Source organism: Wyeomyia smithii, chromosome 3, assembly GCF_029784165.1.
Source record: "Wyeomyia smithii strain HCP4-BCI-WySm-NY-G18 chromosome 3, ASM2978416v1, whole genome shotgun sequence".
NCBI lineage: Eukaryota > Metazoa > Arthropoda > Insecta > Diptera > Culicidae > Wyeomyia > Wyeomyia smithii.
Genome location: NC_073696.1, coordinates 85,014,810 through 85,139,195, shown reverse-complemented (window position 1 = coordinate 85,139,195; position 124,386 = coordinate 85,014,810). Strand labels below are relative to the sequence as shown.

Below are 124,386 nucleotides of genomic sequence, written 5' to 3'. Positions count from 1 at the left end.
AACTTCGAAAATTTTATTTTTAAATTTAACATACCTCTAAAAATAATTTCTACGACGAAAGGTGTTGACCTTGTTTTCGTTCGAACTACAATCGTACGAAAGCATGGAAAATTCGCCTGCTTATTTTTATTGGAATCATTTTCTTTTATTAGTACTGGTAAATTATCGTCTATGGTGAATATTCAGCTTGTTCATTTAATTAGTGCAAAGTCAAAAAAGTTCCAAAACGCGCCATACCCAAGCAAAATGAGTAAAAGACTCAGTGCGATATTTATTGCACTAGAACTTACGAAATGATGACGGCTTGTCATAGGCCTGATGGAACCAGAGATGCCAGATGTTTTTGAAAAATGTCTGCGACTGCTCGAAAAACCGGAAAAATCTGCTTGAAATCTGAAAAAAATCTATTCGTGATTCGAAAATATTTCGCTCGCGCTGGTAAAAGTCTGTAAAAATCTGCACGCATTTTGAGAAAAACTGCGCAAATATACGGAGACTCTGACAAAAATCTGCAGAAACTATGGAAAGTCTGTGAATATCTGCAAATCAATAAAAATCTGCACACGAACTCTAAACATCTGCATTTTGCAGACAAATCTGCACATCTGGTATCCCTAGGGATGGAACTGGATGGAACCTTAAGAAACTATCGCAACCTTGTTTATCAGGACGCAGCCAAGTGTCAAGATAATTTCTTGCTTTGGCTTCTTTGCGCATTCGGGTTATTCGCGTCGAAAGAGATTTCGAAGGCTGTTCGCACCTACGTGAACTCTCATATGCAATTGTCAAAATGTGCGTGATGACAAAAGCAAAAATATTTCCTTCCTTCTTTTTCGACTTGTGGGAATTCACCTACCCGATTCCTAGCGACCAAAAATGAAATATTTCGATCAACTGAAATGTTTCGCGAAATAATTCAGCTCTGTGCAGCGCATCGAAACCCAGTGGCCGGAATAAGAAACACATGAATGTTCTGAGGTTTATCCCATTTTTCGTAGATCGCAAAATTTTCCCAACGCAGAAATCAATGAAACTTTCTTCAAACTTAACAAAGATCCTAAGCTACTCAAAAAACATTATCTCATTGACGCAGGATGATATTTGTGGTCATGAGAGCATATGCGAGAATACATAGGTTTTCCCACATTTTCAATACATGGCCCACCCCATCGTAAACTACAAAACTCTCCCAACGCAGAAATCAATGAAACTTTTTTTGAACTTAACTAAGATCCTAAGCTACTTAAAAAACATTATCTCATTGAAGCAGGATGATATTTGTGGTCATGAGAGCATATTCGAGAATACATAGGTTTTCCCACATTTTCAATACATGGCCCACCCCATCGTAAATTACAAAACTCTCCCAACGCAGACATCAATGAAACTTTTTTAAAACTTAACTAAGATCCTTAGCTACTCAAAAAACATTACCTCATTGAAGCAGGATGATATTTGTGGTCATGAGAGCATATGCGAGAATACATAGGTTTTCCCACATTTTCAATACATGGCCCACCCCATCGTAAACTACAAAACTCTCCCAACGCAGAAATCAATGAAACTTTTTTAAAACTTAACTAAGATCCTAAGCTACTCAAAAAACATTATCTCATTGAAGCAGGATGAGATTTGTGGTCATGAGAGCATATGCGAGAATACATAGGTTTTCCCACATTTTCAATACATGGCCCACCCCATCGTAAATTACAAAACTCTCCCAACGCAGAAATCAATGAAACTTTTTTTAAACTTAACTAAGATCCTAAGCTACTCAAAAAACATTACCTCATTGAAGCAGGGTGATATTTGTGGTCATGAGAGCATATGCGAGAATACATAGGTTTTCCCACATTTTCAATACATGGCCCACCCCATCGTAAACTACAAAACTCTCCCAACGCAGAAATCAATGAAACTTTTTTTGAACTTAACTGAGATCCTAAGCTACTCAAAAAACATTACCTCATTGAAGCAGGATGATATTTGTGGTCATGAGAGCATATATGCGGATATATAGGTTTTTCCACATTTTTCATACATGGCCCACCCCACCGTAAATTACAAAACTCTCCCAACGCAGAAATCAATGAAACTTTTTTAAAACTTAACTAAGATCCTAAGCTACTCAAAAAACATTACCTCATTGAAGCAGGATGATATTTGTGGTCATGAGAGCATATATGCGGATATATAGGTTTTTCCACATTTTTCATACATGGCCCACCCCATCGTAAATTACAAAACTCTCCCAACGCAGAAATCAATGAAACTTTTTTTAAACTTAACTAAGATCCTAAGCTACTCAAAAAACATTACCTCATTGAAGCAGGATGATATTTGTGGTCATGAGAGCATATATGCGGATATATAGGTTTTTCCCACATTTTTCATACATGGCCCACCCCATCGTAAATTACAAAACTCTCCCAACGCAGAAATCTATGAAACTTTTTTTGAACTTAACTAAGATCCTAAGCTACTCAAAAAACATTATCTCATTGAAGCAGGATGAGATTTGTGGTCATGAGAGCATATATGCGGATATATAGGTTTTTCCACATTTTTCATACATGGCCCACCCCATCGTAAATTACAAAACTCTCCCAACGCAGAAATCAATGAAACTTTTTTTGAACTTAACTAAGATCCTAAGCTACTCAAAAAACATTATCTCATTGAAGCAGGATGAGATTTGTGGTCATGAGAGCATATGCGAGAATACATAGGTTTTCCCACATTTTCAATACATGGCCCACCCCATCGTAAATTACAAAACTCTCCCAACGCAGAAATCAATGAAACTTTTTTTAAACTTAACTAAGATCCTAAGCTACTCAAAAAACATTACCTCATTGAAGCAGGATGATATTTGTGGTCATGAGAGCATATATGCGGATATAAGGGTTTTCCACATTTTTCATACATGGCCCACCCCTTCGTAAATTACAAAACTCTCCCAACGCAGAAATCAATGAAACTTTTTTAAACTTAACTAAGATCCTAAGCTACTTAAAAAACATTATCTCATTGAAGCAGGATGATATTTGTGGTCATGAGAGCATATGCGAGAAAGCATAGGTTTTCCCACATTTTTCATACATGGCCCACTCCATCGTAAATTACAAAACTCTCCCAACGCAGAAATCAATGAAACTTTTTTAAAACTTAACTAAGATCCTAAGCTACTTAAAAAACATTACCTCATTGAAGCAGGATGATGTTTGTGGTCATGAGAGCATATGCGAGAAAGCATAGGTTTTCCCACATTTTCAATACATGGCCCACCCCATCGTAAACTACAAAACTCTCCCAACGCAGAAATCAATGAAACTTTTTTTAAACTTAACTAAGATCCTAAGCTACTCAAAAAACATTATCTCATTGAAGCAGGATGAGATTTGTGGTCATGAGAGCATATGCGAGAATACATAGGTTTTCCCACATTTTCAATACATGGCCCACCCCATCGTAAATTACAAAACTCTCCCAACGCAGAAATCAATGAAACTTTTTTTAAACTTAACTAAGATCCTAAGCTACTCAAAAAACATTATCTCATTGAAGCAGGATGAGATTTGTGGTCATGAGAGCATATGCGAGAATACATAGGTTTTCCCACATTTTCAATACATGGCCCACCCCATCGTAAATTACAAAACTCTCCCAACGCAGAAATCAATGAAACTTCTTTTAAACTTAACTAAGATCCTAAGCTACTCAAAAAACATTACCTCATTGAAGCAGGATGATATTTGTGGTCATGAGAGCATATATGCGGATATATAGGTTTTTCCACATTTTCAATACATGGCCCACCCCATCGTAAATTACAAAACTCTCCCAACGCAGAAATCAATGAAACTTTTTTTAAACTTAACTAAGATCCTAAGCTACTCAAAAAACATTACCTCATTGAAGCAGGATGATATTTGTGGTCATGAGAGCATATATGCGGATATAAGGGTTTTCCACATTTTTCATACATGGCCCACCCCATCGTAAATTACAAAACTCTCCCAACGCAGAAATCAATGAAACTTTTTTAAACTTAACTAAGATCCTAAGCTACTTAAAAAACATTATCTCATTGAAGCAGGATGATATTTGTGGTCATGAGAGCATATGCGAGAAAGCATAGGTTTTCCCACATTTTCAATACATGGCCCACCCCATCGTAAACTACAAAACTCTCCCAACGCAGAAATCAATGAAACTTTTTTTAAACTTAACTAAGATCCTAAGCTACTCAAAAAACATTATCTCATTGAAGCAGGATGAGATTTGTGGTCATGAGAGCATATGCGAGAATACATAGGTTTTCCCACATTTTCAATACATGGCCCACCCCATCGTAAACTACAAAACTCTCCCAACGCAGAAATCAATGAAACTTTTTTTAAACTTAACTAAGATCCTAAGCTACTCAAAAAACATTATCTCATTGAAGCAGGATGAGATTTGTGGTCATGAGAGCATATAAGCGGATATATAGGTTTTTCCCACATTTTTCATACATGGCCCACCCCATCGTAAATTACGAAACTCTCCCAACGCAGAAATCTATGAAACTTTTTTTGAGCTTAACTAAGATCCTAAGCTACTTAAAAAACATTATCTCATTGAAGCAGGATGATATTTGTGGTCATGAGAGCATATTCGAGAATACATAGGTTTTCCCACATTTTCAATACATGGCCCACCCCATCGTAAATTACAAAACTCTCCCAACGCAGAAATCAATGAAACTTTTTTAAAACTTAACTAAGATCCTAAGCTACTCAAAAAACATTACCTCATTGAAGCAGGATGATATTTGTGGTCATGAGAGCATATGTGAGAATACATAGGTTTTCCCACATTTTCAATACATGGCCCACCCCATCGTAAACTACAAAACTCTCCCAACGCAGAAATCAATGAAACTTTTTTTAAACTTAACTAAGATCCTAAGCTACTCAAAAAACATTACCTCATTGAAGCAGGATGATATTTGTGGTCATGAGAGCATATATGCGGATATATAGGTTTTTCCACATTTTTCATACATGGCCCACCCCATCGTAAATTACAAAACTCTCCCAACGCAGAAATCAATGAAACTTCTTTTAAACTTAACTAAGATCCTAAGCTACTCAAAAACCATTACCTCATTGAAGCAGGATGATATTTGTGGTCATGAGAGCATATATGCGGATATATAGGTTTTTCCACATTTTTCATACATGGCCCACCCCATCGTAAATTACAAAACTCTCCCAACGCAGAAATCAATGAAACTTTTTTTAAACTTAACTAAGATCCTAAGCTACTCAAAAAACATTACCTCATTGAAGCAGGATGATATTTGTGGTCATGAATGCATATATGCGGATATATAGGTTTTTCCACATTTTTCATACATGGCCCACCCCATCGTAAATTACAAAACTCTCCCAACGCAGAAATCAATGAAACTTTTTTTAAACTTAACTAAGATCCTAAGCTACTCAAAAAACATTACCTCATTGAAGCAGGATGATATTTGTGGTCATGAGAGCATATAAGCGGATATATAGGTTTTTCCCACATTTTTCATACATGGCCCACCCCATCGTAAATTACAAAACTCTCCCAACGCAGAAATCTATGAAACTTTTTTTGAACTTAACTAAGATCCTAAGCTACTCAAAAAATCACAGGAAGGTTGTGTGCAAAGCCACGACCGCAAGGTTGAAGTAGAATACTTTTACAAGAAAGATAACCCGGCTGCTTGCGTGCTAGTAAATAAATGTTGACCGCTCATTGGCAGTATTGAAAATTCTGTGCAAACGAAGTTGAAGTACTACTCAATTTCAGTTTGCACATATAAATACGACCCCACTGAATAGGAAAAGTACAAAGTCTTTGCGGCGCAAACAAGTTTCAACAGTCAGTGTATATGTACATGTGAATTCAAATTAAGATAATTAACTTTTGGTTAAAGCTCAGAACAAGAAAATATTAAATCTTCAATTCATTTGTTTGGTTGTCCTAAAAAGGACAGTTTGTTGTTGAATTTAAAATCGGATATGACGCTGATTGCATCTCTGTGTTACGCCGATAGCGGGAGTTATGGTAAACTCGCGTATGACGAAGGCATCGTATTACCTGTTTTATTGAATGGGAAAAAGAGAAATATTGTAAAACTTTGTAAACATTTAACTCAAACAATATTACCAAATCGTAGTCAGGCACTCTGATAACAAAGTTGAAGGCTGTTTTCATTCTGAAAATCAGACAGCCAGCAGAAGTTTTGATTGCCAAAATCCAAAATGCTTGTGTAGTTGCCAAAACAAGGCAGAGCTTCACCGGAGGAAGGCCGAAACCCTCAACCGGCAAAGATGCTCCGATAGCAGGTAAATAGTGGTTTCATATTCAGGAACGGCGTCGAGGTTAAGGATTCATGAGTAGGCAGATGTCCGTGGAGAACTGTTTCCAACTTTAATGTCAGAACAAAGCAGAGCTTCACTGGAGGAAGGCCGAGACCCCCAACCGGCAAAGATACTTCGACAGCGGTAATTGTGGTGAGTTTTCGTATGACGAAGGCATCGTATTATGTATCTGTTTCATTGGATGGGAGAAAGCGGAAAATTATAAAATTTTGTAAACATTTAACTCAAACAATATTACCAAATCGTAGTCAGGCACTCTGATAACAAAGTTGAAGGCTGTTTTCATACTGAAAATCAGACAGCCAGCAGAAGTTTTGATTGCCAAAATCCAGAATGCTTGTGTAGTTGCCAAAACAAGCAGAGCTTTACCGGAGGAAGGCCGAAACCCTCAACCGGCGAAGATGCTCCGATAGCAGGTAAATAGTGGTTTCACATTCAGGAACGGCGTCGAGGTTAAGGATTCATGAGTAGGCAGATGTCCGTGGAGAACTGTTTCCAACTTTAATGCCAGAACAAAGCAGAGCTTCACTGGAGGAAGGCCGAGACCCTCAACCGGCAAAGAAACTTCGACAGCGGTAATTGTGGTGAGTTTTCGTATGACGAAGGCATCGTATTATGTATCTGTTTCATTGGATGGGAGAAAGCGGAAAATTATAAAATTTTGTAAACATTTAACTCAAACAATATTACCAAATCGTAGTCAGGCACTCTGATAACAAAGTTGAAGGCTGTTTTCATACTGAAAATCAGACAGCCAGCAGAAGTTTTGATTGCCAAAATCCAGAATGCTTGTGTAGTTGCCAAAACAAGGCAGAGCTTCACCGGAGGAAGGCCGAAACCCTCAACCGGCGAAGATGCTCCGATAGCAGGTAAATAGTGGTTTCACATTCAGGAACGGCGTCGAGGTTAAGGATTCATGAGTAGGCAGATGTCCGTGGAGAACTGTTTCCAACTTTAATGCCAGAACAAAGCAGAGCTTCACTGGAGGAAGGCCGAAACCCGCAACCGGCAAAGATGCCCTGACAGCGAAAATATGTGCTTTTTGATGTATACTTCACACGGGCTGCGGTGTCTGTTTCGGCCACTTTATAGGTGGAACAAATCTATTTGGCAGGATGGCGACCTCACTTGGGTATCGGTTCTGGAATAAGAAAATAAAATTCAAAATCGTTAACTATTAATTTGCTTCATGTTATGAATAAACTTACCAGGTGCTGTGAGTATGGACAATGTCGGTCGGTGGTACGAAAAGTACGAACAGTATCTTCTACACTCAGCACGGATATTCCGGCTGAACGTTAGATCGAGGCATGATCCTCCGAGTGTGGTCGCTTGAGTTCGGTCTGAGACTAAGTCCAGTTAGAGAAACTTCTTCATGAAGTCGATGATTTCCATATTCTCTGGCTTTGCAACATCGATGTTGAAGTCATCGGTGACGATGATCGGCATTGTGCATCGTGTATACACCATTAAATTCCGCACCAAGAAGTATTTCTTCTGTGCGGTGGTTGTGCTTGGTGATAGGTACATGGAAATCAAGAGCGTGCGGGTACTCATCACATTAACTTCAGCAGCACAAACGTCACCGTACTCATCCGCCGGCGATCCAAACTGCGGATCCCGACTATCACTAAACTTTTGGATCATATGGGGAGCCGCTACTGTACTTGCTTCATTCTTCTGGTAAATGGCCACACCCGCAGCTCTGTAATTAGGCCGTTTCGATTGAGAGATGCAGGTATATCCTTCTATTTCAGCTGTATTTTCGTCATCCTGCCACGTTTCACTGAGCGCTAAGAGATCTCCGGTCATCAGCACATGATCGGTAGCGATATCTAGTGCATGGGCAGCTAAGCTTTGAACGTTTGCTGACATCAGTACAACGCCTGCGGTTTTATTGGCAACAAACTCCACCAATTCATCCGCAATTGTGCGCAGGCGATGATTGGACAACCGCTGCAACTCGGTTCGAAGCGACAACATCTTTTCCGTATTGCATCCCCTGGCATGGTAAAATTTGGAATCGTCCTTGGCACTTGTCAAGAATAACCCATCGATGGACGATACTCGCGAGAGGGCAACATAGACCAATTGTTGTTCCTGCCTTTTATCGTAGTGAAATACGATTTGAGGATAGGTTCCTCCCTGGGACTTATGCACCGTAAGAGCGCATCCACTAACAACTGGGAATTGAGCCCTTTTACATTTTACACCAACGACATCGACTTTCAGGTTTATGTTGGCGGATCTTTTCTTGATTGGTGTCCAGTTTGGCTGCAAGATACCTGGCTTAGATTGAAGTAGAGGCCTGGATTTCACTCTTAGCATCGCGCCAATCGCATCGCTCTCGAACTGGAACCACAATCGGAAAATCTGCTGTTCCGGGTCGTCCTCGTTCCGTTCCACGTACATCAGTACACTTATCGCTCCATTGACGATGCCATCCTCGACATCGATGTTCGTAGTGACAATGTATGGCATTCCGATGATGAGACGCAACAGATACGGAAAACCACCGGCAGCAACAACGCTCATTTTATGCAGCTGGTTTCTAGCACTTGCAAGCTGTTCGTCTCTCCGATACCCGCTTAATACATCTTCTGCGACACAGTCTTCGCCTTCTCTATCCTGTAGGACTGCCTTATTGTACCGGTCCACATCGATGTTTTGGTGAAAGATCCTCACGGCGTTGGGCACATTCTCCTTACACCATTGAGCTGAGCGGAAGCGGCCTTCGATGAGCTTCTTCTCGTCATCTGACAATCGTTCGCCATTCCCGATCTTCGTCAGAGCAGAAGAGAATTGTTCGTCACTTTGCCGCATTACTCGAACGAGGGAATAAAACTGCAGCGATTGCCAGAGCACAGCTCCGTGCATTGAATTTGCGGGACGACGGAAAATATTTGTGGCGTTCACTGGTGGAAGCTGGCGAAGGTCACCAACCAATATGATGTCTATTCCACCGAAGGCATCGTCGTATCCACCGGTAATGTCTTGTAGTCGGGAATGCATCGAGTTCAACACATGTGCACCAATCATGCTGACCTCGTCGACAATGATGGCCCGAACGTTCGCAAAAGCATTCCTGTACAACTGCAACTTCTGGAAGCTAAGCTTTTCGTTGTGCCTGCGTGACATGGTTAAGCTGAATGTAGAATGGACTGTTGTTCCACCAATCGCAACGGCAGCTTTTCCAGTCGAAGCACACGCAACGTACGCGTTGTTTTGCGTATTATGTGCTTGACTGAACCGATTGTACGTTTCCATCATGAGACGCAGTGTAAATGTTTTGCCGCTTCCAGCTGGACCAGTGAGGAAAAATTTGTAGCGGTTTCCGGGAGTCATCGAAGCAGTGCAAACTCTGAATTACATGCAAAATCAGAGCTCGCTGCTCGGGATTCGTAGCTCGCACCATTTCGCAGTAAGCTTGTTTGCTCATCACATTGTCTCGCTGCTTGACAACTGCAGTTAACGCATGGATCGGCAAGCTTTGGATGTCATCATCATTCGGCTGCATAACGTTCGCACGAACACGTTCGTCATTCATCTCAGTTGCGGCATCCTGCTCCTGATCTGCGCTTGAAATACACGTACGCAGATACTCTTCAACCGTATGCTCAAGGTTTAACTCACAGTCGTATTCCTTTCGCTTCCTCATCAACGCTGGTTCGTGCTGATTAAACAACTCCAGAAATTTGTTGCAATCAAGTACATCACACACCTCGTTGCGAAACGGAAGAAACAAAAGAACCATCTCTCGCTTGTAGTCGACCAGTTCCGTCATGGAATACGCGCGCCAGCGCAGTACGCGGGCAGTGGCTCGGCGGCTATACGTATTTGCTGTTTTCTGCACTTTCGAGTAGCACGATGCAAAATCAGCAAGACAGACATCATCCAATCCCACGCGTGCCTCATACTTCTGAATGATGTTCGTTGTCCAGATGTCGACGGAATCATCGGCAATGCCTTCTTCGTCCATCCGCTTAGTGCGTTTCCTGACTTTAGTTCTCTCTTGAGGCCACATAGTCGGAATGAACTCCACATACCTGCTAGCTTCGGACATTGGCTGGCGAAGAAGATACCAGGCAGCTTCCTGAGCAGACATCTCAACGGAATTTAGCATTTTGATACTGACCTTCTTGAGCAGTGACTGATAGTCCAAATCAGGGAATTCTTCCTGCAGTTTTACAAGATCACGGTGTAGACTACTTATACCACGATTGGTCTTGTTCACATACTCGACGACGTAGGCAGCACAAGAGTACTCGTCAAGGATGAACTGGAGATCCATGTTCGACTGGAGGACGCTGGCGATCCACAGGTTGAACGTGTTTGTCCACAACTCCGTCATTGATCGTTTGACCAGAACGGTGGGCCGACTTATCGATGAGCGGATGACATCGAGGTAGCAATCATACGAACATTTGCAGTCGTCCAGAAATTGGTGGAACGTATCAAAACTTTTGGTCTCCAGAACACCGTGAATCTCGCTGGCTCGTTTCCTTAGCTGGTTACGGCATCTATCGTCAGAAAGTGGCAACAGAACTCTTGTAACATCCATGGGCCAGTAAGGGATGTTGAAACGGCAACTTTTCTCGCCCCGTTTGAAGCAGGTGAAAGTGTGCTTATGCACCTGGTTCGCATATTGAACAGGCAAATCAACTGCTTCAACCGAACATAGACTATCTATGAGTTGAACAGTAGCGGGCATGTTCTCCGATACCGCCTCCTTTGGATCCATGTCCAACCACAGAAGAATATGTGCGTGGGGGCTGCCGCGGTGTTGAAACTCTATTCTTTTGAAATATTCCACAACGCGAAACTGTCCGAACGGGCTATATCTTGACGACTGCAGTAGCTGCATGATGACATCAACCAGCTTTTTGAAGTAAACGCAGCAAGTCACCGGATCCTGGTTTACAAGAGTCGCTCATTGTAGTGCCGTTAGATGCTGCATGATATCAGTTAAATCGACTCTGTTGTCTCCACCTGACGATAACTTCTGCAACGTTCGCAACAAATGGGGCCACTTTGTTTCGCTTGCACTCAAGGTGAGGGACATCGTCGGCTTGCCCAGCTGCCGGATCAAAGCGAACAAATCGTGCTTGCGTTGCTGCCAGTACTGCACCGAATTCGGGATCGACTTCAAAAATGACAAGTTCCGGTCGATGCACTGCTCCAGGAACTGCCTATCATTCAACATGGCGCGCGTAATGTTTGCTGTTGCCATACACCGAAAGGTGCATTGAAGACCGTCACTAACTCGCATACGTAGTATCTTCATGGCAACATACAGTACATGTTTCGGCGCCGCTGCTCGTCGATCACGGCGGCGCAGTTCGCTGGTGGCTACCATAAACGGTGTCACTCGCACTTCTGGGTTGAAGGTTCTCGGGTGCCCCAGGTAAATGTCTGGAAATGACAGCTCCTCAGCGTGCTCATCAAAAATAATTGACAATGGCACTCTGTTTTGGCCCGGAGCTATCTCTAGACATTTATCCTCGTTCCAGAGAAGAGTTTGCTGCTGCCCTATCAGCAACTCGACGTCATTGTCACCTCCAACCGTCTCGATAGCGTCAGCAGCGCCAGGTGCTGGAAGATCAGAATCAACGGCACGCAAATTATCCTCGTTGTACGTGATTCCGTACCGACGATACAGGGGAGTATCCTGCAAGTACTGCAACCAGACCTTGACAGTCTGCTTTTTCACAAATCCAGACAAGTAACTGGACTTATGAATTATGTTCTTCTTTATGGAAACATTGATTGCCCTGTCGTCGTCCAGATGGCGCGGGAGATCCTTGACCATCTGATCAACATCCACGGGTACATTAATAACTTGACCGATGATTCCGTAACTACCTGTGATATACATTCAATGTTAGAAACGACGCAAACCAAGATAATATGAATAATGCAGTTTACCTGCGGCAAAACGCAGACGCCGAATTTGCATGAACGGCAATCGAGGCGAAATCAAGCGTTCCGTGATCGGATCCAAAGCTGGAAGAGGTGGGTTTGATGGGTATTCCGGAAAGCGGAAACCGTTGATGATAGCCAGCGAAGGGACCTTGCCACTTCTCAGGCTTGTGCGGCATGTAGTGCATGCCAACAATTCACCAATGTTGGTATTGGTGCTGGCCAACACCTCGCCTTCACCGGTGCTGATCGGTTTAAGGTCGTTCATGAACCACAACCTGTCACAGACGCTACAAGGGAAACCAAACGGATTGTTCAAGAATCGCTTGGTAAACTTCTTGTAGCTCCATCCAAGTTGGGTTCAAATGTCTCTGGAAAGTAAGACATTGATTAAAAAATTTATTTTGAGATTCACATGTTTCATTTACCCTGGCTTGAATGCTCAGGAGGCGGAGTATCCACTATCATTTCATCATCGGTGTTTGCTTTATAAGGGACGACATCATCGCCGATAGGATGATACTCCGTCAGATCAGCCTCCGCTGCCACGGCATGATCCGTACTAGTTCGGAAAGCACCCTCAATCAAAGCTGCACCGCCATTACCCTCGGTCGCGGATGGATACATGTTACGGGAACCACTGAAGCTATCTCCAGAAACCACACGTACCGGAGGAAATACTATAACACGCAATATTATCGACAGGGATGTTATTTTGACAGATTTCCAAATTTGCTAATCATTCAGTGGTAGGACTTAAGACCTCACCTTTAGAATGAGAACTTTGTGACATTGTTAAAACTTCAGAAAAGATATAAGCATAAATGTTTCTCTATTTTGAAAATGCTTATGCATATGCAAAAATGTGCATATATTTCGGAACAATTGGAATCGCGTTAGAAACTAAAATTTTTAAAACTTTAAACTTTAACTTTGGAGTTTAAAAATTTTATACTACAAACAAAAACAAAAATAATAACACCCTTTCCCCTTTCCTAGGAAAATACAACAAACCCAATCAACAATATCTCTGTCATCATATATATTATTTCGTAATGTCGCTAACGGTCGGTATTATACTGCATCTGGGCCTTTTTTCCCCAAGAGATTAAAAAGCCTATGAATAAGAAAACTTGTAGAAATATGTAGCGTTCTTGTGTAACAGTCATTACAAATCAAACAATTTTATTGTTATATCCTATCGCCATAGTAAGAGCGTTATGGTGCGGAACGCGGTTTTTCTAATGTGAGGAATAATGTCACAAATGGGAAAATATATGAAAACGCAACGCTTCTCCCTTGCTATGTCATCGACCTTAGTAGGGTAAACACTCCTATAATAGAGATAATATCAATAGTGGTTGCACTGTAATGAAATTAACGATATTAAGGCAAATTAACCGATTACAGTATGTTCATTTGGTGTTTACTATGAATATGAGCTCAAAATGACGTCTTTATTTGGTAAATCACTCAGCAAAATACTTTTAAACCAATTGATTCGTTGTGGCTAACCACTTTCAACATATATATTTTGAAAGTTCTCATCATCATGGAATATTCTCATCATCATGAAGTGTTTTCATCATGATCATCATAATCACGCACACGCACACCATGCGTACATAGGGCTTGCACGCATGCATCATACATACATACATCATGCACATATACGCCTTGCACACACACACGTCAGGCACACATACACCATGGACAACTCGAAATTTTGCATTTTGGAAGGCAAACGATGCCGAATATTGTAAATTTTCCTCCCACGACACCCCGTTTTTTAGGGGTTTCAAACGATCCAGAGTTATAAGTAGTAGTGCTACAACACAAATTGAAATTTCTCAAACAGTTCGTAGATAATGAAAATTACGTTTTAACTTGTATACCGTGCTCATAATATTCGCATAATATACCCAAACATGTTAAATGATGATTGGGAAATCTTAGTTTAGTTTTCTTGAAAATTAAATTCTCGACGCTAATTTTCAAACGCATTTTTCTCGAAACTATGCGTTTCTAGTTGTGCCACGAAACGATAATATATTTGATACAATATAACAGACCTAAATTCAACACATCGACTAAGAAAAAATGCAATCAGAACTTTTCGTGCTCTTTTATGCAGATATGACATTTAGATGAGGACTTATGGTATATCATGTGCGGAACCTTTTAGGCACAGTTCAGACCTTTTGATTCAGTAAACTGTTGTACCTTTTATAAATCTTTGTTTATGCAACGAAAATGATGAGAATTAAAAGTTAGAATTATTTTGCCTTTTATTACATCTCTTAGGAGAGTTCAAAAGTTATGCTTATATTGCATGCACGACAATATATAAATTTCATCATTTCCGCAGTATTATATCCAAGGTAAATTAGACATGAGAGCATACGGAATAAATAAATGGTTCGATTTCTCCTACCTCTAGTAGAAGGCCCTTCTCAAGCGTCCCAACCAGAGGTTGGACACGTGTTACCTCTGGCTGCTTTTACATTGACCTCCGTACTGGTACTTGGTTTCTTCGATGCACTTCCCCCATGCTGGTCCTTCGCGCGTTTCCGAGTATCACGCTTGTATTTGGCGTTCATATATTTAGACATAGCACTGAATACACTTCCGATGGATTTCTCAATAAATGCAAAAAATGCACTCGTAGTCTCTTACCCGAGAATAATAAAACACTTCCAAGAAATGTTGCACTAGTAAAAAGACAATTTCCACGTGTTGTAATGTGCTGGAGCACGAAATCTATGTCTGTGATAGGGAACCTTCACGTTCACGAGGCATGACTGGAGAAACGCGTCTAATAATGCGGTAAAATTTTTAATGTCTTTTTGTGCAAATTATTGTACTCAGACAAAAACCTGTTTTGAATTGGATGAATTTTTAGTGAATAAAAGTTAACCGTTTGTTATTCAAAGTTGGTCATGCTGATCGCAGCCTTTGCGCTGCCCCTACAGTGGGGGGATTACTAAATAAAGTAAAAATTGGACAACTACAACAGAATTTGATTGCATCCCGCACAGAATGTCTGCTTGTGTTGATGCCAGAAAATTATTAACCTTCAATTATTTTTTATTTGCCTTGAAAAAAGCATTTTGCGGTTCAAAATCGGTTGCTAATTACAACCTTTGAGCTGCCCTAACATTGGGGGAATTAAGATACACGGACAACATGCACTGTGGAAGCTATTTCACATTCAGTAAATTGGACGGGTGCGACAGATTTAAGTTGCTAGCATCCAACACAGAATGCTTGCTTGCGTTGACAAAAATTATTAACTTTCAATGACTTGTTTATTTGCCTTCAAAAAGGCATTTTGATTTCCAAAATTGGATTTCCTGATGACAATCTTCATGCTGCCCCAACACGGGGGGAATAATGGCTGTCTGGCGACACACGCTGAGAAAAACCGCGCTGCTCCTGAGACGTGGTGACCAACCACAGGGCTAGTGCTACTGCTAAGGAAGGACGACTGCTGTTGTCGCTGTCTGATGCTACGCTATGCATAGCCATGCCACAGTTGTGGCCGCTATACGCTGGCCTAACTGCTGAGCAACTGCAACACTATCCGTAGCCATGCCACAGTTGTGGCCGCCATTGGTATCCACTGTAACTGCATCTGCTGGCCCTGCTGCTATCGATGGTGAGATCCGCTGGAACTGCTACGCCTATCCACAGCCACGCCACAGTTGTGGCCGCTTTCCGCTATCGATGGTACCCACTGCTCGCTCCCGCTGCTGCTAAGGGAGGACTGCTGTCGTCGCTGTTCAGAACTGTTATGAGCGGCTCCGGCTGAAACAGGCTCTTATATAGGGATGAAAATAGGAATGAATTATTTTTTGTACGTGGTGGATCGACATAACTTGAAAAATATGTGTGACTTCATTCCGGCTCAGAGCGATCATTTGATAAGCTCCACCTCTTTTTTCAGTTTCTAAAGTTTTTCCTCTGTTTCGTAGCACGGATGCACAAAAATGATTTCTTGTCGAGCCGGACCGATAGCACTCTCATTGAAGCAACAAAATAACATGTTTTGTGTCGTGTTGTGCAGCTTGGTTGAAGAAAATGTTCCCGTCCCCATGTCGCATGTAAGCAGATTATTGCGTTCAGTAGACAGTAGATAGTGTATCCAGCGAATAAACACCGATGGTGCTCTCACACACGCAACGGTTATAACCCGTATCTTATTGCGGTTTGTAACATCAAGCGATTTCGTTTGCTCGCTGTTGCGTGTTGCATCATGTTGCAACTTGGCAGCTGGGAGACGACGAAATTCTGCTTACGCTGATTGATTGAATCGACTTCATATTAGTTCTGCATAGTCGAACTAACTGCTTTTGTAAATGCGTACTAACAGGGCAGTTTATTATTCAATGTCGGTTAAGCTGATCGCAGCCTTTACGCTGCCCCTACAGTGGGGGGTTTACTAAATAAAGTGAAAATTAGACAACTACAACAGAATTTGATTGCATCCCGCACAGAATGTCTGCTTGTGTTGATGCCAGAAAATTATTAACCTTCAATTATTTTTTTATTTGCCTTCAAAAAAGCATTTTGCTGTTCAAAATCGGTTGCTAATTACAACCTTTGAGCTGCCATAACATTGGGGGAATTAAGATACACGGACAACATGCACTGTGGAAGCTATTTCACACTCAGTAAATTAGACGGGTGCGACAAATTTAAATTGCTAGGATGCAACACAGAATGCTTGCTTGCGTTGATAAAAATTATTAACTTTCAATGACTTGTTTATTTGCCTCCAAAAAGGCATTTTGATTTCCGAAACTAGATTTCCTGATGACAATCATCATGCTGCCCCAACACGGGGGGAATAATGGCTGTCTGGCGACACACGCTGAGAAAAACCGCGCTGCTCCTGAGACGTGGTGACCAACCACAGGGCTAGTGCTGCTGCTGAGGAAGGACGACTGCCGTTGTCGCTGTCTGATGCTACGCTATGCATAGCCATGCCACAGTTGTGGCCGCTATACGCTGGCCTAACTACTGAGCAACTGCAACACTATCCGTAGCCATGCCACAGTTGTGGCCGCCATTGGTATCCACTGTAACTGCATCTGCTGGCTCTGCTGCTATCGATGGTGAGATCCGCTGGAACTGCTACGCCTATCCACAGCCATGCCACAGTTGTGGCCGCTTTCCGCTATCGATGGTACCCACTGCTCGCTCCCGCTGCTGCTAAGGGAGGACTGCTGTCGTCGCTGTTCAGAACTGTTATGAGCGGCTCCGGCTGAAACAGGCTCTTATATAGGCCAAATAGCATGTTTTCAATTGCAAGGTATATGATTCTGTCGACCGTGCTTTGGAAGCAAGCATATAACGACCAATCAGGGGTCGAAATTTTCGTTTTGACAAGGCTTGACTATTTTCAATAGTACAATAGTGTGAATAATAAAATTACAATTATCTTATTTTGGGAAGAATCTTAGAAGATTTTCCAATCTATTGCTGCAAGAACGAAGGAAATCCATCGAATACTAACCGATTTATTAGCATTTGAAATTGGACATATTTTTCACTTTTTTCGGTTTTAGATTTTCATTTCACATCCCTATGTAGCCGAACTTCCTGAGAGAAGTATTCTACTTCAAAACATTATCTCATTTAAGCAGGATGATATTTGTGGTCATGAGAGCATATTCGAGAATACATAGGTTTTCCCACATTTTCAATACATGGCCCACCCCATCGTAAATTACAAAACTCTCCCAACGCAGACATCAATGAAACTTTTTTAAAACTTAACTAAGATCCTAAGCTACTCAAAAAACATTACCTCATTGAAGCAGGATGATATTTGTGGTCATGAGAGCATATGCGAGAATACATAGGTTTTCCCACATTTTCAATACATGGCCCACCCCATCGTAAACTACAAAACTCTCCCAACGCAGAAATCAATGAAACTTTTTTTAAACTTAACTAAGATCCTAAGCTACTCAAAAAACATTACCTCATTGAAGCAGGATGATATTTGTGGTCATGAGAGCATATATGCGGATATATAGGTTTTTCCACATTTTTCATACATGGCCCACCCCATCGTAAATTACAAAACTCTCCCAACGCAGAAATCAATGAAACTTTTTTAAACTTAACTAAGATCCTAAGCTACTAAAAAAACATTATCTCGTTGAAGCAGGATGATATTTGTGGTCATGAGAGCATATGCGAGAAAGCATAGGTTTTCCCACATTTTTCATACATGGCCCACTCCATCGTAAATTACAAAACTCTCCCAACGCAGAAATCAATGAAACTTTTTTAAAACTTTACTAAGATCCTAAGCTACTCAAAAAACATTACCTCATTGAAGCAGGATGATGTTTGTGGTCATGAGAGCATATGCGAGAATACATAGGTTTTCCCACATTTTCAATACATGGCCCACCCCATCGTAAACTACAAAACTCTTCCAACGCAGAAATCAATGAAACTTTTTTTAAATTTAACTAAGATCCTAAGATACTCAAAAAACATTATCTCATTGAAGCAGGATGAGATTTGTGGTCATGAGAGCATATGCGAGAATACATAGGTTTTCCCACATTTTCAATACATTGCCCACCCCATCGTAAACTACAAAACTCTCCCAACGCAGAAATCAATGAAACTTTTTTTAAACTTAACTAAGATCCTAAGCTACTCAAAAAACATTATCTCATTGAAGCAGGATGATATTTGTGGTCATGAGAGCATATGCGAGAAAGCATAGGTTTTCCCACATTTTTAATACATGGCCCACCCCATCGTAAATTACAAAACTCTCCCAACGCAGAAATCTATGAAACTTTTTTAAAACTTAACTAAGAGCCTAAGCTACTCCAAAAACATTACCTCATTGAAGCAGGATGATATTTGTGGTCATGAGAGCATATGCGAGAATACATAGGTTTTCCCACATTTTTCATACATGGCCCACAAAATCGAAAATTGCAAAAATCTCCCAACGCAGAATTTAATCAAATTATTTAAAAAAATAACTACGGTCCCAAGCTACTTAAAAAACATGACCTCATTGAAGCAGGATGATATTTGTGGTCATGAGAGCATAAACGAGAATACATAGGATTTCCCACATTTTCAATACATGGTCCACCCCATCGTAAACTACAAAACTCTCCCAACGCAGAAATCAATGAAACTTTTTTTGAACTTAACTAAGATCCTAAGCTACTCAAAAAACATTATCTCATTGAAGCAGGATGATATTTGTGGTCATGAGAGCATATGCGAGAAAGCATGGGTTTTCCCACATTTTCAATACATGGCCCACCCCATCGTAAACTACAAAACTCTCCCAACGCAAAAATCAATGAAACTTTTTTAAAACTTAACTAAGATCCTAAGCTACTCAAAAAAACATTACCTCATGAAGCAGGATGATATTTGTGGTCGTGAGAGCATATGCGAGAATACATAGGTTTTCCCACATTTTTAATACATGGCCCATCCCATCGTAAATTACAAAACTCTCCCAACTCAGAAATCAATAAAAGGATAGGCAAAATTTTGATGAAATTTAAAATGCTGTAGCTTTGCCAAATGTTATTCAATTTTAATATTCAACACCATTGAACTGAAAACTTTTGAAGTTTCCTTTTCTGACCTCAGATCTGGTCTAGGTCACCGGATGTAGGAAATATTTCTGAGTTCCGGTAGGCATGTCAAACCTGCTAATTTTTGGATGGATTTGGTAATGGGTTACCTGATAAAAATGCTTATTTGCATCATTGGCATAGATGACAAAATCGTTTCTGAAGCGAATGGTTCATCAAGATCTGGAATCGGCCAAGAACTCATCGAGAAATGGCTATTTTTCATTCGGAAGTCCTCAGAGGAATCTTTAGTAGGAGACATTTACGTTTTTGCACCAAATATAGCGTTTTACACCTCTATCTTCAGGATTTTTTATCAGGAATCATTTAAAAGACATATCTGAATATAGGCTGCATTTGGCACTTCCGGAACGACCTGGAGGCCCCGAAGGAACCCGTAGTGGGAGGATTTACATTTCTGCATCAAAATTTAGCATGCGACACCTCTATCTTCAGGATTTTTTATCAGGTATCTTCCAAAAGACATATTTCTGAATATTGGCTGTATTGGGTAGTCCCTAAACGATCCGGATACCTTGGAGGAATTTCAGGATTTTTTATCAAGAATGTTCCTAGAGACATATTTTTGAAGATATGCTTTAATGTCGTCTAACGCAAACCTGTCCCATCGTGCAAAAAAATTTGGAAGAACATGGAACAAGTATCGGGAGAACGGCCCTGTACTGACCACTCAAGTCACTGTTCTTATTGAATGTATTAAAGAGTTTATTAAGAAAATCGTTGGACCTCTAAAGTGGATTCAATAGTATTAACAAAACGTATTTCGAATAACTTTTGGAAAACAGAAAATAACATCATATAAAACATAGATTCTAATATTTTGTTGGACCGCAATTTGCTGCAAGTACTACTTAGATTCGTCGAGGAATAGAATCATACAACTTTCGGATGGCCTCAATTGGTATGTTGTACCATTCATTTATCAGTAGAGATTCGAGTTTTTTTCAGCGACGGCGGAGGAGAAAATATGTTTCGGATGCGTGCCTCCAACGTGGACTGGTTCGATCATGTTCAAGTCTGGCGACTGTGCTGGCCATGTCAGGTCCTCGTCTTGTTCTTCATACCACGATTTTATGAGGCCAGCCGTGTGAACTGGAGCATTGTCATCTTGAAAAAAACTTTCACCATTCGGGAATAATGTTTGCATCATTGTGAGAACCTGATGAAAATAATAATTTCACAATACTGTTCATGAATCACAAGACTGTCATGACTCACTTGATCACCAAGAACTTGCTCATAATCTTCCCAAGCAGCAAAATTTGTTTCGATAATGAACTTTGTGCATCACAGCAACAAATTCTTATGCGAAATTAAGTTGCAGTTACATCTCAGTTTCATATACAATGACAAAAAAAGCGCAGGAGGTGGAGCCAATTGTAACATTTTCGTTGTTTCAACACAAGTTTCAAGAATGAAACCGCAATGTGTATGAACTTATGCATGGAATTTGATAACAACATGGTAAATGCTGCATTGCAAGTTCATGGCTCAGTTTTAAATATTGGTTCCCTTATCATGCCAATGCAATGGTCATTACCAGTTTTTAATTTTGCTTCTTCAATTCATTAGTACCTTAGCGTGATAATGAAATTCAAGCAATTTATCATATTTCGTTTAGAGACCCACACTTTTTGGACGACTTCTAGTCCAAGCACCCAAAAGTTACGACGCAGTAAATAACCTCATCTCAAAAACAAATATAAGGCGAACGATCGAGCAAAAGTTGCTGTTACATGGCTTCAGAACATGACAGCAACTTTCAGAAGTATTTTTGTGTGTTTGTTTTTTGTATCTCGCAAGCATCACGTTGGCAACCTATATGCTCCACCCACTAGATCTATTCAGTGAAGGTTAGGTTTTCAAGTGCCGTTTATACGTTTCAACAACAAATCTAACCTCGCGAATTACGTTGTTGGTGTGAAGATTTTTGAAGCAGCGATGCAACTTTAGTTGTTGCTTGTTTCTTTACAATTTCATCGTAGTAACAAAAAATGTTTATTAAAACCTCGGAATTTCATTAGTGCAACAAATGATCACAATTTATTTTTTTAATATGTTTCAATTGTTGCTTGGGTTTGGCAGTAATCTTCCCTTTCATTGTGATTATTGATCCAACTGATCCATATTTTATTTATTTATTTATTAACATATGTAATTGCGGGGCTAGTGCTACGATCCTACTGACACTAACAGTCTCTCCCGAGTCAAGACTCGAACCTACGACGACTGGCTTGTTAGGCCAGCATCGTACCTCGAGACCAGCTGGGGAGGCACCCCAAATCATAACCGAACCTCCGCATGTTTAATAGTAGGAAGAAGGCAGTTAGGGTTATAAACACTTCTCGCGGTGTTCTCCATATGTAAACTCGTCCTGTGGTAGGAAACAGACTATAGGATAATTCATCTGACCAAACAACTTGCCTCCATTGGTCGTCACTCCAAAGTTTGTGCTCTTTGCACCAACTCAAACGATTCGATGCATTATGCTGCGATATAAGGGGTTTCGCTATTGCAGCTCGGGCATAGAGATTCTGACCATGGAGTTCTCTTTGGATCGTTGAAATGGAAATTGGTTCTTTTAATGTTCGTTCAGGGTGGCTGTCACCTTAGTTGCACTAATTCTTCGATTATTGGTTACTGTTTGTTTCAAACTTCTTCGATCCCTGTCCTTTAATTTGGTTTCACGTCCACATGCACTTTTATCTGCTGCTATCTTACCGTTTAAATATTCAGCCATAATTCTACGAACCGTAGATGCTGACACACCGACCAACTTTGCAGTTTCTGCAATGGAAGCTCCAGCTTCACGTGCACCGACAATTCGGCCCCGTTCGAATTCTGACAAGACTGAAGACATATCTCATGCGTTCAGTCTTCTACGCTGTTCAAGTTGTTTATGACGTAATACACATCGATCTCTACCATGGATCGGGGGCTACTCATTTTTTCGCGAGTAAAGTAAACGATGTTGGTAGATTACACATTCATTTTCTAAATGACGAGTAAGAGCCATGGATCGGGTATCACTCGTTTTTTCACGAGTAAAACACACGCTGTTTAAAGACTGCACAATAACTTGCAAAGGGACAACCGAGAACCATGGATCGGGTGTTACTCGTTTTTTCACGAGTAAAGCACAAGCTGTTTGGATACTGCACATCAATTTGTAAAGGGACGACTGAGAGCCAAAAATCGGGTGCCATTCGTTTTTTTTACAAGTGAAACAAACGCTGCTGGAAGACTGCACATTAATTTTAAGAGACGAGTAAGAGCGGTTCGGATCGCACAACACACTTCATTGTCTCGTGCTGGAAATCTCTTACTCGTATGAGATCTAGAAATGCATTTCTGCGTTGGGAGAGTTTTGTAATTTACGATGGGGTGGGCCATGTATTGAAAATGTGGGAAAACCTATGTATTCCTTCAATGAGGTAATGTTTTTTGAGTAGCTTAGAATCTTAGTTAAGTTCAAAAAAAGTTTCATTGGGAGAGTTTTGTAATTTACGATGGGGTGGACCATGTATTGAAAATGTGGGAAAACCTATGTATTCTCGTTTATGCTCTCATGACCACAAACATCATCCTGCTTCAATGAGGTCATGTTTTTTAAGTAGCTTAGGACCGTAGTTATTTTTCAAAATAATTTGATTAAATTCTGCGTTGGGAGATTTTTGCAATTTTCGATTTTGTGGCCCATGTATGAAAAATGTGGGAAAACCCATGTATTCTCGCATATGCTCTCATGACCACAAATATCATCCTGCGTCAATGAGATAATGTTTTTTGAGTAGCTTAGGATCTTGGTTAAATTTGAAAAAAGTTTCATTGATTTCTGCGTTGGGAGAGTTTTGTAATTTACGATGGGGTGGACCATGTATTGAAAATGTGGGAAAACCTATGTATTTTCGCATATGCTCTCATGACCACAAATATCATCCTGCTTCAATGAGATAATGTTTTTTGAGTAGCTTAGGACCGTAGTTATTTTTTGAAAATAATTTGATTAAATTCTGCGTTGGGAGATTTTTGCAATTTTCGATTTTTTGGGCCATGTATTAAAAATGTGGAAAAACCTATATATCCGCCTATATGGCCACAAATATCATACTCCTTCAATGAATCGATGTTTTTTGAGAAGCTTAGGATCGTAGTTAACTTTTTAAAACAATGTGACCAAATTCTGCGTTGGAAGATTTTTGCTAATTTTTGATAAGGTGTGCCGTCGCTTCGCTAAATTTGGTGAGAAGCGGTAAAAAAACTGTGAGTTGCTGATGACGTACAAACAAGAATTACTTCAAATGGGCCGTTGAGAGCAAAAGTGGTATATGTGCCATTAAGCAAATTTTTCAGGAGATGCGATAAACGAAAGCACCCAAATTAATGATAAATATGCTTCACTACAAAAGATACTTTTAGAACGAAATATTACAGATTAGATTTAATGTTGAACAAACATGCGAAGTATTCGATGCAAATATCCCAAAAAACAAATTTGTTATGTAACAGAGTATTAAGTTTGAGTTCAGCCGAAATCCGTCTGATAGTAACCCAGTGGCGTAGTGAGACTGGGTGATACCGGGGGCGAAAAATTTTAGTGTCACTCTTCCCCCTTGGGTGTCACCCCAACCAGGTTGCAGTGTTATCATTTTGTCATTAAAAATTGTGAGAGTTAGAACATTCGTTTTCAACTGCACTAAATCTACCCGTTTTCGAAAAATTGGTTGAGATTATACTCTTAGGAGCAAATTTAGCAAATTTATATGATATCGACACGTATCAAAATTTTCCTCATGGGTGTCACCCCCTCGAAGGTGACACTCGGGGCGGACGGCCACGGCCGCCCCCACGACGCTACGCCAGAGTAGTTACCCAAAATTGCTCTGTAAAAAAATGTAGATTGAAAACCGATTCGGCAACCTACCCCCGCTCGCCACAGGTTCAACCGTCTGGTCATTTTTATCAAAAGTTCCCCGCGCGCCTTTGAATTGCCCAGCGGTTTCATCCAAATTGAACCAGCAGTTGTCACATATTTTCACTGGGTTAGAGAGTCAAGTATCATTTTACTCATTAATGTGCTTTTGATACCTTCTGATAGAAATCTGATGATCTGATGATCTGATAATATTCAGCTCCATTATTTGAAAGAAAAATGTAGAATTTAAATGATTTTGCCTAATGCTGTAACCAAACGAGTTTTTTAGTCGTGAACAAATTCTGGACTACTAAACAAACACAATTGAAAAAAAAAAAAAAAGAATTTTGATACTATGAACGTGTATATTTACCATTCTTAACATAAGTACCATAACTAATTGCCCGCCCATTGAATAATTAAGTTGGTGTCCCGCAGTAGATCTGGTTACTGTAGTGTATGCAAGAAATAGAAAATTACTTTTTATTTCCTACGCAAGCATTTTTTTAACCTGGCTACTAAAACTTAAAGCATTATTTTTACCTGGTATCAAGTTTGTTAGTGTTCCTGAGAGAATTTCCATTTCGAATTTTTGGTAGGTGATGAACGGCTTTTTTTGGTAGGTGAATTCACAAAATCGTACCTTACCTACCAAAATTGTTAGTTATAATACCAGTCACTTTTGCGAAAGGCGCTAGTTTAGAAGTGATCTGTATCGGAAATATTTCATTTTGGTCGCTAGAATGAGGTGGGTGAATTCACATAACATAATAAAATACGGATTTTAGCTACCCGATTTCTCCACCTACCAAAATGAAAGATTTCAAAAATTTAGGTAGGTAGGATTTTGGTAGGGGAATTCACACTAGTTCTTTTTCGCATGCAAAAACCAAACAAATATCAGCAACACCGTCAACGCGAATGCCTCTTGCCATTATTTGCCGCCAGGAGTGCGCTTTGTCTTCGAGTTTCAAACGTCAACCGGCGTTGCCTTGCAATTCTTGCTTGCTTCGCAACTAGTATGTAGATAAAGTTCTTTTTATGGTTAAAAAAAGATTTTTCGTTTATCTTTTAAGCCTATTGATTGTTCGCACGTAGTAGTAGGAGGTAAATTGATAATCGAACTCATTACATCACGTCAGCAAAATGAGTCAGCTAAGCTTTCATCGTAAACTGGATCCTTCAGATCCGCAGAAGATGCCCGTGTTAATAATTGGACAACAGCGTCACCTGAGCGAGCTCTCATTCGACCGGATTCGTTGCAAGCTAGAACCTTGTGTGTCGGCAGAAATCTTTCAAAAAGCGGTTTCCCACTTGCGCCCATCGCCGACTAATTCCTGTTCTCTATACCTGGACCAAGCTCGGATTGCGGTTTTACCAACTAAAGCATCCCGACATAACACGGATTCGCGAGCTCATGCACTGACAAAATTAGTTCAGACTCATACAACCGGGCTCAGCGAAACGATAGTTATCGTATGTGAACGAAGCAACGTATTTGCATCTGCTTGCGCCGTAGCCAGAGCTTATCCATTGTACTGTCGTAAGAGTGCTAAGCCGGTAGATACCTACAACTCTGTTCAAAACCCTACACAGCCGAGTAAAATCAGTGTCGAGTTTGTTCTGTTAGGAGATGCCGGAGACGCATCCTTGACGGATGAGGATGTTAAAGTACTGAAATATGCTGCAGACGGGATTCGTTTGACTGCCAAAATCGTAGATGCTCCGTGTAATGAAATGAATGTATCGGGATTCCTGCATGAAGTTGAAGCTGTAGCCAAGGAGTTAAAACTAGTGCCTAAGGTAAAAAATATCGTCTGTGTTTGGAGAATGAAATTTTTATTAATGCACCATTTGTATTTCCAGATTATTCGTGGTGAAGAGCTAAAAATGAAAGGTTTTGGTGGTATTTATGGAGTCGGAAAAGCTGCGGCAGACCCTCCGGCTTTAGCGGTACTGTCATTTAAGCCGGACGGAGCAACTGAAACCGTTGCTTGGGTTGGTAAGGGAATCGTTTTTGACACTGGTGGCCTTAGCATAAAAGGTAAAACGGCTATGCCCGGAATGAAACGAGATTGCGGAGGTGCTGCTGCTATTCTCGGTGCTTTCTACGCTGCTGTAAAAAGTGGTTTCCGGCAGAATTTGCACGCCGTGTTCTGCCTAGCAGAAAATTCCGTCGGACCGAACTCAACTCGCCCGGATGACATACATAAATTATACTCCGGACTTACGGTTGAAATCAACAATACTGATGCGGAAGGTCGCTTGGTTTTATCCGATGGAGTTTGCTATGCTGATCGTGAGTTGAAAGCTAAAGTAATTTTAGATATGGCCACACTGACTGGAGCTCAAGGTATTGCAACAGGAAAGTATCATGGTGCTATTCTCACCAATAGCGAGCGCTGGGAAATCAAGGCGCTCGCGATCGGGCGTCACACAGCTGATCTACTGTCACCAGTTCCATATTGTCCGGAATTACATTTCAGCGAGTTCAATTCAGCTGTAGCGGACATGAAAAACTCAGTTATGGATCGTGGTAATGCTCAGGTTAGTTGTGCTGGACTTTTCATTGGGGCACATCTGGGATTTGAGTATGATGGAGCGTGGCTACATATAGACATGGCTTCTCCGGTCCACAGCGGAGAACGTGCAACTGGATACGGAGTAGCGTTATTATTGGGACTATTTGGTGACCATAGTCATGCCGAAATGTTACAAGACATCGCTGCTAGTAGCACAAACGCAACGATTATGGATTACGGATTAAAACCAGCCAATGAACCGCAGTTGAAAAAAGCTCGAGTTGATTGAAGAAGCACTATGTTGAGTGGCCAATTGTAAGACTACATCGATATACAATTATACAATAAAGCTTGCATACTTTTCGAGTGTTCTATTTTTTCTTTTTAACATTAATCCAGTAATCCTGTTTCTACTGTTAAAGCCGAATGGCCCATTTTAAACAGTGGATAGGAAAGGCCAGTTCGCTTTGCAATATCAGCGGCCGTTTCACCTGAGTTGTTTAATAAATCTATCTTTATCCGTTCGTCCATTAATAATGTCATAAGCGTACTTCTGCAGTTTGACACGCTGGCCGCGATGTGTAATGGTGTTTGTTCTCCTTGCGAAACGGCATTGATATCAGCACCATGCTGTAGCAGTAGTGCGACACATTCTGCACTGTTCCATTTGCATGCCGAATGTAGAGGCGTCCAGCCGAGTTCGGTACGTGCGTTAGGATTAGCACCGTACCTCAAAAGTAATTCGACCATTATCCGATTGTTATTGTAGCAGGCCTTGTGTAGCGAAGTATAACCATCGTCGTCCACGGCTGAGACTACTGACGGCTTTTTACGGAGGACCTCTTCTAAAACCTCCAGTTTATTTTCCCCAGCAGCCCATAATGCTAATCGTTCAAGTGACGCTACAAGAAAATGATCGTCGATAAGTTTATTTCGGTAACAATTTCACATACATACCTTTAGGATCCTTGTCTTCCTCAATAAGATCATCCGGGTCTTCCCAGCCGCTAACAAACATTCCTCTGGGGGTGTTCCGCATTTTCTCCTCCAAATCTTCCAGTGTTTCGATTTCTTCCTGCTTGTCATCTTCTATCGAACGGGCAATCGTTTCCCATTCCTTGCCGGATTTTGGTTTATTCATTCCTTTAAAAATATAATTGTTTCTTTGTTGTTTTTTGTACTGTCCACGGAGACGTTATTTAACAGTGCATGAATTTAGTTAATTTGTCTGTGGCTTTGAGTGAAAAGTTCGCAGAATTTACTGTGCCATCGTAGTATTATTTGGCTGTAGAAAGACTAAAGCACCATATATCGATAAAAACCTAAGTCCGATTTAAAATTCCCTCCCTGAATCATACGAATAAACTATTTCTGTTATCTTGATGCACGCAATTTTTTATTATATAAATGCGATGCAATACGATTTGTGGAAGAAGCATCGACGATGTTGTTATCGTAACGTCAATTTTAATGATTCAATGAAAATTACGGAAGGTGGGAAGCAGCGGAAGCAACAATGAGATCGCTGTCAAATCTCGTATATCAAGCTTCCATGAACGAAAATGTGGGGACGTAGCCCATTCTGATGTTTTTTGGAGGTCGAGAAAACGAAGTGAAGAACATAAAAACGTCGCATGTGACATAACAACTTCAAAATAAATAAATAACAAATGAACCCATCTCATGCAAGATGAAAGAACATAGGTATTAGAGGGCCTGTATATAAAAGCGGCGACATGTCATCCTGGATCTAGGCAATGTGCCTGTAACACTTCGTACTCTCTTTTTCCTCCACGCGAGCTGATCCCAAGGGGATGACAGCATGCTATCTCTTTCTAATGTGAGAATGAAGAGTTATTCCTGCAACCACTTCAAGTTAAATAGAATTTTTGCTGGACTTTTTTAATAGCTGTCAGGGGAACCGCGTCCGTTGAGATGTTGGCGCAGCAAATATATGTGGTTTGACAGCGACAGCATAGTCTTGGTTGATCCACTGAGAGATCATTCTTATTTAAAATTTGACAGTGTCGTCACTCTTATATACAGGCACTCTAAAAGGCATTATCTCATCAAGTTCTTGAGGGACTAAAAAAGTCCCTTTAAAAAGAATCAATCAAATCATCGAGTTCTTAGGGGCCGTTCAATAATTACGTGAGCATATTTTTCCACTTTTTCAATCCCCCCTCTCCCCCTTGTTGTTTTGATACCCCCCTCCCCCCTAGTAAGATCTTACTATATATACTAAATATAGATTTTTATTATAGTTTTATCATCCTGAAGCAAGCACAATACTCCGTTTCCTTTTCTGTCTCTAATTCGAGTTAATCGGCCTTCCGTAATTTTTTTTTTATAATTTTCACCGTCCACACTTTCATGAACATGGTTTTTTGAATAGTTCCATCAACAATGTTTTTCTTACGTAAGATAATCAATTCACCCCCCCCCCCTCCCCTGTAAGATAGCGTAAGAAAATTGCACACCCCCTTGCACACTGCTCGACAAATAATGAACAAAATAAATTTTCTTTTTCTCGGCTTTATCGAGCCCCAAAAAAATCCCATAAGGAACTGTTAAAAAGTTGTTTAAAAAATCAATGCAGCATTTTTCGAGTAGGAACGAGACAAATGCAGGGCTGCGCAGGTACACTGTCTTCAAAAACAACTCAAATAGTGATTTTATTCAGAGTGTGGTACCATTCGAGTAGCTCATTTTGTATCAACTTTTTTGAAAGATTTATTCCTGAGTGTTACGTATGTCTTATGTATGTGATACCACCGGTGGCACGCTACAATGACAGTTCGCCCATGTACCAAATGTCATTGTAGCGGTTTAGAGCGATTTTTATTTCTTCATTATTGAAAATCGAAGGACAATGATATACAATTTTGAATAAAAAATCACGTTTTTCTCAGAAAATTACATTCTTTTAGCTGATATATAGAAATCCAAATCCAAGAATAGCTAAACAACCCAATTTCACTGACGATATAGGTAAATCAAGCTTATGACACAAATTTTGTTACTAAAAACTCAGTAAAATAATTTTAACAACAACTGCTTTTACTAAAAATATCAGATTTTACCGAAAAAGACAACACTGAATTCTATTGAAATATTCGTTTCTACTTTTCTTTCGAATGAAAATTCTACCGACTTTTGTGTTCTAAACCCAGTGTGAAGAACATTTTGATGCAAAAGACATTTAAATATTGGACACGTATTTTGTGAATAACGCTAAATAAAAACCAAACAGTTACAGAGCGCAGCCTGAACCCGGCGATAGCACGCACACTAACGTAAGTTATGCTTTGTTTTCTCTCCCTTCTTATTTGTTTCTATAGCGTTTTATGCTCCGTTGCAGGTGCGGATCTATGCGTTCATTGTCGGCTGCGGCCATACTCGATGCTGGTCTGGTCAGTCAACAGAAAACATTCACGCTTGATGGTTCGGGTTTCGTTAACGTGTGTGTTATTTCACGTTCCTTTCGATTTAATTTTTTATAGATAAAAATTGATTTCCGTTCTAAGTGGTTAGTAATTTCATATATTCACGCCCAATTATTGTTTCGATCGCAGAGCTGTATTTGATATCAAACTACGGTCCATTTGGCGTGTGCAATTATTTTCGATTTGCATTTTTTGGAGAACACTTTTGTGCGCAACTGAAAGAAGTAAGCGAAATCGCGAAGAAAACCAGTTTCGTTTGTTTGCGGCTGTGAATGGAGGATGCAGAAAAAGAAAATGGAAACATGCGAAAATCGATTGCTCTGATCATGTTGTGGTGTTGTGTTTTGGAAACTGCAGTTTGAAGTTATACGTAATTTTCGTTTTTTCTAGTGTAAACGTTGATACTGCTCCAATAGGTTGCAATCCAAATCGGCCTTGGTCAACATTCTCTATGCGGCGATTTGATTCACCAAGTGTCTGCAAAGTAAATCGGAGAAAATCTAATGTTGATGTGCTCTAGTCATTCGAGAAACTTTTAGCAGCTATCTTATTCTAGTTGGAGTTACGTTTAGTTTACCGTTCAGCCGAGTGTTTCTATAAGTGAGTTTTTCTCTAATTAATCAGGTGTTATTATCGTTCAATTTTCTGGAAATATCGTAAGTGTTCTTAAAGTGGCAATGAATTAATTTCTCATTTTGTGTGAACTGCTTTAGAATTGCAACACATTTAGTGTGAACTTATTGAAACTCAAGTACGAGCAACACAGGAAAAGAATACCAAATTTCAGGTAGGTGTTGGTGTTATTATTCACATTAGACGCTCATTTGCATAACAACTTACGTAGGCTTATTGTGCTAAGGTGCCGACAAACTTCAGCTCGTTAGTAAAATAAATGATTTTGTCTCGTTTTTGTGACTGCTAATGTTCGCATATTCACATTCACTGTATACAATACCTACAAATGTTCAGAAGATAAGCGGATTCCTAAAGCTAAATTTTTGTAACAACTCCAGTCCAATTTGGTAAAATGCCACGGTTAACTACCGTGATTATTTTCGTAAACTATCACTGTCTGAGTAATTTAATCAGCAATATTTGTACTTGCAGAAACTATCTCAATAATATATTGTAAGGCTGTGCGAGATTTCGAATGATTTCGTATAATTTCGCAAAACTCGAAATTTCGGTTTCGCGAAATTGCCGAAAAATTTCGTTGAATTTCGCTAAATTCCGCCTAAAATTTCGCGAAATTAAACTTCCAATTTCGATGATTACGAAATTTCGGACCAAATTTCCGATGCACATTATTACATTATTTTGGTTTGTGCTCATTGCGACTATAAATTAAATTGAATATATCTCAACAGATATCTGGTATACTAAGTCAGACATAGAAGAATAATCTCTCAGCCGGTAATTTTTGTTTTTAAAGACAAAACCGTAACATCATGCGGGAGGTATTTTTTATTCACGCAGAGCATACAATTCATGTCATCACTGAAGTCATATTCGAGGAATATGAAGGCGTCCAAATGCGCTACAAGGTATCTAGTAATTTGTTTGCAGGAATAAATTTTACGCATCTCTTACGTACATCAAAATGTGGTTATATTTGCAGCCCACAAGGGTAAAGAGGTCACTTTTAGTCTTTCGTTTAGGAGGGCATAGCAATTTCTGTCAAAACTAAAGCTCTGAAGCTCTATCTTACAGGCCAAATGTTCTACACACTTGAAATTTTTTGCCGAATCTCGGTAATTTTTTGCCGAGAACAGCACCACTGAGTGCTCAGTAATGATCTCGGTAAAAGAATAATTACCGAGACACTCGGTTTGAAACAAAAATGACAGCTGTCGCATATTTTCGTAAATCTCGGTTTTACCTAACTGAAGTTTCGGCATGAAATATCTGAAATCTCGGTATTTAATGTAAACATTCAGATGAGATCTAACCGAAATTCAGCAAAGTTTGATAGATCTTGGTAGTCGCAAACTGATTATTCGGTATCATAGCAACCGTAATCTCGGCGAAATGTAAAAAGTACCGTATAAAACCAGCCGAGATTTCAGAAATATTTTTTTGCTCATAAATGATCGTTGGGATAAACGAAGAGCAGATTTCAATTTTTTTACGCATTGCTTATTCCAATGTTACTGCAATAAAATTTAGAAAAGCATAACAAAACTTAGACTATTTATATGAGCACTTATTGAACTAATTAAGATTAATACTTATACTGATATAAACTAATAACAATGAAATTTAATCGAAAACAAAACAAGGCGAATTTAATGTAAAAACGATTATCAATTTAATTGACTGAGAAACTTATTGCCAGTTGTACTCAGAGAATCGATTTTGAAGCAGTATGCGTAGAAGAACGAATAGAAAAGCTTATCAGATGGGCGACATTTTACGTTGCATACAACAAATGTTTGCAGCAATAGAACGAAAGCGTTCAGAAGATCCGACCCCACTGGTACTACGATGTCTCTCCACACAATATTGCAATCACCAACGTCAAATGACGCTGCCAATACAACGATGATTGGAACATCGGGCTGTGGTAGTTCCATTCCCTGCTGTAAAAAAGAAGAAATATATACTCAATTTATCGGCATTAAAAAACTCGAGTATAATCAAAAACTTCCATCGAAATGGAACTTTTTGGACTGAAGTTGCTTTCAGAATATATTTGAATATTTTCGATGTCGTAGTATACTCACATTGATCCACTCCACGATACCGTGCAACGGATTGAGTTTGCGCGCTTGCTTCTCGTTTTCACTGTCATGTGGTCGCTTGACTCCTCTGGTCGGATTTTTGGTACGGATAATGCACAATGCCCTGACCAGATCGTTTTTCAAAAATCTGTGAACGTCTTGAAATTGATCCAAGATTTTCGGGTGGATGCATTCCCACAGCTCCTGGAAAGGTGGTGCATTTGGATGCAGTGACTCAAAATCAAGGGTTATCTAAAAACAATAATATAATTAGTAAGTACGAAAGTGTTTGGGCATTGATTCATATACCAGTTGTCCTTCGAAGGCTGCAGTAATCGGAAAATCCTTTATAAATTGCAGGAGCGTTGCGTTCTTTCTAAGGTTGTTACGATAATGAGACGTTCGCTTCCATAAATAAAATATTCGAGGCTTCGTGTGATCCGTAGGTATTTGTAATTGTCATTCGTTAATCTGTAACAACACAATTGAACATGCATATTCAAGCATAAGTTTTGTAATGTTATTTACCAATTCCCCAATATTTGATTCGTCATTATCCTGAGTATCAATGAGTGGCACAGTAGCTGATGCCTGAGCATGATGGTTTCGGTGAAAAAGACGCCGTTGTGATTTTTTTGCCAAATACTCCATCCGGTATTGAATTTTGCCACCATGGGCTCCTACACCGCGACCGTTCTCATAAAACCAAAGTGCCTAAGATAACCAATAAAAAAATTAACGGTAATGAGTGAAATATTTTACCTCGACTAAAAAAGCTTTCTTTTTGTATAAAATATTTCTTCAAACACATATGTTCATGTACCAATCGGATACGTAGACCCTGTCGTAAAAATATTCAACTATATTGACGTACTTTGGAAGATACACAGCTTACGGTTGGGCATTCGTATGCAAGCGCAGCATGAATCCCCATAGCGTTTTTGTCGTGTATCCCGCATAATCAATAACCATAAACGGATGATAATCCATATTGTTTATCGATACCCCATACAGTCGGGGCTATATCCCGAACTAGTTGTTAGGCACGTTTTATGGTTATTGATTATGCGGGATATGATCCGCGTTTGAGCTGATATTTTCGTTCAGTGCGCTATAGTTCAAATTAAAGACAAAATGAGTCATTTTTTTCCGTGTAACCTTGTTTATGTTGTTTATACCAGGGATACCAAATGCGCAGATTTGTCTGCAAAACGCAGATTTTTGGAGTCCGTGTGCAGATATTTATTAATTTGCAGATATTTGCAGTTTTTCCACGGTTTCTGCCGATTGTTGTCAGAGTCTCCTTATATTTTCGCAGATTTTCTTAAAATGTGTGCAGATTTTCACAGACTTTTGCCTGCGCGAGCGGAATTTTTTCGGATCACGGATAGATTTTTTTCAGATTTCGAGCACATTTTTCCGGTTTTTCGAGCAGTTGCAGACATTTTTCAAAAACATCTGGCATCTCTGGACTTTATGCTCGTGTTTATGTTATGCTAGTGACTGATAACTTTGTAAAATCAATTACGTTATACATTAGAAGTGTTGAAGTAATATTTAATATAAAACGTATGAAATATATGCAACTTACGTGAGGAACGACCGATGCAGTTGAAGTCAGTATTGGATACGTTTTCACCAAAGATCGAGCAAGCATTTCTTTGTAGAATGTTTCTGGTCTCCTGAACTTTGGCGTTGAACGATACCGGAAACAACTTTGGTTAATTGATCATACTTACACGCCGTAAACAGCTGCCATGCAGTCACAAACGACATGTGTTATCTTTTTCATCCATTCGTCGTTTGGTTTATTGCCTGCTCTCAAGAATTCTTGAATCTCTCGTCCAACTGGAGTTTTCGAAAAGATTTGGTTGACGTCGATTTCCTTAAAACACACAGAAGGTATTTGAGCATATATTTTTAATTTTTCGTTCGGGTTTAGCTCTTTCCTGTGATGACTCTAACTGTCTGGGAAGTTATAAATCACAAAAGTATTGGCTAAACTGAACACCTTATTAATATTATCGTTTAGAAATAAATTTTCGTATGCCTAGGTGAATTGGCAGTTGGGTCGCATCAACATTCGAAGTTTTCATTTTACAAAAAAGAACCATTTCGTTCTTTTAAAACGAAAACCGATAATTATAATACATAATCATAAAAGAGTTTAAAAATTTAAGGAATACTTAAGTTACCAAGATAAGGAATGGTTAACAGTTCGAATTGGTTTTGAACGCTAAAGTTGAAAAGAAATAACTAAAGGAATTATGATTGTTCACTATTTTGAGGAAAGGAAAATAAAAGAAATATACCTATATACATAAATAAAAATACCTTCTCAAGATTTATCGCAGAGAACACATTCTGGCCTGTTTGTGATGTGTCAGCCGATTGACCGGTAAAGTCTTCTTCGGCTTCGATGGCGGGCTCAGGTTCGTCATCCAGCTCTTCAACTACTAAATTATTTTCCAGGTGTTTTTGATGTTTTTGAATAGTTTTCACCATCTTCGTTGATAGCTTGAGTCGTATGAAGTCATCGTTGTCCAGCAGCAAAAATGTTTCCCACTCTGTTATCTCCTCTCGAACTGCCTCAAAAAATATAATGAAATAGTACCTACATATTAATAGAACATAACTTTTCAAACATGATGTTAGTTTACTTTAATAATCTCGGCAATAATTCCTTCTTGATATGAACTTAAGATTACTTTTATAGGGCGTCCAAAAAGAGAATGTTGTGTGGGAATGAATTTGTTCCAAGGAGAAAAGTTGTTCGTCCGATTCCATTGCAACCTCATATGCCTCCAAAAAATTGTCATACTTTTTAGTATTGCATAGTTTCAATAAGAAATGAATGTTACTGTTAATCACCGCAATTTCAATAATGATTCCATATGACGGATATGTTTCGTTATTGTGATCCCTGATACAAACTATCAAATTTGGTCGGAAATCTATTCCGTTAACGGTAACGACCTTAGGAACGAATATATCTAATATGTCTTCGTTCAAAAACGGCTCACTACGGCAATTATATCTTGGTACTATTTTACCTCCAGTAAAAGTAATTCTATTCTTGAACGGATTCTCAAGAATATCTGTGATCATCTTAAAAGTTTGACGTTTTGCCAAGCTGCTACAGATATTTTTGAAATTTTTGCACGTTGCAGACTGGTTTTTGAGAGGTTTATTCTTCTGCTCGAATACGAAGCAATTAAATTGCTGCATGTTGCCACTCTTTTTAATGCAGAGTATGTAGTGATCAAGGTGATGATTTTTATTTATCCGTCGATTAAATTTTGCGTAGAACAGTTCCTCGTAAAGCCGTATGTGCTCTTCCAATGAGGCCAACATATAATCCGATACTATAGGAGACATCAGTATCCGGGTTATATTTATCAAATGGCGAATCATGAGCATACATTTACAGTTATCGGTAACTTTGTGGCCGAACAGAAAAGGAAAAGCTCTTAATAGTAGCATATTTTGCGAAGCTGTTTGTTTTAGTTTATGAGCTTTGGGTTTTGAAAGCATTTCGTCTGTAAAATTAGCTGATGGTCGATTCTTTTTGTCGACATATCCATAGGCAAATGAATGTATCCGACGATTAATAAATTCAGTATTCATTCCAAGTTCCTTATTATTGTAATAGTAACTTAACACTAGCTGCAAAGTTGTAGGTATCAAACCTTCAGCTATATCGTGCATCGCATCAAGGGCAAAATTTTCTGTTACATGGAAACTTTTAAGTTCATTCAGTAGGCATCCATCCTTTTTCAAACCACAATCGGATGGTCTTATTTCTCCTGCTTCAATTTTGTTCAAACTATCTTCATACCATTCTTTCGTCCGTAAAGGAAAATTTTCAAATGGATTCTGATGAAAAGCTGGTCTTTGGATTGAGAATGTCGCCATTGGTCCAAGTAGCCCGAATACCTCATGCAACGCAAGGGTGTCACCACAAAAAATGGTTACAACTGCTCGGAGTGTGAAGGTTTCTGTGCCGTAACAAACTGTCACTCCTTCTTCCAACTTTTTAAGGTCGTGAATCAGAGGTTTGAGGATTTTATTATATCCGTGTTTTTTGGCATCTATAGACGTACAATAAATGAGTGGAAAAACAATTCTCGGTGAACTTTTCCATTGTTGCGGGAAATTTTGTATTTTGAAGTCAAAAATGGACACTTTGTTTATGCCTGCTCTTGAGCTCAGTGCATTACCAAGTTCAACATCGTCTTGATAGAGACTCAGACGCACAGCATCAGGGAATTTTTTGAAATATTCGCTACTCTTATATGTTTGTCTGGATCGAAAACTTGTGTACTCCTTGATCGCAGGGTTGTCCGGTTCCTCATCTTTCAAAAGTTTCCTGTTGTTGGGTTCTCTAAGTATCATTTTTAGTGTGTCAATGATTGGAATATAAGTAAAAGTTTCATTGACTCTGACTTTCCTAGAAACACCATCAATATGTCGGATGTCTTCTCGTGTTTGAAGTTTTTTTTCTGAAGGAGTTGGAATGCTATCAGTTAAATTTTTCAAAAATTTTGTTTGCTTCGCAAGAGAGGACAAATCATCGAACATGTTTGGCAAAAGAAATTCATTTAAAAATAAAATTGTTTCCGGAGAGTTCATGTTGTGGTCGTGTTCCTTCAAAAAAGTTTCGGTTTTTTTTTTTCAAAATATTCTCCCAACATTTGAACCAATGATTCACACAGTTTAATCATTTCTGCTATTTTGGATTGCGGCAATGAAACATCAGATGTCAGCCGACAGATACCAAGCCCAAAGTTTTTTTTTTATTTGTTCCAAATTTATTGTTTCTGTGGCAGGGCTTTTTTCATTTTCAGCAAGTGAGACACTGTCATTTTTCTGCCGTTTGAGGCTTGGCTCCTACAGTTCATTTGCACTGCTTTCTTTCAGAATTGACTGTGGATAAGATGAGCAAGGATGCTGCTTAACGATATGCCTTTTCAAAGACTTGAAGTGTTCGTATTTGTATCGACATTTGGAAACAGGGCAGTCGTAAAATACTGCATTCGGGTTAAAATGCTTGTTTCGAATATGGTAATGAATGTGCCGCTGAAGCTCATTTACATAACCGCAAATTTGCTCCCGGCAGAAGAAGTACTTTAAGCTTGATATTGACTAGAAGAAATTTATATTACTTAAAACTAGTACTTACGAAATATTTCGTAGAGCCTTACGTCTTCTTGTTGAAGGCTGTGAAGCACAGATTGCATTTTATTTTCCATGAGTGCACTCTTTTTTCACCACACGTATTTTTTCCACTACTCTTCGCGGCGCGTTCAGTATTTTCAAAGCAATGAAAATGGCGGGTGACAGCTACAAAACCGGATCTCGGAACAGAACGAACAGAAAAACCAAATTTCGGTATGTCACATAACCGATCTCGCAAAAAAATCTGTTCACGTTGGCACTCGGTAAACTCTTTTGCTGAAATTTCGATAAAATAAGCAAACCACTGAAATTTCGGTATACAGTGATGCTGAATCATGGTTTTTATTATTTTTTTGCTGAATTTTCGGTAAATTGAAGTTGAACCGTGATGGCTCGGTAATATGCATTACCGAGGTCGAGAATCATTTTTAAGTGTGTATGCTACTCGACTTGTAAAAATTTTCAAGCGTTTTTTCGGATTTCTCTGTGTTAGAGGACTCCTCTTCGCACACCGTAGTTTTATTTAAATGTGTTTTTTCAGATAGCTCATTGCTATCACTAGGCTGACGGGATATCATGCCTTATAGTGTGCAGACTTAGTGATCGATGTGTCAAGCAGGAAAAGTTGTAATTGCCTGAATTTTTAGTATTGTTTCAAAACACTCCGACTTCAAAGTCAGCATAGGTTTCAAAATTGCCAGGTACCTTTTCAAAAATATTTCAAACGTGTTACCCAAAAAGTATACTTTACCAATGAATGAATAAAAAGTACATGGTTCGCTCTCGTTGAACACATAACTGAGAAATGTTACTCTTGTTTTGGGGGACACAAAATTTTACAATGTCAAAAACAAGTTCAGATTATAGCATAAAAGTGATTCTGACTTTGCACTTGACGAATATACAAGGTAGAAGAAAAGAAAGGTTAGAAAGAACGAGAAATAAGAGAACGAAGATGATTACGAATAACTTAATTGAGTAAAGAGAAAACTATTTGTTTGTTGCATTACAACATTCCATTTTAACTGTTGATTGGTTGAAAGAAAAATAATTTTTGGTATGTTTCAAAGAGGCCGTTCCCAAACCACGTAGTCATATATAGGGAGACGGGGGGGTTATCAAAAGACCACGGAAAATCACGTGGGGGGTGTGGGGGTTTACGAATAGACCACGTAGTCTTTTTTCTGACTTATAATTTTTATTGCCACTAAGTCAAGACGAAGCTTTCGCAATTTTTTAATTAATAAATTTATTTGACACGACTAATTAATAAGTGTCACGGAAAGTTTGAGAATTGTCAGCAATTAACTGTAATCAAATTTTTGAAACATATTTCAAATTTATCCGAACGAAGAAATTTTTTTTTGTTTTAAACAGGCTTTGCCTTATATGGCATTTACTTCTTTAGAATAATAGTTCTATTTTGCAATGCGTCGGGATTTATGTTATTTTTCCTGGAAGTATATTTCAATACTCAACGACCGGTAAAACAAATCAACGTTCTGGTCTTAAAAACAATATATAAGTCCTGAAAGTTCGTGAACTGAAGGAAGGAAGAAAGATGTTTATATTTTGTTCGACATTCAAAAACTTTGTAATTCATTGAAAAAAAAACTAAGTTACAAAACCGATATCTGAAAATCACTAAAAGTAAGGTTTCACTTATTATCAACTAAATATTTTTCTAGATGATTTCTAGATGAGTATACAATTCACCATAACTATAAGCGAAAAATGTATCGTAGATGATCAAACTACTTAAACAAATTTTATTTATTTTGTTACTCAACAACAAATTAAAAATCATTTTGAATATACTCAACAGAAAAACATATTCTAAATTACTTTCAGGTAAGGAAATTATTATATTTGTTAAAGACAATGAAATATTATCAAAAATTAAACAACAATTATCTATTTGTTATTTTGGTTGTGAGAAAATGATATTACTGAAAATTCTATTTACAATTCGCGCAATAACTAATAATCAGTTTCCTTGAAACTTAATTTTTTTAATAAATTTTTCATACTTTATTGTACATATATTTGCAGAATAAGATCACAAAACAAAAGACCACGAAAGACCACGGGGGAGTAGGGGGGTATAAAAGGGATCAAAATATGACCACGTAGTTTAGGAATGGTCCCAAATGCATTTTATTATTTTTGGTCTCGCAGAAACTCACAGGGCATATTTTTTAGGACAAAATTATTTTCTACAACCTTACCAGAGACACTAGTTATGCCAGTCAAACAAACCGATTTAGCTGGAAAAATAATTTTAATCTCCAATCGGACACTCTGTGGGTAATTAAAATATTTTTATAATCGAAACAGTTGGTTTGATTGGCATAGTGCCTTTGGCAAAGTTGTAGATAATAATTCTGTCCTTCCAAAAATAAACATGTTGTAAATTTTTTTTAAATATAACTTTTTTTGACTCCTTCATCGCTTCGGTAATTTTTTTGTAATTTTTATACAAAAAAAAAAAAGATTTTTGAAAAATAAGCTTTAATTTTAATGTTTCTTTTACTTCAAAAAAATTAATTTTTTAGAGTTTTTTTTATCGGAAAGATAAAATTACTGTCTAAAACTTTTCCAGAGACGTCACACTGATCAAAAAACTTTTGTCTCTGAAAATATTTATAATCACAATAACCCTCCCAAAATAGCATTTTGAATAGCTTCTCAGCCTATAGAAACGTTTATGCAAAGTTTAGGCCAAATCTAAAATAACAAAAAATATTGAAACTGGGACATTTTTTGTGGAACTGCTCAGTTAAAAAGTAATTTTAAGCTATATTAAAAAATGTGCAAAAATATTGAAAACTTCAAAGTTTGCAGAATAGTTAACCTAAATTTTGTTTTCCTCGAATTGATAAAGATGTCACTTAGTCTAGTCTGACTAAACGGTGATAAAAAAAAATCAATAACACTGGTCGACAAAAGCGACAAAAAAGTTGCCCTCCAAAGGTTTTACAGCTTTTTAACCATTCCTGTGAATTTTGCTGCTTTTAGAGAATGCAGAAATGCATCAGAAGGCCGCCGAGGAATTGCTTATCGGTTTCGTCGCTTTTACGTTTGCATAGGGCCCATCTCTCATGTTTTCCAGTTCGAGCTCTAGGACAAAACTTGGATTTTGAATGATGAAAGTGCTATGAAAGAAGGATTACTATTTTAAACATAGTTGCATTCAAACCAAAAGAATCAGTTTAGAAGTTTATTAAATTATTATTTACAAAGACATTTCGAGTTTGACCTTTATATCATTTGTATCTATCGAGGTGCTTTTACCTGCAATATAATCTGTATAAATGAATGCATCAAGATTTGAGTTTTCAACATTTTTGATTTTCTCGTCATTATCGGTTTATCGATATCTGAATACCTACGTTACTCTTCGTACTTCGTTAGCGTACGCTCCAACGTTACAAATCATTGTAATGCTATGTTTCAGAAACATTTATTTTATTTTTCGAAATTTCGCGAAATTTCGCGAAATTTAGAGCCCAATTTCGTTTCGTCTCGAGAACTTGAAATCCACCTTGATTTCGTTTCGACTAATTTGGCGAAATCGAAATTAAGGGTTAATTTCGTTTCGTTTCGTTTCGACACCAGAAAAGCCAGTTTCGCACACCCCTAATATATTGAATAGATTAAATCTAAAGCTTCATTCTAGAAACAGATACACAAGGTCTCGGTTAATAAAGCAACTAATCATGCTAGTTAAATTCTATTAGCTAAAGATATGCAGCAGAGAGGAAAAATATAGTGTAGTCATATAGTGTGGGATACCTCCCAATTCCATTCATAATCATATCTTATTGTATATTATACGTTCAACTTCCAAGAATACAATATGATCAAAATCAAATGGTTTTGTTAACCTTCAAACTAAATACCCAAATTAATAGTGTTTTTTAGGTTAGTTGGTTAGTTTTGCTTGTGTAGGAGGATAAATGTCACTTCATTATAAATGCTATGAATCGAACGCAAACGTGTGCTACGCTTATGGACGCATCGATAGTTGGTCTTCGCGTTTACTAATTTGGTCGCATCCGTTCGAAAAATTTATTGCGTTGGTTTTGATGCTTGATCCAGCTATGTCTGGTCAGTGTATTGATTAATTCCACCGGATATACGGATATACCTATCAGCCCGGCATGTAGAATAATAAATAAATCATACTACAACATATTTATGTTTACTTTGGACAGAAGCCTATCGTCTTGTTGTGTGTATCGACTTAGGATATTATCTGCACCTTCACATTAATTTGAAGTACATTGTAGTTACTTTTTATGCTGATTATTTATGTTAATATTTATTTCATGCAAATAATCAAAAGTCAAATGGTCTTAAGAGTAATTAAAATTAATTTTTTCAATACTTTCGTGATTTATTTGTTGATTAATAGGTTATTTCAAATCAAATAAATGGCACAGGCTTAACGTTTAACGTCGTGGGTAAGAGTCATTTGAAATTCATAAATCCATATTAACTTTCAGTATCAGAGTAGGAAATAAAATTTACTAAGAAGGTCGTGCAAAATTGTATTTCATGAATATGCTTTTTTACTGTGTGCACTGCTTGGCTACTGCAACATTAAATTAATCAAAAGCAAACCCATTCTAAGCTTACTTCGCGAATTGATCGCTTCCGATTGAGCTGCAAACTTGTACAGTTGAGCTTTGATTGAGATGTTATTTTATAAGAAAATTCATCGTTCAAGAACACTATTGCTGTCTTCAAAGAGGCTACTCAAAATGGCATTGGAAAGTGATGTGTTTGATTTTTAAGATGATGAGCAAAGTCTTTTCGTCTTGTTGCTCAACTATATCAGCGGTTCTCAACCTGGGGTACGCGTACCCCTGGGGGTACTCGAAAGCCTCCAGGGAGTACGCGGAAAAAACATCAGTAATGGCGAACAAAGATCTCAAAGAATCTCCAAGATGGTCTCGAGGTACGATGCCGGACTAACAAGCCAGTCGTCTTAGGTTCGAGTCTCGGCTCGGGAGAGACTGTTAGTGTTAGTAGGATCGTAGCGCTAGCCCCGCAATTGTCCTGTACACTAAACAGTCGGCTTCGAAGTCTTTGTATAAATAAACAGAATCGGAATGTAGCATCAAGGCTTTGCTTTTAATGGCGGACAAAGCAAATTACACAATGCTAGAGAGAGAAAATGCTCAAAAATATATTTTCTGTTGTTTTATTGGAGAGTACTACCAACTTTATTACAGAATAGTTTGTTTATTTTCATGAATAACCATAAAAAATCATTCAAAAAATACTATTGATTTGTGAAATATCGCAAAGGGGTACGCGGACAAAAAAGGTTGAGAACCGCTGAACTATATAGTCAATTCTTTAGTAGACAGGCAAACCATCAATTGGATTGCGACTTTTCAGAATATTTGGATGAACTTCACATTATGAGTTGACTTCACCTTCCCAAAATAAATGACTGTGTAGATTCGTTTGGCGTGTAGTAAGCATGCTATTACACAACGACGATGGCGGATAATCTCCACAGCAAGCAGACGCGAGCAAAATCGGATGTTGATATAGGTAGTAAAATCAAGGTCGAATTCGCGAGATCGAGCAGCAAAGGGAAATAAATTTGTTGAAATGGCTCATGGTTGTGGCGGGCGGTTCGTACAATTGAATCCACCCCAGCATTTTTTTTTTGTTTGCTATCCCCTGAACATGAGAGAACGGAATGGGAACCTATAGTTATGCCCACTTACAGTCGAACGGAGGCTAGCTATTGCCACATCACGGGGCCTGATTCCCGGTCGTACCGTCGTGACCCTTGGTTGCTTGGTGGTACGTTCATTCATCCCGGTTTGAACTTTTAAATTCGCGCAACGAAAATACACACATACACCTACTATGCAGTATCATCTGGAGATTGGTATTTATGAGTCTGCCTATACTTGGTGCTGTTTACGGTTCACTGTCGGACGGAGTAACATTGAAAATGCTTCCGTTGCCTAGATTTCCATGCATTCAAGGCACCTCAAGTAGAAATCTATAGACTGAAAATATTTCAGGCGTGGTTTGTGCTACATTCTGTTATACGTATTATTCCTTTCGTTTGTTCGTTTTCGTTCGTAACGGACATAAACAATTATTAATTTTAACAGTCTAAAAACAGGCTTCCGTGGCACATTATCGCTTTGTAAATACTTAACGAGCTGTATCATCGTAGAGAGAGGTAAAAATTTAACATCTTATACGGTCGTCTTCCATAAAATTGTATTGTTATATATAACTATTGCATAGTAAGCATTAAATCAAACAAATCATGAAGTGTAAAAATGAATGTATAATAAATTTTTTGTACCTCTAGACTAGCTTCTTTAAAATATTAGATAACTCGTGCCATCGCAAACAATTTTACAAAAAAAAATTTACGTAATTATTGCTCTCAAATATTTGGAATATATATCACAAAACCAGTTTCCCTATTATGTACGGTAGACTACTTTCAGAGTTTTCACGGTACGTTGAGTCCAGATACTCGTCCAAATATTCCCCCTAATTTGATGTTACATATATTTTCGTCTGTTTGCAAAAGTATATTTCCGATGGGTGCAAAACGCTTGTTTAGGTCGTTTTTGGTTCTTATTAGACTGGTACGCAACGTCGAAAGAGCTTGCAGTATTTCCCTGAATAGTCTCAAAAATGCAACTTCAATGTCAAAATTTTGTTTTAAAAGTTTCGTTCTGATGACTTTCCGTTCTGAAAATTTTTGATTAATAGTATGACTATCGCTTCTTTATCTTTTTAATCTGAGCTGTACATTGCAAAAAAAAAATCGGAAAAGTGGAATGCAGGGGATCGCGTTAATTCGAATGTCTAGGAGGTTTCATTCATTTTGTTTGCTTGTACCAATATTTGGGTTGTATTGGAAAAGAAACAACTGAAGCAAATACAGATGTAATAGTGTTGATATGTCACTGTTTGTGGCAGAACACACAATAAAAATTCTGAATAAATATTAGTTAATAATTAATTCATCACAAAACATAAAAAAAGCAAATACAGGGTTGTCTTCATAGCTAGTAATATTGAATAGAAAATGGAATCGGTATATCTATCATAAAATTAGAACTAATCTTATTAATCTATCTTTTTCAAGACGCGATCAAACTGTTTCCAAAGCTGCAGAAACGTGATCGAAGTATTTTGACCAAAAAAAAAAATAGATTTTAGAGTCACAGTGCTTTTATCGAAATTAATCCATTAATTATTCTCTATTTTATAGCAATTGCAATTTTGTGATGAATCCATTTGAGAAACGAATTTTACTTTTTTTATTTTTGCATATAAAAATTCGTTTTGTTTGGTAAAATTATGGCACATTCTATAAGAAACTACCTTGTTGAAGACATCATACTTTTACCTGCCTATTTAAATGAACTTTGGTGAAGTTTAAAATCGATATTTTTCAATATAAGAGTCACACTGCCAAAAACGTAAAACTGAGTAAAACGCAGTAGACGCAGAGAGATCACTGCGTTTTTTTCCTTTCTATTCAAAAAAACCAAAAATTCAAAACATACGTTCATCGGAGGTAAATATATATGGCAGAATACCTTTATATGCAAGGTTTATGAAGGTTATTGTTTTTTCGATAAGTACACTCCAATTGGTCTTTCAATGAAAGTTACTATCATTTTCTACTAATTATCTAGAGCTCTGAGCCTGAGCTCGTAACATGGCACTGCCTAAATTAATATTTTTTTCATCATTTTAGCAATAAACATAGCACAGGTAATGTGAAGAAGTTTCTGAGGTTTATCTCAAAAGTGATGAAAACTCACATGGGACTGTTATGTATTCATGGGCAGTTTAGTGGTAATTTTCTACAATTTTCCATTGTTCTGCAATATTATTTGCTCTAATAAAAAAAAATCTATCGAAGAAAGTTTATTTTTATCTCTCATATTTTTTTGGTTATTGACGATTTTTATTAGAATAATGCACTAATTTACAGATAACAGATATCGACAAAATCTGCAAATATCTGCAGACTAAGCTATCTCTATATTCAAGTATAATTAAAAAATCATTCAATCCAGATACAGACATACCTCGATATAAGGCAACCTCAATGTAACGTAACTCGATATAACGTAACGTAACAATTATTTCTGGAGTGTATAATGTTCCGAATAAATCTTTTTAGTAAGTTTTGAAACCAATAAATACCGTTAAATGGGGTAAAATTGATTGTTTTGTGTTTTTGTGTTTTGTGACTGATTGTTTGTCTACGAAAATTGTCTTCAAAGGGCAAAAGACAGGTTTATATATACAGTGCCTCCAAAGTTATGGGTTAGCTACAGTTATGGGTCACGCAAATACGTCGATTCTCACAAAACTGAACAATTTTCATTAGCAGTGGTATTTTTTGTAACTCACTTGTAACCTCATCTATACGATTAAAATGATTTCAAGTTGAAAATGTCACTAAAAACTATAATTCTGCTCGGTGCAATATGTAACCCATAATTGTAGTAATGTTACATTTTGCGCTGCACAATGGTGGGTCAGTCCATATTTTGGCTATTTTTATTACTTTTACATGATAATGCATCAAGACTGAATAAAATAACTTATTATCAAGCTTTCACAACAATAAAATAATTTGCGTTTTGTATTTTGACGATTTTATAGATTAAATGATTTTGAATGCCAAAAGCGACCCATAATTGTGTCTTTTGCTATGTAAATGATATTTTTCTTCCCAACCGATTTACACGCATCAACTGCAGTGAAACTAACTGTTGATCGAACGTACACATCAGAACACAGAGATAGATAGTAAAACATTCGTAGTTGATAACTTTTCCGATTTTATATCCATTTTCGAACATTCAGACAACACGTTGACTGATCCATAATTGTAGAGGGACTGTACTGCTAGGAGGAGGGACATAAGGTTTTGCGCACCTTTGAGTAACCATCAAGAATTTTGCATCAATGAAACCTTTTTTTTCGTTACTCGATATAACGTAACGAAAAAAAAAAATTGCTCTATATCGAAGTATGACTGTATAAGAATTTGTCTCTCGCAGTCTTCTGTGTAGATGTCTGTAAAAAAAATAGAGCCTTTTTTTGAATCTTTAATGACTAAACAAATATAGGAGATATAAATAAACTTTCTTCGGTGAATTTGTGTGTTTCGTTAACCAGCATTGTTGAATGTAGAACGTTATTGGAAAATCACAATAAAAGGTTATATTAAAAACTGATTTTGGAGGCATCCTAAAGAAAACCTCACCACAGTTCGTTAAAATTGGCAGTTAGAAGTATGGTGTCTTCGACAAAGTTATTTCTGATAAAATGTGCTGCCACTTTTCTTAGCAAAAATGAGAAAAACAAAATTCGTTTCTTTCTTTTAGATAGATTAATCACAAAATTCTAAATTTTATAAAATGAATCATTAACAAAAAATCTTAACTGAAGAAACCACGGCTCCAAAATCAATTTAAGTAAAAATCGTCAATAACCAAAGAGAGAAAATAAACTTTCTTCGAAGAAATTGTTTGTTTCGTTATAGAACATATAGTAGAACATTGAAAAATTGTAGAAAATCACTATAAAAAGGTAAATTGAACACAATTGATTCTTGGGGTGATCTATAGAAAACTCCATTGAGTTATGTAGGTAGAAGTATGATGTCTTCAAAAAAATTATTTTTTTTTTAAATGTGCTATAACTTTCCCGAACAAAATAAAATTTTCTCTTCCAAAATTGGAAAAGTAAAATTCGTTTCTCATTGTTAAACGGATTATTTACAAAATTTCAACTTCTATAACATGGAGCATAATTAATGGAACAACTTTACTGAAGCCACTGCGGCTCTAAAATTATTTTTTTGGGTCAAAATAATTTCGATCACGTTTTTGTAGCTTTGGAAACAGTGTGCACTGGCACTATTACTTACTAACACTGAGTTTTGTATTTTGTACTCCAATTTACGAGAATCGGTTATTGCGTGGTGCTTACGTAAGAACTATCACTAAAACAAGCTTTGAACGCTTTTATGCACATTCTTACATAACTGTTGAGCAGTTCCACAACAAATGTCCCAGTTTTATTTTTTTAACTGTCATTTTTGCATAGACGTTTTTAGGGCCAAAAGATGTAATTTTGCGCTGTTGGTTTAAATTTTTGCGCTATTGGTTTAAATATTTTCATAGGTTTGTTTGATCGATGTGACGTCTTCGACGAAATTGTAGATAATCATTTTGTCTTTCCGAAAAATATACACTCTAAAAAAATTGTTTTTTTTTTGAAAAAAGTTTTTGAAAATTAATTATCCAAAAAAACTGCTTTTTTGAAGATTTTATAAAAACTGCAAAAGATTAACTAAACAATGGAGACTGTCCGATCAAGGAGAAATCAAGAAAAAACGTTATAATATTTTGAAAAAACTCTTAAATGGAAATTTTTCTTTTAACTTTTTTCAAAAAATAAATAATTTTTTTAAAGTGTATATTTTTTTCAAAAAGAAAACAAAAAGAAGCTTTTGAAAAGCCTCTCAAAATAAATCGTGTTTCAAAAAATTGAACTAATAGCACAATCTACTGCCCATAGAAACATCTATGTAAAGTTGCAGCCAAATCAAAAACGGTCGATTAAATTGGTTGCCCGTTTATTGTGGAATTGCTCTGTTACAAAAAGCAACAATAATCTTTGTCGACCTGTTGAGTATGAATTACTTTTTATCAGGACGATACACGATGTCAAGCATATGCTATTTCTGCTTAAGATTTAATCTGTGAAGAGATTACATAGAAACACGTGATATTATGATTTCACATAATGAGTTTCATGAGTTTTTTATAATTGCATAAATAAAATCTTACGTCTTTCCGAAAATATGTGTATTTTTAAAAACATCCTCGAAATGTCACTTTAGCTTTGAGCTTGCGAAACTCCGCCATCTACAAGTTTACCCACTTTGACATTGTGTACGCAGTGCGGCTAACATGATATTATGGTAATATGTTTACATTTTGCTGTTGTTTGTTCATGTATTTACCATACCCGGCCCCGATTGTCCACAATTTGTTGTCTTCCACAACCCCGCATCGTATAATTGAGTAGTCGATGACCTAAGCCTGGTTAAGATAATTTGTGGATAAACCGACTTCGAAAATGTTCACTCTACCGTTACAGACCAATTATCCTCTCATTCGCTTCGATAACCTATTGCGTTTATCTTTGGATCCATCGGCCGGCAGTATATGCCGTAGCTTTCTACAAACTGCAATATGGCCATTTTCGTTTCCATTGATTTGATAAGTTCCAGCGCCTATTTCCTGGTTTATTGAATTCGTGAAGAATTGGATGTATGTTTGCGATTCCCAGTGTCAATGGAAACAACGTTTCGCAACTTTCGTTTTGTCATTTAATAACTGGTGCCTTTAGCCTGACTTTATGGGATAAAAACCTCTCCCGCTGTAAAGGTGATAGCGTAAATTGTTGAAATTATAAATAAATTGTGCGAATAGGAGCGAGTAATGAATACGTTGTTCGCGTCTTGTCGTTGACAACCGAAAGTTTCGGTAATCATAAATTGAGATTGTTTCTCTGCTACGCAGCGAAAACATTTACAATCCAACGTTTATCTCCGTAACACGTAATATTTTTTTACCGTGTTACGAATAACGTTGGATAGTCGCAAAGTTTTTGTTTACTCTGAATGTCTGATTGTCAGTGTTATACTTGCTCTGCACTCGTACTCAAAAACTCAACAATAAATTAGTTCGATATGTCATTTAACTGCGTGGTAAGTTCATTCCGAAACCATTCATTCATATCCATAAGCGATTAATGGACTGTGCGTATGAATACTAGCTGACCCGGCACATTTCCGTCAAAAGTCTTGTTCCTAAAAAAATCTTCGAGCCAACAATTGTTTACATTTATGTTGACTGATTTGATTCTGCGATGTAAATAACTTAGCTCAATGAACATAAACCTGTTGTGTAGGGTGTGACCGGTCTCTTATGGTATCCCGAAACTTGCTGGAAACCCTCGAGAGTTTGTTTTGACAAACTACGTCAACACCGTTAAAACTGAGTGTGGTTAGGTAATTCATGGGCTATAGGAGAGATTGGCTGAATGATTGGATGTGGTAAAAGTGATTGACGTATTAGTATAAACGAAATTATTGTATTTGTCTTTGATTATACAGCCTACAAAATTTCTCAATCAACATCTAATAAAAAATGACAATTCATAGCGGCGTTTGTAGTGTTCCGAGGTTCCCTAGTTCTATCTGAACGTTATCTTCGAGAGGACCTACGCATTGAAGTGTTTGAGTTGTTTAGGAGGGAGAAAAGAGTGTCAAACTTAAAAGATATGGCGTAGGCAAACGACACTTGGGCTTGCCAGGTTAACATATTCAAAAAAAGTTTTTGTTCGTTTCAAAACGCGTCGATGATGCTTAGCTCTTTAGGTCAACTTTCAAGATTATCTTTTTACTTCGAACAACTCAACTAGTAGCTTAATGAAACAACATTAGGTGCGATTTCTTATACATGGTCCCATAGGTGTATCGGTCAGTAATACAGAAATAACGACGATTTCCTGCTGTGACCGCAAACATGTTGTCGACTGGTTTGCGGGGGTGTAGTTGTATGGAATAATAAATCTACAATGATGTTGCTAATTTTGTCGAATGAAGAAATATAACTCGACTATTTTGCTTACGTAACTGGATAGTTCAAGCAGTAAAATCATGAATTTCTTGTGAATGAATGAATTTCTTGTACTCCGTTGATTCAGTAATAAACCATTTCATTTTGTAACATGCGTTTGAACTCAATAAAAAGATTCACATAGTTTAACATTGATTCCAATCTAAGATATCAGGTTTTAGATTTGCCTTCTATATTATTGAAACGCAGTACAGTTTTGACAAAAACGACTCCACAATTCACAGTGCATTCAGCTTCACAGGCGATCTGTGTGTGAAGACATCAAGCGAGCATCGGGTAAACACGATTTACTACACGATAGTGCGTGCGGCTAATCTGGCCAGCATTAATCACGAATTTATTGGCCCATTTACAAGTCGTAGGTGCCAGCGCGTGATTGGCGTTTCCAAAAGCGAACCGGCTTGCAGTGGAAAGAAATGCAAGTTTGTAGGTGGGCTTATAATCCTACTAGTGGATAATAGTGGCTCGTGGTCACATTACCCATCGTTTACGAAAATTCAACGCACGATCAGTTGTTAATCGATTAGGTATGCAAGCGATGCGCATAATGATGGTGGCTGTATTTGAGTGGGTTTTCGTGGTTGCTAAAAGAACTCACATATCGTTTGGTTTGTGGCTTTTGAGGTATTATATATAATAAATACAGAGTCATTGGTTCCTCGTTGAGAGCATTTCTAGGGTGGCAAAAATCTAGAAAATCAGAGATCATCAGGGAAAACTAAAAAAAAATCAGGGAAATTTTTTCAACCAGGACGCGATTTTTCGTTAAACGGCTTATTACGCTAAAACGGTTTTTATTTTTTCAACATAAAAGGCTTATGCGGGACCTCTACTGTTTGGTTTCATACTCGATAATTCGATCAACAATCAACGACGTTCGCATCTCTATTTTCTGCTGAATGCTGGAAAATATCAGGGACATTATTGTTATATTTCAGGGACAATTAGGGAATTTAATCTAGAAATTCTGTTTTGCCACCTGATTGGAGAGGCAGATAGAGGGCCATGAATATACATTTATTGGATTGAAGCGTTCATGTAAATCTATTTTTACAAATTAAAGTTTGAATGAGAAAGGCTGGGTCTGACCGCTAGGTGGATTAATTTTCTATATATGTTTTTATTTTTGTAGGGTTATTCTGAATATTTTTCATGGTTCTCACAGAGCACATTAAACATCACAAAAAATGAATTTTTCCCATAATTTTTAGATCAAACATTTAGAAACACATTCATAAAAGTTTTAAGTCAAGTACCCACTTTCCAATTCGCTCCAAAATGAATTAAATGACTTGTTAGATCGAAACTAAAAACTCCAAAGTTTTGGGTCGATCAAACAACCCCTCAGCAATTACGGGGCTTTCAGTTTATTCATGTTTTGAAAAAAACATCGTATCTCAAAGACAGTAAGAGTTATAGATGATGTTAGACACCATTTTGAAGGTTTTTAAATTTGCTATCGAATGGCATCAGCAGGTTTAGCGTATAGTGTTGCCAGTACTAATATTTTTGCACTTGAAAACTAAAATTGCAAAAAAAATCTCAAGGTACCCCCGTATTTTTCCTTAAATTTGATATCACCACTATGTTCCACAGAAAATTTTACATAAGAATTCTTATTCACAAAATACAATATGCGCCGTTGTGGGGATAATAAACTTCTAAAGTAACAAATGTACCACTCGTTAAAACAAAAGTAACACTCATAAAAACGTATTCGAAACGAAGGCACTGCTTCCAATCTATCCAAATACCGGTTTCTCATGATCTACTCGATGGTATGTAAATTACAAGGTATGTGAATTCGGTGAAAAGGGGTATTGATCTGCAGAATACTGAAAAAATCTAGAGATTTTTCCGTCACATTATCAGAAAGCGTTAATTGCAGCTTTTCTGCTCTAACGATATTCCTTCCAGTATTTTTCAACCTTTTCGCCATCTTTCGCGTATCCACAACATTGGTATTACTGTCAAAAAACGCCAAACAAATCCGGACTACTTCGTGATAAGGGCGAATCGTTGCCTTGTTTTCCTATCAGGCTCCGCCCTAATCACGAAGTAGTCTGGAAATGTTCAGCTCTGGCAGGTACCAGAGATGTTTCTTAAACTTCTGTAATGTTGCCTCTGCAAGTTGTGGGTCGTCACAGTTGCTCAACGCGTCTACAAATTCATGATCATTTCGCGGAGCTGACAATGCCCAGTAGTTTAATTGGCCAAAACACCATGCCGGAGACATCGGAGATTTTTTCTAAGTTTATATCACAACCTCAGCCCGTGTTCATTATTAGCATCCTCGAAAAAATTCACATACATTGCCTACTTCATATTTTTTTGTATTTTAGATTATTCCCATGAAGTACACAAAGCAATATGAAACCAATTGCCAAATGTAAGGGCAAACCCCTTTTAAAAACGATAATAGAGCTGTGAACAATACTATCGAAAAATACAATATGTTCAACTATTACTTCGTCAATATTGCTATTGAACTTTAAATGAATTTCAAAAATCAAGAGCGAGTGCACATGTCGAATAGATTTCGGATTCTATTAAATAAATCTAATAATCAAGAAGGGTACCGGAAATTACTTTCAGCCTTGTCTAATCAAAAAATTATACATAATCGATTAGCTAGCTTTTTTGTCAATTATAATTTAATTTAATTCATGAAAATCAATATGGGTTCCAACCTCAATCAAATACTACCAGTAGTAGCAAAATAGATCAACTATTTATGGACGTGCAACATGATTTACATTTGATTAATAATTTTTTTTTTCATAATGGATTAACTGTTGATGCCTCTAAAACCAAACACATATCATCTTATTTCTTACATACATGCATTACATGCATTGATTGAAAAATGCAATTCGATGATATCTGAAGGTTTCACCTACAAATCAAACAAAAATATAAAATAGTATAGAACACGCTGGAATGAACTATCAACTAACTTCAGATTTCTTTCTCCTTCCAGAACTAGCTGATCTACGTGTTTCTCGAGAAAGGATATCTAGCTTGGAGTTACCATTGCCGTATCCGTCGAAACACGTCGAATGCATAAATATTTGTTTATAGCCGCCTGCGACCATACAGAATAATCACGAAGGAATCACAAATAGCAGTGAAAAGATGTCAGACGACGATAAGGAATCTTCTGTACGAGTTGCAGTCAGGTACTAATCTCAAAGAATTATTAAACCCTTAGTCCTACGGTTTATCTACCGGTGAAAACTTTTGTCGTCACCACGTTGTTGTTTTTTCTGGTCTTTAAATTTTGAAACACAAAAAAAAAATTAGCATTCAAGTTGGGCGTTTCTTGTCTATAATTAAATATTTTCTCTATTTCATGTGAGAAGGGAACACACACTGATTGGAGTCGTGTTCCGACACATTGCTAGTGTGTCTCTCACAGTCGTGTAGCCTTTTCCGGAACACGTACCGCTTTACTCGCTATCCCGGTCGTCAGGTAGCGTAAGAATGACGAAATTTAATTGCTACAATGGAACCTAGCATTCTATCCATGTTCTCACGTTCGTATACATACTTAATTAACCATGCTGTTTGTTGACATTCACGCGCTGGCAGTTTGTCTCTGACTACTTCGACACAGTAAATAAAAATAGCTTGTGGTTAAACAAAGCTGCAGTTGATGTTGAACACATTTTTTGGTACCCTGCGTTTCGATGTAAATTTTTATACTGCTTGGTTCCGGCGCAAAATACTGGATAGTATGGATAGTAATTTCAGTTTATGACGTCTGTATAGAAAGTCGGCAAAAAGCGGATACCTTAGCTGTTCTAAATTTTCTTTTTACAATTTCTCAAAATCATAAATACTTTGACGTTTGACAATTGTCGATCAACAGGGCGAACTGCTTCATCAGCTTGCATTGCAACTTCGCAGACAGGCATCGTCAATGATCAAGCCAAAATGTTATTGCAAAATGTCTATTAATAAAAGATTTATATGCACGCAAGATGTGAGTTATTTACGTTTGACGGTCGGTTACGTCGGTTTCTTTTTATTTTCGGCCGAAACCAAGGCACGTCAGTCAGACTGTTCGGTTTCAATATTTATTTGCTCGGACTGTTTTGTGTACCTTTTCTGTTATTTTTTGCACTGTTCGAAGTGGCACTGCCGATTAGAAGCACCGAGTAGAGAAAATGTGAAGAGTTAGGTTATCAACCACATGACTTCTCATTCGAGTGTGGTTTAATTGTTGTTTTATGTGCTAGATTGTTGAGCGTAATGGAACATTAACGGGTTAGTTATGATTGTTTGAAAATCGAATAACCTTATCACCTCATGAACATCATCTTGGATAAACTCATGAAACTAGTCTTTGTTTGATAAACAATTATAGTTCTTGCACGTTTCGCTATCGCATATTTACGAATTTGTGCACCTTGATGTTATTTCGCAGTGGGAAAAGTTTACAAATCGAATCTAAATATTGATTGTACTCGAAAGAAAATGTAAACAAATTTGACGTGTCAAGTCATCTTCAAATGCCGACCGCCAGACAATACGCGCAACGTGTGCAGTTAATTTGCACTGACCATTGCTTTCTCATGGTCTTACTACTACCTCGAGCAATGTTTAGTTGAAATATTTACACTTGAAGTGATTCTGGTGTCAATAGTAGCATTGTTTACACAAGCGGTATCTGCCACACACAAACAGTTTTCTACCGAACGGAGTTGGTACCAACGGACGACCCCGACAATCTATTGCGTGACCAGACCTTGAAAACTGTTGAAAACATACTTTGGTAATATACGCACTGTTACTGTACAGTGTAACGTTGTCTGATATTCGATATTCCGGGATAAACTGCAGGAACCTGAGACATTGCCCAACAATGATGAAGATGAAGAGAAACATTCCAGTTGATCTCGTGGTGCGATGCTACTTTAACAAGTCAGTTGTATGCTCTCATTTCGACTTTGGAGAGACTGTTAGTATCAGCAGGATACTGCTACTCATAAATTGTATACTGTAGAATTAGAACTAGTATATAATTTTCCAAGTTTTAAAACTGAACTTTATTAGTAATTTTGTAAATGTGACTTGTAATCTATCCTGTTGATTAACCTATTGGTTTAACAGGAGTTCTCTTTTATTTTATTTTACAGTAATTATTTATTGAAGATGATACGAATTGGTATATATCCTCAACTGTTGTAGTTTATTTGTGATTCGAAGTTGGGAAGATACTTTATTTTCCGACAGTGTTAGGTGTATACTGCTCTGATCACCAGTCTTTTTCGAAAGTGTTCAGTAGACAACATGATTTTTTTTCCACTATTGAGAGTAAAATAGTATCTTTTATATGGATAATTTACCCTAACGTTTCAGAATACTAGTAAATTATACTGCTTTTTCATCATTTAAAGATAGCTTCTTGAAACTTCTCTATATTACGTGTACTTTGAATAAAACACAATATCTATATCTGTCCCCAGAATGATAAAAACTTGATTCAAAAGTGATTCCTTCTACCGATAGAAAGTCATCTGGATGGAAAATCAAAGTTAAATAACACATAGTTGGCACCAAAAGACCTTATTTTACAAAGTTTGGATACCACGACCTCCTACCTATTCAAGTGGGCTCTGTAGCTTTATGGAAACTACGAATCTCCGAATAGTTAGCAAAGAGGGAAACAACCTAACTATCCAATTGTCAATTTTAAAACGTTGCTGCAGTAAACTGGAAACTTAGTCTGAGTTGGTAATCGGTATGATATAACTTTAAATGTTTCAAATTTCCGAATGGTGCTTGAGGGTAAACTATCACGTGCAAGCGACCTCCTGCCATCAAATGCCGCAACGCGAACCGGGCGTTTCGAAATAACACCACGAAAAAAAGGCAATTACCGGTATTTCTCTTCCAAAAGTGAACAAACTGTGCATGTACAACGAACGGCACAGTTTGAAAAAGGCAATCACTTTACTTTTCATCCCTTCCCGATCGACAACAATCCCCTTCGAAAGGCGTGCTGGCGCGGCCTTTCGCGGCTCAATCGAATCTTACTAATTACGGAACGCCAACCAAAACTAGTGTACATCATATAGTCATTATGGACTTAGTAGCATTATCCCGACGTTAGTCAGTGCCGAGTTTGCGAGCGGGGTATGAATATTCAATTAGGCTTTAAATTTTGTTTGGCACGATAATAATTCTCGCCGCCACGGAAGCGGCGGCAGCGCAAATCGCGACTTATTAATTAGCGCCGATCGATCCAGGGAAGCATTAGCTCATCACCAACAAATACGCGTACATCATACCATGTTTCTACTAGAGATTTTGTTGATGATTCGCCACCGCTGGATACGACAATACCCTCAGCGCATAGTGGAATTTGAGAGGGCATACATTTGTTTTCCTTAGTTCTCAAAGATTGAAAAACAGACTAACATCTTAAAAATCCCCGTTTTGAAACCACTGTGCACACAGGGTCATTGCGTTGCTTCATATCGCTGTAATTGCTGCGATTTGCGGGTAAACAGTCGAAAGCCGAGGAATTTTAATTCATGCAAATTCGATAAATGAACGGCCGCTTAACGGGGGTGGAGATTTTCATGGTGTATCTCTCAGAGACTGGCTTACGTGTGCTTATTTTTATATTCATTGGTTTTTTATCCTATCTTAAATGATAGCTGTAACTGCATCAAGCAGCTTGACGGCAGGCAGTTGGGGTAGCTTTACCGTTCAGACAGTGAATGACAGAAACGAACATCGTTGCCGTTGCTAATTTAATCTCGTTTATTCTACGTACAATAATTTCAATTGCGTGTACTTGCTGTGTAATGTGTTGTTGCTGGCATGACTGTCATATTCCTAAAACAAGTGTGCGCAAAAATGGTCGAACAGTCAGTACCTACATACAAATGACCATCCAATCAAAACACAGACAGTGTAGATGTTGTCTGTGTATTTGAGAACCACTGTTAAGGACTGACTGTTACTTAGTAGCATTGCGTACTATGAGCCTTATGATTTTGAAGTAAGCATTACAACCATGAATTCTGACGCTGCTCTGCCTTCAGATTTGCAACAGGCATTGTGAACAGGTGATTTGCAAATGATTTTTTGTGTACACCTTCTTGCATCAGCAGAACGAATTATTCGACTCAATTCATGACATCAAGTTCCATTGATTTCGATGCTGATTTAACGAACCAGCTGTCGCTTGTTTCAATCATGGCTGAGGGTGCGTTGGCCATAAAATGATTCCGACAGCTGTCGAAGTCAATGGTATAAAACAAGGTCAAGTTCCAGAATCAAAATGTAGTACTTATTCTTTAGTTTTAAGCTTATGAACACTAATATGTATTGTTACATTGACTAAAAGTTCATGTAGTATTTTGAACATTGTACTGTAATTTCCTTAATCCATAAATACCCACTGTACAATTTGCGCTGTACAAAAGAAAGATCAAAATCGTTTACTTGAATGCTGTAACTTCTTCCCAATTCCCATATTCTGGTATATAAGAAGTAAATTTTCCTCGTAAACTAAGATTGTTTCCATAATTGTATAGGGTCAGTTATTGCAAGTGCACCAGTTATAGCTATATCGCATAAGCGCAATGGTACCAGTTATGGCAATACTCCATTTAAACTCCATAGGCCATAACTGGTTCATGCCAAGAACTTCATACTAGGGATCTAGTTTCTAGGGCTCATCTCACTAGGGAACAGTAGAGTGATTTAAACCATAACGGTTTCGTCATCAGTAATCTCGAACATAAATCCCAGTTGCCGGGTAACCTCAGCGATAATGCTATCTTAATGGATTTCGAAGTCAATTCGCAATCCAAATGTACACTATCTACTGTATGCAAGGAACTGTGTCGCCTTTTTAAATTAAAGTAAAATTGGTGTGTAACTGCAAATCACGGAAGTTTTTAAATGCTTTTGTTACTCCGTGCAATCGCATAAGCATTTCATTACTTTGAATAGTTTCCTGTCGTCAGCGTACAACAGTCGATATTGGTGGTAGCTGAAGAGCAGCATCATTTATGAAGATGTAGAAGAGTAGCGGGATCAAGTTACTACCTTGTGGAGCTGTTGACATGTTGCAAAAGTGATCCGAAACGTCGGATCCTGTTTGGATTTTATCTAATGTTCAATTCCATCAAGCCTTCTGAGCGTTAAAAAAAGCTCTGACCGACGTAAATAGCGAATAAAGCGCTATTTGAGTATTTTTTAATAGTAAGATACTTTTGGCAAGGAAAAATAATTTAAAGGTAGTTATTCAAATAAAGCAAAGCCTTGGTGCTACACTCCGATTCGGAACTCGACCTTCTGTTTATTATACACAGACTTCGCAGCCAACTGTTAAGTGTAGAGGACACGAATGCGGGGCTAGCGCTACGATCCTACTGATACTCACAGTCTCTCCCGAGCCGAGACTCGAACCTACGACGACTGGCTTGTTAGGCCAGCATCGTACCTCGAGACCAGCTGGGAGGGTCGTTCAAATAACAATAAACTAACAAATAGTCCTTGATGTCATTCCGCTACCGTTTGTTACATAGATTTCAAACGGCTCCCTCAACAAGTTTTATAAACTGTTTTGAAAATATTTTTATTGTAACGAAAAAAAAAACGAAGCTAGCTTGCTATGAGTTCCAATCATCAATACCTGCCTGATAAGATATCTTTTGCAGATGTGTTACGATTTTCGATACAACAGGTTTAAGGCCACTTGGCCACTTTGCGCTGAGCTTTCCAAAACACACAATAATGTATCCAGAATAGAGAACAGGTTTGAGATCACCGGCAACTTAATTTGTTGGGATAATTCAGCTTTAGTGAATGGTGCATTATTTCATGAGTTTCTAGTGGGCATATTCAAGTGCATTCCCGTTGCACATAAGTAATCATTTAGGAAAATCTCCAAGTTGACTCAGCTGTCATCACACAAATCTATGTGATTATCTCACAGCACCTGTTGTACACTTCTTGGAATCAGCCGCAACTTGTACAAATAAAAGTTCGAGTCTATAACCAGTTTCTCAATCATCTCTTTCATGATAATCATCATCAGTGTGAACTCGCTGTTCAAACAATCACTCCGGCAGCAGCTCGGGTTTTTAAAACGGTGATATAGATAAGCGTTAATGAAGAAGCGGTACGGTGAAAATACACGCGCTAGGCACACTAACACAGACTGAAATCGAAAACGAAGGAAATTGAAGAAGTAGAGTATACCACAAGCTAAGAATATGATCAATAATTGTTATGTCAATCTAAACCTGTTTCAGGTCAATCTAAACCTGGTTCAGCTCTGAAATAAGATGTATATTACGTCTCGTGTCGACACTATTTTTAATTTATTTTCGATTTTTGGCTGACGTGATGTACGAAGAGGATTTACTGATCTAACAGGTAAACAAAAACATTCTGCGTCACTAATCTGTAGCCAAACGTGCAAATTTTTAATAACCAATACTATTCAGCTATAAATTTCTATCAATCGTATTCTAAAAATCCAATGCCGCCCTTATATCCTATTTACACAAATAAATCGGCTCTTGAAACGTCACAACATAGAGAATATGATACTTTATCCATCAGATTAAGCATTACGTTTTGTATTGTTCATCGCATTCAGGCCATCCGCTGTGAGCGGCACAACAGTTAGTAAAAATAGATTTCGTGTTTGTGAAAAGCTTGGCATGGGAACACAAATATATGTACAGTAAACATGTGAAGCATTACGCATTTCCCGCCACTCTAGTCAACGAAAAGTCGAACGGATACATATTTCAGTTCCGTTGAGTTCTTTTCATCATCTCTCGTCTAGGAGAATGTCTTATGTACAAACTGTACGAAGGTGACATAACTGCGGGTGATGGCAACTAGCCAACAAATTGTGTCACGGATCTCATTTGAATGAGTGAGAAATCACCCTCTTCATTATTTGAAGACAGCACTCTTAATTCATGCTGTTGAAGGTCATTAACATCGAGCCTGTTGTTCATGCGTTCAAAATAAGCTTAAAATAATCGACAATGGATGGTTATGGAACGATAGTTTGCATTCGTGTCCGGTCTTCTAGAGTATCTCAGGAGGGCCAAGAACTATTCATTGTATCGACATACAGTTTGAAGACAAAGCTACAACAAGTCATTAAGTTTACCGTTTATTTTATTGGAAAGATAAAAGAGCATAGGTATCTTTACCTTCTGTTTCCAAAAACGTAATGAAATGCTTATTCTACATCAAAAAACAAACGCGACGAGTAATGTATAATAGTATGCGATTAGTGAAACTAACAACAGCGAGAAAAACTGGAAAAACTTTCGCTTCGATTTTATTTTTTTTCGCCGAGACACTGATCCCTCACTCATAAGGGCCGCATCCAGTCGAAATAAAATGATGGACATCTCTTGGGAGCTGCAGCGTTTCGGTAGTGCATAATGTTACTTTCCCTGCAAAGCAAGCAATCGGACTGGAATGACTATTGACTTTCACCTGTCATGAAACGGTACACCTAATTGGACAATTAGTCAGTACGATTACGATGATATTTTCCCAGCGAAAAGCAAAAAAAATATATCTTTGTTCACACTTGTGATCATCGATCGGTAAACATTCAACGACAGATCGTCTGTTATTCAGATTTGCGCCAGCAAACACCTTCGTGGGACTTTTGACGCTCACCCAAGTCAGCAAACAACTTCACAAGTGTTGAGCAAATTAACATTGTTTCACCTGAATGATCACGAAACGCGAATTATGGGCGGTCATAGTTTGAAGGACTAGCAACGAAAAGTTATTCACGCGTGGTCAGAAGCGTTTCTTCTAACAGACTTGGCATTATCCGAATTTGCTTATTTGCTTAAGTGACAAGTTTTTTTTTAAAAAAAGGCAGGAAATCTACAAACAATTTTCATTTTAAGCTCTCTGATTTTTGTAAATCATTGCATTTCAATAATTGTTTTACTGAAGTAAAATGCATACACGCTACGCTTTTAATGTTAATATCGTTCGCAAAGCCTAGACGAGGTTTTGTGATGATGGTAATACTCTTTTCGTAAATCACAGTCTAACATTATGTTGACTAGCATTTGTCAACAAATCATGTACAGCACAATTCGCATCTTATTGGGTTTAACTGAATCGTACGCTGCGTTGCGTCAAAAAACTACATGGAGATTATCCAACGGTTTTTTGGTATGTAATATTCAGAATAATTTTTCACAATTTATTTATCGAAGTGCTCGCCAATTTGCTGGAAGTGCTTTGTCGTAATGTTTTCGTGTACCACTGGCTGGTAGATTATATCTTTTTCGAGAATTGCGGTTCTAACATGTTGTACAAATGTGTGCCAATTTGTCTGAAATAAAATATTTTGAATTTTACAATGCGTCAGTACTCAGCGCTGAAAATATTTATCTTTTTGGAACACAGTTCAATTGTTTTAAAAATATTCATCTTCTGTAAATATGAACAGGATAAAAAAATGCAAAAAACATCTATAGCTTTGATTACCCGAACTTTTTTGCACTTCAGAGCATTCTCTCATGTGAAAGAGTAAAGTAAACATTCCGAATCGGAGCTTGACACAGACTTTCCAGTCAAATGATTAATATACAGGACAACTGGGCCCTAAAGCTATACTTATATTTGAGCGAAACGTGGTTTTTAAAAAATGTTAATCGTTGTCCTTCGATTTCCAAATAGAGAATAAAAAACTGCTCGAAATGCCGTAAATGACAGTTCGCCCATGTACGGTACATGGGCGCATTGTCATTTGAGCTATTTCGAGCATTTTTTTATTCCTAAATAAAAAACTGCTCGGAATAACTGTATGACAGTATAAACAGATAAACATGTCTTGAAAATCACGTTTTGCTTAGAAAATTACACGCTTTTAGCTGATACAGAGAAATCAGAAAACAATGTAAAACTTAAGGAGAGTCGTGTACTCCTGTGAACGACGTGAACAGAAAGATATTATAAATTAATCAGAATAAGAATTACGTCAAATGAAATAAATAATAGTTCGATAGAGGTGAAATATACATTTATATGTCAAAGTAAATGTACCGTGTACTTTTCCACCCAATTACGAAGCAGTTATACAATGCCACGTCATAGCTGTAATTAATCGATTTGTATTCCTTCAAAAATTCCTTAACTCACGTCATCTGATTTCTATTTTTGGTACTCAGTAGAAAAGAAAACAGTCATATTTAATTACATACATATGAGGTCGATTAAACTGTACGAAGGCATATTCGTTCAACCTTTTTGCCTTTCTCCTAGAAAGGTATAGCAATCACTGAAAAAACCAAAGGTATAAAAGTGGTCCCAATGGCCGAATGTCATATACCACTCGACCCCTTTCGACGAACTGAGCATTTTCTGTATGTATGTATGTGTGTATGTGTGTGTGTGTGTGTGTGTGTGTGTGTGTGTGTATGTGCAACTTTTTTTCTCACTCACTTTTCTCAGAGATGGCTGGAATTATATAATAAAATAAATTGTAAATGAAAGGTCTAGTTGCGCCATAGGTTGCTATTGAATTTCATTGTAATCGGACTTTTAGTTTAGAGGTTATGTACCAAAATGTAAAAATCACGAAACATCAATATCTTATAAACCACACAACCGATTTCAATAAAACTAGTTTCAGTGATTGGGCTGTCTCCAAAACTCTTAACTTTTGAATTTTGTTATGATTGAACATATGATTCAAAAGTTATGTAAAGTAAAGTTATCCTGAAGTTGTTTAAACTCACTTATTTTTCTCAGAGATGGCTGAACCGATTTTCACGAAATTAGTGTCAAATGAAAAGTCTAGTTGCCCCATAGGTTGCTATTCAATTTCATTGCAATCGGATTGTAACTGTGTCCGTTGTTCATAAAAATGTGAAATCACATAATGAAAGTAATCTCGACTCAGTTCGACGAATCGAGCATTTTCTGCATATATGCATGTATAGGTGTATATGTTTGTGTGTGGGTGTGTACATGTGTATGTGCACCTTTTTTTTCGCACTCACTTTTCTCAGAGATGGTCTGACCGATTTTTTCTATCTTGGTGTCAAATGAAGGGTCTATTTGCCGCTTAGGTTGCTATTGAATTTCATTGTAATTGTAAAAGTTTTAGTTTTGGCGCTGCGTCAGAATGTAAAAAACGCTCTTATGTCTCAGAAGCTATGAACATAGTTGAATTCAAATAAATGGGCTTTTAAACCCTTAAACAATGAATTTCATAATGTTCAGTGCGTCCTGAACTGTCCTACAGATCAGTCGTTTTTTCGGTTGCTTGTGGACTGGTCTTTGACTGCCTATAGCTTCAAAGTTTGTGTTTTGTCAGTGTGTCTTTTAAAGACTACCTGAAAGTTATTTCCCATCAGTCTTTCTCAAGACTACCTACTTTTGAATTTAACATTTGTTTTAACTTTTTTCGTATCACCTGAAATGGCTGGACGGAAAAAGAAACCTCGCATCGCTGCGGGGAGGAAAAGAGAGGCATCTCTTTCTGACACATCGAGTGTCTGTAGTGACAATCCTTTTGATATTTTGCCTGAGCAAGAAGCTGGTGAAATGGAAGTTACCAATAATGAAACTATACAAAATATAAAATCTTTAAAAAAGGAGAAAGTTCCACCTATTGTGGTAACTATTTCTTCTGAATTTAATATATTCAAAAAGGAACTTTCAACGTTTGTTTCTGACGTTAAAGTTACCTATCAAATTGGCCGTAGAGGTGAATGCCGCTTATTAGCCGACTCAGTAAAGGGTCGTGATCGTCTTGTTCAGTATTTAACTGACAAGATGTACAAATTTTTTACATATGACACCAAGAACGCCAAGCCGTTCAAGGTTGTCTTGAAAGGTCTCACCAACGATCAAACCGTTGATGAGATCAAACTTACTTTAACAGAATTACTTGGCATAGCCCCTACCCAAGTAATTCTAATGAAACAAAAATCACGAGGCGAAAACAGTCAGAGAACTGGAATTTCCCTTGTTAATTATCTAATTCATTTTAACCGCAATGAGGTTAACAACTTAAAATTTTTTTAAAAAGCACATGCTTTGTATAATGTGCGTGTAAAGTGGGAAATTTATAGGAAGTATGGCGGAGGTGAAAAGCATATCACCCAATGCCGTACTTGCCAACGTTATGGCCATGGTTCCAAATTCTGTAACATGGACCAAAAATGTCTTAATTGTGGAGACTCTTCTCACAAAAAGGACACATGTCCTGTGAAAGAGAGTAAAAATTTTCGCTGTGCGAATTGTAACGGCAACCATATGTCAAATTTTTATCAATGCCCAGTCCGTTTAGCAATTGTTAAGGCAAGGCAAGGTAAACAAAATTCAATTTCTCAATTAAAACCAACTTCAAAACAAAATTCTCCAAGCGTACCAGTGACGCATAGTTTACCTACTCCTTTGCATACCCGTTTAACTTATGCACAGGTTACAGGTAGTTCGAACATTATACCGCCTAGTGTTGGTAGTTCGAAAATGACCGTTAATATGGGTAAGCAAAACAGGCTAGAAAATAATTGTACACCTATCACTCCAGCTAATATTGCTGCCGAAAATATTTTTTCTAATGTCAACTGCCTGGGGCCTATTACGGCAGGTAAACTTTCTTTTTTGCAACAGGCAATGTTCGATCTTATGAACGCCATGTTGCAGGCAAAATCAATGTTTGAAGCCATTCAAATAGGCACAAATTTTACTATTAAAATTGTTTCTAATTTAAAATTTAGCAATGATTTTAAATAAAACAATTAAAATATTAAATTGGAATGCTCGCTCATTGAAGGCCAATGAGAATGAGCTTTTTAACTTTTTAACAGTAAATAATGTGCATATTGCAATTATTACTGAAACATTTTTGAAACCTAACATAAAATTAAAATATGATCCCAATTACGTGGTTCATAGATATGATAGGATTCAGGGTTCCGGCGGTGGAGTTGCAATTGTTATTCATCGCCGAATCAAACATCGTGCTCTTCCCCATCTTGAGACGAAAGTTATTGAAACTTTGGGAATTGAAGTTCAAACTGAACTTGGGATTTTATTTATTGCCGCAGCATATTTACCATTTCAATGCACACGCGAGCTCAAAAATTATTTTAAAGGTGATTTACAAAAACTCACCAGAAATCGTTCGAAATTTTTCATAATCGGCGATTTTAACGCTAAACATCGTTCATGGAATAATTCTCAAAGTAATTCCAATGGCAAAATTTTATTCAACGATTGTTCTTCAGGATACTATTCTATTTTGTCTCCGAATAGTCCTACATGCTTTTCTTCTGTAAGAAACCCTTCAACAATTGATTTGGTGCTTACAGATCAAAGTCATGTATGTAGTGATTTGATCACACATGCTGACTTTGATTCTGATCATCTTCCAATAACTTTTTCTTTATCACATGAATCAGTTTTAAACCCTATGAGCTCTGTTTTTAATTATAACAAGGCTAATTGGGAAAGATACAAAACTCATATTGAGAGAAATTTCAATAATGAGCTTGATTTGCAAAACGAAGTGAATATTGATTCCGCTTTGGACGCATTAAAATGTGCAATTGTTGATGCCAGGAATTATTCTGTTCCAAAGACTCAAGTGAAATTTGATTCACCAATAATTGACGAAAATCTTCAACTTCTCATTCGTTTGAAAAATGTCCGCAGACGTCAATATCAACGTTCTCGTGACCCTGTTTTTAAAACTATTTATAAAGATTTACAGAAAGAGATTAAACATAGATTTACTCTTCTGAGAAATCAAAATTTTGAGACTAAAGTTGAAAAATTGAAACCATATTCAAAACCATTTTGGAAGCTGTCGAAGATTCTTAAGAAACCTTCAAAGCCTATTCCAGTTTTAAAAGATGGTGAACGTTTTCTTGTATCCAATGAACAAAAGGCTCAAAGACTTGCTCAGCAGTTTGAGAGTGTTCATAACTCAAATTTGAATTTTGTGAGTCCAATTGAAAATGAAGTCACACGTCAATTTGATTTAATTTCTTCCCAGAATTTTTTACCTGCAGAAATAATTGAAACTAACTTGAATGAGATTAAATCAATTATTAAAAATTTCAAAAATATGAAAGCACCTGGTGACGATGGAATCTTTAATATACTAATCAAACATCTCCCTGAGAGCACAATGGATTTTTTAGTGAAAATTTTCAATTGCTGCTTCAAAATTGCATATTTTCCCAAATTATGGAAAAATGCAAAAATTACTCCCATTTTAAAACCGGATAAGAACCCAGCTGAAGTTTCAAGTTATCGACCAATCAGTTTGCTTTCTTCAATAAGTAAACTGTTTGAGAGAGTTAATCTTAACAGAATGATGTCACACATCAACGAAAATTCAATTTTTGCAAATGAACAGTTTGGATTTCGCCATGGGCATTCCACAACTCATCAATTGCTCAGAGTTACTAATATGATACGAGCTAACAAATCTGAAGGTTATTCCACTGGAGCTGCTCTTTTAGACATAGAAAAAGCATTCGACAGTGTTTGGCATAAAGGTTTGATTGCGAAATTGCAAACTTTTAATTTTCCAATTTTCCTAATCAAAATTTTAAAAAATTATCTTACTGATCGAACTCTGCAGGTTGTCTATCAGAATTCAAAATCTGATAGATTTCCTGTCAGAGCAGGTGTGCCTCAAGGTTCAGTCTTGGGTCCAGTCCTGTACAACATATTCACTTCAGATCTTCCTGATTTGCCTCCAGGATGCACAAAGTCATTGTTCTGCGATGACACAAGCATTTCCGTAAAAGGAAAAAGTCTTCGTGTCATATGCAGTCGATTGCAGAAAAGTTTAGATATTTTTTCTTCCTACTTGCAAAAGTGGAAAATCTCTCCCAATGCTTCTAAAACTCAAATGATAATTTTTCCGCATAAGCCTAGGGCTTCTTTCCTCAAGCCAAACAATAATCACGTTGTCAAGATGAATGGGGTTATTTTAAGTTGGTCCGACAAGGTTAAGTACTTGGGACTAATTTATGATAAAAAACTTATTTTCAAAGAGCACATTGAGAGTATACAAGCCAAGTGCATCAAATATACGAGATGTTTATATCCTCTCATTAACAGGAATTCTAAACTTTGTTTAAAGAACAAACTTTTGATTTACAAACAAATTTTTAGACCAGCAATGCTTTATGCTGTACCGATCTGGTCAAGTTGCTGTTCAACAAGGAAGAAAACGCTCCAAAGGATTCAGAATAAAATTCTGAAAATGATTTTGAAGCGTCCTCCTTGGTTTGGTACACTCGAATTACATAGACTTACTGGTGTTGAACCATTAGAAGCTATGTCAAATAAAATTATTAACAATTTTCGACAAAAATCGTTGCAATCCTCAATTGCTACGATAAGCTCTCTTTATAGCCAATAAGTTAGCAATTAAGTTAGTTGTAAGTTTACTTCCCCTTTTCTGACAAGTAGGTTTAAATCCCTACGAATGATAAGTCCTAATTGCGAAAGCAAACAAATCCTAACAATTAAAATTACAAATTTCTAACAGTGTTGAGAAGTCACCATTTGTGATTGGACACACATACTCATTATTTACTAATATTTATCATAAATACTTAAGCTACTAACAAATCCCCCGTTAAAAAAAAAAAAAAAAAAAAAATGAATTTCATAATGTTTAAACATGTGGTTTGAAAGTTATAGAAAGAAACGTAACCCGTAGACTGTTTAAAACTAAAGATACGATCAAAATATGTGGGCCTCAACATCATTTAAATTTGATATTGTACTATTTCAATGTTTGCGCGCTTGTTCGGGATTGAAGTTGAAATTAAAAGTCATTTCTATCATTTCACTTTTTGCCTTTCTCCTAGAAAGGTATAGCAATCACTGCAATAACTAAAGGTATAAAAGTGCTCAAAAGGGCCGAATGTCATATACCACTCGACTCAGTTCGACGAGCTGAGCATTTTCTGCATGTGTGTGTATGTGTGTGTGAGAAACGCTCTCCCAATCTCACTCGATTTTCTCAGAGATGGCTGACCGATTTCAATAGAATTAATTGCAAAGGAAAGGTCTAGTTGCCCTATAAGAACCTATTGAATTTTATTGTAATCTGATTTCTAGTTTAAAGGTTATGTATCAAAATGTAAAAATCACGAAACATCAATATCTCAGAAACTACACAACCGATTTGAACAAAATTGGTTTCAAATGAACGAACTACCCAAAAAACCCTCAACTTTTGAATTTAATAAAGATTGAACATGCGGTTCAGAAGTTATGGAAAGAAACGTGTTCTGGAGACTATTTAATCTCACTAATGTTTCTCAGAGATTGCTGGACCGATTTTAATAATATCAGTGTCATATGGAAGGTCTTGTTGTCCCATAAGACCCTAATGATTTTTTTTGCAAACGGATTATTACTTTGCCTGTTATGTTTAAAAATCTGAAATCCAGCTATGAAAAAAAACATATTCCGAAGACTACTTGGCCTCACTCACTTTTCTCAGAGATCGTTGACCCGATTTCCACAGAATTAGTATCAAATAAAAGCTCTAGCTGTCTCATAACCCCTTTTAAATTTTGCTGTAATCGGACTGTAACTTCGTCGGTAATGTATCGAGATGTGAAAATCACGAAACTTCATTATCTTAGAAACTACACAACCGATTTGAACAATATTGATATCAGATGAACGGGCTAGTTAAGGGTTAACTGATGAATTATGATTGAACACGTGGTTTCAAAGTTTGGCTGCCCTATACGTTACTTTTTCATTTGATTGTAATCAAACTTAAGCAACCGTTATGTTTTAATTTGTAAAACAACGAAAGTCTATTATCTCAAGTAGGGTTTGCAATCCCGGGAACAATTTCCCGGGAAATAGATTTTCCCGGGATTCCCGGATCCCGGGAACAAACACAATGATTCCCGGCATTCCCGAGTTCCGCGAAAAATTTTGTATGATTCACTATAGTTTCTTATGCAATATTGTAATAAAATTAAATACGTCAAACTGGTGCGACCTAAAATATATCTTTCTATAAAACTTAAAGTCAGTATTTCAAAGTGAAAATCATCTTTGCATGTTAATTAGTAAGCCTTCAAATGCTCTAAGACTGACTTATTTTGACTCGTATGGAACAGGTTATTTAGTATTCTATCGTTTCCTTCCGGTTTGTCTCGGTCACAGAAAACCACCGAACGGCGAAATAACGAAATATATATATCGCACGCTTAGCCTTGGGGCTAAAAGGTCTCGATCAACTAGATTAGTTGAGAGATTTCGTTATCGATATTGTTTTGACGTGGGACATGTCTTTGTTTACTATACTGGGATGCATTCTGTAAAATTGGAAATGAAACGGGCAAATGTTGCGTCAGATTTCAAACGTTAATAACAGCATAACCACATGATGGATAATAATAACCAATATGTTGTTGGATAGATAAAATGTATAACAATTTTGTAATATGCTAATTATCACTCTAATTTCATTGCTAAGCGGTAAAATTGATGAAAAATTTCAATAACAAATTTACGTCAATAGTGAACCAATTACATGCGAGCATTCCTAGCACAGACAACGTGAATGGACACCATCCGTTCCCTGTGATATTCCCTGTATCAATTTGAAATAAAAATTGACAGAGTCTCCCCGTCCCAATAGGTCAATTTATTTTTGCTTCCATGAGCTTAGACTAATATGATGTCTCGAAGGTAAAAGTTTTCCTAAAAGTTTGAAACAATACCCATCCTTGAACAATTTCTAAACCTGCGTGTTAGGTTCTGAAGAACGTAATAAAAACTGATGTCTTGAAAGAAAACATGCCGGTAAAAGCAACAGTACCAGTGGAGTAAAAAACCGCAGGTCTCTCGTCGTCTATGATTGCAGTGGTACTCTTCTATTCGTACATTTCAGCGGTACACTTCTATTCGTACTGCAGCGGTACTATTCGTATTGCAGTGGTACACTTTTGTTCGTACATTTCTATTTGTATGCAATTGAGGAAAAACTGCAATGCTGCTGTTGATGGTGATTGAAAGTTTATCTCATAAATATGATTGCCATAAATTACTCAACAAGAATTGTAATTTTTTGCAACGGATATTTATTTAATTTTATCTTCGATATTCACTAAATAATCTTGACCGGATAGTATCGAAAGAGTAGATTCCTAAATATATACATTCATAGAAGAGTAAGAGCCTGCGAATGCTTGTGATTTTTTTTGTTTATTTAGTGAGATTCGTACAGAATCTCTTTTACATTTCAAAATTTTTAGATGATATATGATTATTCTAAGCTTTACCATAATAAACGTATATTTCCTGTCTCCGTAATACAGCGAATGTAGTTGTAGGCAAATAAAAAAAATTGTCAAGCAAAAAAAAAATGTAATTGTGGATTGCTACGATTTTTTGCTGGAACTTGTTAATAATTTTGTTTAAAATATTTTCTTCTGTTTGCTAATTGATGAACCTTTGTAAGGGCTTCCATATTATTCTGAAAGTAAGATCCATACTATAGATTTGATTTAATTACAGTTTAATAAGACAAAACCATTCATTATGATAACGTAAGTATTATTGGATTTGGTTTTTGAGTATATAGAGTTAATTCTGACTTTGACGCATTACGAAAAATTCTTTGTGCTTCTTCAACAAGCACGATATGCTTGTGCCTTGTCAAATACATATTTTCATACAACCCTAGGGCTGTATACCTTGTAGTATTTTTTTTGGCACATTTTGCATGTGTAGGATAAGTACAACGATACACCGTGCCCCAGTGCTGAGTCGAGAAAATTTCCAGCTCGAAAAGATCCTCGACTCGATCGGGAATCGAACCCGATATCACAACCGTGTGGGAGAGCTAGCCGACCGACATCGCTAACCACAGAGCCACGGGGACCACTGAAATAACGAAATAACGTAGTTAATTAACCAAAATTCTTCCTCAAATTCTTACGTTCTAATCAATAATGATATAAACTCCAAAAGGGTTTGAAATGTTGTTCTGTCAATGAAAACTAGATTTAAAACGCAGTTTATTTAAAAAAATCACAACATTTAATATATTTAAATAAAAAAAATAACGAATAGGTTTGCCGCCGCTCAAGTAAACAGTAAATATTTACTGTAGTGTAAAAAACATTTTGCCAAAAAAGTCCGTACCGAATATAGCAAATATTTTCCGCGTCCAATGCCTGCCTAACACTTAGTTTTCTCTTTAACAAACTAAAAGAATTGGACACCAGTTTTCAATTAAGTGTAGCAAAAGCTGTAATCGGTGATTTGAAAGTATTCTAGAAATCGAACATCAGCGGTGATTCAGCAGACTTGAGCAAAGTTTTACAGAAGGAAATAAAATTTTTGAGCTTAACGAAAAATTGTCAGCGGATCTGAAGCGATTGTTTGACGACATGAAGCTCTTTAATTTTCCTCTTCTGCAAAAATAAGCTACAAAAATCGATCACGAATTTTTGATGTTAACTTGAATATGTTTTGTATTTTATTCGTTTTTCATGCGAATTGAGAATGAAATTTAAATAATTTTTTTGTTACCTTTTACTGATCAACTTCATTAAAAATCTCATTTTGCTAAAAAATTGGTCTGTTACCGGTTCCTGGGAATTCCCGGGAAATGCGATTTTTTATTCCCGTTTCCCGGGAAATCGATTCCCGGGAATATTGCAAACCCTAATCTCAAGTATTACATGACTTATTTGAACATAACTAGTTTCATACAAACGAGTCATCTCTCAAACTTACAAATAACAAACTTCATAACAATTTGATATACTGTTCAAAAGTTTTGGAAAGAAAAGGAAATCAAAGACTATTTAACACTATACGTGCTTTGATCAATATATATGGCCTCAACATGATTTAAATGTGGTATCGTACTATCTGAACGTTCCCGGTATCGCTCGTGATTAAATTGTTCGAAATTAAGAGTCATTTCTTTTATTTCGCTATTTCTTAAGCACTAACATTGCGTCAAATTTTATATTTTATACTTTAATTACAACATCAATATTTTAGAACCCAAAGAGTGAATATACCTTTATTGGATTTAAGCATTCATGTAAATCTATTTTTACATATAATAAGTTTGAATGAGAAAGGCTCTGACCGCTAGGTGGATTAATTTAGGTTTTCATTCGAAAAAATCGTGAACACAGTGTATTCTGTGAAACACTATATCTAAGGTATTTCTAGTTGAATTGACTCAAGTGATTTGACTACGGAAGGTTCTCCCGATAGCTTTTGTTCACTAAAATTGATTCAGAAGCGGAAAAAACCTTTTTAACCCGGTGATTCAGCAACTTATGGCATGATATGACGAAGTTGGTTAATAATCTCTTTCATTGATAGCATGAGAAAAGTTGAATTAACTACCCTGGGAGGATTAAAACATGTTCGATATATTTTTTGTAATGCACGAGTGAACCACACGACAGACATATTTTCGTTTAAATCGACCCGAGACTGTGCCATATGTTCCAGTTCACAGTAATTGTATCGCTGTTATGTTAACACACCCACAACGGGAAACGTTTTCTTTTTTTCCTTCATGACGGCCAACGCAGACGCTTTGTACGGCGCACTTGAACTGGTTTGCCGAGTCAAACTATCATCAACCTGAGCTTCGAATGTCAAGGTCATCGTAACTCCTATGAGCAAACATGAGGAAGTTGGTGAATATACGTTAACTGTCTGCATAAATATCAACGTGCAGGGAAATGCAGATAACGTTATGCGTATGACCAACAGAAAAAAGAAGATTCTTGAGCAGCTGTTTATTTCTTGTTACGTGTTTTGCCATGTTCTACGCCTTGCGTTACCGCTAAAGTGTTAAATCCGACGCGACCTGTTGTCGGAATGCTGACGTTGCCTTATACAGCTGCCCGCAGACTACAGCATGTTTGCAGTCGTGTAGTCGAGAACAAGTTTTTTCGCAGGCACAAAACAGAGCAGCACGGTTAAATGCAAGCCGACAAACGGGATTCATTATGCTTTCGTTGAGGAAACGCTGGGAGCTGCAACAATAAGGGTTATAATTACAATGTGCGTCATAATACGCGCAACAGCTTCAAATGGGCTCTTCTCGCGGTTTACATCTTACAGGATTGGATAATTTGCATAATATCTTCTGCTGGCGCGATGCCTTGCACAGTAACTGGTGTGGAAAACTCATGGAAAATAGGCTCAATTATTGAAAGTATTCATCCTTCAGCTCAGAAAGTATAGCGCCAGTGTAGTTCAGCAATAAATGATCGTATGCTTTTTTTGCTAAAATTACTGGAGTTTTGTAATTGGAAATAAGCACAGTTTTTATAGTGTTAATAGTTGAAGCGAAGCGCCCTTCACTCTGGTTAATTTCTCTAACCAAATTAACGATTTACAATCGATTCCGCAATCCAGTAGCTTACTCTCACAGTTATGTTCAGTTATGTGTGATGGGCATAGTTGTCATACTGGAACATCTCCCACGCTATGAGCGCATAAAATTGCTTTATTTTTTTTGCTACGCGTCATAAAAAATTTTATCTCTGCTTTTACTGGTAACTAAGTTGCAGGCTAAGCCTACACCCTCAACAAAGTTGAGTCGACGTTCCGATGACCAGTTTCTCACATTTATTAGCGACTTTGGACAGTGGGTTTCTCAAAAAACATCTGCACCGGTGGACCGCCCAGCAACAACATCAGGGAAACTCACAGATTGACGGATCGCTGAGCCGAAACCGTTAACCTACTGGTCTAAATTTAAGCTCACGTAGACTACTAACTACAGCAGGGGGTTTCACTGATGCCTTTTAATACAAATTGTCGGTAGGAAATTGTACCATTTTGGCAATTCACCTCTGATGGCGCTTTCAGTATCTGAAAGATATCTACCGTGATGAACTGCAATTCGTTATGTGCTTACAATATATTTATTCTCTGATAATCTAGAGTATTCCATATGAATTCCATTTCAATGTTAAACAGACATAAATCTTAACCCTTTCCCGCTCATGGTGACTCTAGAGCACCAAGGATTGTAATGACTATACCCCGACAAAAAATGAATTATTTTAAACTAGTTGAACATTCCCGGCGATGCTCGGGATCAACGGTTTCAAAGATAGATTTTTTTTTATTTCATTGCTGCATTAGCTCAACTCACTTCATAAATATAATTTACATCTTATACTTCCATCATCTTTAGGTAGGGTGTCGAACGTCTTCGTCAGTGGTTTTCTTCGGACCTTTTTTGCATAAGATTGCGCCAGTAAAACTACCGAAGAAAACCACTGACGAAGACGTTCGATACCCTACTTCAATATTCTGAGAACGCGCAGAACGGAAATACCCATATTGGATTGTTTTTTGTGATTTTGGGCTGATTTACAGAAACTGGAAGTCACCATTTTGGATTTCAAAATGACTTATGGAGTTCCACTTTCGAAAGTATTGAAATTGTTGGCCAAATATCACTTTAGAAGTCATAAATTTGCATGTTTCATGTAGTCTTGTGAATAATATATCAAATTTAGTAATCAGATACTTGTTATTTTTCTTCAAATGTCTTTTCTGAACGTTAACAAATATTTTAATGAAAAAAAAATGTGTCATCGCTGTAAAATGACGTATGGAGGTCCACTTTCGGAAGTATTGAAATTGTTGGCCATATATCACTTTAGGTTATTTTCCTGAAACCGGAAGTCGCCATTTTTTAATCCACAAAACTTTGTAAAAAATAAGAAAATAAAAGATTTTTAATGCTTAAGCTGCCTCTTAATCGATATTCAAACAAATGAATCGTAACCTTTCCTGCAGCTAGATGTGAGTTCTAGTTTGGATTAACGCAAAAAAAGTAAAACAGTAAGATTAAGAGCTGAATGACCTTCTGGTTAAAAGCTCTCTAATAAAAATCAAATTCAAATTCAAAAGTACAAAAGTAAATCGAATGCCGTAAAATGTAACTATTCACAAAACTACGAAAACATCAGAAATGTAAAATGTTCATGCTCGAGATATTGGTTATTCTGCAAAAAAAAATTGTAGATGAAAAAACAACGAACATTTTATTGCAAAAAAAAAAACAAATCATTGAATTTTGATTCAGAGGCGAATTGCGCATAAAAAATCAAAGTTTCGCATGTAATCGTATAAAAACGTATAATTAAAAAAAAATATTTTTCGGTGATTTTCTGTATTCTGTATGCTGTATATGGTCCTCGTGGCTCTGTGGTTAGCGATGTCGATTGGCTCCCACACGGTTGTGATATCGGGTTCGATCCCCGATCAGGTCGAGAATCTTTTCGAACTGCAATTTTTCTCGACTCAGCTCTGGGGCACGGTGTATCGTTGTTCTTATCCTACAACATGCAAAATGTGCTAAAACAATATCGATAACGAATTTTCTCAACTAATCTGGTTGATCGAGAGCGCTATTAGAAGGCTGCAATATTGTTGTGCTGTATACAGAAAATCATCTTCAAACATACATTTTATATTTTAACATAAACAAACATTTTAATGAAAGAAAAATCACATGTCATGGCTTTAAATTTTGTTTTAGAGGCAAATTCAGCATAAAAAGTCATAATTTTGCAAGTTTTACGTAGTTTAGTGAATAAAATCTCAAGTTTTAGTAAACAGATACTTGTTACTTTCCTTCAAATGTCTTTTCTCAACGTTTACAAACATTTTAATGTAAAAAAATCACATGTCATCGCTTGAAATTTTGATTTAGAGGCAAATTCAGCATATTTTTGCTTGTTTTACGTAGTTTTGTGAATAAAATCTCAAGTTTCAGTAATCAGATACTAATTATTTTTCCTCACATGTCTTCCCTGAACATTAACAAACATTTTAGTGTAAAAAATCATATGTCAACGCTTTGAATTTTGATTTAGAGGCAAATTTAGCACAGAAAGTCATAATTTTGCGTGTTTTACGTAGTTTCGTGAATAATATCTCAAGTTTTAGTAATTAGATACCTATTAGTTTTTCTCAAATATCTTTCTTAAACATCAACATTTTAATGAAAAAAGAATCACATGTCATCGCTTTGAATTTTGATTTGGAGACGAATTAAGTATAAAAAGTCATAATTTTGCATGTTTTACGTAGTTTTGTGAATAATATCTCAAGTTTTAGTAATCATATACTAATTATTTTTCCTCGAATGTCTTCCCTGAACATTAACAAACATTTTAGTGAAAAAAGAATCATATGTCATCGCTTTGAATTTTGATTTAAAGGCAAATTTAGCACAGAAAGTCATAATTTTGCATGTTTTACGTAGTTTTGTGAATAATATCTCAAGTTTTAGTAATTAGATAACTATTTTTTTATAACTAATGTCTTTCCTGAACATCAGCGAACATTTTCATGTTAAAAAACCTACATGTCACCGCTTATTATTTTTGATTTAGAACGATTCAAAATGATGATGATTACTGTACACCACAGAGACTGAGGGAATAATATCAATAAGATCAAGCGTTACGGAATTCCATTTTTATATAGTAGATTCTTTTTTCTACAAAATCTTGCATTTCTAATGTACTTTCAACTTGGCATATCAAATGTCAGCTTGATTCAATGTTTGAACTGCTATCAAGAAAACTACAGTAGAAAGTCCGAATTTTACGATAAAAAAATAATGTGTGTTTTTAGCAACTGTTTTTCTATAACATTCATTATTCGTTTTTATAATAAAAATAACTTTTACGTAGATCTATTGTTCATTGAGTGTAATGGTCCATAAAATTAACAATTTTTGTTCTTGTTCACTTGTTCCATAAGTTTTTAAATGGTGCCTCAAAGCACCACTGGGCATACAGGAGACAAAAAAAAACGATGGCCCTAAATAAACTATATATCTGATTTCATATTTTTGCTGGCCGTTCTTCTCACTACGTGGTGATTCCAGAAGGGAATGAATCAGAAGCCTATGAGTTGGGAAGCGACATCAAAGATGAAGTCGCTATGTTTGCGATAGATCCATTACCAGATGAAGTTCATGAGTATTTTTCCGAGACAAACGAGGCAGAAGTAGAGACACCAGCAAAACGGGCCAAGAAAGAAATGAAAGTGGGTCTAAACGCATCGAAAGCGGACCAAAAACGAAAACTTACCATTTCTGGGAAGAGGTTCTAGCCAAAATCTAGGTACATGACAACTCAGAGATGAAGAAAAGGGGAGAACTCGGATATGACAAGCTCTTCAAAATTCGTCCTTTCATCGATGCAGTGAGAGCCAATTTTCTAGCCTAGAAAATTCCTTACTCAATAAAAAATAAATCATCAAATAGTCATAAACTAAGTTTTTTTCTAAAATTACATTGTTTTCATTATTTTCTATGGTATATGATTGAATACTTCAAAAAGTATCAGAAAATTTTTTTTGTGTTTTAAAAAATGTCCCTGCTGTGTTCATAGGTGCTCTGGAGCACCATTTCAAAACTCGCTTTTTTATTCAAAATACAATGTTTTACAGTGATTTCAACTACCCTGCAAAGTATTTTGCCTAAATTGACCCGGAAAGTATTTTTAAATCATGAAAAACCTCGTGAGCGGGAGAGGGTTAAGTTGAGTCTTGCCGAATTCTAAGAACAGTTGAACGCATTGTCCCTAAGAGGGCAGATTGTCGACCCGACAAGTTAGTCAGTGTCAGTAAATCAGCAAAAAATCTGGTGTAGTGTTGTTGCAACTATTAGTTTTAATTACCAGACGCATACGTCATCGCACTTGATATTGATTAAAATGCATCGACTGAACCATGTACGATATAAGGAATATTGCTAATTGGTTTATCTGATGCGACCCGTGTATTTACTGGCAGTGCCCCAGTACAACAGATTTTCTAATTGTTACTTTTATACGAGAGCGGCATGTTTGAAGATTAATTTATGATCATGAATGTCATCAGATTTCTCGACCAAAAATTATTTGGATAGACATTAGAGATTATTTTGAAGGTACATGAATTTATCCAGTTGCTTTAGTAATATTAATTGAAAAGTAAACTTTAGACATGTATTTGATTTGAACAATTATATTATTTGAAAAGGTTAAAGAGACCATGCTTGAATTAAAACTAAATTTTATTTGTATACACCAAATTCTCATAATTAGACTTAAATTTCAACAGATGTAAGACCATAGGATTGCTAGATGTAAGACCATAGGATGGCTGAGAGTATGATTTAGACTTGGAAAAAATTTCCCTCGTCACATACATTGCCTACTTTACAACTTGAAATATAAGTCATAGGTCAAAAAAATGTAATTAGTTTATGAAGTAGGACCATAAATGTTGCCAATCTGAAAATTTGGCGATTTATTTGAGAGGCTTTCAGATTCAGATTCGCTCCTATATTTGGCAAATTAAAAAAAAAAAAAACAAAAGTGTTCTTTGTCGTTCACTCTCAGCACAGGAAGAAGGAATTCAATAGAAATTAAGGCTGATGAGATTATTCATCTAGCTGTGTAATATCAACAAATCATTATATAATACAACGGTGATACGCATTAGATTCCACTTTTCTTTGAAACGATATGTAAAAAATAGTTGATCAATTTTTGACGTTGGACTAACGTCTATATCGAAGTTAGGCATCTGAATTTGAAAATCTAGTAATTCAACCGGGGAAAACCAGGGAAAAGTGGTCAGGTTTTGAGCGCTTATATATCAGTCATTTCTTTTCAGAATTTCGACGTTTTGGCATCAACCGATCAGAAATTCTTTTACGGTTGAATTTATGTAACAAAAATAACCTATTGTTCGAGATACACTATTGAAAAATTGATAAATCACATCGATTGTCTAAATCATACCGAGCAACCAATCACCACCTCTCTTCACAAGCACAGTCGACACTAACGGATACAACCGATCTGACTTTGTAAACAGTCTCACAGCTTTCAACCAATAACGAGCTCGCTTTCGGTAGCTGCAACAGGTGTTTCAACACCGTTTTAAAATGCTTCTTTTATCATTACCACTGAACAGATTCTAAACACCAATGGCTTGATTGATAGGGGAAATATTGCGCAAGATTGTCATATAATAATTTAAATATGTTTTCGATACTAAACTAGTTAAAAATTGTGTTAAAAGTCGTGCACATTCAACCAATCACAAGCTCGCTTCTTGTTTGCTCGCGGATGGATTTTTGCTTTGGGCTATATAATAGCCTGTGTCGTCTCATAGCAGTCATCAGTTAACAAGTGAAAGGCCACCAGGCCGGTCTTGTATAATCAGCAGCGGTGGCTGATTCCAGCGGCCAAACTGAGCTGCAGCAGAACCAGAGCGGTGGTATCAGGCAGCAGCGGCGGAGGTAGTGGGAAGCTGCATTTCTTCATTCAGTTCGGTTCTCCTTCGATCTGAGTTGGACCCCACCAGCGGTAATCCAATTCAGATATCGTTGAATGAAAACAGCCAGAAACTGCACGAGCCAGCACCGCCACTAGGAAAGCTACCTCCATTTAGTGTGTGTGCAGTGTGCACATATAGCGTATGTGCATTTGTATTGCTATGACATTTGCGATGATAGGGATGGCGCTGTTGCGTGTGTATGGCTAGCTATAGCGTGTGTAAGACACTAGCATGTGTAGCATATTATGGCTATTGCGTGTATATCTTCAGCGTGTGTACGGATAGTTATAGCTTGTGTGTGGATAGCTGCTGCGTGTGTAATGATTAGTTATAGCGTATGTATGGATAGTAATAGCACATGGTTGGATAGCTTATGCGTGTGTATAGATAGTTGTATCGGATGTATGGAAAGGAATAGCGTGTGTATGGATAGCTATAGCTACAGCGTGTGTATGAATAGTTTTAACGCGTGTTTAGATAGTTATAGCATGTGTGTGAATAACTATAGCGGGTGTTTTTCGAAGATTATTATTGTCATTGATTATCATTGAAAATATTAAACGGTTTTAACGAACACAGCTGTGAATTTGATTTTACAGCAGCGATTTTAACTTCTTCAGCCAGTCTTTATTCATCGAGGAAAAATTACTACCTATGAATGATCAACACTTATTTACTAGAAATTTGATTTAGATCAAAACGGATTCTTTTGAGTATCATAAATTGTTGGTAAAAAGAGTTGCAAGTTTTCTCAATGAGCATTCATTGAATTTTCGTTTTTGTTTCTCGGTGCGCGGTTTTGATTTTGTTTCTCACACACAGAGAAAGAAACAAACTTGTCGCTATCGTGAAAAATAACAAAACAATTAGAAATGCTCTAAATCACAACTGAAGAAGTTAAGATATTTTCCTGTCACTCGCCCAAACCTTGATAACAACTACCGAAAAACGTGTGATTGAGCTCTTGCTATATTGAGTTATTGAACCAAACGTTTTTTTTTTCAAATACATGAAGTTATATGCTGGGCTGGAACTAGCATGAGTTTTATCGATTAAATGTCAAACAATTTTCAAATTTAAAATTTTCGGTTGAATCGTTCTGGGCTCCAATTTCAGATTGTTTCGTAAAGTTTGCTTTTTGCTTAGATAGGAAAATTTTACCAATTCGCTCAATTAAATGATTGTCTTGGTAGTGCAGCAAACAAAGGGTTGATTCGAATATGTATGAAATGACAGCGATTAAATAAAAGATATCCATTCTTTTAGTATATATGATTATTTATAACGTTTTAACGTCTCAGCATTCAGAAATGCACTGTTAGATAAAATTGCAGCAAATACTAGAGTTGCAATTCTCTCTATTATTTGTTTTAATGGAATATAAGAATACCGTAGTCCAACGTCATGCGGTCGTGTCTTGAATACCACCCTCCTACTTTTTTTTTATTAGTATACCATATCACCTCACCTAATAGCTCAAGTCGCTTTGATTGGTTGAAGAAGACATTTTCGAACCGATAACTATATATAACGATTAGAGAATAAATTGAACCTCCTTATTATTTGTAGTTTGTGCTGGCTCATGCTGATGTGCTGATGCATTGTGGAGATATAAAAGCTTTTCATGAAACTCAAACTGATACGTTTATGTCAGTGATACCACTGACTCAAAACAGTTAAGATACCTAGCATAATGAAATGGATGTTTTTATTTTTTCAATGTTTAATTCAACTCTATCGATATTTGACATGTTCACTAGTAAGGCCTCGTACACAAATTACGTGACGCATGATGGGGGGGGGGGGGTTGGGGAGGGAGGTTGAGTTCACGTTACTTATTGTTACATAGGGGAGGAGGGAGGGGTAGTTGAGACCGTTACGTAACTGTGAAATTTGAAAGGGGGGGGGGGCAGGTTGTCCAGCGTTACGTAATTTTAGGGGGGGGGGTAATATCGAATTGGGTCTGAAATCTAAGTTTTTAGCGTTACGTAATTTATGTACGACGCCTAACGTGCACAAGTTGACATCTTTTTTTTTTTTATTCTCGCTTATTTTCCGTCGGTCTAGTTCCGCCACTGTTGTGGCCAATCACCGACGCCCAGGGAGGCGACTCCACACCCAGGACCCTAACTCACGACCCGTTTATTAACGGACCGGCGCCAACGGCTTTACTTCCTCATGCGATGGAAGGCGTGATCCCAGAGATTTTTTCGCCTCAGAAAATCTCCCGGTGTCGGCTAGGATTGAATCTAGACCAGTTGGGTTGGTTGCGAGTGGATCACGCCACCTCACAACCATCGACACCTATGTCGGCGGTGAGATTCGAACCCAGGCGTCGAGCATGGTTGGCGGAGACGTTACCAACCACAATAAGCCCCCGCTGAGTTGACATCTTTATTCGCTAATTTATCTTCATTTTAGTAATTTTTTAATTAATACGAATTTTCTCCCTATTTATCATATTGTAAATGCTACTCACAAACTCAAAAAAAATGTTCTACGCAAAAACTAAAACAAAGAAAGAATTAGTCTACTTTCTGTCAATTAGCGATTTCACAACCAAATTTACTTTCATCGCCGCGTAGCGATCGTTGCAGCGTATGAATTAATTAATCACTAATTGGCAACAGGCAACACGAAACAACCCCAAATTCAAATGCAACCGAACTCCGGTAACTACGAATGGCAACAGTCAACCGGCAAAAGTTGTTATCCACGGCAAACACTTTCCTTTCTTTCCTCCTTTCATCTGATCGGGTGGAAAAGCGTGCAAAGCCGCCGGTGATGGTAAATTCAGTTATGCGTGCTTTTCATTGTGGGGATTGTGCGATGAAATCGCTTTTTTTCTCTATCTGCTTTTGTGTAACTTTTGAGGCAGAGCCCAAACTCCGCAAAAGCGATGTGTCTCGGTTTTTATTGGTGCACTTTTGAGTAATGCATTTTTATTAATTAGCATATAGCGATTGTGCACTACAACGCGTTGCTTCGTTGTTATTAACTGTATTGTTCAATTTATTTCTGCTGATGCAGCTATCTCTAGATATATATATATATATATATATATATATATATATATATATATATATATATATATATATATATATATATATATATATATATATATATATATATATATATATATATATATATATATATATATATATATATATATATATATATATATATATATAAATTATGCCGTGATTTATCGCGGGAACTAAAAAAAACTTTATTACTACGATTAACACTTTAATGTCCGATCACTACTGAATTACTCACAAGACTGAATTGAAAATTAAATCTAGAAAGCTTAAATAAACTAAATCCGCTGACTCGTCGTTCCTCCGGTGGTTCAATTCTGATGCAGCCTTTGTCCGCGTGGTTCGATCGAATCCTGCAGTCGTCATCGATTGTCAATTTATGGTTTCGTTGCTGGTTTGGTTCCTCCGCTTGTTGCTACGGGCCTCAGCTGGGTTTTTGCTGACGTCTCGGCTCCGGGTGCGCCTAGGCCGGTCGGTCGTGGTGTAACGTCTCCCCCCTTAGATTGTCGTCCGTCCTCGGACGATTTTTCGAAAAGGACGAGCCTCGGTAAGGTTGCGGGTTCTCCTTTTCCAATGGTTCCTTTAGGTTCCGTGGTGGTTTCAGCATGCTTATGGATTTTCAGGATGGTATCTTCCTTAGATTTGGTTCTTCTGTTGATGATATAAATTGCAAAAGAGCAGAAAAAGGTTAGTGTGAGGAGAATTCCTCCTCCGATGGTTGTTGTCCTCTTCGAGCGATGCAGGTCCAACTTTATCTCTTGAAGACTGTTTAAGTGTTTCAGTTTGATGTGGGTGATCTCATTCCGCTCTTCCGAGTAGTTGAGTTGAATGAATTTCCTTCCATAGATTGGTATGAGGTATTCTTCGTGGTCTGTTAGATGCTTTTGACCATTAAATGTGAGATTCATCACCTTAATCGTACAATTGTCTGTTTCGACAATAGTCGGGGTGTTGACTAATCTCGAGTTATTACATGAGTCGGAAATCAATACTTGTTGATTCGTATCCAATAGTATGATTCCTTTTTTGATTTCTTGTATTCTGATATGTTGCCTGACGGGTTTTAGGACACATTTTGGTGTCAAATGATTCAAAAGGTTGTTGATACAGTCGTCTTCGATAAGAGTTGTTGCTTCGCAGATGTCACAAATGTGCTCTTGTTTATAGATAATGTCTCTGTGCTTTGCCACCAGCTTGATGTCTGTACTGATTCGTGTGTTGTTTAAGTTGAGCGTCTGGATGTTGATCAGGTCGAACTCGTTGTCTTCTAGGATGGGTATTTTCGCCAAAACTAGGATTTCGTCGCCTTTTACAATTACGCTTCCTGAGCTGTATTGGAATATTTGATCTAAGTAATCATGATTCAATTTTTGTGCTTTAAGTCTGTTATAAATGTACAATTTATCATCTAATGAAAATAAGTTTCTATTCAAAATGTTTAGCTTTGCAAATTCGATTTGTTCTTCTACGCTAGTGAGAATTTGAATTAACATGTCAAGGTTCATAATAAGATTAATGTATTCCAAGTCCGTATTGGTCGTAAGTGAGTTATTATTTTGGTTTACAATTTGTTTGTTTATTTTCTTGAGAATATCTGTAATATTATTCAGTTTATTCTGAATTCTTTCGTTTATAATTATTTGCCTTGATAAAGATTGAGAGAGTGAGTTTCCCTGCTTTTCTAACGTTTCTAAATTATGATTTATAATTTCCATATCATCGTTATCTGGATTGCCTGCAATAAGTTTAATTACTGATCCTAAAGCGTTAACTAATGCTCTTCTATTTCTGCGGGGATATAAACTCAACAATTTTCCTCTTGCGTATTGGATTTTGTAATCAAGGGTCCTTCTGAGATGATCTATTATTTTCAGGTTTTCTGTCGTTTTTTCTATGTAGTCAATGTTGTTTGCAATGGATTTAATATTGATTTTGTGTATAACTCTCTCAAACCCTATTCTTATCCTAACTTGTTTTAGTTTTATGGCAATTATGCCATTATTATATGATATTTCTTTAAATTTTGTGCCGTGTATTAGGATGATGTAAGTTAATCTGTAACGAGAGTTAAGTTATTGATTTAAACGATTATTTTTTTATTCTGTTTTTGTGTATTTTTATGTCATTGATGTCTTTAAATGTAAGATCGTTATTCTCTTTTATGGTAGTTATTTTGTAAGGGTTTACGTTTTAGTTATTCGTTGGGAAATTTTAATGTATTCAGCATCGCCTGGGTTGTATTGTTCAGGTTGTTCGTTATCTTTATTTTGTTGTTCATATTTAGCTTTCCTTTTATCCAGTTCGATTTTAGCCGCTGATTGCAAGCTTTTAAATTTTTCCGAAATTTCTTCCATGTTTGTCGAGCCCGAATGATTGAATACCAAATTACGCGGTAAATTTTTTATAGCGGTATGAAAACTGTTGTTATAAATATCGACGGCGATATCAATTTGATCTCTTGTAGACAAATCGTTGAATTTAATTTTGTTTGTTCGATAAATTTCGATTAGGGTAGAATGAAACCGTTCTACAATACCGTTTGAATTTGAACTACTCGCGAAATGTAACTCGACTCCTAGGTCGTTAAGGAATCCGATGAAATCAATAGACCTGAAAGAAGGTTCCTGGTCACTCACAATAGTCTTCGGTCTGCCAAATTGTCTAATGTGTTCTGTAATAGCATTTTTTACGTCCACTATTGTTCTAGTTTCCAAAGGTATGGCATTTGCAAATTTGGAAAACGAATCGACTATGGTGAGCCACTTTTGACCTTTTAAAAAGAATATGTCGATGTGGACTCGATCGAAAGGGTTATTGCCGAAAATGCTTTTTCTTATCAAATTCGGTGGCTTCCTGTCATATTTGGCTTTTTTGCAGATATCACAGGAATCTATCAAAATTTTAATCTTTCGATCAAGTTGTGGGAAGAAATATTTTTGCATTATCTGGTTCTTATTTTCTTTGATTCCTCTGTGGCCACGATTATGAGTTTCCCTCACAATTTCATCCTGTTGTTCATCTAGGCGTATGTCCTCTAGAAGGGTTTCTGAAATAAAAACTTTGTAGGGGCTATTAGTTGAAAAATGTTTCCGGTAAGTTTCTTGAACTAATTGAACTAAAGAGATTGGAATTTTGAGGCAACTTGAACCTCTGGGGTTAAGAGTCTGCTTTAATATTTCTACTATTTCTTCTTCCGTATAACTTTGTTTGACTATTATGTGCCTGTGAAATTTGGGAAAGATCTGTTCATATGCCGTAATCTCTATTTTTCCGATTTTAAAAATAATTTGGGTCCTGAATGTGTTGATTGGTCTCTCAGTGCACGGAATAAAGTAATCATCGCTTGTATCCGCTGAGTGTACTGTCATGTCGTCACTTTCATCATCTGAAAGTTCCTCTTCTCGTTCGGAGGGTTCCACGTTTAAAGACATCGATGATTGTGAATGTGCGTTTAATTGATTATGTTTTTTTAGGTTTATCCGAGACAACGCGTCTGCGACGACGTTTTGTTTCCCTGGTTTATAGATTAATTCGTAGTCAAATTCTTCTAAAGCCAGTTTACCTCTTATGATTCGGTGATTTGCATTAGTCATGGAGAAGGTAAGTGGTTGGTGATCTGTAAACATTTTGAATTTCCGTCCGTATAGATACGGTCTGAAATGTTTGACCGCCCAAACGATTGCCAAAAATTCCTTTTCCGTTGTTGAGTATCGTTCCTCTGTTTTACTTAAAGTTCGCGATGCGTATGCTATGGGTCTGTCATTGCCTGCGGGCCCTTGCGACAGTACTGCCCCTATTGCATAATCGCTTGCATCGGTAGTAAGAATAAATTCCTTGCTGAAATCGGGGTAAATTAACACAGGATCTAGCGTTAGAATTTGTTTACACTTTTCGAAGCATGCGTTTATTTCGGGTGTTATCTCAAACTCCGCGTCTTTTCTAAGAAGTGCTGTCAACGGTTTCACTATTTTAGCGAAGTCTTTTATAAATCTCCTATAGTAGCCTAGCGTTCCTAAGAATTGACGAACTTCTTTTTCTGTTTTAGGGATTGGCCATTTTTTTATGATTTCTATTTTGTCACTGTTTGGTCTTACTCCATCTTCAGAGACAGTATGACCTAGAAACTGCGTTTCTTTTTTAAAAAATTCGCACTTGTCTAGCTGAATTTTTAGTCTAGCTTCTTTGAGTCTTTTTAGAACTTGTGCTAAATTTTTCTTGTGTTCCTGAAGTGAACTGGAAAATATGATTATATCGTCCATATAGACGAAACAACATACTCCAATTAAATCCCTTAGTATACAGTCCATTACCCTTTGAAAAGTTGCCGGGGCGTTTTTCAACCCAAATGGCATGCGAGTAAACTCGTACTTTCCTCCGTTCACAGAAAATGCTGTTTTCTCTGTGTCTTCTTCTGCTAGCTGGATCTGGTGGAAGCCAGAAACTAAATCAATAGTTGAGAAATATGTAGCCCTTCCCAGTTTATCCAAGATGTCGGTAATCTCGGGTATGGGGTACTTGTCGTTGATAGTTTTTTCATTTAGCTTTCTGTAGTCGATCACTAAACGAAATTTCTTGTGACCAGATGCATCTGCCTTTTTCGGGACTATCCATACGGGTGAGGTGTATGGTGAGATTGATTCTCTTATAATTCCATCGTTTAGCATCTTTTTAACTTGCTTTTGTACTTCGCTTTCATAAACGTAGGGATATTTATATGATTTCGTATGGACTGGGATACTATCTACCGTTCGAATTTTATGTTTTATTTTGTGTGTGAATGACAGTTTGTCGGACTCTACGTATAAAACATCTCTGTATTGATCGATCACCGTTTCGAGGGCTTGTTTTTCTTCCCTATTCATGTGGTCGTCACGAAAGGTATAGTTTGTCATGTTTATTTGCTTTGGCAATTCGGTTAAATCGAACGGATCCTCATCCATTTCGATTTCACTCGAATTTATTTCTTGTGAAGATTTTGAGAAATTTTGAATCGCTACAAAAGCTTTATTATTGCTGCTTCTGTAGATACCAGGTAAAATAGTGAATGAATTGTATTTCTTTTCATTCGCTATTATGAAATCACCGTTCTTTTTGGTTTTCAGTGCGATGTACTGAAATTCTTGTTCATTTATGTTAATTGCTTGCTATTCAGGGAATTTTTTTTGCATTTTTATTGTTTTTCGTCCGATTTTCAAGGAATTATTACGAATGTCGATTTGAGCATTTAAGTCTCTTAATGACTCGTAACCTATTAGTCCATCGAAAAACTTATGGAATTTAAAAATATAAAATTTCAATTTCTTCTTGATCTGAAATGGATCAAAAGAAGCTGATTTGTTTATTTTATGTGTTCCACTTATATTCGTTACCCTGATTCCATTCTCAGTTCTGCAATTTTCAATGTTTACGTGCTCGGGTGAAATATAATTTTTGTGCGCTCCCGTGTCGATCAAAAATTTCATCTCACCTTTCGAGGTTTGAATTATTATATAAGGTACAAAATTGTTATCGCTTTTTATATTTTTCGACGTGGCTCTTCTACCACGTGAAAATTTAACTCCTCGCCGACGAAGTAATCATCGTCTTCCGAGTTCAGAGCTGATTCCTCCAGCTGATTAGAGGTGTCGTACTCATCCTCGTGGTTTTTGCTGAATTCGCTTTCTTGTTCTGGTTTGGTTTCGTGGTTGTTCACCTCCGTACGGGACTTTGCGGTTTTCATTGAAACGTCGTCGTCCACCGGTGGACCTCTAGGGGTTTTAAATTTCCCTGATCCGTTCGGTTTCGCGTTGAACGTGTTACCGTGCTTGTTGTTGCTGTTGTTGTTGTTGTTCGTGTAGTTGGGTTTTGTATTCGTCTGATTACCGTTGTTGGAATTTGAAAACGGTTTTGAATTGAATGAATTGTTAGAGGTTGAACTGGAATGTTTGTTAAATTTTTGCCTGTACGCGGCATTCGCGTATTGCGTTGTTATAGCGTAGGCTTCTTCCAATGTTTTTGGTCGATAGCTCCTCACATGCATAGACAATTCGTCTGTGAGGCCATCTATGAATCTAGTAAGCGTCATCAAGCTTACTAAATTGTTTATTGCCTTAGTTGCATTCTGATAATCTTCCATCGTCGCCGCTGTCGATTTGATAGCGGTGTCGATGGTTTTGATTTTATTATAATACTCAGGAATTGTCTTTTTCCCTTGTGTTATGTAAAATAATGATTGGATGTGTGACGTAAGGTCACGTCTATCCCCGTAGGAATTCAAAATCACCTCTTTAATTTCTAGCCAGCTGTTCGGGTTGCCAGCAGCGATCAAAATCTCTTTGGCTTCGCCCGTAATTTTATTTTTCACTGCCCTGACTAATTGGCTATACACTGGTTCATCTCGGTATCTTCTAAAAAGTTCGAGAGTATTTTCCGCGTCTTCCAGCCATGTATGGGTCTCTTTTTTATTTCCACCAAATGTTGTTAGATTTTTGATTGGGTCTGGAGTCCTGAATTGCATAAAAGGATCATCCGCCTTCTCTTTTAAATTTCTGAGTTGTCCAATCAACTCATTTTGGTTCTGGGTTAAACTTCTTATGTGCTGAAGTAAACCCTCAATTGTGATTGCCGGTTGTGGGGCTGGTTGAGGAGCTGGTTGTGGCTCTTCTTCATAAAGTTCTGGGGCTGCGAGATCTGGTGAGATCATTAAGTCGCGTTCGGCCATTATAATAAATTAACTTCGTTTGCTTTGTATTGCGTATAGATTTGTTGTCAGTATTCACTTACACTGCACTTTCACGGTTAGTTGTTAGTTTTGTTTTTTCACTTTGTGATATTTCAGGTGTCCGCTTACCGCTGGTGGGGGCTCGCACCTCTGAATTAGTATGGTTTTGTTTGTGTTAATCTTAGAAAAATGATTGTGGTTACTTACAGGAAGATTACTGCTTTCATCTCCTGGAGTCTTGGTGTGAAGTGACGGATGGATGGGGTAGGTTTCCAAATGGCGGGATCGGTCCTCTGATATCCGCAAGTCCTTGATGTTCACTCAGGGGTTGTTCTTGCTGGGTGTATCAGTTGTCTGCCATAGACGTGGGCTGTTCCTCTTTGTAGAACTCGGTGACTGTGATACTAGATATTCACTCTGTTAACACTGTTCACTTTGTCTAACCACTTGGCCTACCGACTGCGCCAATTATGCCGTGATTTATCGCGGGAACTAAAAAAAACTTTATTACTACGATTAACACTTTAATGTCCGATCACTACTGAATTACACACAAGACTGAATTGAAAATTAAATCTAGAAAGCTTAAATAAACTAAATCCGCTGACTCGTCGTTCCTCCGGTGGTTCAATTCTGATGCAGCCTTTGTCCGCGTGGTTCGATCGAATCCTGCAGTCGTCATCGATTGTCAATTTATGGTTTCGTTGCTGGTTTGGTTCCTCCGCTTGTTGCTACGGGCCTCAGCTGGGTTTTTGCTGACGTCTCGGCTCCGGGTGCGCCTAGGCCGGTCGGTCGTGGTGTAACGTATATATATATTTATATATATATATATATATATATATATATATATATATATATATATATATATATATATATATATATATATATATATATATATATATATATATATATATATATATATATATATATATATATATATATATATATATATATATATATATATATATATATAAATGTTTCCTATACACTACAACCAATATTTTTTTTTTAATTTTAGTAGAAGGATACACGGTAGATATTGTCGCAAACTATTGTGAGAATCGAGTCATCTTTTTTGTGCAATTACATTTTGACATTATCTTGTGTGATTTCTGTCTTTGGTTATCAGCTACTGGAAACATCGTTCTCGTCATGCTTCATTAAGGTTTATCAATATGAAAAGTACAGTGTAGATTCTTGATTACTAATTGCTATCGCAGGAGTTACGCTTCGGCACCCGCAGTTTAACTACAGACTACTAACTAGTTTAATAATTAATACTCGCGTTTTTATCCTAGGGCGGCTCTCAACAGATTTAAAACAATCGTAGTGAAAATTATAGTCATTAGCAAAGGCAAACAGAATGCTATCAGTTCACATCGCAAGCCTAGCAAAGCGAAACCGGGCGTCCTTGACCAATTATACCGCACGTGACGACAGCCCAACGTACGGTGTGGCGTTGTAAAAGACAAAACGTTGCTTCTTTGCTTTCGTTTTTTATTACAACTGCGATGTGAGTGGGCTGGCCGGCGCACGGTACGAGATCATCCCGTTTTATTGTGGTGCCCTCATCTGGCCGTGTGTGCAAGGTGAAAATATAATCGAATATTTTGTTGTATTTGGCGTACGCTAGGTATTGAGTAGAACTCTAAACATGGTTGTCAACGTCAGTTGGCAGCACTATGGGTCGTTAGCTTTGAAAGTTGGACAGACCAAACACAATAGAACGATTTTAGTGACCAATAAATCTTAGTAAACCTGAGCAAAGGATAACAATCATTATTTAGTGGAACAGAAAAAAGATTTGTCTACTCTCCTTTTAGCCAAAATGAAAAATGTTAAATCATGTTTTTCAGATAACTACTATTTGCAGTAAACAAAAATTTTGTTTGAAATAAAAATAGAATAAATACAAAAAATTGTGAATGTATTTTAATTTCAGATAACAATTGTCTCGAAACCCTAAAAACTTTTCTATGAATCAGGGTAAAACATGACTGCTCGAAAAAATAATGAAATTTTATTATTTTATATTAACAAATAGACTTTGCTGTTTTTCACATATTTGTCATAGAAACAAATCAAAGATAATAAAAAATAAAGATACCGTTTGGTTGTAAAACTTTTCCTAACATTACCCACAGTGTTCCGCCGTTGGAAACCTTCGTCAATAAATTGAATTACTTGCACCCCTTGAACATATGTAAGCCCAAAAGCTGCAGTTTATAAATTATAGAAATCCGTTCGCTTTGACTGCTACTTGACTTGCGCGTGGGATAAGTAAAACGTCTCAAGGCAAATCAAGGGATGTGGTTTTCATGTCTGCAGAACATACAACTTCATTCACATTATTTTTGTGAATTCAGGCAACACCGTGTGCGCATTTTTCTGCACTCGTAATTTATACTGGACGTTTGCCAAAAGATGGTTCCTTATGCTGTTCCCAATGTAGCTTGATACATTTAAATGTATTCAATAAGCTTGAGTTGCAGTATGAGCGGCTTCATCGACCGGGGCTTCATGCAGTTTCTGTGTAAATAAAACGTAGGTCAGTACAATCTGTTCGTACAAATGGCCCAATCGAAGTGTATGTACTAAATAAAATCAACATTACAGTAGTAAGACACTCTCCACCAGCATCGATTGCAACATACAATTATCCGAAAAAAAAATTGATATCGTCATGTTGGCATAATCATAGGCCAGACCCGCATCGAGTTCGCATCCACTACGGGATGTTTGGTTGAATCGAATGCCGTGCAATCGATTTCTTTTTTCTCCTCCACAATCAGTCGGTCAAAATGGCAACCCCCGATTATGCCGCTGTTTGTGCCCTAGGTCGAACAGAAATTTTATTCGAATGCGGCACGTACTCTGTTTAGAGGAGCGAACAATTCAATTGTTGACAGCCGTAGATGTACACAGGAAATTAATCTATATTTTTTGTACCTTGTTAAAATGCATAGTATTTGGTCGAATTAAACCTTGATCTGTAAGGTTCTCTAGGTTGTGGTAATTCAGGTATGGTTACGCAATCCTAAAGTTATCATACCGATTCATCGTCAGTCGTGCGACGATTTCTGTAAGTGTTTCTCGATAGCGTGAAAACGTTTTTGAAACTGATACCTGATATTTATAGTTGACGGTCTTTGCTCGCGTCTGACGACGGTCGTAGAACCGATGATGCCACTCTTTTGACTATACTGGTAAGTTATAACAATCGAGAATAAGTGCATACCCATTCTGTGCCGAACACGCATCAGTACTGGACGTGTTTGGTGATCGGTCCGATAGAGTATAAAACAAAAGACGTGTGAACAAGTGTTGGCATTGTTTGCCTGGTCGAGTGAAATAAATCCGGGTTCAAGGTCGTTCCTTTGTGCAACTGTTTCGCATCGTGACTGCCAGCTGGTGCGTAAGCCGATTTGGCTGCTGGCTGGATTGTGCTACAGCAGTGGACGAGACACAAACGAGGAAAAAGAAGAAGCCATCAGTGTCAGCGAGTCGTATCGCTGTGTGGAGTGATCTCACACCTGGCTCGCTGCTGGTGGCTGTTTGGTGCTGCTGTATTGGTGCTGCTGGCTGTAACGGCTGCTACTTCGAACGATCGGACAACCAACCTTACTGGAAGGGAGAAATAAAAAGGTACGTGTTCTTGTCAGCGCTAGTGCGCTAGACTTAAGATGGATGTAGATCCCTCGCCTCCCGCGCCACCATCCCCGAACCCCTCTGACCCTGACCCTTCTGTTACCCCCTCCCCTGTTCATTCTTCAGTCCCCCCTCGCCCCAGGCTTTACCCAGACGGAGCCCAGGGCAGCTATACTGTTTATTTTCGGCCAAAGGCAGGACCGAAATCGAAAAAGTTGAACCTCTTGCAGATTTCTAAAGACCTGACGAAGGAGTACAAGGGCGTGACCGAAATTTCCAAGGTCCGGCCTAACAAGCTCCGTGTCGTGGTCGGTAACCTGAAAGAGGCCAACGATATAGCTTGCTCTGAGCTCTTCACACGCGAGTATCGCGTTTACATACCCGCACGAGACGTGGAGATCGACGGTGTCATAACCGATTCGAGTCTGTCCGTCGAGTGTATACTGCAAAGTGCCAAAGGGTGCTTTAAGAACAAAACGTGTCCCGAAGTAAAGGTGCTCGACTGCAAGCAATTGCGGTCAGCATCGATCATCGGTGGCAAAACAGTATACACTCCGTCAGACTCGTTTCGAGTTACGTTCGCCGGGTCTGCACTACCAAGCCACGTCTCGATCCACCGGGTTCGTCTCCCTGTGAGGCTCTACGTGCCCCGCGTCATGAACTGCCTGAATTGCAAGCAGTTAGGCCATACAGCCGCCTACTGCTGCAATAAGGCACGTTGTGGCAAGTGTGGGGAGTCTCATGCGGAAGATTCTTGCAGTGTTAACGCTGAAAAGTGTATTCACTGCGGAGAAAATCTGCATGAGCTCTCGACATGTGCGGTGTACATGCAGCGCAGGGATAAAATAAAACGGTCTCTCAAAGAGCGTTCAAAGCGTTCCTACGCTGACATGCTGAAGAAGACCGTTACCACTTCTCCCGTTACTTCGAACCCCTTCGATCTGTTGCCCTCTGAGGAAACCGATTCTGACGATTCACCAGCGGGAGCATCTTACGCCAATCCTGGGGAGTCTAGAAAGAGGAAAAGTGTTTCCTCTCCTAAACTTCCCAGAAAAGGTCCTAAGATTTCTCAAAGTGAAATGAAGGTTACAAACAAACCAAACAGTGCTGCGGAAAAACCGAAGCAAACTCCTCCTGGGCTGGCAAATTTAAAGTCCCAGAAGGAGTTCCCAGCACTGCCAGGAACATCTAAAACCCCAGTTGCTCCTTTTACACTCCCAGTTGATGAAACAAACTCTGGATTAGTGAAATTTTCTGACATTGTGGACTGGATTTTTGAAACTTTCAATGTACCCGATCCAATTAAAATTTTTCTTACAGCATTCCTCCCAACAGTTAGATCATTTTTGAAGCAGTTGACTGCCCAATGGCCTCTCCTTGCAGCGATTGTATCCTTCGATGCCTAATTCAACTGCGTATATGAAGGATTCTATCTCTGTCTTACAGTGGAATTGTAGAAGTATTTTACCAAAAATTGATTCGTTTAAAGTTTTGATAAATAAAAACAAATGCGATGCATTTTCCCTTTGTGAAACTTGGCTTACTTCAAATATTGATCTCAACTTCCATGATTTTAATATTATTCGCCTTGATCGAGACACCCCATATGGAGGAGTACTTTTAGGGATTAAAAAGTGCTATTCTTTCTATCGTATTAACCTCCCCTCGATTCCAGGCATCGAAGTTGTCGCATGTCAAATGACAATACAAGGTAAAGAGCTTTGTATTGCCTCAATATATATTCCCCCCAGAGCACAGGTTGGGCAACGGCTGCTCTTTGATTTAATAGAACTTCTTCCCTCGCCACGTTTGATTTTGGGAGACTTCAACTCTCATGGCGTGGCTTGGGGTTCCCCATACAATGATAACCGCTCCTCTTTAATCTATAACCTTTGCGATGACTTCGACATGACTATTTTAAACAACGGTGAAATGACACGTATCCCGAAACCTCCAGCGCGCCCAAGCGCTTTGGATCTATCCTTATGTTCGACGTCGCTACGGTTGGATTGCACATGGAAGGTAATCCTCGATCCTCACGGTAGCGACCATCTGCCTATTCTTATTTCAATTACTAACGGGTCAACTCGCATGCGACCAATTGACATTCCGTATGACCTCACACGAAATGTCGATTGGAAGTTATACGAGGAAATGATTTCAAAAGCGGTCGAGTCGATTCAACATCATTCACCACTTGAAGAATACAACCTCCTCGCGGGCTTGATTCTCGACGCCGCGTTGCAAGCCCAAACGAAGAAATATCCCGGCGTAACGATCAAAGAACGGCCTCCCACTCCGTGGTGGGACCAAGAGTGCTCCGATGTCTACACGCAAAGATCCGACGCGTTTAAGGCCTACCAGACGGGAGGTATACCTGGCGACTATTTACGGTATTCGGAGCTTGATACCAAGCTTAAAAGCTTGGCTAAAGCAAAGAAACGTGGATATTGGCGTCGGTTCGTGAACGAGACGTCGAGGGAGACATCGATGAGCACTCTTTGGAACACAGCCCGAAGAATGCGGAATCGCGTAACGGTCAACGAAAGCGAGGAGTCTTCAAGTAGGTGGATATTTGATTTTGCCAGGAAAGTATGTCCGGACTCTGTTCCTGAGCAAAATATTGTTCGCGATGCGTCTCCGGGCCACGACGCGATAGAATCACCTTTTACGATGGCAGAACTTTCAGTTGCCCTCCTGTCCTGTAACAATAACGCGCCTGGATTAGATAGAATCAAATTCAACTTGTTGAAAAATCTACCCGGCAATGCCAAGAGGCGCTTGTTGAACTTGTTCAATAAGTTCCTGGAGCAAAACATTGTACCGCAGGATTGGAGGCAAGTGAAGGTGATCGCCATCCAAAAACCAGGGAAACCAGCTTCTAATCACAACTCTTATAGGCCGATTGCAATGCTATCCTGTATCCGGAAATTGATGGAAAAAATGATACTCCGTCGTTTAGACCACTGGGTCGAATCAAATGGTCTACTATCAGAAACTCAATTTGGCTTCCGCCGTGCCAAAGGGACGAATGATTGTCTTGCGTTGCTTTCAACAGATATTCAGCTGGCGTATGCTCGTAAAGAACAAATGGCGTCTGCGTTCTTGGACATTAAGGGGGCTTTTGATTCCGTTTCTATTGACATTCTTTCGGGTAAACTTCACCGACAAGGATTTTCTCCAATTTTGAGCAATTTTTTGCACAACTTGTTGTCCGAAAAGCACATGCATTTTACGCATGGCGATTTGGCAACTTTTCGCATTAGCTACATGGGTCTTCCCCAGGGCTCATGTTTAAGCCCCCTTCTTTACAACTTTTATGTAAATGACATCGACGAATGTCTGGCAAATTCATGCACGATAAGACAACTTGCAGACGACAGTGTAATCTCTGTTACAGGAGCCAAAGCTGCCGATTTGCAAGGACCATTGCAAGATACCTTGGACAATTTGTCTGCTTGGGCTTTACAGCTAGGTATCGAATTCTCTCCGGAGAAGACTGAGATAGTAGTTTTTTCTAGGAAGCATGAACCTGCTCAGCTTCAAACACAATTAATGGGTAAAACGATTTCTCAGGTTTTGGTACACAAATATCTTGGTGTCTGGTTCGACTCTAAAGGCACCTGGGGTTGTCACGTGAGGTATCTGATGAAAAAATGTCAACAAAGAGTGAATTTTCTTCGTACAATAACCGGACAATGGTGTTATTGAATACGGGTGTTTCTGCTTCCGCTCCGCAGCAAACACACATTTGATCAAACTGGAGCGAATACAATATCGTTGTTTGCGTATCGCCTTAGGTTGCATGCAGTCGACCCATACGATGAGTTTGGAGGTTTTAGCTGGAGTACTACCATTGAAAAACCGCTTCTGGAGCCTGTCTTCTCGTATTCTAATCAAATGTGAGGTCTTGAACCGTCCCGTGATTGAAAATTTTGAAAGGTTAATCGAACTTAATTCTCAAACCCGTTTTATGACATTGTATTTCAATCACATGTCCCAAAATATTAACCCTTCTTCGAATATTCCAAATCGTGTCGACTTATCAAATACTTCTGATTCTACTGTGTTTTTCGATACATCCATGATAGAAGAAACTCGTGGAATCCCGGATCATTTACGCGTGCAGCAGATCCCTAAAATTTTTTCCAATAAATATCGAAACATCAACTGCGACAATATGTACTACACTGACGGATCACTTCTTGATGGGTCCACTGGCTTCGGTATCTTCAATAACAATTTAACCGTCTCCCATAAGCTCGATAATCCTGCTTCTGTTTACGTCGCAGAATTAGCTGCAATTCAGTACACCCTAGGGATTATCGAAAAAATGCCCACGGACCATTATTTCATCTTTACGGACAGTCTCAGTTCCATTGAGGCTCTCCGATCGATGAAAGATGTTAAGCACTCTCCGTATTTCCTGGGGAAAATACGGGAACATCTGAGTGCTTTATCCGAAAAATCTACTCAGATTACCTTAGCGTGGGTCCCTTCTCACTGCTCGATACCGGGTAATGAGAAAGCGGACTCTTTGGCTAAGGTGGGCGCAACAAACGGTGATATTTATGAAAGACCAATTGCCTTTAATGAATTTTTCGCACTTGTACGTCAGAATACGATCATCAGTTGGCAAAATGCTTGGACCAGAGGGGAATTGGGAAGGTGGTTACATTCCATAATCCCCAAAGTATCGACGAACCCGTGGTTCAAGGGGTTGGATGTAGGTCGGGATTTCATTTGCGTGATGTCCCGGCTTATGTCCAATCACTATAGATTTGACGCGCTCCTCCGTCGTGTTGGGCTCGGGGAAAGTGGTATCTGTGCCTGTGGTGAAGGTTATCACGACATAGAGCATGTGGTTTGGTCATGCCCTGTACACCGTGACGCCAGGTCTAAATTAATAGCTTCCCTGCAGGCCGAGGGTAGACAGCCGGCTGTTCCTGTTCGTGATGTCTTGGCGAGCCGTGACCTATCCTACATGTCCCTTATATACGTTTTCCTGAAATCCATCCACGCCCCAGTCTAGTCCCGTTCCCCTCCGTCTACACCCAACAAAACGACAAGAACACGTTTGAACCTTAAGCACAAAACCAGCAACCAGACCCCGCACAACAGAACCAGGACCCAAGGACTACGAGCCTCTGTCCCAACTCACGACATCGTGGCTCAGCAGAACGAATCCATACATGCCATTCGACGATTATCAGACGACCATTGAACAACAAAACACTGATTGGAAATCCCATGCTAGTTTTAAGTTAGACTTAATTTCAGCTCGTAGTCGGCAGCGAGGATAAAAAATTTGCTTTAGTTTTTAAGTCATCAGATATAATTGGCGCCGTTAAACATTAAATTGTATTTGTGCCGTGTCAAATAAATGTTATGTGAAGAAAAAAAAAAAAAAAATAAGTGCATACCTTCGACAAGCTATTTGGATTATTGAAATTTGCTCATGGAAACGTTTCTCGGAATCTAGCGAGACAATTAGTTACCAACTTAAACATATTTGTTCGCGACTCGAATCTGTTAATATAAAAAGTTTGCTCAGGCAACATCAAGACACATGGCAGATACTCGGCTTTGAAGGTCTTTTTTTTCTCTTCCAGGGGACACAATACGAGTAATATGATATTATTGCTGTCGCCGGTTTACCAACTGTTTGCGTAGATGCGCAACTGGGTTGTTATATTCGAAGGTTTTATGTATATTTTTTTTATATAGAATAACTACTATAAAACAAATTGTGTGTACTCTTATAGAGTGATTAGGTTTCCGCTGATTTTCTCAATTCAGTACGATGGTACAATTATAATTTTCAGGTATCGTGTTGTTTGTTATATATGAATTGAAAGTTCAAATAGCTACTTTATTAACTTTTAACAATGTGTATGCTTCGTTAAAAATATGACTATCTTGTGAGAGTATTTTTTGGAATGTCAGAAACCATATTAAAGTGCCATTTGCTAACAATGCATTACCAATTTCATAAATGTCGCAATCAGTTTCGATGTTTCTTTTTTTCACAAAAATAGATTTAATGTAGTTCGATTGTTATGTCCTTGGGTACGGAAGTGACCTCGTTGGCTTCGTACTACTCCAGGACATAATTTGAATAGTGACACGACGCTAGCTCCGGCCAGAAAATCGTTGGTCCTTCGTGTTGTTTCAACAGAGAAAGCAGACGCTTCTGTGGATACTCCTTGAGGTAGATCTCCCCGTTTACAGTACCGGTGGCGCACTACTTTTGCCACGTGAGCAGATCGCTTACCAACACAGGTATTTCCGGGCAAACTTTGAAAGTTTCTGCTTCCTTTCATTATTTGCTCTGAAACATCAAACTTGTGCTAGGCAGTGAAGAGTAACGTTTGCATTAAAAAATGGACTTTTTTCGGATGGTGATAAAAAAACTGAGACAGATAATGGAATACCAAATATTGAAGATAATAGAGTTCGATAAAAGTTTCCATAGAAAGTAATTAGATTAGCTTACTTGCAAAAAAAATCTACGACCTTGTGAGCGGCCTTCCGGCAGAGAACCGGAAAATTCGCCATAGCGGACAAAAACATGCGTGTAGGCATGTTTTAAGTTTTTTCTTCGTTCTTGGGGAACTTGGTGCGTGAAATGAACTTCACCTCGGAGCTCACTCCCTAAAACAAAAGTAAAATACGAAGTGCCCTGCCAGCCGTTGTCACCCAGGGTTAGATAGGCCTCGTCGTCCATCACCACCACCACGTCGCGATTGGCCGGTGAAATCGACTTGACAATCTTGTTCAGCCGCTCAGTGGACGAGACGGCCGCTTTTTGATATGTATGTCCATGATCGCCAGGTACTTTTTCACTGTCGGCTGCACCGACCTGATGTGACCACTTTTCCCTCGGTCTTCCTCTTAAAGCATCCTCTGGAGATTCTTGTCGCTCAGGGTCGTCGGCCGTCCGGAACTAGGCTTTCTTTTGATGCTCTGATTGTTGTCGAATAATGCCAAGATGTTGGAACTGCCGGAAAGGGCATAACCAGCGCTCAGTGCCGTAAAATGTCCGTTTTCGTCGCGGCGGGGTATGGGGCCATCCACATACCACGTGGACAGATTTTAAACGATTGTGACCCTTCCCCCCTCCCGTGGACAACTGCTCATATAAATTCTAAAAAAATTGTATGGACCGTGGACATTACACTTTCCTCCCCCCCAAAGCTGTCCACGTGGTATGTGGATGGCCCCTATCGTATTTTGAACGCACACACTTCTGAACGGAGTAGCTTCATTGTTTCCACCAGTTCTACTGATAGATGTTAATTTTTTTTTTGATGACTCGGGTTACTATGATGGGTAGTTTCTTCAGTGCGTGTGAAGCTAAACCCATGAAAAATCGGCAATTTTTGTCCATTTTTTTAATGCAAACGTTAGTAGCCCCGGAAGCTGCCGGAAGTCCGCCTTGAAGTAATCCATGATAAGACAATGAGGCTTCGTCATCATCTGGGTGCACAGTTTCCGGTCCCGTTATTACTTTTCCATCGATATTTGCTAATTGTCATGATTTGGAGCTTTCTGCACTCTGTACGTATGCAGTCCCTCCCGGTTTTTGGCTCCCTGAACTAAAGACTTGGGAAGATTCAACTTTTTGACCACATACCTGACCGACGCATTTTGATTCCGCTTAAACGCTTCCACGGCACGCTTGTGAACCTAATAGAACATCCATTCTGACAGCAAAACGACTCACCGTGATTCCGAGTTGTTTTCCGATGTCCCGATGAGAGGGTTGAGGATTCTTGAGGTGCTTGCGCAAATCTATTCGCGACGTTGCTTGTCTGGTGACGCCATTTTTCCAAGTTTCAAAAAACTGACAGCGATAAAAATAGATCATTGCACACAAAAAATAACCTTACTTTTTTGACTGTTAAAGGAGGTTTGTTAACAAGGTGTTAGAATTTTTTTTCGACTCATCGTTTCTTGAGTTTGCGTTGTTGGAACTGAAAGCTAATTATGATATGCAAAATGAAATGAAATGAAAAATTATGAATATGAAGCAATTCCTTATCAACGGACAGTAATATAACAGATCCGAAGCTTCCTGAATTGTCAAATCTCTTTTTTTCTTTTTTTCTGCATGACGTCGCAGAGAAATGATCTATACAGTATACTATACAGTGTAGAAAATATACACTAATTTTCAAGAATAAATTCCCAATGGGTTAAATTCTGCAGCATTTTTTTGCTGTGATACAATTTGATGTGGGACGTACACTGTACAGAAAGAACAGATTCATTCACAATGGACGGCACAAAAAGGATAGTGAAAAGAAAAAAATCTTGCGTGTAGTGACAGTTAAAAAAAAAACCTTCATGTCCTTGGCGATGCAATTAAAATATTATCACTAAAACAGTATGCCTCCTTAAAATTTTTATTCTGTTTTTATTAAATTATCAAAAGAATTCAATGCTGAATATTTTCTGATTTTTTTTTATTCCTAAACCACCATAAATTAACAAAGTACATCTTTAATAATAACTGTAAGGTGATTAATTTCTTTATTGTTCGTTGAGGTAGAAACGCAACTGACATCAAAATTCAAGTGCCTATTTCAACGCTGAACTCATTTCAACGCCATTCTCGATGGTGGTGCGCCGAAATGGCGTCATCCTCTGTGACCGAGCCACCCTCCGTTATCATCAAATTAGACATAGTGCGTGTGTGCCGAGTTGAATCGATTTACTGCCAAATGTGATGATGGATTGAAAAAAGCGCTGAGCATAGCAATTTGAAGCGTAAACTAACGCCGCTCGGCAATGGCTAGCTTGTACATACTGCTTTAAAGTACATTGTGCCATTAGTTAAACGTTGGTTGTTGAGGCTCTCATAGATAATGTCAATTGGTAGGTACTCGGAATAAAACATTTCGGCTAGCTGTTTTTGCTGTGTCAAAGCCTCAAAAAGCTATGCTTTATACGACAAAGCTACATGTATGATATTTTGATTGAAATCGCTTTATCGAAGAGATCATAAATTTTATTATCAAGTTTCATCCTCAATAAACAAGTGATTATAAAATTTACTTTTTAAACAACCTTCTTCGATTTTCAATTATACATACAAGTACATATCAGTGGATCAGAAATCTTTTTGAATGGTTGAAACTAAACTCTAAAAACCTGAGCAACTATTTTGAAAAAAAAAAAAAAAATAAAATAAAATAAAAAAACAGATCAGATAACGTTTTTATTTCTTTTTTTCTCTCTTTCCAGAATCCGTCCTCAAATACCGCGTGAGCTGATAGATATGTGCCGGGTGTGCACTCAGGTTACACCCGGTGAACCCCAGGTATACCTTGGTTCGGATAAGGCATTTACCTTCGACTATGTCTTTGATACGTCTGCGACACAGGTATGTACTCAATTGTCTTCATATATTATTTAAACCATTATTTAATGATAGAAAAACGCATTGATTGGTATTTTTACAACAATACGCTATATTCAGTTCTTTACTGTATCTACGGTGCTGGCTTCGGCCACTTCAGCCGTATGCGTAGACCCACCAGATTGGCTCTTTTCGCCTCCACTTGTACCACTGGTTTTACTGTCACGTTTCTCTTCCTCCAAGATCCTATCCTGAGCGGATGGTACAAACGCACTTACTCTGGGATTATCTTTTTCATGCTGGAACGCTAGCAGATAATCTTCGCCAACAATTTTGGAAATTGGCATGTTCGTATCAATTTGGCCATCATGCTCTTGGTTCATCAAATACTGAATGAAGGGACATCGACTGTCCTCTGTTCCGATAAAATATTCTTTTCCTTCTGTTAGTGTGTAACGATGAGCCATTTTTTGTTCTAGTTTGAGATTGCTGATTTTGGCTTTAATCTCTCTTAGCGCTTGTTTCACCGGTTGCAGCCGATCTTGATGGAGCATCAACGCCCTAGCCACCGGATCTTTTGGGTACAGATCTGATAGTGGTATCTGATTAAACACGGGCTGATCCTCAGTTTGGGTTTCAATTGCGTTCTGCAGTGCTTTCGGAGCTTTCTTGTAGCGCAAGGTCGTTTTCACCATCTTTCGCTCGTTTCCAACGTTGATTGGAATATTAAAAGTAGAAACCATCGTTTGAAGATTGGGATCTTCATAGCGGGACTGGTGACGCAGCTCATCCCGCGGGTGCACCTTTGGTATTGTTGGTAAACTCATTTGTGCTGCCTGTGGTGCAGGTAGTATTGAGGACGATACAGCCTGTGGCGAAGCCGGTACAGTCTTGCGTAATTTAACGAGCGCTTGCAGTGGAATTTTGATTTCGTTGACATCTCGATCGATTTCGAATACGGACCGTTTGAGATCTACCTGGCAGTTGCGATCCGTGCCGATAATTTTGGCAAAAGCTTTCAGTTGAATTTCGATTGTAGCCATAGTTTCTGTCGAATCAAAAGGTTCTTCTGGACGGCTGGTTATTTGGAAATATGTCACAATGCTGCACTCAAGGCTTACTGTTTATTTTTCAGTAAATTTTACTACGAAGTGATAAACGTTCGATTGGTTTCGAAAGGTTCATGTTGTTAATATTAGCAATATTTTATGGTGTTAATATTAACAATAATTTATGATGATGTCCTCTAGATTGCATCGCTCAAAACTGTGGTATACATGCTATTAGTCGTCCTATAGTCAACACTTAGCTACCCTTTAATTGAAAATATTTTACCAGTTGTTAAAAGAATTGTTACTCCACACATCTACTAGCAGTTTAAAAAAAATGTGATTCCGATTTTTACTTGCAAACTATTGTCACACATCAGTGACCTCCGCGAAAATGATTATTCGAAACCCTTTTAGTAAGATTCTACATTTTCTCACTTCTCACTTCCGGTGTACATTATTACAATAAGTGTTTTATGCAGCATTTCTGCAACACTACATGTAGAGCATCGACCTGGCGGGTGTTTTTGTTCTTGCTTACAATCATGCTCCAGTTTCAAGTTGCAGGTTGGCAGTCATAATAAATATTCAACCTGGTAAACATACATCACAGTCACCTTATCGTTTTCGCAAAGGGTTTTGTCGAATGAATCACAGTACAAGGTACATATGTTAAATCAGCAACGCGATTGCAATCGGCTTCCGTACTTTTCTTGGTGTGATTATTTCGATAAAGATATGACATGATGGTTGTTTGTGTGTATACATCCTTCGTTTAAGTCATAGGTGCTAATCCCAGTCACGTTTCTCGTGTTATCACTTTTTGTTTGTGGCTGGATAATATAGGCTGGCTCAGCTCTTTGATGCCATTGCCAGTGGTTTCGTTGTTCTGCAAAATTTCCATATTGTTTTGTTTAGAATATATACGTGATTAAATCAATAAGTTCCAAGTCGTAAATAATTTTTGAGTTTAATGTTAGCATGCATAGTGTGATTTGAAAAAATAAAAAAAAAAAATCAAAAAGTGCAAATCTACTTTTGAAACTGTTTTTTTTTTTCGTTAGGTTTATTGGTTTCGTGTAACTACCTCATACTTTTCAATGTTCCAAGTTGCGTACCTTTTTCCACGTTCCAAGTTGCGTGTAGTGTTAGTAGTAATATAATGGATATTTCAAAATAATCATTCATTCATGTATGCTTATCGATACCGATGCATATCGATAAAAGGTGAAATCGTTCGATTACGATATCATCAACACAGCGAAGACGATCACCCGAATCTGATATCAGTTGATACCAGTCACATAGTTTGACAATTTTGTAGCCGTTTAAGCTAGCAAAAAATGTATGCAAATTTTCAATCATTTTAACTATTCAGCAACTAAATAGTAATGCTAACTAACACTTTTTCAAACTACTGCGCATCATTTTATTTAACTAACGCAGTGATTCCCATTAAATAAACAAAGAATACTAGCAGATGTTTTCTGCATGGCAATATGATATTTATATTGAAAATGTTCACAATTTCTTTAAGCAATAGCTGTATCTGAACAAGCGCCCGCGAATAAAGGAAATTAACTACAATAATTTCGCTAGTACGAAGAATTTTCGTTAAATGTGCAGATATGCGGAGTAAAAACAACTTGGTTTCTATTGAAAACCGCCAACCAAATATTTAAATATCAGTATCTTCGGTTTATATTTCAAGACTTCCCGAACGCCTAAACAAAGTTTTCGCTTCCCGTTAAAGCAGGAGCTGTAGGTTGATTAGCATATCGGATTAATTTGTGTTTTTTTTTTCTCGCTTGTTTTTCTGCCTTTTTGTCACTCAGGTTTCCGTGTACGCCAGTTGTGTCGATAAGCTGGTTGAAGGAGCATTAAAAGGTTACAATGCAACGGTGCTAGCATACGGCCAGGTACGTAGAATGTACATTCCAAGTAGTACGAAATAATTAATTTCCTTTCCATTTAACGTGGTCCATCCCACACGCTATGCGAAATTGGAGCTTCTTATGAAACGTGTCTCATTTTTATGTCATTTAGACTGGCTCGGGTAAAACCTATACTATGGGAACTGGCTTCGAACGAGACATTCCGGAGTTTCAGGAAGGGATAATAACTCGTGCTGTACGGCATCTTTTCGAGGGTATCACTCAGTTGCAGGCGACTCCCTATGACGAGGATGGAGTATATCTCGGTTCACTGCAGTTTAGTGTGGCGGCACAATTCATGGAGCTGTACAACGAGGAAATTATTGATCTGCTTGACCCCTACAGTAAAGTACGAAAAAAATAGCAAAGCATGCAACCGTGAAATATCTAACACTAGTAATTACGTCAACAGGGTCGATTATTTAAAATTCACGAGGATGCCAGTGGAGGTATCAGTGTTGCTGGCGCCACCATCAAACCTCTCAGTGGGCCTCAAGATGCGCTGCGCTGTTTGATGCAAGGCGCCCTGGCACGCACAACAGCCTCCACTCAGATGAACGAACAATCATCCCGGAGTCACGCTCTCTTCACGATTCTGATTAGGCGCCAGCGGGTGATGAGTGCCGAGGAATGCGGCAATTCGGAGGGGGATTTGGAAACACTGACATCGAAATTTCACTTTGTCGATTTGGCCGGTTCAGAACGGCTCAAGCGAACCGGTGCGACGGGTGAACGAGCGCGGGAGGGAATCTCAATCAACTGTGGTCTGCTGGCTCTGGGTAATGTAATTTCAGCACTCGGCGATAAGACAAAGAAAGTTTCACATGTGCCCTATCGTGACTCGAAACTAACCCGACTACTGCAGGATTCTCTCGGTGGTACGTATTCATTTGTATCTTTCCTAACAACCTCGTATTTATTGTGTCTAACATCTTTTAATAAACTCATCGATGGCACGTTTTTCCTCCCTCCTGTAGGAAATAGTCAAACCATCATGATCGCTTGTGTGTCGCCGAGTGATCGTGACTTCATGGAAACGCTGAACACGTTGAAGTACGCCAACCGAGCGCGCAACATCAAAAACAAAGTACAAATCAATCAAGACCAGAGCTCGCGAACGATCTCACAGCTGAGGCGTGAAATTGCCGCCCTACAGCTGGAACTACTCGAATACAAACAGGTTGGTGTTTTTTTTATCGTATTGGTGTACGCTTAAATGGTTTTGCGGTTTTTCTTTGGTTTTGGTGTTTTGTTTTGCGATACTAGGAAATGTGGTGTATCTGTTTGACATCGAACCGGCTAATTGTGGTTAAGGCAATAATTGTGCAATAAATAAGGGGAAACATTTTATACAATGTTTCACGATATTATTGACTCCAATGTTCACCGTGAGAAACTCATTGGTTTTTTATGTTTGCAGGGCAAACGGAATGTCGACTCGGAAGGTAACGCAGCTATTTCGGATACGTTTTTGGAGAATGCCATGCTGTTACAAGACAACAAGCGCTTGCAGCAGCGGTTGAAGGCGATGCAGGAAACTATCAATGCTCTTACAGATAAGAACGCGACTCTGCAAGCGCAGCAAGCTCTTTTCGGGTGGTCATCGGGCAGCACTGGTGGCAGTGGCGAGCAGGACGGGAACGTGGGCAGTGACTCCGCAATGCAACAACTAGTTGCTGGATATATCAGCGAGATCGAGAAGCTAAAGGCAAAACTAATCGAATCGGAACAGATGTTCCAACAGTTGAAGAAAGCGAATGTCAGCCCATCCAAGCTTGGATTAAAAAGCAATTATTCGTTTATTGAAGATTCGACGGAAACAGTTATTAACTTGGCGAAACGGGAGCTAGAGAAAGAACGAGAGCTTTTGATGTCGCGATCCCTACCTGGCCTGGAAAATGACAGTAGTAATCAGAGCTTGGTAGATGGCTCGGATAGCGATTCTGATACAGAATCGGATGACAAGACTGGTGAATTGCAAGCTGAGATGAATGACATCAACTCGGATATTGAGATTAAATCTAAGCTGATTGAACAGTTAGAATTGTCTCGACAACGAATGCAGGTTATGCGGCAACAATACGAGGAAAAGCTCAATGTACTAAATGCAAAGATTATCAACACCCAAAAGGAGCGCGATCAGGTGTTGGCTAATATGAGTGGAACCAGTACAAGCGGAGGTACTGTACAAACCGACCGGATTCGCAAGGTAAAGGAAGAGTATGAGCGAAAGTTGTCTGATATGCAGAAGGAACTGAAGAAACTTCAGATGGCTCAAAGAGAACATCTGAGGCAGCAGCGTGAGCTGCAAGCACAAGACACTCAGCTGAAAACACTTCGTGGAGAATTGGGTGAACTGAAGCAGATAAAAATTCGTCTGATGAAAAAAATCCAAGAGGAGAACAACAAACACAAAGAAATGGAAAGTAGGAAGACTCGAGAAATTGCCCAGCTCAGGAAGGAAAGTAGGAAGCAAGTGAATATGATCAAATCTCTGCAGGCTCAGGGAGTCGCTAAAGATCAAGTTTTAAAGCGCAAAACGGAAGAAGTTTCAAATCTTCGAAAAACACAACGTGGCATGTTAAGCATGAAAGCCGCTGGCAGGTGTCCACCGAAGAAATCAGTCCTAGCTCAAAACACCAAGAATTTAAAAACTAAGTGGGACTCATTACAACGTACTATTACGCGTGCAGCGAGAAGCAGACAAGCAGTATTGGAACTAGAAAGAGAACTAGAACGTTTACTGCAAGAGCGGGATGGATTAAGCCGTGATTTGGCGAATGTGCGTTCCCGGCAAGGGTTGGGCGATGTTGCCGAACTTATATCCGAGGAAGACACCATCATGGCTAACATGAATTACATTCAGGAAAATATTACCCAGATTCAACATTCCATCATGGAATTAGAAGAGGGCAAAGAATCTGCAACAGAGCAAATACAACTTCAGAACATTCTGGAAAACATTCGCTCCGTTGAAGAGGCCAAATTTATTCTAGAAAAACTTTGTGGTGCTACTATTGCCCAGGTGTGTGAATCTGCTCTTACACAGACTAGACTGAAGGAGCGTGAAGCATTGTTGAACGAGGTCCAGCAAGATAGCAGCATACAACAACAACTACTGCAACACATTCTGGAAAGAACACCAGCCGCGACGTTTTCTGATACGAGTTTCAGCTCGGGCCAGTCGAATCATTCTAATGCTGTAATGAATTCAATGTTGCAAGCAGTCGCACTGTCCAACGGTTTATCGCAGCCTTATGAGAATCGAGCGGAAATGACGACAGAGAGTAATACATATGTAATCAATTCCGCCACCAGAAGCCCATCCCCCAGCAGCAGTACAGAACTGTGAGTAGTAAAAAATGTTTTTGAGTGATTTGTTTGTTGACATTTAATCCTCTATGTACAAGCAGTTTTTCGCCACAAAGATTCTGATTTTCAGATAACAACATTTGTTGTTACCTGGGTGTGAGAGACCCAGATACCGAAAAACTTGGCATCCGTTTGTTCTAACAGTTTTCTTTTCGAGATCAAGTGCATTTTTAAGTACCTTATATTGGTAGTATTGGGCTAACAGTATTTAATTGAATTTTTAATGAGAAGTTTACTCACTAAGCCATTTATTCAAGTTATATATTTTGGTATCTGGGGCTACCATTTGTCGTGAGTAATAGTGGTGTAAATCCACTGTTTTCAAAATCAATATTTCGTGTTTTGTCTCATACATTATGGTGTTTCGTCCAAGTTTACACGTCAGGCACTGCACAGCTGAAATTTAACAAATTGACACTAATTGTGCAATTTTAGTCGAGTTCGTATAATAATTCGAGCTACTCTCATTCCTCGTGTAAGAGCACAAATACCGTGATGCGCTTCTGTGCGGCTCTTAATTCTGCGCACTTAGTATCAAAATGTTGATGCTGTTTAGTAAAAAAGGAAACATAAGCAGAAAGTTAACAGTTAATACATAAAAAATCACTTCCAAACATCATTTTTGAAAATCTGCACAACACAACACAATTTTTAACAATTTAATATGAATAAAGAACCGCGCAGAAATAGGGCGCTTTACGGTATTAATTATTGCGTATTATCTATAGAGTGGTTAAGTTAGATTCTCACCTGCAATTTATTTGTTTTACGTAGGCCTGTACAGTTTTGCTCTGCTTTTGCCAGGATAGATAATCATCCCGTCAATGCTGAAACTAGATAACTCGAAAACTGACGTTTCGAGCTAAACGAGTTTGAAAATTTGATCTATTTTGGTAATGACGACTCAAATGCTATTTTTAATGGCTCAGATCTCATGAAACGCATTCGTATCATTCCAGGTCTGTTAAAGCAACGAAATAATCAACAAAGAGCCGAGTTATTCAGTTTTAGCGCAAAACACACTTGTTTTACGCTCGACAAATTTCGAGTTATCTAGTTCTAGCATTGAGGGTACGATTTGCACCGTAATGTGTATCTCGTACCTTAGTCACGAATTTACAAACTAGTCAAATGTCAGAACAAATTGATTGGATTTTCTTATTTCAAAATATGTTCACGAGACATAAACTTGGGTGTAAACTATTTTTAAAAGTTTCTTGCATACCCTGCATTTTTGGAATTTTGAAGTAAACGGTTCAGAACTGCTTTAATTTCTTGTTGAAGCCATATCGGTTTGGTCATTTTCTCTTAGTTATGGGCTTGTTGCTAGAAGTTGAACTTATATTTTAATAATTCTGCTGAAAGCGCTTTTATTTTCAAGTCTGTGTTTTACAGTCTCTCGAATTGTTTGTCTCATTCGTCATAACAGTTATACTGCGAATCAGGGCTGGAAAAGTTCTTTAAGTTTAAAAATAGAGTGTAAATTGTCATAGTATTTTATAATGTGGAGTTACACTACTACTGCTTGCGATGGTCAAGTAACTAAGTCGCTATCTGTTTCGATAAATATTTCATTATTCTCTGAAATAAAACTAATACTTTCATAATATCTGTCCAGAAATTTATCTAATAAAGTTTCATTTTCAACCTTTAGCCGAAGTAATAGACTCCAAGTCAGTAAAAGAATCCGCAAGAAGAATTACCTGTACGAAGCCATCATTTCTACTAATGATTAAATATTACTCATTTTATCAAATTGTGTCCATTTACCAAATTATGTGTTTAATTTAAAATTAATCTTTTTTAAGTAACTGGTTTTGTTAATTATTTAATTTAGTATTTTTTTCTTCTTTTTTTCCCTGCTCCAAAATTTTCCAATCCATTTTCGTTCCGTTCTTATTTTCCTTTGGTTCGCACAATTTACTCTGCGACAATCTCCATTTGCCCCCTACTATAACCTCCCGAACCAATTTACAGCGATAACGATAACATTGTCACCTACAGAAACTCCTTCAAGCTAAGACGAAGGCCCACCGCCGGTCAAGAGCCGCTACCGTACGGGGACGAATCCGGTTCTCCGTCCGCTGGCAGTAAGCTTGAAAGGGTGGGTATTTGTATTTATCTTGAGGATTCGGCAGATGACGATGACACGATAAAACGCTCTCCGCAGGACGAGCATGGCAGTAGTATGACTCGTTCGTACACGACCGCTGGCGAAGGATCACATATTCCGGTGGCCGTGAACAACAACAATACTGCTGGTACTGGGACAAGCGTTGCCGGGCGAAGTTTCATTCCGCTCTCGCGTGTTCCTAGTGCCCCCGGGTCGTTGAAGTAAGTATCTACCGTTCACGACCTGAATTGCTGCTTACATTAATGTGTTGAAAGTGTGTTCATAAATAATCTACATTCTATTATTTTGCTGTCGTTGATAATTTTTCGAAACAGGACTGTTGTCGAAACGCATAACACTGCATGGGAAGCTTTCAGCCAGTCACTTGGTTGCTCACAAAAATTTGTGCTCCGAAGTGGTGCGCTGTTGAAAGACCCCTAAATCAAACTTGCCCCTATCTTCTATTAAATCCTTGTCGCCTGTTTACACGTGCAGAAAAATACTGCTCCTTCTGGTGGATATGGTTGACCAGTTTTACCGTTTGCTGCCGATTCAGCCTTTCCTCGAGATTAAAAATATAATGGAATCCGCATTGGCCACCATCTTGGAACAACTGATAACACCCACGTTGCCGATCGTCGATGAGGATAGGCTGCTTCGCTAAGTAATTTCTGTTGGTTTGTTTTCGCTGGTTTTTGCCGGTGCTTTCATTTGCCATGTGTTCGAAAAAGTGCTACTAATCGCTTGTCTGGTGAACTAGAATAGATTGTTTTGAATGGGTAGAAAAACTATCAGTCAGACATGCTGTGTAAATTTAGGTGTCTCTTGATTCTGGCATATCCAGCAATGAAGTGCCTGCTTATATAAGATACAACCAATCAATTATTTTCCAACATCAAACCCTGAATAGTCAATGATAACTTTATACATTTTGCATTCCAGATGGAGATTGAAATTATTTCAATGATTCAAAAGTTAAAATAGATTATACTTAGCCTAAGTGTTGTGTTTTTTTTACTTAACAATTATGCTACTCAAAGTGAATGAATATGTGCATGTGCATGTGTGTATATGAGTGCATGAACATGTGATATAGCATTCATATTAGAAAAGGTTATTTTTCAATTATGATATTGGTTATTCTTTATATTTGGTCACCAAACGAAGTATACATTTTTTCAAATAATCAAATAATAACTGTTATCTTTTGCAACCAGAAAATGGTTTTGTTTTGAATATACCGGTGTGGCTATGCGTAGGGTTTGCAATAGAGAATTGTAGTAAGAGTAGAATAAATGTATTCAGAATAAATTTGAATCACAATTTGAATTTATAACTGCCACTGCTATTTGATTTATTTATTAATTTTTGAAGGGCTTTTTTTCATTGTTATCCATTTATTGGCGCTGTAAAAAATGCAAAGCATTATGTTTTTTATAGCTAGCATGTTTATCTTTTACACAAATCACTTCAAAATGTATGCTTGATATTCAACCTTTAAATTCAATGTTTCCTTACTCTTATATTTTCCAGAAAACTTTCCGTGCGAATGAATTCAACTGCATTTCTTTAGTTTTTAATATTGTCTTTTAATGTTTGAAAGTCTGTTGTTTGTTTTAGTATATAGAACAATCTTAGAAATCTGAAAAACTTCAAAATATACAATTATTTATGAACACATTCAACCAATATTTTCATGCTAAAACGTACTCACTCTTATTAATCCCTCCACATTTGGACATAAAAGCACACATAATATCGTACATTTCAATCATACTCCTTACACAGAGGGCTTCAACCGGTTCCAAGCATATCTCGTCAGAACAGCACCGCGTCTCCCCTGCTGGCACGGAAATCATTCGATCCCACTCCATCGTCACCTCGAATCTCCAGGCGGACATTCCCGAACAAAGCTTCGCCTGGAATGTGAGTATAAATATCTGGTTTGATTATTTTGCTAGCTTTGAAAACATTCGGATGAACACGTTTAATTTAGACCCGATTTTTTGTACGAAATTATTACACGTTTTATCGACAAATTGCGAACAATGTTGGATAAACATTTGCTGGTAATTCTGCCTGTACATATTTACAGCGGAGTGATAAGCGAGCATCAATTCAAAAGCTCAGCAGTATTCCTGGGACGCCGATATCCGTAGTCAATGATCATCTGTGATTTTTAGGATGATGAATTAAACAGCTCTAAAGTTTAATCAATAATGTTTTTAGTAAACTTTATAAATGTTTGTCTAACCACAGTAATAGTTGATACAGTTAAAATATAATGTTTTTGTACGTTGCGTTCATCATTCGCTTTAATCTCTGATTACGGTTTTATTACTGTTACGTATGAACTAATAGATTATAACGACCGTGTTACCGTTATGCAAGCAATTACATGTTTCACCAGTTGTTTTTCATGCGAGTTTGAATTAATGTGTCTACTATTTTCCATTCTATTAATTTCGATACTGATGCACCATAATTGTTGATTGCTGCAATTAACACCACAAACCATCATTTGCTGCACATCTTGCCATTTACCAACAATTACACAAATGCTGAATCGCTTGCTTGATCAATGGCTAACATGCAAAACTACTTGTGTGATTTTTAACACACGATGTGCAATATCAGCGAGGATACCAACGACATACCAACCTCACCTCCGGTATACCGTCGGGGAACGTCCCGTGAAGACACCGGTGATGTATTTTCACGCCTTGGAGCCGGAATACAGGACCCCTCTCCTGGTGGCAACATCAAAGAGTACAATGGAAAGGTGACAGAAATTTTTTTACTGTTGTAACCCTAAGAGTATTAATTTAAGTTTTTGTTTTTCAATAGCTGAAGGCTGGAGCTCCGCTTCTATGCACTCACGTTGTAGATGGCCACAGTAATTCAGTATTGTCCATTAAAGTGTCTAATCAGACACTGTATACGGCTGCAGCAGGTTCGTTCTTATTTATTCGAAATTACTTATTCATTTTCGCGAACCAAACCGATATTTACTGCAAATATTTCATTTAGACCGAACCGTCAAAGTTTGGGATTTACGGAGCGGCTCAACACCAACATGTTTGACGGGTCATCTTGGGCCTGTCGCATCTGTCGAATGTGATCGAACCAACAGTCTGCTTTTCTCCGCCTCGGGAGCCTTTGTCAAAGTATGGGATCTTAGGCATAGCAACATCAAACCAATCGTGACGTTATGGTACGTTTCAATTTTCTATTATCAGTGAGATTTTACTATCGGTAACACACGTGTTCTCGTTTCGTAACAGTTCCTCGGGATCCATCCTTCCCGCAAATGCCTCGCTGTCCGATCTGATTCCAGGGGAAAGTTCGATCACCGCTCTCAAATTGGGTGCCTCAGGTAAACTATACACAGCTGCTTCGGATAAAGTTCGTATGTGGGACTTGCGGACGTTTTCCTGCCTCGGTCGACTGTCCGGCGGTCATCAGGCGGCCGTTATGTGTCTCACCGCCTGGGAAGGTCCTAATAACACTGATTTGGTGGCAACCGGTTCCAAGGACCATTACGTCAAAGTTTTCGAAGTCAATTCTACCGGCGGAAATGTTCCGCCATTACTTAATCTGGAACCACCGCACTACGATGGGGTGCAAGCACTTGCAGTTGCAAAGGACGCGACCGGTGTCGACGCCGAGTTGTTTTCCGGGAGCCGAGATTCCGGCATTAAAAGGTGGGATTTGCGCAACGGAGAACTCAAGCAATCGCTCAACAACGCTCACAAAGGGTGGGTCTCAGGAATGGCCATCTACGGTGATATTTTGCTGTCTAGTTGCCGTGGTGGCGTTATTCGTCTATGGAATGTTAAAAATTGTGATAGTCTAGCCGAGATGAAGACGGATCAATCAATTAACGATATTGTCACCAGCGACAATCGAGTGTTCACAGCATCCAAGTAAGTAAAATGTTTTGTGCGACTTATGTATGATTTTTACAGTTTTCCAACCTAGTTTTAACCAAAACGATTAGAAAAAATTATTCACGATTCTTCAAACTTATCATTCAATTTTTATTGTTCAACTCATTCATGTGGCCGGTCACCATATAGCACACTTTGTGTTCAATTGTTCGTTTCTTTTTCTTCTACTTCCATTTTCATCTGTTTTCTCTGTAGTACCGGAGAAGTACGGATTTGGCGACTAGCGGGCTCCGGTTTGGAATTATTAGGTGCTGGTTCAAGCGGTAGTTTCACGGGTGGCGGCCTCAGGCAGAAATGATGATACTAACCACTAGCCAAAAGAGCGCTAACCACTAACTAAGCAACATCGTGTAACTTTTGAGAAAATGTCAACACGTTTGTGCCGCTTTAATTACTAACAACGTTAAAAGTAGCTCGTGTCGACTCTTTGCACCTAACAACACTACGCGCTTGTTGGATACTTATTAAACATGATCCTGTAACGCTAATAATTAAATTATACAGCTCCATTTTATGTTGATACTTTTTCATTACATTGACTTACATTTTTTAAGGTATATTATTTCATAATAATAATACTATCGGTGTGGTTTAGTGGATATTGGAGAGCTAAGTTCCCAAAAAAAACAGAAAAGGTTTATTATTGATGGCTGATAGGATAGATTACTGGAAGTTTAGAAGTGAACTGAAAAAGTTTTCGTTATACTGCCCTAAGTAAGTTGCTTTTTTAAAGATCAAGTTAGAATATTTCTGAGAAATAGTGTTGCTATAAATTTTTGTATTATGCTATAAATTTTCATATGCGCAACCAATTCCTCGGCAGTGTTTTACAGAATATTTTTCCTGAAGACACGTTCGAAATATGTACTACATTTATTGGTAATGCAATTGTTAACGAAATTTTCATTATTCTTTGCTAATCATACCGACGACGTTCAGACAGTCTAAACTCTTTCTACAAAAATAATCCAGTAATCTATTCTGTCACTTACCCTAGCTAAGCCAGAACAGAGAGCAATGACTGGTACCGAACAGCTAAGATTAGAGGTGGCCGACGAACAGGGTTTGAACTAAACAGGGAGCTTTTGCAATTATACTTGTCCAATGAATGTTACGGAACTATACAGGGTAAAGAATAATAATAACAAGAGCGATTGATGCTTGGTGAACAGCAGAACAGGTTGTTTAGTAGGAGAATTCGCACTGGACGAAAAGAGCTGAAATTTCTGAAGACAAGTTTAAGTTAGTTAGTGATTGGCAGTAGCGTGCTTTACTTTTTACTTTATCATGTATTTTATACTTGATCTGCTAAGTACTTACGTTATATGTTATTTTATTTCCTTTTTCCCTTTTTTCTTTAACTCTCCAACAAGGTTATGGGCAAAATTAACGATATGGATAATGTTTTTGGTTTGGGTACTAGAGTTGACAGTATTCTTTTTCTGTCCGCTTAACCACGCTACCGTTCGGGGTCCTTGTGTACCTAATTACTGTTGGAATACGCAATGTACTTAGAGGAGGGTTTCGTAAGTTAAATCGCTGTTTTGGATCGCTATTTGTTTTCAAATATCTGCTCGCTGTTAAATTCATAATCTTTACATGAAACTCACAGACTTTTTTTCTTAAAATCTTCTTTGTGTTGTAAGCTTCGTATGTCATACTGTCTCAATCTTGTTTACTGATGACCATTTTTCTATTTTATTCTCATGTAAACAGCTGTTCTTAACAGTTTTATCGCTATTTATAATTAGTTTTTATCAGGTACATGAACATATTCATTCTAAACTAAACTATTCGAGTTGTCTTCTATAAACAGACTGGCATAACGAACATTCGACTAAAATCGACTGCTATGAATCAACATAAAAATTCTGCTCTAAACCTTTAATAAGTCAACTCATCCTATGCCAAATTGCCGATGCATACATTTTCATTTCTTTAGCTAATTTGTTTTAATAAAAAAAATTCTCTCTATAACTTTGTCATACTGCAACCATTTTAATGTGGCGCTTGTTTCTTTTTTCTTTAATTGCATTGTTCCAACCCTCTGTGCACCGATTTTTAATTTGTTTGGCGGCAAACACACAAAAATAAATCACGCACTATCTTCCTCGAATAATACGTGGTCAATGACACAAATCGCAGTGACGGTAAGGTTCGGCTATGGCGTGTTTCTTCCGCAATCCGGCGGTTCAGTGCTGAGAACAGATGACGCCAGAGTACGGAGGCGATGCTGGATCGAATGTACTATAACTACAGTAGCAGTATGCGGAACATTCATTCAATGTCGTCTTCCGTCGGGCCGGGTCCTGCTCCTGGATACTTAACAGCCGAACAACCTCCTGCAGAAAGCAGTAGACGGTCATTAACTACCACATCAGCTACGACAGCGGCCGGGAATCTGTCGTCCCAATCTTTTACCTCACCGTCGCCGTCAACCGCCGCATCGATACGTAACAGTAGACTGTACCGGAGCCTAAATCATAATTATCTTGGTGTACTGAGTAGGGTAAACAGCAGGAGGTAGTAAAAAGCGCAAAATATCTCATCTGGTAATGCCCTTTGTATGCACAAGTAAGATTCGAGTTCTCTACAATTGCGCGCCAATTAGATAGACTTATTAGCTACTAGAATTTTGTTTATTAGTGTACAGGGTTTCACACGACTTCTAACAACAGTCATACAATAATAGCTTTAATCTTCTTGATTGTCTCCCAGTTACGGGCTAACATAAACCAGGTTCTTACACCATCCAATTGGAAGACAAATCTTGCCTTGAACCTGACAGTAATTTAATACTTAGCGATGTAATGTTCGCACATGACGTGGTGTTTCCGTTAGGATTAGCAACATAGAAACCAATTCAAATCGTGGAATTCTATCGATTCCACATTGTAACGATGAAAGACAATTTTTCCAGTATTTTGTTTGTCCTGCAACTTATAAATGCATCTCTTTTTATTCTGCATACATTCAGTCTTCGAAATCGAACACCAGTGAAGGCACTAGTTAGAACAGGCCCAAATTCGGTTGGTTGTGATGTAGTTTGTAAGAATGATATAGATATATGTTCTTTTTTAATTAATGTGAAGTTATCATTTCGATTAGTTTATCATGTTTTGTTTCGTTCTAACGTTTTTGAGTTTAGCTGCTGCCCTCAGATTTACCCTTATTTTTATGATCATATAGACACTTCTCACAAGTATTCCACTGCAGCTTTATATATTAGGTTGAAACGAATAACGATTACTAGTTTTTTTTATACTGAACTTCTAACTTATTGGTATATCTTGATTGAAATATAGTTCAACCTGCAATCTACACTAGGTTTAAACATATTAGAAACTGTAACAATTTACTAAAACTGGTTTTATTGAGCGTAAATAATTACCATTGTGAAGAATAATATATTTATCTGCCAGCAGTGGTATCAATTACTAAACATGTGACGGTAGAAACCAATAAACTGTTTATTGTCCAGCGTATATTGAGCACATACGATATTTCGATCAATCAATCTAAAAGTTGTGTATATTCCTGCTAATCCGAAAGTTCTCATCTTTTTAATTACTCAAATGTAGAACCTACATTGGGTATTGAGGATTTGTGTAGTGTTTTTTGGCCTAAGCAATCTTCGGATTTATTTTGCATTCACTGCAACAGATTTTACTTGGTCTTTACTGCCTGAACCTTACCAGCCAACTCCAGGCCGTCTCTAGTTATTTCGGTCCATGGCTGATCTAGCCACTTCGCTCGTTGCGCGCCTCGTTGCCTTGTTCCAGTCGGATCGTTATCGAGAACCATTTTCACAAAGCTGCCGTCCAACATCCTATCAATATGCTCAAATCACCGTAGCCTCCCGATTTCCGCCATTTGGACGATGAGTGGTTCTCCCTGCAGCTGATGCAACTCGTGGTTCATCCGCTTTCGCCACGGTCTATCTTCCAGCTGCACTTTACTGCAGATGGTACCCAGCACCTTCCGTTTTCCACGAGCATGGTCCAAGTTTCATGGTCGTAGAAGACTACCGAGCTGATCAGTATTTTCTAGATGGTCAGCTTAGTGCGGCGGTGAACTTTATTCGATCGGAGCGTTCTCTAGAGTCCAAAGTCTACGATTTCTTGCCATAAAGTGCCTGCGAATTCCTCTGCTGGTGTTTTTGTCATCTGTCACAAGTGAGCTCAGGTACACGAACTCGTCTACCACCTCGTTTTCATGAGTTCGTGGTGGGAGGTTGACCTTGTCTTCTCTGGGACCTCTTTCCCTCACGTGCTAAGTCTTCAACGCGATTTCAGCCAGTCCTATCCACCCGACTTCAGCCTTCACTCTGATATACGTGTCTGTCATCAACTCAAGGGTTCGTGCTACAATGTCAATGTCAATGAAGCCAGTGAAGTGAACAGACCATCTGAATATTGTGCCATTCGTGTCGATATCAGCCCTACGTATCACACCTTCCACAGTGATGTTGAATAACAAGCACGATAGCCCATTACTTTACCGTAACTTACTTCGAGATTCAAAGGGGCTCGGAAATTTCCCCGAAATTCGATCAACGCAAATCACCCGGTCCATCGTCAACTTGGACCAACTGCATGTGCCATAGCTAATTTCGATCGATTGTGTCATATGCCGATTTAAAGTCGACGAACAGATGGTATGTGAGTACATTGTATTCACGGCAATAATGCAGGATCCGTGGTCCGTGCTGGCGCGGGCACCCATTAATTCCGTCTGGTATTGCATCACGAGCTCATTGGTAAATGGTGATGGTCGACGTCATAGAATCTGGGAGAGTACCTTGTAGGCGGCGTTCAGCAGCGTGATTGTACGGTATTGTAGCAATCCAGCCTCCCTGTTTTTTGTAAATGGGGCACACAGCACCCTTCGTTTACTCCTCCTCCCAAATATTGGCGATAGCCCAGCAGCCTAGTACTCTAGCCAATGTTCTTCGCCACCGTTTTCCAATAGCTCGCTGGGGAGCTGATCAGCTCCAGCTGCTTCGTTGTTTGTCAGCCGACTGATCTCCTCTTTTATCTACTGGAGGGAAGGGGCTGGAATTCTGTTGTCATCCGCGCGTATTCTAAGTTTGACTGTCGCTTCGTCGTCGACATGGGCTAAATAGTCGTAAAGGTGAAAGCTGCCATCCAGGTTCCTGCACATGTCAGTTTGTGGCTACGTAGAACGGAGCGGGCATGATACAGGTCCTCCATCAGGTGATCTAGATCTTCCTGCTGACGCTTCTTCTGCCGAAACACTTTTTTGCTTGTTCCACGCGCCTCGGTAGCGCTCCATGTTCATCCTTGTTCGGTGTTGCAGCACACTCGCTCGTGTTACATTCTTTTTCACTAACTGTCGAACCAGAAGTTTCTCCTGTCCGGAGCCATTGTACCCAGTGCCGCTGCAGCAGTACTAGCTACGGCTGATCGAATTTTCCTGAAGGCATCTTCAAGAGTAGCTGCGCCAAGTCTTGCGTTGGTGATGCACCTGCCAGCTGCAGCGCGTACTCCTGTACAACTTCGGCGTCCCGTAGTTACCCGATGTTTGGTCGCGGCGAGCGACTTCGACGCCTGTTGCGCACCGTCGAGAGTTTTGAGCGTATGCATACTGCAACGAAGTAATGGTCCGAATGTGTGTTCGCACTGAGGTAGGTGTGAACGTAGATAATGTCAGAGAAGAATTTACCGTCGATTAGAACATGGTCGATATGGTTCTCCATTTGTAAGTCGGTGGCTTTGTGGAAGGAAGGAGGAAGAAAGTCGTTGGCCGTTATCATTGATGCGGCGTGCAGGCTATTTGGCCCAATTGCTGGTCTGTAAAATGCCTCCCGCCCTACCTGAGCGTTCATATCACCGATGACGATCTTAACGTCGGGACTTAACGTTGCGGACAGTTACCGTATATTTGCTCCAGCTGCACATAAAACGCTTATATCTCGCCTTCGTGTGGGCAATGCACGTTGATGATTTAGTTTACAAAAAGGCCCTTAATTCTTAACTTACATATGCTCGCACTGATCGACTGCCACCTGATCACGCGTTGGCGCATCCTACCCAGTACTATTAAACAGGTATTTATTATTAAGTCGGAATGTTGCAGCACCAAGACTTTGCTCCCTTTTACGTTGCAACAGTTCAAAGTAGGTTGTCCTTAAAACTTCAAGTTTCGAAGTGTATGTATTTTTTATGATAATCATTGTGTAGTACATTTGTTATTTATAATATGTTCTCTAATTTCATATGTTTAATAGTAGTCTGGATGAAAATGAAAATGTAAATCGCAATATTGCGACTTTCACACCCGTTTAAACTACCCTACAATAGACCTTTTTATGTACGAATGTATTAGTGCCACTAGTTGAGGAAAATATTCACAAATAACTGGTTTGTTTGCAATGCTATGTTTTTAGCAGCTGGACAAATATTCAGTTGAACACTTATTATATGTTTCAAACTTGTTTCTAAATGAATTTTTTCATTCGTGATCAGATATCGGGAGAAGCTGCTGAACATAATCGACCAAAAATGTTAAAAAGTGATGAAAGTCGAAGCAACGAGATGCGATGATTTACAGTTCGGAAAAAACAAAAGCAACTTTACACGGGTTTACACGTTTCCTAGTGTGCGTAGGCGAAAAGTCACTTATCTCTATACACGATTATCACAGTCGAATCTCGCACACGATTCCGCAGTTATGGGTAATACGCTATGGGGAGACAACTGGGTATAGATTTGCATCCACTTTGGGAACCACTCACTGATTGGTTGAAATTGAAAACCCCGAGTGCGTTAAAATTTATCATCAGGCTTGCTGGCAGTGTTGCTGAACAACATTGTTCGTTGTTTTGATTTATGTTTTTTAATGATGTCACCTGTTATAATCTAAAATAATTTCAAGTGAACATTAAAAAAAGTACAAATACGGGCGTAGTAAGAGATCCGACTTGGATCATCACTAATATCAAATACCAAAAGATCCAAAAGTGCGCAAGGAGTTATAACGGTTTTGCGTGAAGCATAAGAACAGCATACCGCTGCTCAATGTCGGGAGTAAATAGTATAGTGTGAGCTTATTTCTACTTTTGAACCCGTTCTGGATTAAGTTTGGAACATACCTGTTGGGGCATATTGCTTGTACGGAGAGTTCAGTCCAGATGGGTCAATGAATGAATCATAATCATCGATAGATGACACGTTAGATTTTAAGTATAATAAAGATGCAGATTCTCCGGTAACCCTCAGACGGTAAAACTATCGCCTGCAGGAGGAATTGTGCATAATGGTGATAAAAAGCATTAAAAACATTCAAGTATTTTCCGAGTGAATGGCATCACTTACGAAAAATACAACAGGGATCATCGAGGTGGATGAAGAAGAAGAGTAAGAAGCCAGATGTCGCCCTTTTAGGTAATACGTATCGATACTAGCGATATCGAAACGTTTGACAGAAATATCTTCTTTCTTATATATAAAATGAAGTTACATATATGTGCGACCGCCCATAACTTTACAACGGAGCGTCTGATTTGAGCCGGCTTTGTTTTGTTGTGTTCGTATTCATCCAAGGCAAATTTTTACGGCGAGAAAACTAGGAAAATTTAATAGAAAAAGATGGAATTCACGAAAATAGAATTTACATACAACGAAGAAATGAGATCGCAGAAGGCGCAAACAACAATAATTTGACAGCAATTTAAAATTGGTGACTCTCGACAGTTATTTTGAAATCATCCTTTAAAAGCTACCACCAAATACACTAAGGTCGCTTTTTACGCGGTTTTTTTACGCGGGTTTTTATCACGCGGCTTTTTTTACGCGGATTCCGGAATTTACGCGGTTTTTTTACGCGGATTCCGGAATTTACGCGGTTTTTTTTACGCAGCACGTATTCCCACGCGTAAAAAGCGACTTTAGTGTACAAATAGAATCACGCTCGACTGGTGGCTACCGTCACGGTGATCGGTTCAACTATCTAAACATATAAAAATGCAGCTCTATCTGTCTGTCTGATCCAACTACTGGAAACGACTAAACCGATCGGCGTGAAATTTTGTGTATAGGGGTTTTGGGGGCCGAGAAAGGTGACTAAGATAGTTCGGGATCCCTTCCTTTTCTGGAAGGGAGGGGTTCCATAGAAATTAAACATAAATTTCTGCACATCTCGCGAACTAACCAAGAAATGAAAGCAAATTCGACAGGTGAATATTTTATTCCTTCTTCTGGAAGGGTGAAGTTTCCTACAAATAAAACTCAACTTTTTTCACAACTCCAGAACTAATCGAGTAAATGGAACCAAATTTAGCATGTAGAGGCTAAAAAT

General features: G+C 38.1%; 3 protein-coding genes across 17 annotated transcripts; 2 read left to right on the top strand and 1 right to left on the bottom strand.

Annotated features, from left to right (window-relative positions):
• The first annotated feature begins 25,789 nt into the window (after nt 1–25,789).
• On the top strand, nt 25,790–27,790 carry LOC129731560 (probable aminopeptidase NPEPL1). 2 transcript variants are annotated; one of them, XM_055691655.1, is made up of 3 exons: nt 25,790–25,921; nt 25,979–26,705; nt 26,769–27,790. In XM_055691655.1, exons 2-3 carry the CDS (start codon nt 26,049–26,051, stop codon nt 27,711–27,713), a joined length of 1,602 nt encoding a protein of 533 aa, XP_055547630.1. In that variant the 5' UTR covers nt 25,790–25,921; nt 25,979–26,048; the 3' UTR covers nt 27,714–27,790. The 2 variants fall into 2 exon arrangements, with proteins under 2 accessions (XP_055547630.1, XP_055547629.1); XM_055691654.1 differs by having other exon boundaries at nt 25,842–26,705.
• LOC129731561 (ankyrin repeat domain-containing protein 49) lies at nt 27,781–28,902 on the bottom strand. Its single transcript, XM_055691656.1, has 2 exons — nt 28,382–28,902; nt 27,781–28,326 (listed from the first exon to the last, which is right to left on the bottom strand). Exons 1-2 carry the CDS (start codon nt 28,563–28,565, stop codon nt 27,815–27,817), a joined length of 696 nt encoding a protein of 231 aa, XP_055547631.1. The 5' UTR covers nt 28,566–28,902; the 3' UTR covers nt 27,781–27,814.
• A 1,900-nt stretch (nt 28,903–30,802) lies between these two features.
• On the top strand, nt 30,803–119,591 carry LOC129733255 (kinesin-like protein KIF21A). Of its 14 annotated transcripts, XM_055694964.1 has the most exons (17): nt 30,846–30,953; nt 31,495–31,526; nt 31,584–31,657; nt 54,489–54,687; nt 103,535–103,673; nt 106,534–106,617; nt 106,745–106,981; nt 107,045–107,510; nt 107,610–107,812; nt 108,053–109,980; nt 111,982–112,338; nt 113,906–114,043; nt 114,755–114,899; nt 114,965–115,070; nt 115,148–115,331; nt 115,402–116,043; nt 117,441–118,355. In XM_055694964.1, exons 4-17 carry the CDS (start codon nt 54,644–54,646, stop codon nt 117,580–117,582), a joined length of 4,815 nt encoding a protein of 1,604 aa, XP_055550939.1. In that variant the 5' UTR covers nt 30,846–30,953; nt 31,495–31,526; nt 31,584–31,657; nt 54,489–54,643; the 3' UTR covers nt 117,583–118,355. The 14 variants fall into 14 exon arrangements, with proteins under 14 accessions (XP_055550938.1, XP_055550937.1, XP_055550935.1 ...); XM_055694963.1 differs by having other exon boundaries at nt 30,803–30,953; nt 31,261–31,657; XM_055694962.1 differs by having other exon boundaries at nt 30,829–31,094; nt 31,261–31,657.
• The last annotated feature ends 4,795 nt before the right edge of the window (nt 119,592–124,386 follow it).

Bases quoted from the DNA above. Each gene is read 5' to 3' on its own strand.
- LOC129731560 (XM_055691655.1), top strand. From the start codon at position 26,049: ATGAGTCAGCTAAGCTTTCATCGTAAACTGGATCCTTCAGATCCGCAG. The intron at 26,706-26,768 runs GTAAAAAATATC...TTGTATTTCCAG, and splicing joins AGTTAAAACTAGTGCCTAAG to ATTATTCGTGGTGAAGAGCT.
- LOC129731561 (XM_055691656.1), bottom strand. From the start codon at position 28,565: ATGAATAAACCAAAATCCGGCAAGGAATGGGAAACGATTGCCCGTTCG. The intron at 28,327-28,381 runs GTATGTATGTGA...ATTTTCTTGTAG, and splicing joins GGAAGACAAGGATCCTAAAG to CGTCACTTGAACGATTAGCA.
- LOC129733255 (XM_055694963.1), top strand. From the start codon at position 54,644: ATGTCAGACGACGATAAGGAATCTTCTGTACGAGTTGCAGTCAG. The intron at 107,511-107,609 runs GTACGTATTCAT...TCCCTCCTGTAG, and splicing joins ACTGCAGGATTCTCTCGGTG to GAAATAGTCAAACCATCATG. The intron at 109,981-111,981 runs GTGAGTAGTAAA...ACCAATTTACAG, and splicing joins CCCAGCAGCAGTACAGAACT to CGATAACGATAACATTGTCA.